Raw genomic sequence first — 114,981 nt, forward strand, 5'->3', positions numbered from 1 at the left:
TGGTGGTGTTATTTGGGGTGGGGTGATATGGGGTTGTTGGCAGTGGTGGTGGCCGGTGTGGGTGAAATGGGGGTTGTTGGGAGTGGCAGTGGTGGTGGTGGGGGTGGGGGTGGGGTGTTGTTTGGTTATTTTAATTAAGATTAATATTGATTAATTAGATCACAACAAATCAGGGAAAGACACGTGTGCAATTAACCTATTCTAATGGTCACCTACCTGTTTCAACAGGTCACGGTGCATTGTTGCGAATTGTCCTAAAAGGTTGGATTATTAAATAATAATCAAAAGGTTGGATTATTTTGAGCGAACGACCCAAAGGTTGGATTATTAGAATCAATTTTAAAGAAAAAATAAGTTGAATTCATGAAACAAACAATAACAACCGCATAAAACCAATCACATGAAGTATATATTGAAAAATCGCAATTTCACACCAAAATTAGCAACAAAAATCATACATTAAGGAGAGGGAAGCAAGAGAAAAATATAAGGCATAAAGAAAGAGTATAGGAAACTTAGGAAGATAAGAGTAATGAGCATAAATTCATAAGGGTGCCTTATATAGAGGGTCCTCAAGAAGAAAGTTCGAAAAGAGGGAAGATGGAAGGCAAGAAAAGGGTGCGCGAGAGAAGCGTCGAACCAAAAAGGATGGGAATTGAGAAGGGGCAACTTCCCGAACCACCAAACATAACCAGACAAGAAAACCCCAAGAAAATTGGATCTTTTCCTTCTTCTCACCACTGGAATGTAATTATGACGAAGGGAATTATTGTCTTTAATGCATTGTTCGTTGTTGGGATTGGCTGAAGACAGACGAAATCGTCTTTTAGAACCCTAAAAGAGGATTATTTAATCTAATAATTGCGAAAAGCATATAAACGAGGCTAGAATTAGAGGGGGATATGAAAGGATATGGCAGTGGAATTGGATTTCTCATGGAAGGAGGCTGCAAATTGTGCTGGGATTGGGGAAGATGATTAGAATTTTTGGACAAGTGTTTAAAAGTTTTTTTTTTCTCTCTAGAATTTTTTTTGCATCTTCTCATTATCTCTCCTCATTTTCCACTCGTTTGTGAATTGTGATTCACCCAAAAAAAAAAATCGTATGAACCCGGTGCATACTAATTAGTGTGCACCCAGTAGATGTTATGTAGGTTTTAATGATTACAACTTCTACTATCTTGTTTTTTTCTCTACTCATATTTCCTTTCCTTTTCAGGTTCTCTCTCATAACTGCTTCATTTTCTCTCTTTTCATGTTCTCACTCTATTTTTTTTAGTTTTTGTGATATAGTTGATTGTACAATTGAACTTGTAGAAGATCAGGATTATATTGCAAGTTTTGATATAATGTGTTGTGTGCGGTATAGTGTGTTTCTATGTGTTACAATATGTTTAATTGTGATAGTGTTTCTTTGTACTATAGTGTGTTTGTTTGTGATATAGTTTATTTATTTCTAATATAGTATATCTGTTTTTGATATAGTGTGCAACTGTGTATTATAGTTGATTGTATATTTGAACCTGTTATAAAAGATAAGGATAATATCGTCAGTTTTGATATAGTGTGTTTCTATGTGTTAGAGTGTGTTTCCATGTGCTATAGTGTTTTTTTTTTTTTGGCAAGAGCTGTAAACTATAATGTTTATCCGTGGTAGTGTTTCTTTGTGCTATAGTATATTTGTTTATACTCCCTCTGTTTCATTTTAATCTACACACTTACACTTTTCACGCATGCCAATGTAAAACTTTTAGGACATATATCTTTAGTTTTATATTTATATAAATTATAAAAAGTACATATTAATAAAATACATATTAATACGAATCTAACAAGATCCCACATGACTATGTTTTTATTCACGTATAAATCACAAATGAGAGTCAAAGTACAATTTGTTAATAGTGTAAAATGTCAAAGTATGTAGATTAATATGAAACGGAGGGAGTAATATAGTGTATTTTTCTCTTACATAATGTATTCGTTTGTAATACAATGGATTTCTCTATATTATAATAATGTGTGTCCAATTCAGATGCGTGAGTCTAATGCGTAAGGAGAATATCCTTGGGGAAAATTTTGAGATCCTCTTACAAAAGAGTGAGAATTGATTCTCACCTTTGTCACATGGGTAGACCAATAGGTCAATCTTAATCCTCAAGTTGCATTGGATTGACTACCATAAATTTGAGCGCATGTCTAAATATACACGTACACTTTTTCCCCACATAAGATTCGAAAGCACTCCTTAAGATTTTGAAGGGGCGTCAAAAACAAGATTAACAACTTGACAAATGACAAGTTTTGCCACATCAATTTTTCGCTTTAAAAAAACACATACACAATCAGCATTCAGCAGCATCGTCGTCACTCATCCCACTTTTTAATTAATTCATTAAACAAAGAAACTAAAGAAAAGAAAAAAGTGCTTAATCCCTAATTAACTTCAAATCCAAACTTAGCAAGATCAATTATATGATATGATATTCACATATGTACAAAAGAATAGACAAGATCAAATTGCAATTCACAAATTTTTAGTTCTAATTCTGAACTGATCATAAATTTCCAATATACATATCACATATGCTAATTAGTACTACTAATTACACATAGATCGAGACAAAAATTCTTCTCAAATCTACATTGTCTCAAAAACATCCGTAAAATTAAAACAAAAAAAACAATTGCAAAGTCGTCAGCTCCAACCAGCAATTTGAGTCGAAACGACGACGTTGTTTTTCTCCTTTACAGGAGAAGGCGGAAGTCTAGAGGAGAAATTCCGAAGAGGATATTCATCAAGGTGCGAATCATCGTCTTCAAAGTTAAGCGAGTAACTCAATGGATCATATCCGAACTCAACCGAGTTAGCTCGGCGATTCCTACCGAGTTTTCCAGCGAAGATTTTAGCTGAAATTACCTTGATTGAAGGAAGCTCAGATTTCAGCCAAGCAGATAAGGTATGCGATTTATCAGAATGTTCTAGATTCTTCTTGATATCGTCTTCATCACTGTCGGAGAAATTGCAGCAAGAGGCTAATATGAGTTTGAGCTTGTGCTTCAAAGATACAGATGAATGTTGTTGTTTTTCGAACTCCATTGATGAGTTAGAGAGAGAAAGTAAGGGTGTGTTTGGTGAGTGAATTGGAGGCGCAGAAGGTAAATTAGGGTGAGTGTGTTTGAGTTTGGTGAGGAGAGAGAGTGGTTGAAGTGGGATATATAGAGTATTAGGAGAGAGAAAAAGTGAAGAGGGGAAAAAAAGGAGGATAAGATTTTGCGATAATAGCGGGTCCATGAGTTTTTTGTGTAGTTGGGCCGTTGAAAGGTGACGTGGAGGAGAAGAAGTGGAAAAATACCGTGGGAGTTTCGCGGGGGTTAGTTGAACCCGCGTGACTATTTGTACACCCATTGTTTTAGTACTTCACTACTTCTCCTAGTCATTTTAGGACTTGGAGTTGCTAAACCGAACGGATTGTGTTAATTTTGACTCGGATTTACTCTCTTCGGTTTTTATTAGTTATTCGTTTTGATTTTGACATTATTACTTCATACATGTCTTTTAGGAAACCAACAGAGATGTCAACTAATACCTTTCAAAATCGAGTCACATTATCTTATGTATTGACCCACGACATAAACATATATTCTAATTAGGAGTTTGTTCCGCTTAGTATTTTCATCCCCATCGATCTCATAGAAGAAAACTAATGTAGTACTTTATCCATTAACCCTATTTTTTTTAGGGGATCCATAACCCTATATTATGTGTTCTAGAAAACGCCAAAATACAAGAATTATGACAATGCAAATCCTTAATCCCAATAATATGGATCGACTGCATGTATTCAATAGTTTATTATTAATTGCTAATAGTCTACATAGATCTTTCGGCTCAACTGTATTTTATCGAGTGTTATATGTTCCAACAAACCTAATTTTTTCACTTCACGCTTCTATTATCCGAGTCAATGTCATTGCTAACCTTCAATGATTCTTTCTAAATTACTACTACTTTTACCAGTTCATTATTTGATTGACATTCCATATAGTACTGATTAACATATTAGGTCGGGTCGTGTTCGGGTTCAAGTTAATAATAAACGGGTTGAACATGTTCCAGCCCAAACTGAACCCGTTTATTAAACATGTTGAAAAATTCAACCTTGACCCAACTTATTTATAAACAGGTTACTCATAACCCATTTAACTCATTTACATATTATTACTATTAAAATTTTATTAAAATTTATTAGTTTTTAACAATAAATTCACATAAAAGTATGCATGACTAGATTTTCTTTCCCGTATTACAATTAGTATTTTTGAAATTTTCACCAGCTTTAACACAACTTTTTAGGAAATTTATATTTTTAATGGGTTAAACAGATCAAAGCAGGTTAATTTCGAGTTGAAAATATCAACTTTAACCTAACCCATTTAATTAAACGGGTAACTCATGTTAACTCATTCACTAAAATGGGTCAAAAAATTTAATCCAAACCCGTTTATTTCAAGTCAGGTTCAGATTTGATAAACGGTTAGTTTTTCACCGCCTTAGTCTCATATGCCCAAGACAACTGTGGTCGAATATGTAATGATTTTTTTAAAAATTTGTTAGCGTTTGGCGGCAGCAAAAACATCCCTCTTTACATCTTCATGTCTTGTTTTATAATAGAAGGTCAAATTTATTATTTAGTTTTTCAAAAATGGAACTAGCTAGGTTAACTGAATTTCTGTCTTATGAATTCCCATTGCATCGAGATCTACCCAGCAGCTACCCTAGCTCGACGACTTCTACTGCGATCGAAGTATCAACTATGACTTCTCGAGAGCATAACGGACCAACAATTAAATAGTATTTATATAGGGTTTTCCGGCAAGAAGTAGGTTATATGGTTGGTGTCCTACCTAATAACAGCAAAGCTAACATGCAAATGTACTTGATAAGACTCCCATCTCAAATTTAGAGTAGTGTCTGAATTTTGCTAAGTGGTGGCTTTTGGGACTTCTGGATCCCGTTACGTCTTATCCCATATGATCATTAATATTATCTTCGATCACGCATAATTAGTAGGATTATTGAAGAAAACTAACAGGGACCTAATTTGATCATGTATAGTTAGTAAGATTATTGAAGAAAATAAGAAGGGATCTAATTTGATCACGTATAATTAATAGGACTATTGAAGGAAATAAGAAGGGACCTAATTTGAAAATCTTTGATCATGCATGACTAGTACGCTCCCTTGGTTCTTTTTGTTATTCTATTTGAAAATCAAAGACCATTAATATTATCTTTGATCACGCATAATAAGTAGAATTATTGAAGGAAATAAGAAGGGACCTAATTTTTGTAGATAGATAAGTTGAAATCCCTTGCAAGGATTGAGACTTAATTATATTCCAAGATATACGAGATTGAAGGTGATACTAAAACCACTTGACTATCACATGTTACTTAGAAGGGTCCTAATTGAACATTATCAATCCTTATGATATAAAAAAACGTGCGTGTCGAAATAGTTTATTCAATGATTAATAACATAAATTTGACACACAATTGTGTCTATAACTTTAAATAACTTCATATCATTTTGAAAAAAATAAATCTAATTTAAGGCTATAGAATACTTAAGAAAGATAAATTAAGAAGTATACACCCTCTATATATACCTGTACCTGTTATCATGTCATTGTTATATAGCTTGATTATACTTTAAGGTCTGCACAAAAACACATGCTTGTCTAGGTTGATTCAAACTTTAAGGTCTACACAAAAACACACAACCACATACATTTGAGAAGATTGTGGCATTTTGGTTGATGAACTGTTGTTCTAACTGTAACAAACTCCTTGGATATCAGCATAACTTAAAAATTGATTATGCATGTTACCACATGATGCTAACAATCTCCTTGGTATCTTCATCACACCATTGATATATGGACTTTAAAATTGTGCTAAAATTATATAGTTCAACATTTATAATGGATGGAGACGCACATTCACGTTATTCGGGTAATAGTTCAATGTTAACAAACTATGGCATGCCAGCTTCCTGTTCTAGCAAACTTCTCGTAGGAGTAGATTATGTTTTAACTTTTAAGATCTCTTTCTTGCAAACACTAGCTTTTTTGGTTCAAAACAACTTTTTTATTTTTTGTGTGGGGAAAAATGCTCTAGTTGTAGAATATATTCAACTTGCTCCTTTCTTGAGCATAAGCTCATCCTTTCAATAAGTATACTCTACACTTGGACCTGTGTAATGGACATAATATCATAGCACGAACTTCCTTTGTTTATGTTAATTGCTATATGTGGAATTTTAAATTTCTTAACGCACAATTTGACCATAATATCTATAATGACCTATAAATAATAATTATAATTTAAAACTTAATATTTTGAAAGCATATCTATCAAGATGAATAGAATATAACAAACTCCCTCATAAATATCTTTCTCCTTAAGGTTTAATTGCAATATAGATGGTCGATAAGAAGATGAATAGAATATAACAAACTCCCTCATAAATATCTTTCTCCTTTGTTTATTCTATGTAAGAATGCGAAGATGAAGCTTAATATTAAGTGAAAAAATGTTAGTGAGAGAGAGAGAACACCACAAAAAAACCAATCCACCAGAACCAGCCCTCACGGCAGAAAAGAGTGAACTTCCACGCCGGCATCGCTCCGCGCCACCTCAGGTAAGGCTCAACCAAAATGTTTTGAATCAAGGAATCCCAGTCCCCCCTAAACCCCCTCCTAACCTGCCATTTAAATCCTTCGCCGCCGCAACCGTAAACCATGAAATCTCCCACCATCCTCGACCCATCTCTTTACCATATGCAACCCTTCCACCCCCTCCCAACTTCCTGGCAAATGGTCAGAATGTGTTTATTCCTCTCTCTAAAGAGGAATACGAAGACTTAAGTAAGCCATGGTGCATGGCTGTAATATGCAAAGTAATTGGTAAATCATTCTCGCGTGAATTCCTGCAGACCCAACTCTCGAAGTTATGGCAACTTTCTAAGGGGCAAGAATTAATTGCGTTAGGCAAAGGCTTCTACGCAGTTGACTGTAAATCGACCGAAAAATGCATGAAGATAATGAGTTCAGGGCCATGGATGCTTCAAGGGTACCATATCTGGACACAAAATTGGGAAGCGGGTTTTAGACCCTCTCAGGCCAAATTACAGAAGGGTATTGTTTGGGTCAACTTACCTGAATTACCCCTTGAATTTTACAAAAATGATCTACTTACAAAGATTGGAAATTCCATTGGGCAAACAATTAAAATAGACGCAAAATCACTAGAAGGTGGCAATAAAAGGTTCGCGAAATTATGCGTCCTAGTAGACACTGCAAACCAACCACCTAAAGGTGCATGGATTGGAAAGAGCTATCAAAGCTTAGATTATGATGAGGGCCATTGGTACTGTGGGTTTTGCAAAGTATTTGGACATGCTCATAATTCATGTCAAAAGCATCAAACAGCCATGGAAAAACCCAATAAAGAAAGTAACAAGGGTCAGTGGGTGACCATTGATGGGAAACAGAAAAGAAAAGAGGAAGAAGATGAAAGAAGGGTGGAAACCAAAAAGCCCCAGCGTCGCGCGTCCCAAGGGTGCTGGATTCCCAAAGTAAACCTTCCCAAAAAAGACGGCTTGGGTCAAATCATCAAAAAGCAACAGCAGGTGTCAAATAGTAAAATAGATGTTTCCCAAAAGCAAACAGAAAATGTCAACCAATTTGAAGCTCTAGAATTTCTGCAAGAAGATTTGGAGGATTGCTCAGAGTCCTTAACCCATCTGCAAACGAAACATGGCACACCTAGCCTAACACCTATTAAATCTGCTACACCCCCCACTCACCCTATAAACCTCTCACCTAATTATAAAACCAACCCATTCCCAGAAAATATAAACCAAACTCGAAAACAACCGGGAAAAACACAAACACCTCCCACTTCAAAAAATGATGGATCCCAACTGGTTAGAATTCGATCCCCAGTCCCCACCACCAATATCACCATCCTTAAGCCCCATAACTCTATCACCAGAATCACCCCCCCGCATTCACCGAATAAGGGGCGAGGCACCCGTGAACTTTGTGAGGCCAGCCTTGCCTCTACTCCCGGACACGTCTCCACTCTTTGTGGACTATATAGTGTCCAAGGGGGAGGAGGAGATAGTAGAACTACCCCTGACCGAAGTAAAGAAACTCATTCTGAACCCGAGAGAGGTCGACCAGAAGTACAAGGAGCTTCTCATGTATGTATCGGGAGCCGGGTTCTCTCCAGCTCACCTCCTGCAATTCCAAGACGTAGGTCATTTACCGGAAGTAGCCCAGACATTCCTGAAGTGGGTGCTCATGAGAGAGGGAGAAGTCGACGGAGAGGACAGAGAATTACTGCACAATCTCGGTCCTTGGTTGGACCCACAAATTCTGCTCCCCCACCACCGAAACAAAGTAATACTGAAGTTACACCCTCTATCGTTCAAAGCACGCAACAACACAAATGCACTAATGCTAGCAAATATCCTCCCAATGCTGAAACAAATGAAAATATGGGTGAATTGGGAAGAGGTAAAAGGCGGAAATGGCCTCCGGGAAGCCGAAGTGTATCTAAAACCGCTAAGGGATGTGGGTGTATCCGGAGACAGACGAAGCAGTAGTCCCATGGATAATGGAAGACAGCGAGGAGGTAAGGAGGCTCAAGAGGCAGCCACACCTTCCATATGACATGTCAATAGTCATGTGGAATGTTAGGGGGATTAGCCGCCCCTCCTTTAAACCAAATGCGCGCCTTATCATTCAAAACCATCATCCAGACCTTTTCATCCTTGTGGAAACCCAAGTTTCGCGCCAGAATACGGGATGCATGATTAACGACTTGGGATTTGATTCATCACATTTGGTTGAGCCAACCGGACGTGTGGGAGGTATTCTTCTCCTCTGGAAATCGGATAGAATTAAAATCCACATCCTAGGAAAAACTACCAAGGAGTGTATGCTCTGGTGGAGGTAAGTAATGCAATCTCCTTTGTACTTACAGCTATTTATGCAAGTCCTAAATTTCAATGTAGGAAAATGTTATGGGATGATCTTAATGATTTCGCGGCAGGGCTTAACCAACCATGGCTTCTAATGGGTGACTTTAATGAAGTCACAAACTCACTAGAAAAATTTGGGGGGCGGGCTGTGAATAGGAAAAGGGTGGATTTATTTGTGGAAACTATGCAAAATTGTAATCTCATAGATTTAGGATACCATGGCTCGAAATTTACGTGGAGTAATAAAAGGAAGTCTAACCCAATACTTGAACGACTTGACCGTGGTTGGGCTAATGATGCTTGGATAACCGCCTTCCCCAATGCCAACTTATGGCATCTCCCTCGAGTAACATCAGACCATTGTCCCATTTTGCTAAACCTAGATAAACCTCCTCCTAAATATGGGCCGAAACCCTTCAAATTTGAGCCTATGTGGCTCAAACACCCAACCTTCCATTCCACTTCTATTAGCATGGAAAAACGAGAGAGGAGGGATATAGGGGATAGACTTGAATGTGTTAAAGAGTCGCTAGTTCTATGGAATAGATCAACTTTTGGTGATGTTTTCTATAGGAAAAGAAGGGCTTTAAGTAGGTTAAAAGGTGTTCAGGAGGCTTTACATAGAAATCCTAGGTCTAACTTTCTCCAAAACCTTGAGCAGGAACTTGAAAATGAATTGATTGAGATTTTAGATCAAGAAGAGTGGCTATGGTTCATGAAAAGCAGATTAAACTGGATCACAGAGGGTGAAAGAAATACAACTTACTTTCATAAACATGTTGTTATACACCGTAGCACTAATAAAATAATGACCATTCGTAATGAGGTTGGGGAATCCCTGAATAACCCTCTCTTAATTGCTAATCATATTAGAAGTGCCTTCCTTAAACTCTATACAACTGAACACACTTATTGTCCTCGGATGGATTACCAGTCAGATCATTCGATTAGTGTAGCTATGGAACCGACCCTAGAGGAAATAGAACAAGCACTTTTTGCAATGAAAGCTACAAAAGCGCCTGGCCCAGATGGGTTCCACCCAATTTTCTTCCAAAGTAAATGGAGTCTAGTGAAAAAGGAAATCTGTGTAGATATCCAAAATTGGTTTAAAAATCAACAAGTCCCTGATACTTTGTGCCATGCTCTAATTTGTTTAATCCCAAAACAACCATGCCCTGAAACGGTGAGACATCTACGACCTATTAGCCTTTGTAACACCATTTACAAACTTGTTACTAAAATTATAGTTAATAGGCTCAAACCCCTTATCCCTCACTGGATCTCGATGAACCAAAATAGTTTCATAAAGGGTAGGGGACCTGAAGTAAACTTGGTAGTAGCTGCAGAAATACTTCACTCTATGAAAAAAAAGAAGGGAAAATGGGGGTGGTTTGCTCTAAAAGTTGACCTTGAAAAAGCTTATGATAGAATGGAGTGGGGTTTCATCAAAAAATGTCTTGAATTTCACAATCTTGATACCAATTCTGTCAACTTAATTATGGACTGTATTTCAAAAGCTTCATCGTCAGTTCTTGTTAATGGTCAAAAAACTGAAAATTTTTCACATTCTAGAGGCTTAAGACAAGGAGACCCAATGTCACCGTACATTTTCAATATATGCCTTGAGTATTTGACTTCCCTAATAAACCATGCTTGTGAGGGGAAGAAATGGACCCCCTTCTGGGTGGGGAAAGATAAAGTGCCTGTATCCCACTTATTATTCGCTGATGACCTACTTCTTTTTGGAAGAGTGGATGAACAAACAGCTTTCCAAGTTAGGGAAGTTCTTGAAAACTTTAGTAAAGAGTCGGGTCAAAAAATTAATGATACAAAGAGCCGCCTCATCTTCTCCCCGAACACACCTTTAGAAGTCAAAGAACTCTTCCAGGAAACAATAAGTGTAACAGAGTCATGTAATCTTGGGCTATACTTGGGGTTACCCATTTCACATAAACGTCCAAATAGGAGGGAAGTGCAATTCATAGTCGATAAAGTTCGCAAAAGGTTAGCCTCCTGGAAAGCAAACTTCCTCTCGAGGGCGGGGAGGTTAGTACTCATCTCCTCCACTCTTAACACAATACCCAATTATTACATGCAAGCAAATTTTCTACCCATGACTACCCTAGAGGACTTAGATAAGGCTTGTAATAATTTCCTATGGGGGGAAAAGGAGGGAAAGCAAAAACTACACCTAGTTTCCAAGGAATGCACGTTTCTACCTAAAAACAAAGGGGCCTAGGCATCAGAGACCATAAAACTCTAAATAAAATTCTCATGGCTAAGTTGGGGTGGCGGATGTGTCAAGGGCCACAAAACCTTGCAAAAGAGTGCATCACATCAAAATATATTCGGGAGAGAAGCATTACAAAATTTCAACATGGATCTCAAATTTGGCAAAGCATAGGGAAAGGTTGGGAGTTATTAGAAGATAGTTGTATTTGGAACCTAGGTGACGGAAAGGATGCTTCCTTTTGGCTAGATAATTGGTTAGGGAGTGGCACTGTAAGAAGCCTAATGCTAGGGCCGCTAAACAAAAATGAGAAGCACTTGTGTGTTAGGGAAGTATGGAACAATGGAGAGTGGAATGGGGGTAGGATATCATTCGATTTGCCACAGGAAATAATTGAAAGATTGAAAAGCTTGTGTTGGACCCCATCGAGTGAAAGAGATGCGCCCTTCTCATCTCTTGTTATGCAAAATATTTTTTCTTTAAAAAAAGCGTACAACCTAGCGATCTCTAAAAGAGCTGAAGCAAGTAATGACCTTTCTTGGATATGGCAAGGTAATTACCCCCCAAAATTAAAATTCTTCTTATGGCTGTGTTGGTTAGATAGGTTACCAACTAATAAAATGCTCTGGATTAGGAAAATTCGACCATCCCCAAAGTGTACTTTATGTCAAGTAGAAGAGGAAAGTGTCCTCCATATCCTTAGAGAGTGTAGTTATGCGAAGGAAGTATGGGATATAACTAATATAGAACTTAACCTACGTATGGGTCATGTAGAAGAGTGGATAGAGAAGAATACTCAAGCCCAGTTCATGTTTAGGAACATCCCCTGGCCTACTCTTTTTCCGTTTGTGTGCAATGAACTTTGGCTAGCAAGAAACAAAAAAATCTTCGAAGACAAACCCCTCCCAAGCCCAATACAGATCATTAAAAAAACGGTATTTCTCGCTCTTGAATTTATATCATCTGCCTCCACTACACAAAAATCACAGAAATCCCCCTCGGTTACTCCAAGCATCATACCCCATAGATGGAGTGCTCTATATGTTGATGCGTCTTTTGTAGGCTGCCAGTCCCTTGCAGGTATAGGAGGTTGGTTGTGTAACCATGATGATAAGTGGGTAGAGGGCTTCCAAAAACAAATATACGTAGCAGATGTATTAATGGCGGAGCTCATGGGTATCATGGAAGGGCTCTACATGGCAAAAACAAGCCGTGTGGATTATGTTTTACTTCACTCGGACAGCTCACAAGCTATAAAATTGCTCTCACAGGATATTATCCATAATGATCTATATTGCAATGTCTTGAAAAAATGTAGGGAATGTACTCGGGAGTTCAAGGATATCCAGTTCGTATTCGTGAGGCGTGAACTCAACAAAGTGGCGGACTATCTTGCGCGAGGGAGTAGGAAGCAGATGATGCCCCAGAACGTAGTTAGGATTTTTCCCCAAATCCCTAATGATTGTACGGAACTTATATTATCAGATCGATGTAGGCTTTCTAGCCAAAACTATGTTTAAGTTTTTATATTATGCCTGATTCACCTAAAAAAAAAAAAAAAGAAGTGTGAATAGTTTAAAAGTCCAAATATTGCTGATAAAATACAATATTTTAGGATATATTTTGTTCTTAGAATCTTACTATGGATAGGTTTCCTAATATTTGTATTATATCAAGAGTTAGTCTTGCGTAAACTTGGTTCACAATAATATTATTGTGGACCAAAATCACTTATTTAACATAGTGACTTTTATATATATATATAGTAATATTTTAAAATATTAAGTTAATTATACTATATAGTCAATATCTACCATAGTGACTGTTTTTTTATATTATAAAGTCACTCTTTTTTACATTAGTTTATCATAATGAAATTTTCACTTTGTGACATAGTAACCTTTTTTCACATAGTCAAACTTCACAATCTATACTTATTCATCTTTTATAGCTATTTTTTATATAAAGTGACTTTTTTTCCATAAATCACATGAATTAGTGTGGACCAAGTCCGTATTAATTTTTTGCTTCTATCAATTGCAATCTCTATGGAACAGGGAAAACCTATTTAATCTTACATGTGATTTAATTTATCGGTTCTTTTTAGATTAATTATTGAACAAAATCTTAATCATATAGAATCTCATACTTATTTAAAAAAGGGAGATAATCTCATCTAACATTATTTGCTCTTATTAGCAACATAACTTATCTCCCATACCCATGGATAAATTTTTTATTTCATGTGAGACATCTGCCAAACTACTGATGTCAAAACCAAAAAGATGTAGATAAGATGACGATTCTAAAACCCAGATAAAATTAAACCATTCAAAACAAAACAAAAAATAGCCAAGTAGCAAGTAGTAATATATACATCACATTTTTGCATAACTTTGTATTATCTCAGCAATAGTCATTTTCCATACATGTCATTATGCAACTTTATTTGGAGCTAGGTCGGCTCGAAATCGAATCAACGAGAGTCAAAGTGATACTACAGCTATTTATGTAATATATCCCCTTTTATATTACTCGTCAGCAAATTAAAGCATTTCACAATACAGCAAATAAAAATTTGAATTTGGACCAACTTACTTTTCACTTTATTTGCACACGTATATTACATGTAATATCCTTCGTTACACCAACATAAAGATATAAAGATAAGGTCATCTTTAGTACTTTACACGACACCGTTCTCTTACTGAAGAGTGAAGAGAGCTTAGCTAGCTGAAGTTGACTTGGCTGTGGGTCAGGGATGTGGCATTATCCATAATTCGTGTAAAGTTCAGGAAACACCTATATATACATCATCAATCGTCAATGTGAAGCGAACTTATATTGCACCATATGGAAGAAATGGTGTTGGTCACTTTATGAATGTAGCATGACTTTGACTGAAGTAATAGATACTCTTCAATTTAATAAAACAAAAAAACAAATGGCATAAAATATCTGAAAGAATATAATCTCTTGATTATTCTCATTATCATATTTAGGCTACGTAGCCAGCAAGATTCAGATACCACATTGGTCACATCTCGATACTCGGCCTCAGCAATAGACTAAAACAACATAAGCATGACGTTTAGCTGACCAAGAGAGTAAGTTATCACCAAGAAAAATACAGTAGCCAGATGTGGAACGGTGGGTATCTGAACACCTACTCCAATCAACATCAGCATGTAAGTAATGAGCTTGGAGATGGAAGAGGGATAGAGATGTAAACCATAGTCCAGAGTACCCTGTAAATAGTGCACTATGCGCTTAAGGGCATGCATGTGGGCATCGCGGGGATCATGCATATATAAACAAACATGTTGCACTACGTATGAAATGTTAGGCCTGGTGAAAGTGAGATAATGTAGAGCGCCAACAAGACTACGATATAGAGTAGCGCCAAGCATAGGGATCACTAGAGGCGGAACTCAATTTGGGCTTAGTATCCACCAGAGTAGAGGAGGGTTTGCAAGTAGATACCCTAGCCTGTTCAATGATCTCAATGGCATGCTTTCGCTGAGACAGGAAAAAACCACCCGAATGACGGGTAACAGCAATAACCAAGAAATAACTGAGAGCACCCAAATCTTTCGTAGCGAACTCATCGATGAGCTTAGAGATGATAGATTGTAGGGAGCATCGGAAGAAACTGTCAAAATAATATCATCAACATATAACAAGAAGTATGCCATAGAAACACCGTGACGATATATAAACAAGGAGTGACTAGAGGTGATGTGAGAGAAACCAATAGTAGAAAGATAATCTGCAAACCGTTGGTACCAAGCACGAGGTGCCTGCTTAAGACCATATAAAGACTTCTTTAACAGACACACATAGTCAGGATGAGTAGCATCTCTGTATCCCAAGGGCTGATACATATAAACAGTCTCTTTTAATTCTCCATGCAGAAACGCATTTTTAACATCCAACTGATGAATAGACCACTGCTTAGAGAGATCTAAGTTGAGAACAGTCCGAATAGTAGCCGGTTTGACAACGGGACTAAAAGTCCACGCCAACCTGCTGAGTTTTGCCATCACCTACAAGACGGGCCTTATGCCGCTCAAAAGAACCATAAAAAAGTTTTCTTTATGAGCGAAAATCCATATAAAACAAATCACATTAACACCAGGGGGTGGGGTACTAACTCCCAAATCTTATTTCAATAAGAGCATTATACTCAGCCTCCATTGCTAACTTCCAATTAGGGTCACGCAAAGCCAACACTGGGTTACGGGGTAAAGGAGAACGGGTGGTGGTGTAGAAGAGATTAAATGTGCGTTTGGGCTTAACAATACCGCACTGACTCCAGGTAAGTAGGCCACGGGTAGGCTGGGTAGGGGGAGGTAGCGGAGTAATAGAAGGCATTGGGCTGGGCGGGTAAATGAGAGGCAGGGGCAGGGCCGATTAATGGGACAGGAGAGATGAGGGGTCCAGGCTGGGCCTGGCTAACGCGGACCACGACAGGGGGAGGTGAGGCTGGGCCTGGGAGGGAGGAAGTGGATGGGACCAGCGAAGGAAGGGAAAGGCGGATGTTTAAGGAGGGCTGGACAGGAGGAGGGATATGGGTGGGATCCAGGCGGCCCAGTAGGTGATGCGAGGTTAATGAGAGCAGGAGCAGGTTGGGCCAGTTGATGGAGCACATAGGGAGATATGCCCTCATCTCAGAAGTCATATGTGGTGGATTATGATTTAGGAATAGAGGCAAAGGAAATTGACTCTCATCAAATATGACATGGTAACTTATTACGTGATGAAATATCATAGCACTTATATCCCCGATGATTAGAGGGGTACCCCAAAAAATCACATGGTGTAGAATGAGGTTGATGCTTATTAATGGTAGTAGAAGGGAAGAGGGGATAGCACAAACACCCAAAACCCCAAAGATAATAATATAGAGGATCGCGATTATAAAGAATTTTGGGTGGAGTGTAGTAGTCTAATAGTTTGTTAGGATGGATGTTAAGAAGGTAAGTGGCCATGGCCAAGGCATGCTGCCAAAATGAAGGAGGTAAAGAAGCATGAACCATAAGAGTTCGAATGATATTATTAATGGTACAAATTTTTCGTTCGGCTTTGCCATTTTGAGAAGTGGTATGGGGACACGAGAACCGGAAAGAAAGACCATTAATTTTACAGAAATTCTTGAAATGGGCCATTATCAAACTCTTTACCATTGTCACATTGGATATTTTTAATTTTGCGATCAACTTGAGTGTGAATGAAAGCGTGCGTGGAAGTTAAGAAAGGTGGAGAAAACATCAGATTTCTTGGATAGAGGAAAAGTCCACAGATAGTTAGAAAAATCATCCAATAACACAAGATAATAATGTTGTCCCGAAGAACTTAACACAGGGGAAGTCCATAAATCACTATGAATATAATCCCTTGATTATTCTCATTATCATAATTAGGTTATATACATAAGACTAAGAGTCAGTCTAGGCTATAAACAAGAAAGCCAATATACAGTTACCTAAATACAAGGATTACATAACATTTACATATATTCTAACAATATCCAACCTTTCATTCATCTATACAAAATACTTATGACTTTGAATTATTTTTAAATAATTTTAAGTTTTTTGATTATCTTTTTAGATGATCCTGTTATGTTTAAGAGAGGGAGAAAATAATAAGAGTTAATAATATTAGAAATATTACAGATAATAAAATATAATAATATCTTTAGGATATATTAATATCTTAGGAATATTTTCAGTAAGCATTTGATTAGAAGTATTAGGAGTAGACCAAAAATTAATTAAGAAAGACAAGAAAAATAAAAGTTTAGACTATATGAAAAGATCCCACCAAAACTTAGGAATAATAATGAACGAATCGAAATTTGAAATTATTTTGAGAAGATAAATGAAAGTTGAAATTATTCATTTCAAAATTTTGTAACTAGAACAATACGCTTTTAGAGTATTTGTGCGCTTGGACTATCATGTTCGCCGAAGTATAAGTTTAACCATTTATATATATTTTAATATCTATTATTAGAGTTTATGAAGTGTTAACATCAAAAACCATCTATATATATGCAATTCGACTTTTTTTTTTTCTTTTTTAATAAGTAATTACAGACAGATTTCACAGGCCCGTTCTATGAGCGCAAACTTTTGATGACATCTTACCTAAGCCCAGTTGGTAGAATACCTTGCACGAATTGAAGAATGAAGGTCCAATCTAGCGGATTTCTGAGGATGGAATTGGACCATCATCATTATTTTCTATAACCCAATATTAAGGTAGTTCATCTCTCTACATGTTGGCCCAATATTAATGAATTTTATTATCAGAGTTAGGCTCGGCCCAATGTTGGTCCAATATGGCATGAGCTGGCTACTGACCCAGCACGAGAGGCCTGGTAGTGGACCGGTCACGAATATCATTTTTAAGATCTCTCACAATCACAATAGGATGGCCCACTTATTCTCAACTAAAGAAGACTAGGAGGCCCACCAATAGTGGCGAATTTGTCAATATTTTAGTGGGTACAATTCTCCAATCCAAAAGAAAAATACAATTTTTCATAATTTATAAAAATAAACTACTAATACTAAATATCAAAATTTAAGTGGAGTCCAATAAATACACAACTTTGTTAGTCGCCGACATAAAACAAGGACCTTTTTTGAAAAATCTAACACGGACTCTACACGACATGATTGTTTTTTATGACCTAGTTCAGCATAGCACAACTCAAGTTTTTCTGGCTCGACATGTCGCTTGGCACCGCATAGTCCATGCCAATTTCTAATTTCAAATGCACCATTTTTCTTAGTAAAATTCTATTGTAGCTTAGAGAAGTAACAATGATTTCAATATGAAGTATACAACAAGTACTAGTCTACTAGAGATATTTCTCATCCTATTTTTTCAAGTCTTGACCAACCCGTAAAATAAAAAAAGTCTTGATCAAGGTGTCAATACAAATTTCAGTACGAGACAAATGTATTTCTTTTTTTCACTTCCCCCATTTTCTTTTACTTGCAACACCTTTTTAAAAGGAAAATAATTAATTACTTGTCATATTTTCTACTTTTGCTTTTTCTTTCTCTATCTCTTTCCAATCACATGAGCCCCTTTTTTTTTTCCTCTTTACTCCTCTCTTACCCAAATTTTGGATTGGAATTGATGAAAAAAAATGCATATAAAAAAAACGAAAGAAGTATATAAAGATAAACTTTTATAGCGAATATAACCTTTTTTTTTCTTATTTCTTTAGTAGTAAATTTATCTAACACATTTTTGAGGGAAAGATTATATAACTCGATTTATTAAAAAAAAAAAAAGAGAATTAGATATAGTTTAGGTAGATTTGAAACTTTCGATGTCCAAAAAAAATCCAATTTTCCTTCTTAACAAAATTAGAGAGAGAATGCACAAAGAGAGAAGAAAGAGGCATCGTCAACCTCTACCAACTCTTTCTTCCCCAAAATTTCCACTCAGAAAATCAAAATCATGGGTGGTTTTGGAACTTTCTTCAAAACCCTACTAATTACATTCTCAGCAGCTTTAATCACTTACAATGTCATAATCTCTGCAAATGTGCCATTAAAGCTCGATTTCCCAGGTCCCAAAAACCCTTTTTCTTCATCATCTTTACTCTATTCTTCAGTTGACCCAGTTATCAAACTTCCTAATAATAGAAAATCTAATCTGGGTTCATCTCAAAAAAGGTTATTTCACACTGCTGTTACTGCTTCAGATTCTGTGTATAATACTTGGCAATGTAGAGTGATGTATTATTGGTTTAAGAAGTTTCAAAATCAACCTGGTTCTGAAATGGGTGGGTTTACCCGGATTTTGCATTCGGGTAAACCGGATAAGCATATGGATGAGATCCCTACTTTTGTTGCTCAGCCTCTTCCTGCTGGGATGGATCAGGTGATTCATTGTTTTATTTTTCATGTTTTACTCTCAAGTTTTCATCTTTTTATGTTTAATGTTAATGGTGGATCTTGCATTGATTATGGGTTAGTTTATTTTTTACAGTATCTTGATGTTTGATGGGGTTTTCTTTTGAATTAGAAATGTTGTTAGTTTGATTTTACTAGTTTGAAGTTCAACATTGTAGGTTTATGTTGATATTGGAATGTTCATAGATGGTTATGATGGTGGATAGCAGTTGGGTTCTGGATCTTTCAAATTTGTGTGATTGCAACAGCCTTTACCTACTAGTAAAATTGATTGATCAATGTACTACTAGTAGGTAAAATTGATTGATAAATTAACCAAGTATGTTCATGGATAAAATTGATGAAAGTTGTCGATTGTGTTGACGGTATTCTATCTAAGCTAGGAACCTTCCAAGATTATAAGAGGATCTGGGTAATTATAGCATGTACTTGGGTGATCAAGCTAGGAATTAGTTCTATACTATTCTTTTTCTTTGTAGTCTTGTAAGTGTGGTGCAGCTGTAGTTGTGGAGTAATTGGCTACAAGTGAAAGTAATTTCAATTACTAACTAGCCGAGTAAAATTTTACTTGACATGGCAAAGTATAGGATTGGTTGGAATAGTTGGCAGAAGATGAAATGACCTTTTACGAGTAATGCTTTATAGTTCAAGTGGAATCTGTGAAGTGGTTTGCGTTTTGTTGGATGTATTGCCTAAGTTTGTGGAGGTTGGATAATATATAGGAACAATTAGGGGTGTTGGGTTCAAGATATGAAATGGAAAGGGAATAGAAACAAATAGAGGAGGGAAATGGTAACCAAATTGACTACTTTTATTGGGTGTTTGGTTCAGGTCATGGAATGAAAAGGGAATTGTAACCATTACCACAATGTAATGGTATTTGTTACTTGAGGGGGAAGGAGGGAAAGGTAACTAATTGAGTGAGTTCATTATCACCAAGTAATGGTAATGGATTGACGAGGAACCAATAATTGATTTTCCGTTTTTTGGAGCCAAAAAATAATGAACCAAACGTGGATATACTCAGCACAATATATATCTGTTGTTAATCTACTATACCACAGGCATGATTAGATAGAAAATGTGACATATCATTTCTATCGTGGAGTTTTCTAATATATAGGGATTATTCAATTGATAGGTAACTTATTAGAGTATCTCTAAGAATTAGGACAAGAATCCTAAATATTATGGAAGGCTGGAAGCACATTAGTAGCTAAACAGCTTCAATCCCATTTGTAAGCTATTACATTTATATCAAACACTGCCAAAGGTGTAAGACATTCAGTTTCCTCTGTTCTGTAGGGTCTAACTTATTATGGGCACAATTCGTTGATGGATATTCAACTGTATGGACGAGAAAAAGTGCTCGTAGGAACAACTTTCTGAAAAGAAGAGTGGCTGGATTGAGGATCTTAATTAGAAGAGTTGCATGCTGAGACTGTGAGACATTCAGATTCTTGCTTTGTTGATGTGACCTGCGAGATGGAATCTACAGGATGATGGATGGCATTTCATAGTGCTGATTAATGAGAGTCTTATGTGATTAAGGCTAGCACGGCTTGATGGCTGTAGAGATCGTAGTTTGCTAGATTTTAAAGATGGTATCTTGGAAAGTTGAGAGCTAATATGATACAGATTCGAAAAATATGTATGGGATGCTGCTCTCTATGTGAAAATAGTGGAAAATATGCATGTAGCTGCATCCCAGCAATTGGCTGCTGGCTTGAATATATATGGTGGTGCCACCAATGTGCAGGTGCAGCTTCTTTTATACATTTGGATATGTTACTTCAAATTTGTTTAGAATACAATAACATACGTGTTTTAGTAGCTAGGTAATGAGTGTGGAGTGTCTATAAGAAGTTTGAGCAGAGGAGCCATTTCTTGTCATATAACTGGACAGAAGTTTGATAAGAAAGAGGAAGTCAGTCTTCTTCATGTAATATGTAAATATCATATACACTAGGAGAATATTTTGTTTGCTCAAGTTGTGTCGTTAATATTTTGTGATATGTTATGCTACTCATTTTGTTCTTGAAATTCTCATTTTAGTGGCCCTTCCATCCCTTTTGTTGTTATTCATATCTATTGAATATGTAGGGCTACATAGTTCTCAACAGACCTTGGGCATTTGTGCAATGGCTTGAGCAAGCAGACATCAAAGAAGAGTATGAATACCTGTCACTATAAGATTGTCTCAGTATCTCCCCTCAATTTTCCCCTTTCTTCCCTAAACTCAGAAGTTAGGTGAAAATTTGATTCCCATTTCTTTTTAAAGATGATCATCACTGTAATGCAGTTACATATTGATGGCGGAGCCAGATCACATCATTGTGAAGCCTATACCTAATTTATCTCGTGATGGGCAAGGAGCTGCTTTTCCATTCTTTTATATCGAACCTAAGAAATATGAATCAGCACTCCGGAAGTTTTTCCCCGAGAGTAAGGGACCAATAACACAGATTGATCCCATTGGCAATTCTCCTGTCATTCTTGCAAAGGTAACTAGTTCATTCTGGACTTTCCTTCCATGTTACGTTTGATATTTGTGGCCTATCAATCATCATCATCTTCTTCTCTTGCTCTTTCCACTCTTTACAGGAGTCTCTTCAGAAGATAGCCCCCTCTTGGATGAACATTTCATTGGGAATGAAGCAGAATCCTGAAACTGACAAGGCTTTTGGCTGGGTTCTTGAGATGTAAGCTTCTCTAAGTAGGTTGACTAATTTGTTTACTATATATCATAGATTTTGTTACTCATTGCCTATTATGGATATGCAGGTATGCTTATGCTGTGGCGTCTGCCTTGCATGGTGTAAAGAACATCTTGTATAAGGATTTTATGATTCAGGTTTAGTCTATTGCTTCAACCTTTTTTTCTTTTACCAGATGGTGAATAGCTTCTATTTAATGGTTGGGTGTGATGGAAGTCATCACTTTCCCCATGTTTTGCTCACTACATCACCAATACTTTCTCTGTTTCTCGAAAGTAGCTACACTTCTCTTTTTACAAGAACCATGGAAACGGGATTTGTTGTGTGAAAAATGAAAAAGATGGGTCAAGGAGAGAGAAATAATTAAGAAGATGTCAGTAATAAAGTAAAATTTTATGGTAAGCCTTATGCCCCAAAACAAGAAAAAAGAAGTGAGTAAATTATTGTGAAACATACTAAAAGGGAGAGTGAGTTTATTCTGTGAAACAGAGGGAGTACACAACAACAATGCAACAAAGCCAAAACTCAATCAATAGGAGGGTGTTGGCTGCACGAGTCAAGATCTAATCTCTGGTGGTCTTCCACATAGATCCTCTGCCTCCATTGCCTTATCTCAAGTACTATATGCTTATGCAAACCTAAATATTTCATATCATTCTTAACACTCGTTATCCAACTTATCATTGGTATCCTTGAACTTCTTCTAAAATCTTTGATATATAATAATACCTGATACAGTATAGTGTCCCTCCAACCCTTGAGAAAAGGGTCTCCTAATTCATACTATCTCTTTTAATTTGTCTCATTGTCCTCTTTGGTTATCAAATGCATATTCAGCCAGTCTTCCTCTTTTGCCGCTATACTAACATGAAATTGGTTAATGCTCACCATCGTATAAAGGCAACGAGGACAATCTCCTTGGGGCGAAGGGAGTAGTATTTTTGATAGGATGATTGTATAAAATCTTAAAGAAGCCCGAGTGTGGTCTGGTGAATACGTTAATATACCATCGAATAGTCTCCATCTTGTCGCTGTTGAGGACAAAAAAGTACACTAAAAGAAAAACCTGTCCCCGAATATTTCAGAAAAAGTATACCAAGAGAAAAACCTTTTGGATTGTCCAAACATTTGATGATCTTGCATGTGCCTGCCATGTTGCTCATATCTATATGTGTCTGTTTCTGTTTGGCTAGACAAAAGCTGGTGAATTTGATAGTGCATTCTGCTGAAGTCATTACAGTTATTGTTTCTGTTTTGATGTAAACCAGCCTCCATGGGACACAGAAGTAGGCGAGAAATATATCATACATTACACTTACGGATGTGACTATGATATGAAGGTATAATCCCCCCCCCCCCCCTCCCCTCAAAAAAAAAAAACTGTTCTCTGCACAATTTTGCATATCTTTGCTTGTATGCATGCAATTTTTCAAAAGCATTCTTGAATTGCTTTTAAATTTTCTAGCCTATTATGCAGGGTAAGCTAACATACGGAAAAATTGGAGAATGGAGATTTGACAAAAGATCTTATGACAAGGTTCCACCTCCAAGAAATTTGACACTACCGCCACCTGGTGTTTCTAAAAGTGTGGTATGGTTTTCTCAACTTGTACTTTGTAGCATTGAGGTTGTCTTTGATGCTCTACATCCTTCTCATAATTTCTACCTTTGTACCACAATCTTCTTTGAACTATCACATTCATAAAAAATTCTTTAGCCTCTTGGATCTGCTAAATCTGAGGTTAAGTTAACTAGTGAATATATCATCCTTCTCATAACTTGAGGTTAAGTTAAAATATATTAAGTACATTGTCCTTTCATATCTCTGTCTTACTATCAGATGTATGGGAAGGATAATTTGACGAATTTGCTTGGACTATGAAGGGTCAATCTAAAGAAGTAGAACCCTAAATAATATGATCACTAGGTTAGTAAATTAATACTCTTTTTGGCATGAACATGAAGGAAGATAGGCGAGACTAGTAATAGGAAGCTAGTACACGAGCATTGAACGAGTAGAGGCGATTACCCTTTTCTTGAGTTGAGTTTCAAGTTTAATTTCTGATTAAGAGCTTAGCTCGTGTGATGAATGCACACAACCATTGTGCAGTAAGGGACATTAACTTGGTGGAGCAAAGAAGTTTCATTTTGTTTATGTGAGGATGAAAAGCAATATTATGATCCAGTTGGCACACCTTACGAAAAATTTGGGGGGGGGGGGAGCTTGGTGAATAGAGTAAGAAAAAAAAAAGGTGGTCTTATTAGTGAGGTGAAAAATCATGAAGAAGTAATAAACTCATATCATCTTACGCTGATAAGTACATTTCATTTCTTAGTCAACTAGTGAATCTACTACTGAAAAAAAAAATCATCTAATGGATCAAGCAATCTGCTAACTACATTTATTTGCATTGCCATTTCATTTTGTAGTGTTTAGTTTTCGTTGTGTACTCTAAAAGATTTGTAAAGCATACTAGTACTCTTTAAAGTGCTCATCCCCTTACAATTTAATTGCCAATGCCAGGTGACGCTTGTGAAAATGGTGAATGAGGCAACAGCAAACATACCTAACTGGGAGTCATAAGGAACAAGACTTGCTCTGGTACTGTGATAACATTGTAGTGCTTCAGATAACTTCTCTGTTTGATACAACATAGATCCAAATATACAGAATCAAGAAAATCTTTGATACTAAAGAATTGTCTGTATCTGCATTCCTTTCATCTACCCCAACCCCCATAACTTTATGCTGTCGAGCAGTCGAGCTACAACATTTTGAGTAAGAGGTATTACCGTATTAGTGCATAGGTTTAGTTGTAAAAACTGTCTGAAAATGTTTGGTAGAGTTTTGTGTGAATATAGCACATTTCTTGTGCAAATCCACCTTGAATTATATTCTAGATTCTCTTAATTTTTTTTTTTTTTTCTTTTGACGATTGTTTTTGAACCCAGCTTTGACTATAGTTTTGAGATATCCTGTTTGTCATTTTTAACAGCTAGCATAAGCACAATAGTTGTCATTTTGTATATTGTGATGTTCCTTATCAGTTGGAGATATGGATGATAATTTAATTTAGTACTTGGTCATCGGCGAATTCACCGAATTGTACGTTTATAACAAGATCCTAGGTTCTATGTGCCGATGTGTAGCACTTGGCAGAGCTACATGAACGAGCAGTTGCATACCTCTGTACAGGGGTGAAGTCATGAATTAAAATTTAACGGGGTCAAGAATATTTTTAACAAATTTATTAAAAAAATTATCGTTCATGTAGCTCATTCATGTAATATTGATGCTATAATAGCCAATTTAATAAGATATCTCAAAAACCTATAGGATTCACTATAAAAATATATGGACTGCGAAGTTGGACCGCAAGAGCCAGGCCTTTGCCAGCCCCTCTTGTAGCTTCACCCCAACCTCTGTAGAATAAGGTTAGAGGTTGTATGCACTACTTACCTAAAATGAAAGTTCATTAGTCCTAATTTTGGAAAAAAAGGAAATCAATATTGATGCTACGTAGTTGTGTGATCAGCAGAACCAATTTCTCTAAATCGCTCAAGACAATTTGGTAAGAATTTCTTTTAGAATAGACTGATTAGCGTTCCATATAAATGTTATGGACCGGTTCCGCAGCCCACGCAACCAGACCAGTTTTGAGACCTGGTTTAACCAATTCAGCATAACGTTCATATCTGGGATACACCTGAACCATGCCAAAAAAAAACATAAAGGCCTATGTAATCTTAGGGCCAAAAAAGGGACTATGCAAAGTATGTAATCTTTTACATCCCAAAGAAAGGACTATGTAAAGTATGTAATTTCAGTGTATAAGGAGCTGGTGCAAGACTTGGTTGTTTTAATTACTTGGACATCCTCATCAAGGAAGGAATTGAGACTACTATATCCCAACTTAGATGCCAGAGTAGCGATATTGATCAACAGGATACATGAACATTTTACAGCCATATTAACAGGAGGTGTCATCACCCTAGTATTTACATCGAAATCATGAAATCACAACTCATACAAGACAAGATCCCAATAATTAAAAATACACATCATTACCCAATGAATCTACGGCTTCCTCTAGTTCAAATAACGCCTGCAATTTTTCGAATTGCAAAAACAAGGAATTTTTTTACCTTCATCTTCATGATTGAAATGATAGTCATAAGTAATCTCTTCCCCAGGATATATATCTCTTTGAGCAAAAAATACAACCTGCATGTGTTAATAGAATAAAACTTCAGTACATCTGCAGGCTAGAAGGAACTAAGTGATGAAATTATCCTTCAGGAATCATAGGATGCGTGAGAGTATATCCATCATCAGTTACTGCGCCTCATTGGCTATTTCAATTGGTCGGATGAAAGGAATGCTTCTGAAATTTATTGTGATTACATTTCTATCTTATGTTCTCACTACTGCAGATTCAACATGTATAGTATTTGGCAAATGAGTAGGGTTGAACTAAAATCAAACAAGCAATCCCGTTGTTGGTGAAACGAAGCAATAATAAGGAAATAAAACAGATACTTGTTTCATTACCTTCTTCTCGCCCCTGACGGTTAGCACTTTGGCGACACAATTTGGCTGGAGACAGAAATTGACAACAAGAAGCGGTCAGCAAAAGGGCATAGGTGGAATGATAAGAAAGCTTCACTAAAAAGATCCGGAAGTAATTAAAAGAAACAGAAAGAGAAACTATTTAAATTAATTTACCCAAACTTGGCAAATACGCCCACCCCTTAATCCAGATGCCTTTTTATGAGAGCAAGAGATGATGTATGCAGAACTAGTTTTTGGATTCTAAAGACTTCAGTGATAACCAGCCCCCGCAGGACATTGCTTCCTGATGCTTTTAGCATTTAGATGTAGGCTTTGATGACATCTCCCACCCTCCCTCCCCAATTATTTTAAGAAAAAAAGGAGAAAAAGAGGATGGGGGAAAAAACCAAATGCAAAATGAAAATTCTTTTTAGGAAGATAGCCATCGCGGGCAACCACTTTAGTGACAAAATAGCGTTTTACCTGGCAAGAATGGTTGACAAACCGAGCTATCCCACCTTTGCAGGTAGCATCAATAATCTGTTCCTTATCTATCCTAAAAAAGTAGCATGCACTCTTATACTGAAGCTTTCTCCCAGACAGATACTCATTCTCTCTTTTATCGGCAACACGGTGCCCCACTATCTCACCAACATACTCAACAACCTAAGAGATCAGATGTGAAAGTACCATATCAGTAAAGTCTGTCATCACCATAAATGGATTAGACAGAGTTCAGCAGACAACTGCTGAATTTACATAGAGTTCAGCAGATAACTGCTGAATTTCTGAGTGAATTTGAGACCATTTATACAGCAAATTAAGAGGTAATATGGTCATAAGAAACAACAAAACCATAGTTCTGAAGCCAAGTCTTATTGAATCATACAATTAAATTTGTGTTTTTCCTTGAATGAGGATAATATTTTTGTTGAGGATGATGGTTCTTACCATAGCACCACGCTGGATAAACCGAGATGTGTATAGACCAAGGGCATGAATTCCAGATTTATATACTACCAAATGTTTCCAGCCCTTAGCTTGCCTGTATCGAGTATATTCTTTCTGAAATATATTATGCATGTATAAAGTTAGTTCTCAACAATAAAATGCAATGACAACTGCACCATCTGAGGAATAGAACTAAAGCATATAGAAACCACTTTTCATGTTGGAAAATCTAAATTTGGCTAAACTTTAATTAGCTAAAACAAGATGTAGGAGTAGTGTGGGCTCCACAAGAAGTGAAGTTACCAATATATCTCCAGCAGACTAATGGGGCCAATATTTAACCTAACTAAAATATAACCAAATAGCCCTATTATTTCTGTTACAGTTGACGGATCTCCAAATGAAACTACTGAAGGTTGCAATTAACTATCACTCAAAGAAAAAGTAGAAAATGAAAGAGAGATGCACAAGAATCATCCTCTAGAACATAGTTTCTCTCTCCTAAATCCTCGCACCATTTCCAGATAACGAAACAGGCATTTGATATCAAATAAAGCCGGAGGTAAACTCGATAGAAGTGCTTGCGAGCTCTCAAGTTATCAATATTGGAGGTGACTAATATATAATCATCGTCAAACTGGCTTCCATAAGAAAAATAATGTACTCTCAGTCCAGAAAATGAATGGTGTACATTTAGTTTCAGAGCAATGCCTTCGCCTTCAAAAAAATATGCACATGAACCTATTATAGGCATCTTCTCACTGGATCCCTTCAAAAAGGAAATTATTAGGTAAAACTTCTAAGACAATAATCATGGAGCTGACTGGTTAAATTTAACATTCTGGTGCATAAGAAAGGAACATATTGGTTGAGACCACATAACAGAAGAATGAACTTTTCTAGCTCTTTACATGCTATATCACTTCGGGACATACCCGACAATCATGGTCCACATCTGAAACTGGAGGTTTAGGCTGCCTATTCATGCCCAGCTTGTGTCTGTTAATGTAATGCCACGCGTCTAATTGCGCCTGAGGGACAAGGCGCCCGACCTTAGCACTACGTGGATAGGACGAATGATGTCCTCCATCTCCCTTTGGTTTTCTCTGATAAACCTAGTTAAGAGACAATAACTCATAAGCTGACTTGGTGTAGTGCATCATAGAGTGCTAAAATGAACAATTTATACCTCTGTTCTGGCACAAGTTGGCTCTTCTTCTCGACCAGTCTCAGAATCAGCCTTGTTGGTATCATTGTCATTCTCTAAATGACAAGCTCTGGAATTAGCATGAAGCAAACATCTCCCATAAAATCCAACTTGGTCACTGTCAACTCCTTCAACCTCACTTTGCAGCAGACCCTGCAAGCAACAAAGTAAGATACTTAGGGATGCCATTAACAACTATCATCACTTCATCAGGCCCTTTCCGTCCATCTTGAAAAGTTTGTATTCTCTTTGGTGAGCAAGGACTGACTTATAAACCAACAAGTAGCAGTCAAAACACTTTAGACATAAAGATCCATCAATTAGGACATCATGTAAAACAGGCATATATGAAGTATATTATCGAGTTAATGATAGGAAACTGCTACTGTAGAGATTTGTTCTAGTTCTTTAAGCAGATTTTTTCCTTCAAAATCTCCAGCCCTTCCCAATCTAAGGGAACTATTTCTTCAGTTAAGGAAATATCAACACGAGCCATAGACGACAACTTGCAGATGTATATGATTGCCTGGGCTAACTCTTCACCCTTCTGACTTCTGCCCTCTTATTCTCACTTAGAACATCAATGTAAAGCAGAACAAGATGCTGACAAACTTTCATGTAAAGTGAAACTTCTAAATGCAAAATTCAGAAAGGATTGAAACCGAAAACTAGTTGGATACTTACAGAAATTGTCCAACTTTATAGCGATGACGAGCTTTATACAAAACTCCATCCTCATCATTAAGTAATCAATTAATTTATTACAAGGCTACAACTAGTATGGCTCTGCTTTCTTCAACTTATCTCGGGAACTTGTTCAATATGCTTGTTGAAATCAAATCAAATCAAATCAAATCAGATTAGACCAGACCAGACAACACCAGAAAGTTTCAGATAAGACCACCAAAACAATTCAGACCAGGGCAAATCTTTCAGATCGGAATTCACATTTTATAACTACTCCTCAGCCCAAATCAGACCAGACTAGACCAGAAAATTTGGAACACGTCGGAAGATTCACACCAGACTAGATCTTATGAGTAATATTCATACCACAACACCTTATTTCAGGTAAACTACAAACTCGACAGTCCCATGGCATCAAAGTTGATAAGTTATTTGCGTGGCCAACAAAGAGAGGGTAAATTGTTTCACTTTTTGAAATGAATGAACTCCATATTCTCACAAAGAGCGTTAATTCATCGGGAACAAGGCTGAGGGACTATAATGAACTGGATTTCTCTTCTGAATTATCATTTTTTCCAGGTAAATAAATAACTCTTCCGCAGTTTCTCGTTCGTCCTCCCAGGAGACCAGGACCATCAGTAGAACTGTAATATTACTTTTTCTTTTTCTACATCCAAATATAAATATTTGTGGAAGCACAAGTGTACAACTATGATAAATTCAATTCACATTATTAATTGTACAAGCATTACCTTCTGATGACCGCACCAAGGATGAAAATGAGTATGGCATGTCTCAACACGGCAACGTATGCAGGAACCACCGGGTCTTTTGCATATGTAGCAAATCTGGAAACAAGCAATTAGGATATGAAACATGGAGAATTTAAAAAGACCTCGTCCTCCAATACGGTATTGAATCTTGACCGCAACACCACGTTGCGACAGCATTGTAAAGGTTTTCAGCTTACTGCGACCAATATATCAGGTCGCAACAACAGCAAACCATCCACATTGCCATGCGAAAGTGGTTTTGCGATCGTTACTTCGATCGGACCTCGTACGAGATCTAAAACCATGTTAAAACTTCAGATTTGATAAGATATATTCTAGAGAAAGGAGGAAGGGAGGGGGGGACGATGCTATCTGCAGTCTGTTATCTAATGATTCTCTCTTTTCTTCATTTATACAAACGTTTATCTACAGAAAGCATAAGTACTTGCCATGTGTTCTTTCAGGTGGGAAACACCAGAAACATCAAAGGCGCTCATGGTGTCCACATTGGGACATCGTGTTCCTGGAGTCCATAGTCCACAAACCATATGGACCCACTGCTTGACAGTTGGATCAAACAATCCTGATATTATGCTGTTATGCACCACCGGTGTAATTGAAGGACAGGGCTGATATGTTGCACTTTCCGAATTGTTTAGACACTCCATCTTTGCTGGGACTGTGAAAACACTGAATTAATACTCAACACAGTACAAATAAAAAGAAATTGGCAGACATCGTGATTATTGGGTAATAATATCATGGTCAGCAGACATACAATACAAGGCTTCAGCAGAGCCCATGCTCATAATATGAGGTTCTGTCCTAATATCCCACGCTTTCAAAAGACTTTTCACCACATTGCGGCTGCCAAATGCACGAGTCATGGCCCCCCCTCCATAACCACAAAGGACACAAGCCTGACATGAGCATACCAGCACTAAGTTATTGAAAATTCAAAATAAAACAGACATGATAATCACACTAATATTCCAGAGCTTATTATATAAACCAAATAAGACTCCATGCTAAGTAACTCACTGTCCTTTGCTACACTGCTTCTGAAAAGGTTCTGGTCCACATTAATTAAACTAACAAGTAAAAAGAAATATTTGTAATGAAGACTTAGAAGTATTGAATACTATTAGGAACTTAATAAACTGATTCAATATTGGACCAACCACCACAATCACAAGCATATAAGATATATTTCCCTTGATCATGCGTAAAATTCCAAGAGAGTATATTCAATTGTGTATCTTTAATGCATGTCCTTCTCAATGGAAGTGACTTCTATATAAACATACCCACTCACACTGAAGAAATTTCCCATAAAGTACATATATAGATTTACTACTATGATGGTAAAATTTCGCCACATCTAACAGATTGCAATTTTGAAAATATGGATTAAATTTTACAGAAGTCACCGTCTCATATCTTCTGCACAAGTATCCTTCCTCTGAAACATATAGCCTGCATTTGGCTGGCACAATTAAGTATCTCCAAGAAAAAGTATCAGTCAAGATCATCTCAGTGAGCAATGACAGTAGACAGGGGAGTAAAAACGCAATGGGATGAGAGGGGAGACGTATACAGCCTATAAACCAGATTGAATGCTGGAAGAGGGGACCCCTACTAGACATCTGAAACAATTCTTCCCAGGACTTAGACTAAATCCTACCATTTGCTCCTCCCTAGATTTTCTGATTCTACCTCTTTCTCTTGAAAACCCTTCATGTGATATTTTTGTTTGTCTCCTCTTAATGTTTCCATAATTTATCAAAGCTCCACCTCAACATGTTACCATTACTGAAAATCGCACGCACCTTTTCTCAAAATATCTATCATAACGAAAACTTTATGCTAATACTGCACTCCAGAGGCTCCAAGAGTTAAAGGACCTCTTAGCCTCCAAAGTGAGCATCACCATGGACCCTGACCATATTATAAACTATCTTTTAAAAAAATGTTTCTCTAAAAAGTGTTGGAGAATACATTCTTGATTATAGAAGTTTTTTGTGGTACTAGAAAGTGCATTGATAGTACTAAAATTTATAATGATTGTATTCCTGTTAAAAAACATTCTGTTCCATGCAGGGAAACCAAACGCGGTCGCGTTCGCGGGAATGGTCGCGTTCTCGCGGGAACGGTCGCGTTCTCGCGGGAACGACTTGTAACGGGGGAATAGAACATTTTGTAGCCGACGCGGCGTGAATTTTTTAAAAAAATTCACATTAATATGTTCTAACCTTATTTACATTGTTTTAGTTTATGAAGCATTATTACAACATAATATAATCAAATCTATCAGAATATCATCAGCTATATAATTAAATCGTAAAATATTTTTGGCCAATGTTTGAAAAGAACGGATGTAACGGGGATAAAAAGGTTCTAACGTGGTGAGTTCGCGTTGCGGAACGGACAACGCGGTGAGATATATGTGATTTTAATTATGGCGTATTGGCGTTCCGTAACGGGATTTCGTGGAACGGCAAATCCAAACTCCATTATAGAGCGGTTAATCTGTTACGGAACGGGAGAGTTTTAATTCCATGGTTCCATGTGCTAATATATGAAGGGTTTTAGTGATACTAAAAAATGTTCACCTAGTACTAATTCTTGGGGTATCAATATTGTTGCGTTTGGTGATACTAAGCGGGTGGTATTAAGAGATGTTGGTGTTAACAAGAGACGTTTGTGGTGTTACTGCCTTTTTTCTTTGTAGTGGTACAAAATTTTTTCTGGTAGTATCATTGATACTTCTGATGGTACTAGGAGATGGTATGAATGTACCACGGTTTTGCTTTGATCTTGTGAGTTGCGAACGTCCAATTTGGATATAGAATCAAGCTGTTAAATGTTTAATCCCTTCCAAGAGTAAGTGAGTAACCCTTTTCAGAGTATTAGACAGAAATTTGAATCTCGGAGCTATTTGCTGCCAGCAAGTGTAATCTTATATTCGTGTGTGAACACACATTTTCAGATTTATACAAAAAGGCAACACTAAAAAAGAACATGAAATGGAAATATTGAGAATTGAAACTTACAACATTCCTAGAACATGTTCTGCATGGTCTGCAATACCAATCCCCTTTTGGTACTCTTGAAATCCCATAGCAAGCCTGATGGATCTGTAATTACATGTAAAGTAAAATTACAAAATCATCTGAAAAGACAAGAAAAGCACCAGTTGGAAAGATCACAATAACTTGCGTACTCGTATCGAACAATGCCCACACTCCAACAAACAGTTGCCACTGTCTTTGTTAGATATTCCACACACGCAACATAATTCACCCATTTCTGACATCAGAGAAGTACAGCGCCGTTTTCTACAGGATCTGAATCAAAAACCAGAAAAGTTTCAAAAATCGCAGGACTTGGTCTTCATTTAAATTGAAAAACAATACTTCAGCATATCATATAGGAGATAAAAAACTCTATACTCCTCAAGTCCTCACCTTCTCCCGGAAGCTCTACTTTCACCACCATCACTTCTACCAGCAGCCTCTGATGAGATCCTTTCCATTCCACATACTGTTGATGGTGCACACATTAAATTTTGTAAACGACTGATATCTGCAGATATGAATTTGTTTCCTGCAGAGAAATTCAATGATTGTTCAAGAGAAAAAAATGTAACAAATGACATATGGTAGATTATGCCAACTGTAACAAGAGCGGAAAAGGGCGTAGTCCAATAGATGACCTAGAAAAGGCTAAGGTGGGAGCAGACTGGGATATGATGTACATCCAACTAGTACAGTATCATACAGAACTAAATAGGATAGTAGTTGCCCATTGGTATTAGGTAATAAATGGTGGTAATGATAATAGATTATGGTGTAATTTCGTAAAGTAAGCCTAGTGCCCGTATCCATTTGGTAGTCGGTAATAGATGGTGCTTATCCAACCCCAATAATCTTTTTCTGCATAGTATTCCATAACCACTTCTAAAGGTGGAATTGGGTAGTAATATAAAAATATGAAGAACTACACATGCTTTGAGATAGAATTCCGTTGCCACAAACATTAGTATAGGACTTTTCTTAATAAAACTACATACAAATTTTTACTACTATTATCCTCATTTATAACCCTCCTTACAAAACAACAGTTAACGTATTGGCAATAAGCACCTCCCTCGCACATTCTATTTACCCGGAGAACAGCACATCTTCCAATTGTCTTTTTCCATTAGACATTATAAAGTCATCTCAAGGAAAAGGAACAACACCACTTTAAAATTCAAAGGCAATAATCAAACAATTGACAGCTTCGGAAAGAGAAAATATCACAATCCGATGGTCATACAAGCTCAAAGGCATTTTGCACCCATAACTTGCACCATAAAGCAGCAGAGCTATAGTCTGCATCCAAAATGCAAGTCAACAACATAGTAGAAGGGTACCCAAAATTGCATGTGAAGAGGGACCTGCCTAGCTCCTCTTGTAATACTTACATGGCAAGGGTAACTAAGTACCAAACATAAAGGCATATAGGTCACCACAAGATTGCACGTATTAAAGGAGATACCGGTTTAAGGAACATTGATCAATAATTTAAGTAAACTTAAATGTTAGATAGTTACCTCTCATAGATAACTCATAGAGACTGCGCATACGAATTTCCTTGGTCTTAGCAGCTGGAAGACCAGTTGAACCACTCAGATTATTTTCATCTCCATTAGTTTCAACTTCATACGATACATCAAGATCATCAGTATGTGTATGATCCAGGTGTATCTTCTGAGTCTCCTTAGAAGAAGCATCAATATCCCCGCTATGACATGAAAGCACTTTATTGTATCGGCTAAGTTGGGTTTGAGGGGGACTAGATGATACATCAAGGTATTTGCTACCACCACTGCAGCGAATAGTATGCTTTTTTTTCTTTGACGGCACCCCAGGTCTTTTATCAAACTTAGCACATCTTTTAGAAGCTTTCAAAACCTGGCTCAGAGGAACAATTTTAGGTGGCTTTAATTGGTCAATATCTAATTCCTGATTACAAATAATACCGTATTTGCCACAAGCTACAGGTTTCGCCTTTGGGTATCCCTTTGAACTGCACTTCAAAGTTCCATCAGAAATCAGATCGTGCAACCAATATCTTTTGACAGCTTCAGTAGCTTTCATCTGTTTCCTAACAGATTCAGAAGGCTCAACCTGTTTTAACTTTTTTACAGAAGCGTGTTCTGCCATGTCGGTGGAGTCATCATTGCTTTTCAATGGTCTCCGATCACCAGCCTCAGCCTCCACAGTGTTATATATCCCATTTAAATCTCTTTTACGAGAAAGCTTTTTGACTGAAAACAAGGCAGACCTCCTTTCGAGAGTGTTACAGCTTGAGTTGACGTTAAGCATCTTAGATGAATTTAGATAAGATTGAAGAAGCACTTGAGCATCTTCAGAAGTAGGACCATGGTGATCGACAGCACTTATAGCACATACTCGAGATTCAGAGGGTAATGAAGAGATTTCTGAGGCAGTGGATGATGTTCCCAGCATCCTCCATTTTTTTGTACGCTTTCTCTTTATAGGCTTGAATCCATTGGCGTCTGGAATCTCATTAGAGATTTCACCAGAACTGCCTCCAGAGAGGGTGAAATTTTGCAGTTCATTTAATTTTGAATTTGTTAGCTTACAGTCACTACTTAGGCCATGTCGTGCAACATTTGCCAACACGGTCAAAGATTTTTCTTCAGTAGATCTAGTCTTGTTCTCACAAACAAGTTCTGGATCTCTAATACTATCAATTGCTTCAACAGAAGAACAGCTCCTGGAAATAGCAGATCCTTGATCTGCTATATGGCCATTGTCATATACAGTATGACCAGCATTGGCAGTACAAGAATCAAGTACGTTAACTTCATTAGATGCTTGGGTAGCAACTCGTGCAGAACATCCAGAAGAAATGTCTGATATTTCTTTTCCTTTCAATAACTCAGCTGCCTGGCTTGTTCTGGCAGTGCCTTTAGCAGCGGGCTCTTTCAAATAATAAGATTCATATTTTTTCATAGAGTCCAATAAATGCACTGGTCCATCTGAGCATCTCACTTTAGAAACTGTATTTGCCTTCCGAGGAACATCAGTCCATTTAGAATTCTGGCAGTCAAGTTTAAAATTATGTTCCTTCCTCTTGCATTCCATCAGGATCGCTTTTTCAATAGACACACAATCACCAGAAAATCTTGAACTATTAAGTGTAGGGGTTTCAACAACTGCGATGCTTTCTTGGTTTTTTAAGCCATACATAGAGCCACTACCATTGCAGTCCTGCTCCCTATTTGTACATAATGTGTGAAAATTGCAATTGCACCTGTCCGAAATGTGAGGATATGATCTTCCATGACATCTTTGCACCTTGTTACAGTCACACTCCACGTTTTCTCGTCTTCCAACGCTGCCAAAGTAAAAAAAAAATGTACATAGCAGCAATTGGAAATCAAAATGTAGCAGATTAGTCAATCATAAGATAAGATAGCAGGGGCATTCAGCAAGGATTCAAATAATGAACACCACCAGAAGGACAAGTGCCAAAAAGAAATGTTTGACACTTTCAGACTGTTGGGTTTTTTCTGATTTATCTTTCAGGATTGATGTAAGATCTTTTTACAGCAACTTCCAGGATTAACTTAAAGGCTTCAACTATTGCTTCAATGTTTTCAAAATCAACCTTAAGTTTGACCTGAGATTTCAACACAAGCTATTTTGCAGTTAATATAAATTTGCACATTAAAGACTAAAAAGTCTACTAATTACATCAAATAGAGCTTCCAAATGGAGGAAATCTAGTTTATAATTTCTAAAGTTAAAAATAAAACAGGAAAGCAAAGAAAAAAAACAGAAAACTAACCTCAGTGAAGACTTTTGCTTTGGCTGTAGATTACAAGAATCTTCATTATACTTGTCAGTCAACTCAGAAAGTACTCTCATCTCTTCAGTAATAGCACCCAGATTTCTACCTGGATAGACAAACTACTGCTTAAGGTTTCACCAAATTCACTATATTTTATTACATTCCTATCAGATGATATATATGACAAGTCCCTATCTAAGATCCTCACCATTCTTATGACTAGCATCAGGCAGGAAAGGCGATGAGGCGATGTGTCTAACAGGACATGGACGCCCATGCATGTGTGCTTCTAAAGACCCTTGATCAACAAATAAATCCTGTGCTCTCAAATCAGAAATGCTGCAGTTCTTGCTTTGTTGTCTTTGGTCAGAATGGATTTGAGGTTGTTGATTGTATACAAGGGAAGCATTTAGAGGTTCTTCTTTAGATGATTTGTTTACATTCCTCAAAGCGAGTAGTCTCAAACTCTCATCTGATGCATGCGAGTTTACAGCCTCGATATCTTCACTGAAAAAAGCAGAATTAAGACCTGGAGCCAGGACTGCTGACAATGGGCTGAAGCCATTGGAAGTGGCCTGCAAAGTAGGAGTTGCTTTAAAACACAAAAACGAATTCCTCATTTTTTCGGAGAGCTGCTCTCCGTCAAGATTGCCTGCCAGGTTACTTGCATTCCCAACATTGTTTGAAGGCCCAGCGACACCAGATAACTTGTTAGTCATCCCAAGTGGACTAAAATTCGCAGCAGACAATGTGCTACTATTAGAATTACATACTTTTCCAATTCTAGAAAAACAGGTACTTTCCATCTCCTTAGTATAAAACCTAGAGCTCGATTCACTCCCAAAATTGGGATCTTTATGCCCACATGTTGCATCCATAGTTCTGCCCTTGTTATTTGGCAAATCTAATCTATTGATGTCTAAAGGCCTGACTGGAGCATCTCCAGTACATGAGAAGTCTATCAATATAGACCTATCTACATGTGGTTGGCAATGAAGAGTCCAAGGACTGGAAGGATGGCTGTCTTTCATTCTTTTACTCGTTTCCTTGTGATACAAACTCCCTCCAGCTGAAGTATTTGAAGGGGGAACAGGGACTGACATTGAAAAATTATTATGCAATCTATTTGTCGAGTATTCTGCATGAGTAGCACCGTTTCTAGAACTCACTGTATTACTGAAAAGGCCTGCCTGAAATAGAGTTGGTGCCTTGTTTAGAGGGCCGGCCTGGGATGCTTCTTTTGTTATGCTGAAATCAGATGCTGGATGGCGAAAATTATGCTGCTTACTATGTCCAGTGACTTTTGCATTTACTGCATGAAAAAGACAGCACAACACGTAAATATACAGAAATAGATTCAAGCGGTAACTAAATTGCAAGTCAAGCAAATAGTCTCAGAAATTCTCTTGACGCACAATTGTGATTCAGCTTCTTCTGGATAGTATTTGTTTGGACACTGCTAGTGTGAGGTCTCACAGCTGATAGAGCAGCAGATCCTGATCCCCAACTTAGCTGAGATGGCTGTCCAAGCTTTAACTCGATGCTAGAAGGAATTGCACCTCTCGGCAGAATGTCATCCTTTAAAATTTTGTTTGCCTTGGAGCTAACACTCTGCATGTTCTGAAAAGCAGAACTAAACGAGTTCTCACAAGAGGAGATAAAGTGGAAGGACCTCGACTGACAATCATCCCCTAATCCTTTTTTGCCGCTTGGAATTGATGGTGTTAAACTTCTGAGAGTAGGGTGAGCTAATTTGGTGTTATCTGTCATATTGTGCGAGCTCCTTCTGGAGCTGTCCATGTTGCAGTGGTCACAACCATTTTCCCATTGAGCAGTTTTTAACATCTGATTAGAATATTCCTGGGCTGATTGAGTTCTGCTTGTTGACACATTGTTCCGAGGCTGTGTAGAATTTACTGACTCTGCAGATGAATTAAACAGACTAGACAAGTCAAAAACCTTCCTCCTTTCAGCAACAGGCATGCTGCTATTTGCCAAGCCAGAAGTAGCTAACAATCCTTCCGGCCAGTCCCATCCTCTATGATCCCCTGGAGCCCTAATCTAAAGCATCATAAAAATATCACCCCTCATCTCCATGTTCAAAATACATGCCAACAGAAAACATAAATTTAATGCAAATAAAGCAAGCAAAAAAAAAGAGCTACAAGGTAAATTATAGCTACATACTGTCATACTTTACTTCAGTAATAAAGCTACATACTTTACTCCAGCAACATAATAGTGGAATCAAGTCTATAAGCAAATTGCTGCTTCCCAAGTCTTCTAGAGGTCAGATGAAGTGTAATTTCTTGCAAAATGAAATAAACTATTTTTTTGGCTTCTATCTAATAATTCAAGTTTAAATCCAGATAATGCATCAGTCTGATATCAGTTTTCACTTTGGAATTCAGAAATCAATCAACTATCCCCGATAATGAAAGAAAAAAAAATCAAGATGAAGGAAAGACCTTAACACCACAAGAATAATTAAGATGTACTTTTCCAGAAGCATGTTAGTACTATCCCTTCCCATCAGTAAGAACAGAGGGGGAAAAAATCCCCTGAGCCAGAATGGCATTGAATGGAAAGTTCAACTAGTGACAGTTATTAGCTATCCAGATTCCAGATAAAAATGAAAGGTACAAAGCCCACTCAATAATGGGGTGCAAAGATAAAAAGCAAATGGACAGGACCAAGCAAACAAAAGATAAGAGGAAAGAAAATGCATGCTTAGAACCACTAAGTCACTGAAATAAAAAATTCTGCACATTATAAAAGTCCACTACAACAATTCACTGTAAATGAATTCAATCTACATCTTACCCCGAACTGTTGGAGGTACACTTTACGCCATTGAGCAATGCTCTCCCCGCTATCCAGGCGTACAGCATAGCCAGGATTAACATCAGATAACCCTGAATGCTGCACAGATTTTGATCCATCATTAAAATGAAGCTGAGTATATGTTCAGAGGTCTTTGAGAAGAGAGGATATAGACAAACAGAAGGCAACATGAAAATTACAAACAGATAACGACTTTAAGATTACCTCACAAAATCTGAATACTGACATGTGCATACCATGGCATGAGCAGAGAATACCAAAAAGACCTGTGCTGCTGAGAAGTAGATCTCCACCTTTTCAATCAATCGTGCAGGAAAATTCAGAAAATAAACCAAAGCACTAATAGAAATGAAGAGTTGAGAAAGGATCAAACTCACATGCACCCATGCAGAAGACACGAGGACACCCACTTGCAACTGAATTTTGTTTCTTAGAGGTGGGTGAGGGTGTTTGCAAAGATGCATCCAGCACATCACTGCTGCTTAAAGGAGTACAAGTTACCCCCTTCTGCAAAGAAGTATTAATTCCACTTTCATTCCTGGAGCCATTATGAGTGATAAGTCCCCTCAGAGTTCCGACGTCATCACTTAGGCCACGAGTAGTACCATTATTTGCGCTCACAGTAAGCCTAGGTAATACAGGGTGTAAATTTACTCCAGCTCTTGTGTCTAATGGCCAACTTGGCATCATACCAACATTGCCCTGAGCAGAAGTATCTAAAACGTAGCAACCACCAGAAGGATGCACATTCGATTGTCGCTGTAAATCATATTGCGAGAGAGGAGGTGGGACTGATAGCAGAGAGTGAAATGAACTTCCAGCTTCAGGGTGGATTGGCTTGCACGAACCAAAATTCAATATATTGGATGTAGATGTCTGTTTCATTTGAGGAGAAAGGAGTCCTTCTTCTCGTGCATCATGGGGAAGAATACAATGGCTTATGTTCAGATTCATCTGTAGACCACAAATAGCATCATATTTATTAAATTTTGGCAGCTTTCTTTGTATCAAAGCAAGTACAAATGCAGGATTGCATAAACCATGAACCGGAATAAAATTGGACAAACAACATAACTGACCAACATGTTCCTAGATAAGATTCAGGTAATCAGAAGATGGCAAGTCCTCGGCAATTGATAGAAAGCTAAATTTGAACCCCCCCCCCCCCCCCATCACTGTTGTACCTCATCTTGAACAAAGAAGGAAGTTGCATGTAACCAAGATGTCACACCACATCGAGGGTTACAAAAAGCTTCGGTTTGAGCAGCAGCACTTATGTGATAGCTGTAGTTCTATATACTTCATCCGCTTTTTTAGTTGCATACATATGAAATGCACATATAATTACAGTAGTTGTATAAGGGATGATCAACAATGTAAAAAATATCTCAGGTGAGTTGAAACCTTTCCAGAAGAAGAAATGGTACAATTAAATCCAAACAGCCCAAAAAGGAATATGGTACGGCTAAAAAACAAAGGAATATAATATTTTTCATAGCGCCATGGTTGATTCATATAGCAAGTCATAGTATGTAGCATTTTAAAAAAAATATCATTGACCTTAGGAAGTAAAACTACAGACCACGGCACTTACCTAGGGGGACTAGCTGAGCAACTTCCACATGATCAACAAACAATTTGTACATTCTACGTTGTGAAATCTTATCCCCTAAAATATTCTAGTTTAAGTCCAAACACCTGGAGCCATGGGAATTCAGGCTCAAACAAGTGGACAAACACATCATCCATGTTGCAGATAGAAACAACTCGCCACAAGTGCACTCCCTGTATGCACGAGCACGACTTCTCCCAACATAGCAAATCATTTTACATGTAAGACATAGTTCATCAAAACATAGCACATTGCTCATATAACATGGTTTTGAATCAACAACAATAGATATGGCACATAAGTGAAATTTTTAGTTGGTCTACTAAAAGACCGTCTTACATTACTTTTTGATTTAAAGGGTTCACTTAAACAAAAAGTCACCCCTGCAAGATAAATAGTGAGACTGTCTTACAGACTTGCAGCAATTCGGTCTCATTCGAAATTTTATGGTAAAGTTTTAGGCTAATTTTCAGCAACACATCATTCATGATAGGATTTCAAGAGAAATAGAACATGCAAATCCGAATTTCACACAAGAAACATCCAACCTTTGTGCTACAATTACCTGATTCCTAGCCTCCTGGAACTGAATTTGCTCCAAGGAAGAAGTAACCCTTGAACTCGAACTCGAACTCAAAATTGGCAATTTCAGACCACCTCTCATTTGCCAACCATTCTCCATACCTCAAACCAACAACACCACCACCCCACCCAACCCCCCAAAAATTTTTTTTTGGGGTGTAAAACTAACACTTCAAATATAACGCAATATATCTGATCAAATGAACTTTCCCTAAAAAATTCAGTGTCCAAATCTCAGAAAACGAATTAATATCACATAAAGCATCCTGAAAAAGTAGAGGCGCATAAAAGTTAGTTAAATTTGTAATTAAAGCTAAAAATTTGCAGACTTTATATTATACTACAAAAGATCGAATAATACCAAAAAAAATCACTGAAATTTTTGGCATTCTACTGATTCTAGTACATGAGATAAAAGCACAAGTGAAATAACTGATAATCTCAATTAAGTATCTAGTACTATAAATTAAGAAGCTAATTACAACAAAAAATATTGACTAAAAAAGATCAACAGAAAGATAGTGAAAGTGCTAAAAAGAGGAGAAATTGAACCTTTAATTTATTCAAATTTTTGCCGGAGATTTCGAAGGAGTAATTGCTGTTGTCATCGAGTAACTAGCAGTAGTGAGAGTGAGAGAGTGAGAGTGAGGGAGAAAGACAGAGGAGAGAGAAAATAGGAACATGAAGGAGAATTTCGAGGCGTTTTTTTATTTTGTTCTCAGTTTATGATTCCTGACATCAAGCTCCATTTTTTGCGAAATTATTAGTCCAACACACCATCATTTTTCACTGGTTTATTTTTTTTGGTAGGAGTTTTCTACCGCCTTCCACGAGTGAATTACTTAACCACTCACGCCAATCCCAATTGATTATTTTTCAAGAATGAGATATAATAAATAAATAACATCTTCATTTAATTATTCAGATCGATCGAAGGATATCTTGAAATTGGTGAAGAAGCTCTAATCAACTGAGTTCACTCCCTCACTCTCAATTTTAAATATGTTTTTTTATTAATTTACCACTTTGCTTTCCCATGATCTTTACTTTTCAGTATGTTTGGTTATATGGTTTACATCTTTAATTTGGTATCAAAAAAATTATAAAAGGTCAAAGATGGAAGCGGTAAATAACCGAAATCCAACCAAAAATAACTTCTTACAACAATTTCGCTTTAGAAAGTAGTTTTTTACATTTTTTTAGAAGGTAGTTTTTTTAGAAAATTGTGTTTTTATAAGTTAGTTTGACAAATTTTTCTAAAAGCTTCACTGAAACCACATTCGTTGTGGGAAAATTATGCATGACATGGTTTGTGTAATATCTACAATATTTGTTTTTGGACGATTTTCAAAATTCTTGTGTTACTCCTTTCGTTTTTTCTAGTTGCTACATTTACTTTTGCACTATTGTCAAGGAAATATGTAGGAACCGTTGAAAAGTGTAGCAATTAAGCATAAAGTAGTTGTCTTTTGTGAAATGAAAGCAAAAATAAGAGTATAAAGGTATATAATATGCGGGTACCACATACTAAAAGTAGAAACTTTTGGAAAATATAGCAAGTAAGTTGACACACTCGAAAATGACAAAATGTAACAACTAAAAAAAGACAGATGGAGTATTATTGTGTTCCACTTTACTATTGTTCATAGATACTGTAATACTCCGTATTTTTAATACTAATTTCGTACTAATTAAGAAAATATAAAAGAATTAATAAAAAGGTATTTTAAATTTATTTACAAGTTAATAGGAATAAATTATTAGTAATATGAATTTGTTAGGAATTTCCGGAATTTTAAAAGAGTAACCTAATCGACCTAGGGTTACTACCTTTTGGAAGGGAGTATAAAAAGGAAAAGAAGATGGAATTTCAGAAAAAAAAACCCTAAATCCTTTCTTCTCCCTCTCTCCCAGCCGACTTTTCTCTCTCCTCACACTCTCCTTGGCCGATCTTCCCTTGTCTTCTCTCTCTCTCGAATTTTTTAGTCTCTCTCTCCTCAGCCGATTTCTCTCTCTCCCTCTCTCTCAGAGTTTTCTTTCTCTTTATCTCGGACCTCTTTCTCTCTCGCTGTTCTCCCTCTTTCGGGATTTCTCTCCTTGTGTTCTTCGTCTCCCTCGCCGTGTTGGTGCGAAGGGTGTTCGTGGTTCGAGTGCGCAGGCGAGGAGGGTCGAGATTCGGTGCGAGCCGGTCGCGAAAGAGTGGTTCGAAGGTTTTGTGTGGTTCGAACGGTGCGCAGGCGTCGAGGGTTGAAAGCTTGCGCGAGTTCGTCGAAGGGGTCGAGTTGTGCGCGAAGGTGTTCGAGGGTAGTGCGCCAAGCTGAGGTGAGGGTGCGCGAGAAATCGCGTCGTGCGAGTGTAGCTGCGCGACAGGTTGCGAGAAGGTTTGTGTGAGCGTGGTTCCGCGTCGTGCGAGCGTGGTGGCGCGACGGATCTGGGTCGCGCAAGGGGTTTGGGCGACGGAAACCGGTTTCGGTGTTGTGCCGTGTGTGGTGCGGTTTTCGGTCGCCGGAATTCTTTCGCCGGCGATTTCTAACGGTATAATTTTGTACTTAACTTAGTATGTCAGTTTATTAATTATTCTTATATTTACTGTTTCGTAGTTAAGAAAGGTTTGTAATTATTAATTAATAATTAGAGTTGTGTAATAATTTATTAGATTGTTAACTAATTAAGTTATTGTTCTGTTTTAAGTATAAATTCTGGTTAGGTTTGTAATTGGAATAAGTTGGAAGTAGGAAAAGTGTGCCTTATTATTAGTTACATTATTGTCGTTTCATGGTAACCTGTTTCATGGAACTTACCTTTGGACATGGAACTTACTTTGGACATATGACTTACTTTGGACATATGACTTACTTTGGACATATGACTTACCTTGGACATATGACTTGACTTTGGACATAAGACAGGCTGGACTTATGACATTTTGGATTGGTAAAATAGTGGACTAATGTTACTAAATAACTTAGTTATTCACTAATTCTGACTTCTAAAAGACGTTAAATTCACTAGATTAGAATTATAACGAAAGTTCTAGAATAGGTTTTAACTATTGCGTAATTCGAATCGATAGATCGTTATGGTCTTAGTACGTAGTAGTTGTTAGTGTTATCAAGGACGTAACACTAAAGCTTTGTTTTAACGATTTAGGTCCCAATTTCATAAGCGGCTCGTTCTATTAAGTCAGCGAAAATTCTCCGTTACAAGGTACGTACGCGTACCAGTTTACTTTCAAAGCTTAGTATCATGTTTAGGTTGCAGTTCATGTTATTGGAACCTAGTACCATGATAGGGAACATTTGATTGTGATTGTTTGGTTAGACGTTATAACGTGAAATCAATATGATGCATTGAAATATGTTGCATTGAAATGCGAAGTTCTATCGTAGTGTAACATCAGCATTATTAATCTGATCTATAGAGTAACAAGAGTGTTACTAGGGATAAGATTGAGTTTGGTAATTAAGAGAGTATGTAAATGACTCCTTAAAGTTATAAAAGAATGATTGGTAATAAAAGAAGATTATGGCGATACTTGTAGTTGGACTCCCTACAAGTATAGAACAATGGGGGAGTGTAGGACTTGTCCTACACTCCTACGCAGGCCTACTGTGACGACAGTAGTGTCCTTATATTTTGATAACTCAAGTAGGCGGAAGGTTCCGTTCGATCTTGGGGGTATGCATACTAAGGTGATGGGTGTGAGACGGAACAAAACCGTATTTGCATTTCATCTAATAGACCAAGTTGTCTATTAAGGATTCAGTAGCCCGTATGATTCTAGTAAGATGACGGTGCCCGTTCGATGCCAAATAATGAAAGATTAAAGGATGTGAGATAACGTAGGTTCATATAACAGTTGTAATGTATGCTTCATTTATTCATATGTTTCATGGTTCATTACGTACTCAGCATAGCTGACCCTGTGTGTTATTATGTGTTTGTTGTCCTGTGATGAACTATTGATACTTCAATGGGGAGCAGACTAGGTGAGCTGGTGCTGCTGCATGACATCAAGCATATGGGGGCTAGACTGTAGTTTGAAGTTAACTTTTGGTTTGATCATTATGAATTTTATAGAACATTATTACATGGTTTGAGTTTGAATAAAGAGGGGTCATCTATGATTCCCGAGTTGTAATTACATTTTCTATTCCGCTGCAATTTGGTTTTGAGACAATGAATTTGAGTTACCGTATTTCTAATTATGCCTTGCGTTCCATCGCGGCGGTAACACTCCCAAAGTCGATGCGACGTAGCATTAGACGTGTATGGATTTTGGGGGTGTTACAAAACTGGATTCAGAGCCAGAAGCTCCTATTTTCAAAGACGTTTTCGAAACGATTTCAAAACGGGTAGTATGGGCTAGGAGCATATAGATCATGTCATGTGCATTAAGTCATAGGCATGTTATCATTGCACTTTGTTTGTATCTCGAACTTGTATGTGCTCTCTGTGTAATTGAAATGTGAAAGTTCTTGAAATCTTCAAATGTGACTAGATTAAGAGAGTGTACAAAGATAGGTCTAAATTGATTAGACTCAAAACTTATTTAAGTATAAAAACTATTTTATTGATCGAATGAGCTTGATTTCACTTGTGGATTTCAAAGTTAAAATGAGCATTTACCTCTTTACAAAAACTTAGACTATTCTATTTTGTTTTTACTTTCACAGATGGTTCACGACATAGGCTGTAGGACTTTTTGATGAAACAAGTAGGGGAAGACTGGGATATGTGGTTCTTTAAAATGAAGTCTGCTATGGATTACAGAATTATGCAAGGGGAACAGTGGTTACGATCTGAGGGCTCTAGGATACACTTCATGCTTCGTTATGTTCCAGATATAGAGCCATATAGATTTGTTCATCGTAGGTATGGGGATATGTGGACTCAGAAGGGTATTTCAATAGGAATAAGCATACCTACGGATATACAGAACCTGCCTTCCGAAAAGCACTTCCTCACTGACCTTAAATACTGCGAGAATGAGTGGAGGGTTCGTGAGACCAGGGGTCAAAACCCTTCTACTTCATCTGAAAGGGAAAGTTCGAGCAATAGGGCCATAGATGGGAATTCTGAGAACCCAGGGGTCATACCTGAACCGCCATCAGCACCTGTGGCAAAGAGGCCAAGATACCAGCCATTTGAGGATGAGTTAGTGGCCGATGACTTTCAGAATCTTAGGACAGTCACTTACGTCTCTGATGATGAAAGGAACAATAGGACCTTCATTATAGTGTTGGGTGGGGTCCAGATTGTACCAGGGTTACATGGGGAGGATGATGATGATGAGCCACCTCCACTAGAGGATATACCAGTTGAGGAAGAGGACCCTGCTGAGAATGAAGACCCTGTTGAGGATGAGAATCCTGTCAGGAGAGGATCCCATTGAGGCAGAGGATCCCATTGAGGAGGAGGATCCCATTGAGAGGAGGATCCCATTGAGGAGGAGGATCCCATTGAGGAGGAGGATCCCATCGAGGAAGAAGACCCCGAGGAAGACCTAGGACCCATACTAGAGGATATATTCTTTGAGGACGGCGAGCCTGAGGCAGATGAGATTGACCTTGATGGAGGGATGGAGGATTCTGGATCAGAGGATGAAGATCACCGTCTTGGCCCATAGTTCTTTTGAACATATATGTAGGATTAGGATTTTTGTTTTATTTTGATCGTTTTTGTTCATTTGTTATGTTAGGGATAATAAGGCTTGCATGCCGATTAGGGAGTAACATTATTTGATTTATATATATATATATAGTATTTCTTTACAAATATTTCATTCCCATTTTCAATAATAGTGCATATATTATCTTTTATTGTTAATTATGGCATCTTATTTTGGATGATTGTAATGCAAGTCAGTACAGACTTAAAGGTGTTCGCAATATATGTTATATGTTAAATGTGTATTCGTTGAATAAGTTAAAACAAAAATTATGTGTAAGTCACTGAAATAGCTACTATGTTAATTTCAGCGCAGAATGGTTCGATCGGGAGGCGCCCCTGACACCTCTCTTAACATCGAGCAATCGATACGTGACCTAGTACAGATTACAGCCAACTTAGCCCAAGGTCACAGCCGGGATGGGAACCTATCTGAAAAAGTGGCCCGTAGGAACCCACCTATACTAAATGGAAAAGGGGGACCTGAAGAGTTGGAAAACTGGGTTGGGGAATTTGATAAGCTTTTCTTCACCCTAACCTGTCCTGACGAGAAAACAGTGCCCTTAGCTAGTTACTATCTGCAGGGGGATGCCCATTTCTGGTGGACCCAGGCTAAGGACAACCTTCTAAGCCAACCGGGTTTCGGGTGGGAAACTTTTAAAAAGGCCCTAAGAGACAAGTACTACCCTCCGTATCTTAAGAAACAAAAAGCCCAAGAGTTCATGATGCTGGAACAAGGGACCATGTCGGTAGAGGAATATTACCGAAAATTTATTGAACTGATGAGGTTTGCCCCAGAGATTGCCCCTACTGAGGAGGCTAAAGCCTCACGTTTTGAATTGGGACTTACCCTTGACCTGCAGGGTAGACTGGGGGGAGATACATTCACCTCTCTGGACCAGTGTTTGGCAAAGCTGCCCACCTTTATGCTATCAGGAAAAGGGAGGAAGGGGTAAGCTGGCGAGAAACGTAAGGATAACCCAAACCCTGAGGGCCAAAGTTTGAGAAAAAGCACAACGGGAACCAGAATAATCAAAACCCTCAGAGAAATTTTGGTAAGGGACCCAACAATAACCCTAATCCCAACAACAACAACAACAACCGCAACAATAACACCAATAACCGCAGACCTGAGCGTGTATATCGGTGTAGAAAGTGCCCGAACAACCACCTGGTAAGGATTGTGAGGGTAACAAGGTTGAATGCCGGGAATGTGGGAAGATGGGGCATAGAGCCTATGAATGCTATTCGAAAAACAAGCTAAACCCCAATGGCCAAAGGAAGGGAACTATGGGGACAAGCCCCGAAACGGAAATGGTAACGGGAATGGTAACGGGGGAGGTAATTACAATGGGAATTCAACTATTCCAAGCCCGCTACCAATACCAGCAACCAAGTCTCTAATGTAACAATGCAACTAGTTCCCAAGATAAGGGCAAAGGGAAGCTGTACATGATGACGGCTAGTGAGAAGAGGCTCGTAGAGACGTTGTCACGGGTACATTTTCTATCAACTCCACTCCTGTTAAAGTTTTATTTGATTCTGGAGCATCCTTGTCATTTATTGCCCATGCAACTGTTAGAAATTTAACATTGGTCGAGTCTGAGTCGATTTCTATGCCTATAGTCATTCCATCTGGGGAGACTGTTAATTGTTCTAAAAGATTCCTAAAAGTGCCATTAAAGATAGGTGAGGGATACTTTCCCTCTGATCTGATAGAGTTTAACTTATCAAACCTAGATATCATTCTGGGGATGGATTGGCTTGGGAAGTACAGGGCTAAGATAGATTGCGATGCGCAAAAAGTAGAACTAAAGGACCCTTTGGGGAAAAGAGTGTCATATAGGAGGATACCTCGAGAACCAGGAATTAAAGTTATCAATGCGTTACAACTTAAGAACTACGTAGACAAGGGTTGGCCCCTATTTATGTGTTCAGTGAGAAGAGTGGAGGATGATCCGTTAAGGCCTGAAGATGTGCCCATAGTCCGGAATTCCAGGATGTCTTTCCTGAGGAAATACCTGGTATGCCTCCAAGGAGAGATGTAGAGTTCACCGTTGACCTAGTACCTGGGACTGGACCCATTTCGAAAGCCCCGTATCGGATGGCTCCGGCAGAAATGAATGAGTTAAAGAACCAGTTAGAGGAACTTCTAGAAAAGGGTATATTAGACCTAGCATGTCGCCATGGGGAGCACCCGTCCTATTTGTGAAAAAGAAGGATGGTAGCTTGAGGTTATGTATAGACTACCGGGAGTTGAACAATGTCACTGTGAAAAACAAGTATCCATTACCTAGGATTGATGATTTGTTCGACCAACTTCAGGGTGCGGGAATGTTCTCCAAAATGACTTAAGGTCTGGTTACCATCAGTTGAGGATTGTTGATCATGATATACCTAAGACTGCCTTTCGAACCAGATATGGCCACTATGAGTTTACGGTTATGCCTTTTGGGTTAACAATGCACCTGCAGTTTTCATGGACCTTATGAATAGAATTTTCCGACCCTACCTAGACAAATTCGTCGTAGTTCATAGACGATATCCTGATCTATTCTAAGAACAAGGAGGAACATGAGGATCATTTGAGGTCATTTTGCAGACACTTAGGGACAACCAACTTATGCAAAGTTTTCGAAATGTGAATTTTGGTTGGAAAGAGTGTCATTTTTGGGTCATTTTATCTCTAAGGAGGGTGTATCAGTCGATCCTGCGAAAATCAAAGCCGTGAGTGAATGGCCTACCCCAAAGAATGTCACGGATATACGAAGTTTCTTGGGTTTAGCCGGTTACTATAGGAGATTTGTGAAAGACTTCTCCAAAATAGCAAAACCTATGACAAACCTGATGAAGAAGGATTGTAGGTTTACCTGGAATGAAGACAGTGAGAAGGCCTTCCAAACACTCAAAGAGAGGTTAACCTCAGCCCCTGTCCTAACCTTGCCTAATGGGAACGAAGGATATGATGTGTATAGTGATGCATCCAAAAATGGGTTGGGTTGTGTTCTGATGCAAAACGGGAAAGTTATAGCTTATGCGTCCCGACAGTTGAAGCCATATGAAGTCAATTACCCAACACATGACCTAGAATTGGCCGCCATAGTATTTGCACTCAAAATCTGGAGACACTACCTCTATGGGGTAACCTGCCGTATCTTCACCGATCACAAAAGCCTTAAATATATCTTCACCCAGAAAGACCTCAACATGAGGCAGCGCAGATGGTTAGAGCTCATCAAGGACTATGACTTAGACATCCAATACCATGAGGGTAAAGCCAACGTTGTTGCTGATGCGTTAAGTCGCAAGTCTAGCCATAGCCTGAATACATTAGTCGTTGCCGACAAACTTTGTGAGGAATTCTCTAGACTTCAGATAGAAGTTGTTCATGAAGGGGAGGTAGAAAGATTGCTGAGTGCCCTAACCATCGAACCTAACTTCCTAGAAGAGATAAGGGCGAGTCAACCTGGGGATGTGAAACTTGAGCGAGTCAAGGCAAAGCTTAAGGAGGGCAAAGCAGAGGGGTTTGCGATCCATGAGGATGGGAGCATACGATATAAGGGTAGGTGGTGCGTGCCACAAAAGTGTGAAGAGCTGAAACAAAAGATAATGAGCGAGGGTCATAACACGACGTATTCTGTCCACCCAGGGGGAGATAAGTTGTATAAGGACCTCAAGAAGATGTTTTGGTGGCCTGGTATGAAGAGAGCAGTAGCTGAGTTTGTTTCCAAATGCTTAACATGCCAGAAAGTCAAAAGTGAACACAAGAGACCTCAGGGAAAGATTCAACCTTTAGACATTCCGACTGGAAATGGGACTCGATATCCATGGACTTCGTTGTCGCCTTACCTAGGAGTCGGGGAGGCAATAATACCATTTGGGTGATAGTGGATAGACTAACCAAGACAGCAAGGTTCATACCTATGAAAGATACGTGGAGTATGGAAGCCTTAGCCAAGGCTTATGTGAAAAATGTCATTCGATTGCATGGAGTACCCACAAGTATAGTATCAGATCGAGACTCTCGATTCCTGTCGAATTTCTGGAAAAAGGTCCAGGAAGCATTTGGTAGTGAGCTATTAATGAGTACAGCCTTTCACCCAGCTACCGATGGTCAAACAGAACGAACTATTCAGACCTTAGAGGACATGTTGCGAGCATGTGCTTTAGAATACCAAGGGTCATGGGAAGACCATTTGGACCTCATAGAATTCTCATACAACAACAGCTACCATGCTAGTATTAAGATGGCACCATTTGAAGCGTTGTACGGGAGAAAGTGTCGTAGCCCTTTGTGTTGGAACGACATCAGTGAGACTGTAGTGTTAGGACCTGATATGATTCAAGAGACGATGGATCAAGTGCGAGTCATTCAAGAAAAGATTAAGACTGCACAGGACAGGCAAAAATCCTATGCGGACCAGAAGCGAAGGGACGAAAATTTCGAAGTTGGGGAAAAAGTGTTGCTTAAGGTGCCCCAATGAAAGGAGTGATGCGATTCGGGAAAAAGGGGAAGCTAAGCCCTAAGTTCATAGGACCCTATGAGATACTGGCGAGGGTAGGGAAAGTTGCTTATCGCCTGGATTTACCCAACGACCTAGAAAGGGTCCATAACGTGTTTCACGTATCCCAACTCCGGAGATACGTACCTGATGCGTCACATGTCCTTGAACCTGAAAACGTAGAGATAGACGAAACTTTGTCCTATGAGGAGAAACCTGTCCAGATCCTAGACCGCAAAGTGCGAAGTACGAGGAATAAGGACGTCAGAATTGTCAAGGTGTTGTGGAGAAATCAAACTACCGAGGAAGCCACATGGGAAGCCGAAGATGCAATGCGTCTGAAGTACCCTGAGCTTTTCCAAGAGGTACGTGAGTTACGGGGACGTAACTTTTCTTTTAAGGGGGGAAGAATGCGATAGAATTTCGCGCTTTCACCCTAAAGTATGTTAATTATGTTGATTATGTTAGTTATATGCTAGTTATGTGTGAAAATTGCTTATCTATTGTGTGAACGTTAGAAAACGCTTGTGAAATTTGGGACTTAGAAGTGCAAAAGATCGTCGTTAAGACGGGCTACCTCAAAGTTTCGGGACGAAACTTCTTTTAAGGGGGGAAGCCTGTAATACTCCGTATTTTTAATACTAATTTCGTACTAATTAAGAAAATATAAAGAATTAATAAAAAGGTATTTTAATTTATTTACAAGTTAATAGGAATAAATTATTAGTAATATGAATTTGTTAGGAATTTCCGGAATTTTAAAAGAGTAACCTAATCGACCTAGGGTTACTACCTTTTGAAGGGAGTATAAAAAGAAAAGAAGATGGAATTTCAGAAAAAACCCTAAACCTTCTTCTCCTCTCTCCCAGCCGACTTTCTTCTCCTCCACTCTCCTTGCCGATCTTCCCTTGTCTTCTCTCTCTCTCGAATTTTATCTCTCTTCCTCAGCCGATTTCTCTCTCTCCCTCTCTCTCAGAGTTTTCTTTCTCTTTATCTCGGACCTCTTTCTCTCTCGCTGTTCTCCCTCTTTCGGGATTTCTCTCCTTGTGTTCTTCGTCTCCCTCGCCGTGTTGGTGCGAAGGGTGTTCGTGGTTCGAGTGCGCAGGCGAGGAGGGTCGAGATTCGGTGCGAGCCGGTCGCGAAAGAGTGGTTCGAAGGTTTTGTGTGGTTCGAACGGTGCGCAGGCGTCGAGGGTTGAAAGCTTGCGCGAGTTCGTCGAAGGGGTCGAGTTGTGCGCGAAGGTGTTCGAGGGTAGTGCGCCAAGCTGAGGTGAGGGTGCGCGAGAAATCGCGTCGTGCGAGTGTAGCTGCGCGACAGGTTGCGAGAAGGTTTGTGTGAGCGTGGTTCCGCGTCGTGCGAGCGTGGTGGCGCGACGGATCTGGGTCGCGCAAGGGGGTTTGGGCGACGGAAACCGGTTTCGGTGTTGTGCGCGTGTGTGGTGCGGTTTTCGGTCGCCGGAATTCTTTCGCCGGCGATTTCTAACGGTATAATTTTGTACTTAACTTAGTATGTCAGTTTATTAATTATTCTTATATTTACTGTTTCGTAGTTAAGAAAGGTTTGTAATTATTAATTAATAATTAGAGTTGTGTAATAATTTATTAGATTGTTAACTAATTAAGTTATTGTTCTGTTTTAAGTATAAATTCTGGTTAGGTTTGTAATTGGAATAAGTTGGAAGTAGGAAAAGTGTGCCTTATTATTAGTTACATTATTGTCGTTTCATGAGTAACCTGTTTCATGGAACTTACCTTTGGACATGGAACTTACTTTGGACATATGACTTACTTTGGACATATGACTTACTTTGGACATATGACTTACCTTGGACATATGACTTGACTTTGGACATAAGACAGGCTGGACTTATGACATTTTGGATTGGTAAAATAGTGGACTAATGTTACTAAATAACTTAGTTATTCACTAATTCTGACTTCTAAAAGACGTTAAATTCACTAGATTAGAATTATAACGAAAGTTCTAGAATAGGGTTTTAACTATTGCGTAATTCGAATCGATAGATCGTTATGGTCTTAGTACGTAGTAGTTGTTAGTGTTATCAAGGACGTAACACTAAAGCTTTGTTTTTAACGATTTAGGTCCCAATTTCATAAGCGGCTCGTTCTATTAAGTCAGCGAAAATTCTCCGTTACAAGGTACGTACGCGTACCAGTTTACTTTCAAAGCTTAGTATCATGTTTAGGTTGCAGTTCATGTTATTGGAACCTAGTACCATGATAGGGAACATTGATTGTGATTGTTTGGTTAGACGTTATAACGTGAAATCAATATGATGCATTGAAATATGTTGCATTGAAATGCGAAGTTCTATCGTAGTGTAACATCAGCATTATTAATCTGATCTATAGAGTAACAAGAGTGTTACTAGGGATAAGATTGAGTTTGGTAATTAAGAGAGTATGTAAATGACTCCTTAAAGTTATAAAAGAATGATTGGTAATAAAAGAGATTATGGCGATACTTGTAGTTGGACTCCCTACAAGTATAGAACAATGGGGGAGTGTAGGACTTGTCCTACACTCCTACGCAGGCCTACTGTGACGACAGTAGTGTCCTTATATTTGATAACTCAAGTAGGCGGAAGGTTCCGTTCGATCTTGGGGGTATGCATACTAAGGTGATGGGTGTGAGACGGAACAAAACCGTATTTGCATTTCATCTAATAGACCAAGTTGTCTATTAAGGATTCAGTAGCCCGTATGATTCTAGTAAGATGACGGTGCCCGTTCGATGCCAAATAATGAAAGATTAAAGGATGTGAGATAACGTAGGTTCATATAACAGTTGTAATGTATGCTTCATTTATATTCATATGGTTTTCATGGTTCATTACGTACTCAGCATAGCTGACCCTGTGTGTTATTATGTGTTTGTTGTCCTGTGATGAACTATTGATACTTCAATGGGGAGCAGACTAGGTGAGCTGGTGCTGCTGCATGACATCAAGCATATGGGGGCTAGACTGTAGTTTGAAGTTAACTTTTAGTTTGATCATTATTGAATTTTATAGAACATTATTACATGGTTTGAGTTTGAATAAAGAGGGGTCATCTATGATTCCCGAGTTGTAATTACATTTTCTATTCCGCTGCAATTTGGTTTGAGACAATGAATTTGAGTTACCGTATTTCTAATTATGCCTTGCGTTCCATCGCGGCGGTAACACTCCCAAAGTCGATGCGACGTAGCATTAGACGTGTATGGATTTTGGGGGTGTTACAGATACCAATAGGCAATCTATCGATATATAGAGTCTCCTAGCCCTTCCAAGACAAAGCAAAAAGGGAAAAAAAGGTTTACAATTTACATGCTTACTAGTTATTACATGATTGAAGTTAAAAACACTAATCAACACCAACATAGTTAAAAGTTTAAGACACTAAACAATATCAACATAGTTTGAAGTTTAATACACGAATCAACATCAAGTTAGTAGTTTTGCTTTTTCTAAAGAACCAACCTCAAATTTGACAAAACATGAAAAAGGATAACGAGCATTAAAAATCAAACAATTAACAAATAACAAATTAATATTTGCTTTAAAATGTGAATAGCATTACAAGAAGTACATTTACAATTTGACTAAGACATTATTCAAATAATTAGAATATTCCACAACAAAAACCCAAGCAAAATAATATAACATCACAATTCACAATAATGTTCATACATGGAACAACATTTCAATCAAATGTGCGAAAAGAACAATCTACTTGAGGGTGCCCAACCATGCAGGCGGAACCATTCCAGTTTGTTCTTGAACTGTAGAGAACAGTGGCGGCAATGTCCGATAAATATTAGCGACCTCCGCCATTGCAGTGCCACCAGCCACCTCACCACCACTGCCACTACCGTTTGTCCACACACTAATCTTAGGTTGTAAGCCCTTGATAGCATCAGCATTGATCTTGGCAATGTCTTGGAACATGCCGTTATTGATCATCATGTAGTCCCTTAGTGCAACATAATTTCCCCCAAGCGCCTCTAATAAGGTGCGTATGTATGTGCCTTGTGCTTGAGCAAGTGCTAGTATTCCTTCGGCTTCTTTTTGTTTCGAATAAAGTTCAGCATCGGCTGTTTGTTGACGAGTATAAAATGATGCTTCAGCAAGTGCTTTTTGTGCTTCTGCTTCTTTTTCTTGCTTAAATAAAGTTGCTTCCGCTGCCTTTTGTTGTTGATACAACTCCCAATTTGCTTCTTGCACCTTTTTTATTCAATGGTAATTTATATAATTTTTATTCCATGATAAAAAGAATTTCACATGCCTTTTCAAATAAAAACAACTATAATCTCATTAAATAATCATGCACGTTTTCTCAAAAAATAAGCAACTCTTATTTTTTGTGTATCACGACAATGTAATAGAGCCACAACACATAAGATATGCTACCTCGAATTCTAAGCATGGCTCCTACTCCATCGTTTTTTTAATCTACACACTTTTTTTGGTATGTTTTCTTGATCTATACGTTGTAGCTTTTTCTATTTTTCGTAACATGTCCCCATCTACTTTATCCTTTTTTCCACCCATATCATCCACTTTTTGATATTTTAATTCGTCTTTTAGTTTCTCTCCCCCACTTTTCAATTTCTCTCTCATATTTTTTTAATTCCTCATTGGTTACTCCCACAAATTGAAGTGAGTAAACTTAAAAGAAATAAAAGAAGTATTTCAATCAATTCACGCAAACATATACAAATAAAAACAACTACCACTATACTAATAGAACTATAGAAGTACTATTTACTCAAGTTGTTAAGTTGATTACTATAGAAGTATGAAGTAAATGAGTAACCAAGTAATTAAGTGTTGGCCCAGTGATGATAGGGACTGGCTTTGGTAGGACGGACCCGTGTTCGAATCCCCGCAACACCCTTGGGAGAGGAATGGAACCTAACCACCCCGAACTTGGCCTCGATCCGGATGTAGCCCGAAAAGTGAATCGGGTGCAAACACCAAAAAAAAATGAAGTAAATGAGTAGATGTAAATATATGTAAAGCTAGTATAACACTAACCTTAGTCTCATATTCAACACTAGCTTTACTCAAGAACTCAGCCTTTAATTTTTCAGTTTGAGTCAAAGCATTCATCACTTCAACCTCTCTTTGCAACTCTGCTTCTCTGAGTTTGACAGCTTTGTCTGCTTCCACCTCAGCAACCTGTGCTTCTTTTGTCCAACCAGCTTTCTTCATTGCCAACTCAGCATTTGCTTTTGCCACCTCAGCCACTCTTTGATTATCATATATTTGCACTTCTGCTTCCACCTTTATCTCCTCCTTCTTTGCTTCTCCAATTCTTTGCACTGATATTATTTTCGTTTCTGCATCTATTTTTGCTGCATTTTGCAATGTCTGTCCACCCCTCAATTTTGCCCCTATCTCTCCCTTCTTCCTTGCTTCCGCAACATCCACCTTAGCCTAGTACATAGTATAAGATGTCAAAAACGTTATAACAACAAAAATTCTGAACTATAAGTATATTTCTTGGTTTATTTAGTGATAAATAGTAGTTGTCATTTACAATCTCAAGGTTGCGGTATCAAATATCACTAGCTAGGGCGTAGATGAATTTACGGGGTGAAGAACCCCTTGTTCTCCCCCTTCCTAAGGGACATTGCCTCTTAAGGTGGTACGAGTTAACTTGTGTAAAATTTGGTCAAGTAAGCAGGGGCGGAGCTACCCTTTGAGGTGTGGGGTCATTCGAGTACACTTAAATCTTGATTTGTTTATTTCTGGAAAAAATTGACTATTTACACCTACTAAAATAATAAAAAAAATATTTTACATCCATTAATATGTTATTCTGTATCCGCCACTGTCAATAAGACACTTGTCCATACCAATCAAAAAAACTGGGGAGCAACACACTCTGGGATGAGGGGCCAATTATATTATCGCTACCATTTTGTTAGGCATCGTAAGATAATGTGCGTCAATGGAGCAATATATGCCAATTAACCATATTACATGTTTGTGAATCATCTTAGTATGTACTAGTACTAATGTACTTCTGTAATTACATTAGGCAACTAGGCAAGGCGAGTTAGATGCATGAGATGTCCGAATGATCCATTAGGAGAAAGATCTATAAGTGAGTTATCTTTGACTTTCACATTAATTATTATGAATTTACATGATCTTATATATAGTAACATTTCTTCTTACATAAATTTGTGGGAAAAAGATGTGATCCATATTTAACAAATTTGATACATCTTATATTGGACGAAGTATTAGCATAATTTTCAAAATTGATAAATAAAGAAAAACAAGAAGAACCATTTACAAACCTGATTAGCAGCCTCCATTTGAGTCTTTTGTCCCAAATAAGAAAAATACTCATGGCCAGGAATATCAACCAATTGTTTGATGTTAGCATTATAAATAACAAGCCCAAATTGGTTAAGTTCAAGTTGCACCTTCTCAAAAACTTCTTGCTTAAACTTCTTAGCACCACTAAAAACCTCCTCCATAGTCATGGAGGCTACCAAAACTCGTGTCTCGCCCTCGATCACACCTTGAACAAGCTCCTCTACAAGGTGGGATAGCTTATCATGGCGAGCAATAAGCTTGGCATACTTAACCAGGGATTCGTCGTCGTCGGCCCTAGGCCCTATGGTGAAGACCGCTGGAAGGATGAATGGCAGCTTCTCCGAGCTCATGGCCTGCACCTCGAAGGTGTAGTTGACTGGAGAGATGTCGAACTTGGTGCATGATTGCCCTGGTAGAACCCATGCCTTCTTGGCTAGCTTTATGTCTTTGATGCCTACACCGGTTATTACTAAGTATTCTGATGCGTTAGCTACTCTGAACATCATTTTTCCGCGGTTTTTTCTATGATGTGCCCTTGTATTTTTGTACGTAGAGGTTTTATAATTTTATAGATAGATGGATGAAAAATAAGTTAGGGGTGCAACAATTGAGATAATTTGGGTGCGATCTTGATATATGAATGTTTTTTTTCCTTTAGATAGGTAAAAGAATTACTTGAATTAAAACCAAATAGTTGTTGTACACCCTTAGAAGTGAGGGAATGAAAGAAGAGAATAGAACTATTTGATTTATAGGGCCTTTGCTTATTTAGATAAGAATATAATAGACCATAGAAAATGTAAACTTATTGCTTTGTCAATTATTCGCACGTAGATTTTCATTGCTTTTGTGGTTTACTTTGACCACCAATTATAAACTCAATAAACCAAGCGGGCAAGTACCTTGTTGTTTCAAGAACTTTCATCAAATGGAGTATATATTTTCTCCCATTGTAAATAGAGGCCGGAACTGTTAAATATCAATTTGGAATAGTCCACTTTACAGTATCGTAACTAGTTATTAGGCTCGGGCTATGTCTCGGGTAAGAAAAAAATTCATTTTATTAATATAATACAATTATGATAATAATACTAAATACAACTTAGTATAGTGGTTAAGACTTTAGATATGTACTTGAGGTCCCAGGATCAAACTCTTATACTACACAATTTTTAATTTTTTTTATTGTACGTGGATTACATAAACTAAAACTCCCTAGGGCTCCGCCATGTGGCACAGTTTCTTGTTTATGCACGTCTTTAATATATCTCTATTATATAAGCCAAGGGAGGAGGTGTGGTGTCCTCTTTTGAAGTGACTAGAATACCCTCTAATAATTTAAAACAATGTTTCTCTAATGAGAAATCAATGAAACTTGCCATATGAGTAGGTCAAAAATAGAATATGCAATACCATTGATAACTTGACAAACTAGATTAACACAATCAATTCAGGAAACCATCAATTAGAATCTTCAACCAAAAAAAGGTTTGCAATATATCATGATAACATAATATTTCATATTTATAAATTTCAAACAATATAGTTTATTAACATTTATAATTGTTAAGAACTATACTAAAGTCGTAAGACGAAATTGTTAAATCATCTACCAAATTTTTCAATGATAGTGTTAAACAATTAAAAATCATTCACCTTTAATTTAAAAAGATAATAACATCTACAAAAGAACCTTAATAATTTACATCACTACCAAAATAATTTTAGATAAAGAAAATGTCCATTTATATATACCTACCTAAGATTGTCACGCACGCATCGCGTGCATATGCAACTAGTTTGTATAGATAAGAGGAGTAGCCTTTTAGCTTTTGAAAGTGATAGAAGTAACTTATTTAAAACCTTGAATGTAGAAAAGTTATACGTACAAAAAGTTATGACTGACGATCTGATGAAGGATGAACTCCATTAAAAGGATGAAGTATAATATACATAATATTCGTCTGACTTCTTAGATTTCAAGAGTACCAAATATCACAAGAAATTTAGAATTATGACAGTTTGAAATCAGAAAATTGCTAGGCAACTTCTTTGAAGTCTTGCCATCCTTTCTCAGCTTTTACAATGCTATCAACACTTTAAGACAATCTAAATTATCAAGTACAACACATTTTCCATATACTTTCATCAACTATAGGTAATAGCTCTTTAATATTAGATGCATTGTATACAACAAACTAAATTAGTCCTAACAAATCTCATAATAACATTGTATTGGGGTAACTAACTAACTATATTATTGTGATGTTTATGATAACACCTATGAAACGATGAATATGTTCCACATTTCGTTAAATTCAACCTCAATGACAAAAACCTAGTCCATCGTTCTAATAGTCATATTATTTATTCTTATACGAAGTCTTCGCTACAAACACTTGTTGCGCAAGCAAGTGAAATATTAATTAATAAGGGCCCATTCGGTATTGATGTAATTTTTGGTTTTTTTGCTTTTAAAGTTATATGATATATGTCCTATATATAATGAATAAAAAATAAGTCAAATTTATTGGAAACATGATGATTTTGAAAACTAGCAACTAAAATGAAAATCATTTTTTCTGGTTTCCTGTTTTTGGTTTCTCATTTTCAAAAAAACTGAAAACTGAAAATAAAAAACGATAACGGACAGTCCCTAAGTAATTGGTTTTTTGATTTTATATGATGATATGTAGTTGAAATGTTGAATAATAGCGCCAGCGTCGTCATAATGGCCTAGTCATCTAATGAGACACTACTACTATTCATAATTTTTGTTAGTCAAACCAAATTTTGTAACAGCTAAAACTATCTGTGTGATGTTCATCTACTACTAATTTGGGGTTGACGTGGTACTATTGATTTAGCTTACCTTAGTATTCCTTCGAGCAATTGTTACACAGTCTGAGAACTAAGTCAATCTTAGCTTAATTCAGGAACTGCAGGTTTTCATATTGAAGATGGTAGAAATTGAATCTGTTGTGATAGATGCAATTAACGAACAATCAACACAAGAATTAACATGGTTCACTAACAATGTGTTAGCTACGTTCACAGGCAGATGAGAAACGATTTTATTAGGTTTAGAAGAGAGCACAGATTACAAAATACCGAGATAGGGTTTATATAGACCCTCGTGCTAGGTTAATCCTAGCGCCTAATAAATAATTCAAGGCATAATTCAACAGAATCTCTCCACTACATCAACCCAAATTGGAGAGTAGTACATATTCCCGTTTGAAGATATTTGATTTGTCGGAATATATGGTATATGATTATCCTACAACACAAGCTAAAAAAATTAATCTTTTGTCAATTTCGAGATTACGAAAGAGTTAAGATTAGAGGTGACAGCTTAGATGAGTTTTGATTTGGTTAAATCCAATTGAAGTCATATTAGGGTAATGAGTTATTTGATTCAGTCGAGTTCATTCTGAGGTTATCCATATACGAATATATTAGCAATTTAATTTCTATGGAAGGAAATCAATACTACTTATGCTAATTTCAGTCTTGGTTCGAATAAGATTTAATTTGGTTCACACCTTGATCTATCTTGGATACTTGTTGGTACAATATAGAAATGGGAATAATCACTTTGGATAATAGGAGTATATATAGGATATTAGCTACTCGATTTTTCGTGTAACGTATTACAAGCTCAAATGATGGCGCGACATTATTAGTAATTCTATATATATGTTATCGCAATAAAACAAGTTACTTTCTAGAGTAAAATTTTCCCCTAAATGACAAAGGTAGCAAATTGACTTTGATGGTGAGTCGAGTTGCCAAATGAAATAAGTTATGCAACTAACATGTAGTTGTATGTGGAATTGTATGCAATAGTGCACAACTTCGGTCAATAGAATGATGATTAACATTAGATTAGACTATGATTATAATATACTCAAGTCAATTGACCACCAACTCGGCATAAAATTAAAACCGGGCATATTTCCCTAAACTTATATATTGTCAAATACTCAAATGTCAGAATTAAATATTTAAAGTAAGCTGATCAAGCAAAGAGGCAGCCAGGGATTGGTGAATTACGTTAGATAATATTAGTCGGAATTCGGATATATCAATATTAAGCAACTAAAAGTTGACAAAAAGAAACTCTAAAAATCAGTCATACAAACATTGTTGTTAGAGGATATTGGACCGTATCAATGGGCAAGACCCATTAGGTTAAATTTATTAGGTTAAGTTTAGGTTATGTTCTATATATAAGTAATGTAATTGTAGTTATCAAAGGCACAATAATACAACATCTCTTCTCTCTAATTTAACATGGTATCAGATTAGGTTTCGATCCTAGGGTTCATTATTTTTCCCATCTCTCACCGCCGGTGGGTGGTTGATTTCTTGACACCCACCGGCCGATATATGTTTTTTTTTCCAAATCTTCTTATCCCTCCACAGAAGTATATCCGCAGGTTTCTCACCACCAAGAACCTTGTGAACCGGCTTATCTCTACCAAAAAGACGATAAATCTTTAATTTCAAAGAAGAAGGTGCAGGTTTATCGTCATCGGAATCAGAAGAAGAATCATGATGACGAATTTTATTATTCTTCTTTTCTTCAAAAATTTGGTGTTTTTTTTTGTTTGGTATTATGTTCAGATCTGTTTCAAAACAGATCAGTTTCTTTCAAACTGTCGATGATGTTCATTCCATCGAAAATTTGTTCTTTTGTTTCTGTGATGATGATCATTCCATCACAACTTTCACAAAAAATTGGTTCTTTGGTCTCAATTTCAGATCTGCTTCAAAACAGATTGTGAGACATGTTTTTGACTCTCCGTGTGTCGTGAGACACGGTTTATGGGTTCTCCTTGTACCTTGAGACGAGGTTATGTTCATTGAAAAATTGCAGATCTGAAGAATTGAAGAATTTGAGTTCGGTTTTATTTTTATTGATGTTTTTTTATTGTTATTTGTCCAATTGTAACGTTCGTTTGACTGTCGTTACAATTGCGGGAGGGTGTTAGAAGATATTGGACCGTATCTATGGGCAAGGCCCATTAGGTTAAATTTATTAGGTTAAGTGAGGTTATGTTTTATATATAAGTAATGTAATTGTAGTTATCAAAGGCACAATAATACAACATCTCTTCTCTCTAATTTAACAATTGTACTACTACAAATATATACTTCCTCCGTTTAGAGATAGTTGCACCATTTCTATTTTGTGCACTATTCACATCTTACACTTAGATTGTCTTTGGTGATTTATATTGTAGGAAAAACATAGTCATGTGGGATCTTGTTAGATTTGTCTCGGTGTAAATTTTTTTAATATCAATTTTTTATAATTTTTACTTATTGATAATTAAAGATATTAATGGTTGAAATCATACATCGTCATGCGTGAAAAGTAGAAACGGTGCAACTATTTCTAAACGGAGGAAGTATATGACAATACATTTGTACACATATAATGATATAATCCTGTGTGCAATGTCTGAGCCCCTCGCTTAAGTTAAAGAGGGTATTGATATGTATGTCTTGCCGAAGGGACAAGAGACATTCTTGATGCTTGTAACTCAGGAGTTGGGCTCCTTCCTTCACTACTGCTGAGGTGGCAGTTAGTTTTAATTCAGTTAGAGTTTATTAGATGTTAGTTACTTAGCTTCTTGATTACACTTTGTAAACCCTCTTGTATATATAGATTCTTTTAGGTTGTAATTCATTTTAAGCTTTTGATGAAATAATATTCTAGAGATTTTTCTCTCTTTTCTCTAAGATAATATCAATTATCTCTTCATGATATCAGAGCTAAAAGCCTAAAATTGATTGAATTCTTCGATTTTTGATGATTATATTCAATCAAAGATTGCTTCTAGAAATTTTATATTTCTTTGATCTGAATCAACAATTTCAGATGTTTTTCTTCAAATCTTGTGGTTCTTTTGTTCAAAATCAATAATCTAAGTTGATTTTCTTCAGATTTCATTCTACATATTGTGAATTTTGCATTTCTTGATTCCGAAAATGACAGAAGGTTCTCAAAATTATGTTTCTCAACCTCAGAAAACTCTTATAGGATATACTGATAAATATTTTCTAGGATCATAAGATCAACATCTTGGTACTCATAAGCTTAATGGCGACAATTTCCTCACCTGGAATCGTGGAATTAGATCAGCTTTAGGAGCTAAGAACAAGCTAATATTCATAAATGGAAAGACTGTTAGACCTCCATCTGATTCAAAAAAAAATTATAGAAATGATTGAGAAATGATTACATGATTCAATCGTGGTTATTGAATTCGGTGGATAAGGTGATTGTTGATGGCTTTATTCTACAACAATCTGCAAATCAGTTGTATTAAGAAATCATTGAGATGTATGGACAATCTAATGCACCTCAATTGTTTGAATTACATAAACAACTCTCATCTATTTCACAAGGTTTTGATTCTATTGTGCAATATTATTCTAAACTGAAAAGATCCATTTATGGCCTAAAATAGACTTCCAGACAATGAAATTTAGAATTGACTAAATTTTTTCTTACACTTGATTTTAAACAGTCTATATGACTATTCTATGTTCACTTTGCAACATGAAGACGCCTATACTATTGTTGCGTGGCTTATATGGATGACCTTTTGGTAGCTAGGACACATATTTCTCAACTTCAACATTTGAAAGACAAGTTACATGCTGAATTTACAATTAGGTCCTCTCAAATACTTTTTAGGTATTAAAGCTACATGGGACAACTTTGTATTAATTACAGTGTGTTTTTCTGGACTTGCAACACAATATTCTTGCATTATTTTATTGTTGTTTCTTGTATTTACATTTTGATTTATTATTGTTGGCGGATACTCAATCAGGTTGACCAACGATCCTAATAGTTGTCAAATTTGAATTCCCCTTTCCACAAGTACAAAATGTTTCCATAATGCACGATCTTGAAATTCAAAACTCTAATCAACATCAACATAGTTTAAAGCTCGAGATACTAGCCAAAACCATAGTTTAAATTTCAAGATACCAACCAAAACCATAGTTTAAAGTTCAAAACACTAACCAAAATCACCTTTTGTATTCTTTTTTTAGATAGAACAAACATCAAGCTTGATGAACATGGAAAAACAACAACATATATGCAATCAAGCATCATTTAAACTGTGGAATTTGGAACCAACCATGTCTTGGCCTAGTGGTTTAGATTGAGGTACTGTGAATGATAGGTCATAAGTTCGAATCCCCACTCCCCTTCTTGTACTTTGTACTGCATTCATGGCTTATACAGATTAAAAAAAACTGTGGAATGTGGATGGCATTAATTATAATATGCTATCAACTTCACTAGTGCATTAACCAAATACTAATTAAGACTCCACAAATTAAACAAATCCCATAAAAATAGTATATAACCCATAAATAAGTAATAATGGTACAATAACTATCATCTCAATCGAATGTATTAGGATAATGAGTCTCCTTAACAGTGCCCAACCATGTAGGAGGGACCATGCCAGTTTGCTCTTGAACAGTCTTGAACAATGGCGGCAACGTTCGATATATATTAGCGACTTCTCCCATTGCAGTGCCACCATCACCGCCACCATTTGTCCACACGCTGATATTAGGTTGCAAGCCCTTAATAGCACCAGCATTGATCTTAGCAATGTCTTGAAACATGCCATTGTTAATCATCATGTAATCCCTTAATGCAACATAATTTCCACCAAGTGCCTCTAATAAGGTGCGCAAATATGTCCCTTGTGCATCAGCAAGTGCTAGTATACCTTCAGCTTCCTTTTCCTTTGTATAGAGCTCTGCATCAGTTGCTTGTTGACGAGTATAAAATGATGCTTTAGCAAGTGCTTTTTGTGCTTCTGCTTCTTTTTCTTGCTTGAATAGAGTTGCTTCCGCTACCTTTTGTTGTTGGTATAGCTCCCAATTTGCTTCTTGAACCTTTAATTGGTCAATGAAAATTTGTATGGTTTTGATTAATCAACCCCTTTATGAAAAGTCTATTACTCTAATTATGTTAGAACAACATTCTATCTATACAAATATATTAAAAGGCTGCGTAAACAAGAAATTGTGCCGCGTGGCACTCTCCCTAGGGAGTTTTAGTTCATGTAATCCATGTACAATAAAAAAATTTAGAACTTTCGTAGTATAGGATTTGATCTTGAGACCTCAAGTATGCATATTAAAGTCTTAACCACTAGGCTAAGTTGTATTTAGTGTTATTATCATAAAGCATTATATTAATAAATGAATTTTTTTTTTACTCGAGGCATAGCCCAAACCTAATAACTAGTTATAAAATTAAATCGTTACACCATTTAATTAGCATATATTGTACACATGCTGACACACATCAAAAGTTTGAGTTTTACCTTTTGTTTTTGGGTGCATGGAAATGAAACAAGTTTGACGCTTGTTTAGGGGTGTAAGTTATTTGGTTAAAAACCGAAAACCAAACCAAACCAAACCGAATTAGTAATTTGGTTTGGTTTTTTTGAAATTCGGTTTGGTTTGGATTCAAAAAAATTATTTTTTCGGTTTTTCGGTTTGGATTGGTTTTGGTTTTGGAAAACCGAAAAAACCGAAAAAAACCGAATTATCGTCACTTAACATACGAATTTTGTCTATTATTTTTTTGTGTTTCTTTTTTTAATATTAATTACGAAAATACAAAAATATTGTCACTTGAAATACAAATTATCAAAAAATTTGGTTTAAATTCGGTTTGGTTTTTATCTTGGTTTGATTTAATTTCATTTCGGTTTGGTTTGGATTTTGGAATATGAAAAAAAATTGGTTTGTTTTGGTTTGGATTTTGAAAGATAAAAAAAATCCTGTTTGGTTTGGTTTGGTTTGGTTTTTGATTTCATATTTTGGTTTGGTTTGGTTTGGATTGAGTCGAATTTCGGTTTGGATTTGGTTTGGAAATTTCAAAACCGAATTTATTTTGGTTTGGTTTGGTTTTGACCTTAAACCAAACCAAAAACCGAACTTACACCCCTACGCTTGTTAACTAGTCAAACTAATTAACACTAGCTAGTAGATAAACAAATATATGTTGCACATAATTTGCTACGATTTTTCTAAAAAGGAGGTAAAAAGTTCATAGATTTTTCTTTTGACACTATAACTAGCTATAACTAGGGCTGGCAATCAGGTCGGGTTGGGTCAGTTTCAGGTTGACCTGATTTGTATTTCAGGTCACTTACCCCTGACCCAAACCCGACCTGATTTATATTTCAGGTTGAAAACCTCAACCCAAACCCGACCTTATATTTTTCGGGTTGACCCGAAACCAACCAAAAATGACCTGAAATAAAAATCTAAATATCCAATGATAAAAAAATTGTCAACTTAATTCAGAACGGTAATGTACATGTAACATGTTTAAGTTTCAACATTCAAAGCCAAAATTTTCAAGTTGAAGTGAGTGGGCTTGTCCCAATATTATAACCTAACCAGCTAAGGGCTAACCTAACATAATATAAGTTATTTTTAAATCGGGTTATTTTCAGGTTCAAAAGGTCAACCTGAACCTAACCCATTATATTTTCAGGTCGGGTTGGGTCGACCCATTTTTTTTTCAGGTCGAAAATCTCAACCCAAACCCAAAATTTTCAGGTCAGTTTCAGGTCGGGTTATCTTATCAGGTTGAGTCAGTTTTTGCCAGCCCTAGCTATAACCTCATCAAATAATCATGCACGTTTTGGTTTTGAAGATAAGCAAATTTAATTTGTTGCAGTTTACTACAAAACCATTTTAAGAGCTACTACTTGAAAAAAAAAAAAAAAACACAAGGTTTAATGTAACACTAGCCAGTAGCCATGCATATATGCACATAAAACATAACTACAACTACTCCTAAACAAATACTCAGTTTACGATAAATTAGCATTATCATGGGAATGGATAATGATATTCTTCATAAATTTATACACGAATTCATTCTCATTATCATCATTTATAACCAACTACCAAACGAGTAAAGAAATAGTCAGATTGATACTTGGTACTGAGGTACTCAAGTTATGGAGTTACCTTAGTCTGATATTCAACACTAGCTTTACTCAAAAACTCAGCCTTCAACTTTTCAGTGTGAGTCAAAGCATTCATCATCTCAACCTTTCTTTGCAACTCTGCTTCTCTCAATTTGACTGCTTTTTCTGCTTCCACCTCAGCAACCTGGGAATCTTTTGTCCAACCAGCTTTCTTCATTGCCAACTCAGCATTTGCATCTGCCACCTCAGCGTCCCTTTGATTCTCATATATTTGCACCTCTGCTTTCACCTTTATCTCCTCCTTTTTTGATTCTGCAATTCTTTGCACTGACAAAATCTTTGTTTCTGCATCAATTTTTGCTGCATTTTGCAATGTTTGCCCTTTTCTCAATTTTTCTCCAATCTCTCCCTTCTTTTTTGCTTCCGCAACATCCACCTTAGCCTACATGTATCAATTAATTAATAAAGAAGGAAGGAAGTAAATTTCATAGTTTTTCTTCCACTTCTCTATTTTTTTGCTAGTCATCATTGTATACTTTTTGATCATTGACACTTTTTGATAAAGATTTACGAAAAGTTTATATAACAAAAGTATATACTTTTTCAGTTTTTTTTTCAAGTGCATCATTTTTTACTTTTACATTATTCACTCATTTTACTTTGATCTATTTTTTTTTTTTACTAATATCTAAAAACAAAATTCATCATATAAAATATTGTTGAATTTCTTTCAATGATTATTTTTATAATATCAACAATTTATAACTTTTACAAATACATAATTACAGATATTACCCACCAAAATTGTGTGTTGACAAGCGTAAGAGTCAAATTGTTACACTTATTCAGAAACGAAGTTTTTTTTTTTTTTTGACATCAAACAGAAACGAAGGTTAGCATACATTGAAATAAATCTTACAAATTCTATATGATATATTAGTGTTCTTATATACTTATATTACTATAAAAGTATGATCAGAATTAATAATTTTTAACATTAAATTGTAGAATTAAAAGATCAAAAAGAAGGGATCGGAGTAATAGTAATTTTTTTTTTTGTAAGATGAATAACCTCTAGGCCACCCTTGCACAGAGCCCAACCAGAGGCCCAGGTACTTGGAAAGAGGGAGAGTTGTAAGGGAAACTCTCCTTCAAGTGCCCTTCATTTGATGGGATTCGAATATATGACCTTAAGATCATGAGGTGGAATTCCTACCAAGTGAGCCGAGTAACAGCAAATGTAAATTGATGATTATATGAAAGACAAAAAAAACTCCAAACCTGATTAGCAGCCTCCATCTGAGTCTTCTGTCCCAAATAAGAAAAATACTCATGGCCAGGAATATCAACCAATTGTTTGATATTAGCATTATAAATAACAAGCCCAAACTGATTAAGTTCACGCTGCACTTTTTCAAAAACTTCCTCCTTAAACCTCTTAGCACCACTGAAAACCTCCTCCATAGTCATGGAGGCAGCCAACACTCGTGTTTCGCCCTCGATCACACCTTGAACAAGGTCTTCAACGTGGCGGGATTGCTTATCATAAGGAGCAATAAGCTTAGCATACTTAACCAGGCTATCGTGATCTTCGGACCTAGGCCCTATGGTGAACACTGCTGGCAGGATAAATGCCAGCTTCTCCGAACTCATGGCTTGAACCTCGAATGTGTAGTTCACTGGAGATATGTCGAATTTGGTGCATGATTGCCCTGGTATAATCAGTGGCGGAGCCACGTGGTAACAAGGGGTAGCACGTGCTACCCCTGTTTTTTCAAAAAAAAAAAAAAAAAAAAAATGAAAAAAATCCAAAAAAACCAGGAAAAACCTAAACTTTTCTCTGGGCCGTTTCATTTCACATCTTCACTCTCTCAAACTCAGTCACTCTTTCGGAGATCGACCGTCACCTCTCTCTCTCGGCTTGTTGGTCGTCGGTCCGTGCAAGTAGTGGTCGTCGGTGCGGTCGGTCGTCGCCTCCTCTCTCAGTTTCTGAGCAAAATTACCGGCGTCTCGACGAGGCCTCTTGGCATCTTTGACTTCAAATACTCGGCGAAGAACTGATTAATTGTTCTTCCGTTCTTCGCTGTTCTTCGCTCTTCTAGCCTCTTCGCCATCTTTGTCGTGTATCATCTTCGCTCTTTTATCTTCTTGTTCTTACTTCTTGTTAATTTTCTCATGTTTTAGTGTAAGTAGTAAGTTGGTGCTAAATTTATCTCTAGAAAAGTTTAATGCCTTTAGATCTTATGATTTTTGAGGTGGGTTTTTGGTGTTTTTTTTTTCGATTTTTGATTAATATATAATTATTGTTCATTGTAATTCAATTTTGCTTGTTCTTTTACTGTTTTAGTTAAATACCTCTTAAAATTGTTCTTTTACCTAAAAATTATAGTGTTGTGGGTTTGTGATGAGTTGTGAGATTCTTTTTTATTGTTCCATTGTTGAAATACAATGGGAGTAATAAAATACTAATTGAGATGATTAGTGAATTTTGTATTTGAATGTATGTAAAAACACGAAAAGAAAACAAGAGAATGATATGTGAAACTTTTTTTTTTCCCAAAAGGATACCTAACAAAAATTGAGTTAGTTCTAATCCAATCTTCCTCCTACAAAAAAAACCAAGAAAACGAGAATTTGCTCCTTCAGATGTAAAACTTGATGCCATTGTAAACTGGTTCTAAATTTTGAGAACTGAACCCTTTTTGTTTTTCTTGTATTTATATAAGTACTTTGAGGTTGTATGTGAACTATGTAACATTTTGTATTTAGTTATTTTGGCTATTTTTGGTATGCGATATTATTGCAAAATTACGCTACCCCTGACTCGGAATCCTGGATCCGCCCCTGGGTATAATCCATGCCTTCTTCGCGAGCTTTATGTCATGGATGCCTACACCGGTTATTACTAAGTATTCTGATGCGTTCGCTACTTTGTATATCATTTTAGTATGGTGTTTCTATGGTGTACCTCTGTGTTTTTCAGAATTTAACGAGGTTTTGAAGAGAAATGGCTAAAAAAAAGTTGGTTAAGGCCTTAAGGGATGCAACAATTTGGATTTATTTAGAGTTCAGTCTGATCTTTGGAACTTTTTTTTTTATCAAACAAGTAAAAGAATTACTTGGATCAAAATCAAATTGTTGCACACCCTTGGAAGTGGGAAATGAAAGAGATATAAGATTCAAAGTGGCCTTGGATGTTCAGATAAACTAGGGGTATTATAAATTACTAATTTATGTACTATAGTTGAAACAAAATAAAACGGTTTAGATTGGCTGATTCATCACAGAATTATTATATAGAAATAAAAAATGATAAAACGACGTAGTTTAGAAGAGGGTGCACCATGCTCTACATGCACTCCGTTAGTTGGTTGCATGTACTTATTTGCGGGAATAATTATTATATTCAAGCACCTGAGTTGTCTGTAAATGAAGGCTTGAACTGTTCAATGAGATGGGGTTGTTGTGACGTTTAGCAATTCCATTGCATTTTGTCTTCTTAGGAAAAAAAAAATAGAGGGATCATAGAACTTGTAAACTTATTGCTTTGATAGTAATTTGCACGTAGAATTACATTGTTTTTGGGGCAGACTTTGACTTAATTAAGCTCCTTGCGTTTGCATTTTGTTTACTACTAGAGTTTTTGTTATAAATAATACTCTTGTTTCTTTGTTTTGACTTCTTATACTTCTATTCTGTAAGAAATCGTTGGTACCAAAATTTTAGAAGAAGAAACCTATGAAATTTGATTTTAAGTAATTACTTGGCAACTTCTCTGCAGTATCATAATTATTTCTTGGCTTTTACGTATGCTGAAATAATTTAGGTCGTGTTATTTTCAACTAAATTTCGGAATTGAAACTTATCTAAATTTATAAATACTTACTAAAGGTTATCATAGAAGGTATGAGAGTTTTTTTATTTTACTAATTGAAATGTATTTGCACTTAGGCTCCGTTTGATAGGGTGTAAAATATTTTCCATGAAAATGAATTTTTCCTTTTTCTATCATTTTCCGTTGTTTGGCTTGGTAAGGGGTGTAAAATAAGTTTTCCATCAAGGGAGCACTAGGTGAAAATTATTTTCCTTTAAAAGAAGGAAAAACACAATTTCCTTCCTCTTCCTTAGCAACTTTTTACTCTCCTCTTTATCCATCCTTTCCCTTCCCCTTCTCCTTCCATTTTTCTCTTTTTCATAACTTTTTTTACATTGAACCAAACGAAAGAAAATTAGATTTGCATTTGAATTTTCCATTATAGAATGTTTTACATGAAAAATCATTTTACATTAAAAATGTTTTACATCCAACCAAACGGAACCTGAACTTGTTTGGCTAACCTTTAAATGTGTAGGAAATAAGAATTCCTATGAAGTAAATATATGTGTTGTTGTTAGGTTGGCAAAAACATGGAAAATAAACCTTCCTAGGAAGTTCTACTACCTGCAAAATGGACGAAATAACTTATCTAGCCCCTCTAGGTAAGTGGAAATTTCCATGGGAAATAGAAATTTCCCATGTTCAACCAAATAAAAAAATGTACTTCCTCGGAAATAAAACTCATGAATGTAAATTCATGGAAAGTTATACTTCTCTGCTTCAACCAAACGAGCCCAATATAGAAGATATGGAATTGAACAAATTACTTCAGTCTTGTATAAATCATGTGTACTGTCATCCAGATAACATAAAGCCAGTTTCACATTCATATCATCATATGATTTTTTTTCCCGTGATTTGGGATAGTGAAACCTACATCAAACTATTAAAAATTCCATGTTTCCAAAAATTTTTACTATTGACAAAACAAAATACCTTTGTCACAATCGAGTTGAGGCAAATAACCATGTAAACTCAGTCAATTCTTTTGATATCTTCTTCTAACTCCTACACAAAGTCTTCGCTATATAAATAATCATGCAGTCGTGATTCTAATTAGTCTACCACATTTTGTCAGCTAAACCTATCTGTGTGATGCCTTAAGTTTCAACTAATTTGGGGAAAACGTGGCAATATTCACTTAAATCACCCTATAATCTTTCAAGCAACTACCAATCATCATCCATGATTCAGGTCACTAATAAATTTCATCTTGAAGATGGAAGAAATCAAATAACAGCCTACCACATCGACATTCATGGAAAATTACACATTCCCACCTGTAATTGATCGATTTGTGAGAATATAGATTATAGATCATGTTATTATCTTTGATAGAGTATAAAACTATTCTAAACTCCAATCACCAGCTTAATGTAATGGTTGAGGTCCTAAAAATAGATTTATACTCTATCACTCTATCACTCTATCACTAGCTCCACATAAATAGTTTTATACTTTATCAATCCTAGATCACGTAATAAAATTTCTTCCTTCCATCACTTTAGACTTTAAGGGTTTTAACTAAAGGTGGTAAATAGATTGTCTCGATCAATTTTAATTTATGTTATAACATACTTTTTATAACTTGCATTCTTGATTTGCTTATTCGTCTAATTGCCAAACGACATTCTTTTTTTTTTTAGTTTAACTAAATAGAGGGAATAGAGCCCAAAAAGGTCAGGGTAACATTTGAGTCTTCCTTAAGGTCACAGGCGAAGTCTATTTCCAGCATCTTACTCGGTCATGAATGAAAAAGGTAAGACCCTAGCTTTTATGTAAACGAGAAAAATGAAAGAGCAAAGAAAAACAAAAAAACGAAGTAAGCGCGTTTGGTATAATCAATGTAAACGGAATGGAAACGATTTGAACAAAGATCGAAAATCGAAATAATAATTATTACCTTTAATAGTTGTTTGGTAACATTGTAGAAGGGAAACAATTGAGAAGTTTATAATTGAGGGATTAAACGTACTTTACTCCTATTAGTTTAAATGGGGGATTATGCTTCCCTCCTAGAACGGTATTTGTTACTTAATACTCATACCAAACGATTAGAAATAAGAACGCTTATTTAAATTTGTTTCCTACTGTCTGCATCAAATTTCTCCATATCAAACACACTCTAAAAAACATCAACGATAAAACTAAGAAAAGAAAACAAGTCTACACTGGTGTTAAACTACTTCAGTCTTGCTCCCCTTTATTCATCCCATTTGAGGAAGATGGGCTAGTTCTATTCAATCAGATTGGATAGTGAAATGTTCTTCGTGATGGAAATAGAGTGACAGACTGGCTTGTCAACTGGAATAGCTCTAAAAACTAGCCTAAATATGCTTAATGTTATATAAAAATTTTAGAAAAAGATACGAGTATGGCTCTCCACGCTAACTTCCTCAGCTTTACAGTTTCTCCCAACCAGGAAATATTATCCAGCATCTTTTTCTTGAACTTTAAGCGCAGGGCTCCGAACTCTTCATCTAAATTCTAATTACCATGTTCCAAACACACAAAGGGAAATCGACTCAGGGGAGTATAAACTCACCAACCAAATTGTCAATATGCTACTTAACATTAGATCAACTCTGATTGAAATTATCCTCCGTTAATTGAACCCTAACTCGGCATTATAAATATAACAGACTAGGCTACATCCCTTGCAATTACGATAATTCTCAGAACCAAAGCTCAAACGAACAATGCAGCCAGGAATTGATGTGAAATGAAAGTAGGCCGGTAGTATCAAAATTTAGCAACTGAGTTGACAAAAAGAAATCCTAAAAACCAATCATAGAAACAATCCTACAAGCATATATGAAAATTACATTAAAATGGTTTCATCTGACTGCTTTTATAAATTCTCAGAAGTAGGAAGGAGCCAAAATCAGGTTTACATTCCAGTGAAGGCCTTCTTGCCACCAGTGGCTGCTCCAGCTGGGATAACCTTCAATACATTGAATCTCACTGTCTTTGAAATCGGCCTGCACAAAATAAATACGAAGACATCAGTTCAATGCAACTCTGAGTATTCAAATGATAGCAACAGATCTCATAATTCCGGAAGGGGGGGTAGAGCTGACGGTTACAAAAGGATGAGAGTGGACAGACCTGCACTGGCCAATGATCACATGGTCACCCTCCTTCACACGGAAACAAGGTGATACGTGGGCTGGAATGTTAGAGTGCCTTTTCTCATACCTGAGGATACATTCAAAATACGAACATCAGTTCTAATTGGAAAGAGAGATTAATCAGAGATCAAGAAGATAACCAAGACCAACCTTTGATACTTCTTGATATAGTGCAGGTAATTGCGGCGAACAATGATGGTTCTTTGCATCTTAGCACTGTGGCAGGTACCAGCTAGAATACGGCCTCTGATAGAAACAGAGCCGGTAAAGGGGCATTTCTTGTCAATGTATGTTCCTATATCAATAAACACAAAGCATCCCATAAGTCGTTTTCAGATAAGTGCTCCTTAAAAGAGTAGGATGAAATATGAAAACTTGTTGCATCTACAAAAATGAATGCAACATATGCATCTTGGGAAACAGATCGTGAAACAAAAAAAAGGAGCCTTACAGCATAACTCGTAATAATACTATACATTGCAATATCTTATACACCTTACAGATTTCAGAATCAATAGATACAATACCAGATCTCAAATGAGCAATACATGAATCAAGTGCTACACGATTTCAAAGATAGGTAGAAGTACAGAACATACTACTAACATACACTTAATACACCCTTAAAGAGTGTAATTGAGTAGGGAACTAAGAGGGTCCTCCTTCCCCACTAAATAAATAAGAACTCCTTCCTCACTTGACAAATAAAAAACTCCTTCCATTGTTGGAAGATTCAAAGGAAAAAGTAAAAATCACTCTTACATCCCGTCCTTCCACCTTCCCACCCCTTCCGGACCCTCCATAACTGTGACCAAAACAAAGTGTAGTATACTGTCATATCCGGAGACTGAAGTTATCCTAAAGTGTTCAGGGTAAAATGTGGCAAGTGAACAATTCGGAGTCATGTGAGACAGCAGGAACCTGATCTTTATGAAAACCACCAGCAAGTAATGCCATCGAAACGCACAAGGTAGACAGAAAAAAAATCCAAAAGAACAATCTCGCTAAACTTGCAAACTCTTGATAACATCATTACCCGAATATGGCTAACCATGAAGTACGAAAAACAATACCGAAATTCACACACAAACAGACCCACACATATAACACAACACTCACAGCCTACAAAGCAACAACAACTATCTCTCCTGGATATATTCTGCATATTACACTACACAAAATCAACAAGCACAACTACAGTTCCACTACTTTACCAAAGAAGTCAATCTAAAATTCATTTAAAACCCACCGAGATAATCAACTCCCTTCCCACCAAATCTATTACTCCCTCCGTAACATAATATTATTTGTGAGGTAAAATATTCGATTGTTGCTAGTAATTCGTTACAGATGGAGTACTCGATTTATTAAACAACGTCACTACATTATCAAATCAGAAACCATATAAAGTCGAAGTATTATAAATTTCAAGCACATAAATTAGACAAAAATCAAATCAAATCAAATCAGCAAACATTAATCAATTTTAAAATAAGAATAATAAGATCTAACTAAAAAATCAAAAATAAAAACCTTCAATGGCATCACGAGGAGTCTTAAACCCTAATCCAATACTCTTCCAGAATCTGTTGCCTCCTTTTCCTGGTCTCTTTCCTTTCCCTGTCTTCTTCGAACTGCAAATTTTCACAAATCAAATATATATTTCAATTCAATCACCATTAAAACAGAAACTTCAAAACTTAAAAAGGTAAGAACAAAATAATTCCAGACAATCACTTACGAAAGGAACAACTTTGGCTGCTTCAAAAAGGCCTTCTCAGTCTAAAATCGCATGAAAAATAGAGAATAAGATAAGAATCGAATGATATAAAATTAACCTAACATTACGACATAGAAGAAGAGGAGAGAGAAAAAAACCTGTTCCGCCATTGCTAATTTGCTAGGGTTTGGTGAAGCTCTTAGAGGAGAGAGATAATATTACGGCACGCAAAAACCCTAAGTTGCAGAAGTGAGAAAAGGAGAGATTTTATTTTTATAGTGGTTGATAGAGGTAGGCCTAGTTTTGGGTATTTAACGAAATTTTTTTTAGCCCAATTTCGAGTTATGTGGAATTGGGCTTTCTGAAAGTCCAGCCCAGTTTACTGTTTGGGTTGAGGCCTTAAGCTTGTTTTATTTTTATTTTTTTGACGGGCTTAAGCTTGTTGTTAGATGTAAAAGGATGGAGATTAGAGTCAACAAAGACACAAACTCTTGGAAATCGAGCCGCATCAAAAGCTGTCTTCCAACTTATTGGGACCCACAATACTCCCCTGTGGCCCGGTTCTCCACTTTTCAACCAGATTTTCCTACAAGTTTGTAATTTTGTATGCAAATCAATCAAGACAATAGAGTATTTTAGTTAAACGCTATAATAAATTAGTTAAACGCTATAATATATTTTAAATTATAATGCATTTTATTAACCTTAATTTTATTATCACACATAAACATTCGTTCTTTTTTTCTCCGATCCACCGAGACGTCCAAAAACTTGTATGGTTTTCCTCCTTCATTCTATACATACAACCTGCATTGGATGCTTAATTTAGATGCAAGTAAAATATTTGAGCACGAGTTTGCAATGACAATGTCCACAAACACTTACTTTATTTTTTCACCTGGTAAGATGTTTATCATGTTTGAAGTGAATGAAGAGTTTGACACATATTCATCACAAATTGAAATATATATTGTCCATTGTTAAATGATAACTTGCACTCGCAAAAATGTCGAAAAAACAGATCAGATTATTTTTGGTACCGAAAACTTAACTTTTGCATTTGAAAGTTTAAATTTTTTATTTGAAAAGTATAACTAATACCTAAATGTTATTAGTTATTAATTTATTCATAATGGTTAAATAATATGAAGTAATAGTTATGCTGCTAGAATTGTTGTATTTTCATGCCTTGAGAATCATGCATATGCGTTCAATCACAAAAACACTACATAAGTATATATGCAAAAGGTGGATTATATGTAAAGAGGAAAGTGTAGAAAAGAAAAATGAATAGATAAACCAATGTAACCGCATGGCAATATGAAACCGCGAGAAAGTTAGTTATACAATCTCATTCTCAAAAGTCAATACAATGAAGATGCAAGAAAGGCATTCCAAGAAGTCTATGGAAATACTACTGCATTTGTAAACAAAATCTTAACTACAAAACCAATCATAGAAGAATGATGTTCATCAATTACAACTACATTGGTTATTTTATACCCGTATGGTTCAAAAACAAAGAGAGGAAGTGCAAGAAAGAAAAGTCATTTTGAGAAAACTAACAAAATAAATTTCAAGAACCAAACTAAAATTGATACAATAATTACTCCAAATGCTATGTTGTTTTAAGTTATTTTTTCAGGTTGTCTTTTGTATTTGACATTTTAAATATGTAAAAAAATTATTTCCTCATTTATATTAAAAACCAAAATAATGCTCAATTAATCTTAACTAATTATAGAACAACACTAACTAATATATTGAATATGTAAAACAAAAAACAATGAAAGTCTACAATTATAGAACGTCTTTTTTTTAGACTTTGCTAATGTTGAAATATAGTCATTTTGATTGGACAAATATATATTGTTACACAATTTCATATCACCTGGTGGAGACCTACATTTCTCATGGAATTTTTTTATTCGTCATATGACCAAATATATTTTGTAAACTGTTCATAATGGGAATACCTTTTTTTTTTTTGTTTTTTATCCTTTACACTAATTTCATGTCACATTGACGGATGCTCTAAGTTGAATCTATAAACTTTTAAAACCCAACTTTCCCCCAATCAAGTGAGACATTAAGCAATAAAAATGTGTTTTAAGATTAGAACCCATATAACCTTTCATTTGATATGTTAATGCATTAACCAACTACCCTACAATATTCATGTTTGTTTTGTGAGGAAAAAATCATTTAAAGACAAAATACTGTTTCTATTTTTAAGACTTCAAATACACGTTGGTAAATAATTCGATCGTACCGTCCGGGACAAGAACTACTTGACACCCAAAGCTTAATTTATTAACCTATTGTAATAACAAGGATTAAGGTAAAGAAAACGCAACATTAATCGTTGATTACAAATTTGAAAAGGGTATTTAAAAATTGGGAAGGGGTATTTTAGTATAACAAGACTGTTCTTATTGGTGGGGCTCATGTTCCCCCTTACTCTATCGATTATCGTTTCTTTGAACCGTTGTCAGCATCACTTCACACTTCTCTACACTCTTACCTTTCTTCCCAAACCCCAATTCCTTTCCCTCTATGTTTTCTCTGCTCAACAACAGAGTTTAAAAGCCGAAAACTTCCATTACAACTAAAATTTTCCTTTCCACACTCATATAAAAAAAGAAAAAAAAAACCCATAAATTCATAATGCTAAGCTACTCGAGTAGCAGAAGCAGTAGTAAATTACCCTCTTCATCTCAACTACTCCCCACATTACTCTACTTGTACTTACTTACTCTAACAGTTGCACTTGCTACTTCCACCTCACTCCCCCCTACCCCAGGTACGCGTGTTCCAAGCCTTGGACTTTTTATTTACGTATATTCGAGTGTCGAGGATCCGATACGAGTATATCAACTTATGGCTCGTTCATTCGTTTTCTGTTTCCAGTTTTCAGTCTTTTAAAAGAAAAAGTAGTATTTTCCAGTTTTCTGTTGTCACTTGTCAGTTGTCAAAATTAACATGTTTAGTATAAGTACGGCTAAACTGGAAACTTACAAGGATGCCGAATGGACTTTAAAAGCCCTTTCTTTTGTTTAACCAATGTGGATGTTTTTCAGGGGGTGAAAGTGAAGCAAATTATCATCATTATGGTGGTGAAATGGGAATTTTCCTCAGTAATAAGGGTAGAAGTCTTGCAGAAGGTCCAAGTTATAGTAGTGGAGAAAATGGAGAAGGGAATAATATAAATGGAGGTTATGGAGGTTATGGAGGAGAGAGTTCATTGTTGATATTGGCTCCAAGAAGAACACATAGAAAAGATCCTATTGATGGGTTTAAGTATTATAATGGTGGTTGGAATATTAGTGAACGTCATTACTGGGCTGTAAGTATATTATCTTCTTCTTATCTCTGTTTCTGACACTTTTTGTTTCCATTTTTGGCTTTTATGTGGGTTGAGATTCTTGAGAATGAATGGTTTAGCATGAAGAAAGAGGTAAATAATGGTGTGGGACATTTTTGTCATTTTGAGTTTTACCTTTTTACCTTTGTTTTTTTACTCAAAACATTTTTACTTTTAGGACCTGTTCTCCCCAACTTATTTTCAGTTCAATTCAGTTCAGTTCTGGACAATACTTTTACTCTCACATATCACTATTCATTTCAGTTTAATTCAATTCAATTTAATTCAGCTGTTTTATGCCGAAGAAAACAAACCCTTATCTTGTTCTATATTATATATTAACATACATTAAGCTCTAGCGGTAATCTTTTTATTATTATTTCATGTAGAGATGATAAAAGTTGTGAATTTTGTTGCTAGATTTATCTTATAGTAGTTTCAAAATTTTTTATTAAGATACTAAGCGTTAGTAATGTCAAAATTATGCGATAGTAAGTTGAAAGAAGGAAAAAAAATTATCGAAAAAGTAAGGTAGTTTCTCACAAGCAGAAGAGACAAAAACTTGCAAAAGTACCATATGGTGCCTTTCACATAGAGAGAACAAAATTAGGGAAATGTCTTTACTAATATAGCACAAAGATTTTGTAGTCGTGGTTACTAACCTAAGATTATAGTTTTAACTCTTAACTCTCAATTTCACACAAATCTCTATTATTGTTTGTGGCTAAATGTGAACTTTCTGCTTGAAATGAGTCTTAATTCTCCATCTTTCACGAATTCGGTCCCAGTCTAATTTATACTACTATGAAAAAGTTACAAAACTAGGTTTTGAGTGTAGCTTCTAAAGCTTTAAACTACTACTCAAACATTTAGAAGAGAGAGGGGTAAAAACAAAAGATGAGTGGTGGGGCTAGAAATTTGACTTAAGCTAATGGTGACAACCTGACATAAATTTGTGGCATACTTTAGGGAGATTGGAGATTATTAAACAACTTGAATACATGTTTTGTCTCCTAGGAGTAAAGATAGTACTAGGCCAAACTGGTTCAAACCATGTATGACCCGACCCAAAATGACACGATACGGGTAAGATGTGGTAGCCGATGTTTTGGGCTGTATTTTATGGAAATATAAGCGTGTCATCGTATGAGGTACAAATTTTAGCACGAAAAAAATGAAAATTACGATTTCAAAGTATAGGTATGTCTCCGCGAGCCCATGGGTTGAGCTGAGCTGAACCGAGCCTTGGCCTTAGTTTTAAGTATGGGTTGTAAGTTGTAACAGAGTTATTGCCCTGGCTAAGCCTTCGTCTTGGCATGGGCCACGGCATCTTTATCTAGGAGTAGTCCTTAATTGGATTCAAACTAGTATGTGGATTGTAATCCCTGGCTATTGATAAACATAAAAGGAACTTTTTATGAATTTTGTTCTCAACTTTATGCCATGTTTAATCATTAAAGTTCTTCCACATTTGAAAAGATTGTGAAGTGCTACATGATATTGGTATTGTAATAAAAGCTCTTTGTAGTCTTGCGTTAAATGATGTCCTATATATTCTGCCAAGAAATTTGCACAAAAATATGTTTAAAAGGGTACACTAAATCATCCCAGCTTTTTGAGCAAAATCAAAGTTTTTTTTAAGGACTAAGCATACTTTATTTCCCTTGTAATTTCCTTCTTGGGGGATTTTGCGTGTAAGTTAGGGAGCGTTTGGTTCATATGATTCTGGTATAAGGTATGAGTTTAGAATGAGCAAAATCCATACCTAGTAGTTGTTTACAAAATCAACAAATTTAAAACCAATACATCAAACCCATAAGATATGGGGTTTAGAAACCCATAAGATATGGGGTTTAGAAACCCAAGGGGTAGGTGGATATGGCTCGGTATCAAATAGAAGAAAAAAATCTATTCCCAAATAAAACCAAACACATGTTATTAGGTATAAAGTTCCAAAACTATACCACATTGGTTTCATTCCTTATTCCAAACCCATACCACTATATGAACCAAACGCGCCCCTAGTTAATAGGAACCCATAAAAAAAAAAGGGGATATAAATGAAATTTGGATGATTGACATGGCAAGAAAATGCATTATATAAACTTAGCATGTTGTATCTATAGCGTTCCAATCAAGCATGCAGAACTAACTTGATTTTAAAAAACTTGGTTCTGAGCTGTATAATGAGATAGCAATCATAGGATACATAAGGTATATATCCTTGGTCCTCTACTGACCTTAACTTGCAGCCCGCATGGGCCGAGTTATGGTGGCTCACCAGTCACCATTGGCTTGACTCGTCCAATAACCAGGTCTCATGTTTAATAAGATCCTGAGTTCATTCGTCAATATGCTTTTGATATTAGTCGAAATAAGCAATCATAATTTCTAATGATATGGGATCTTTGTTTCCAGTTTAAGATTTTCTCCTCTTTTCTTTGCTAAAATGCAGTCTGCAGGTTTCTCTGCTGCTCCGCTGTTCATCATCTCCTTAACCTGGTTCCTTGTATTTGGGCTGTGTCTATTAATCATTTCTCTCTGTCACTTCTGTTGTCGAAGGGAGCAACGCTTTGGCTATTCACGTGTAGCTTACATTTTATCACTCGTACTTCTTATACTCTTCACGCTTGCTGCAGTGTATGCTCTCTTGTTTCTCTTCAAAACTAGCATCAAAATAGTTGAGTTCAATTTTTCTACATGTTCTTAATCTAATATTCATGCTGGTTTCAGTATAGGATGTCTTGTTTTATATACTGGACAAGCAAAGTTTCATCGTAGTACCATATCAACATTGGAATATCTTAAAAGTCAAGCTGATACAACTGTTTGGAAGCTCAACAATGTGTCTGATTATCTTTCCTCAGCAAAGCAGATAGGGGTACAAAACATTTTCTTGCCTTCTAATGTGCAGACCGACATTGATGAAATCGACATGAAAATCACTGCTTCTTCTAGCTTACTTGATCATCAATCAACTGACGCTGCTGATGACATACGAGATGTATTAGATTCCTTGTAAGTTATGAAGAAGTTTCTGTCCTGAGTGTAGCTTTTAAATATTTTGCTCAACTTGTAATGTTCAAAGGTTCTCTGTCAGACCGTCTGACCCAAGAATTTGTATTTTGCGCATCTAATTGCACAATTGAGATTGAACATGCTTGCTTGGTGTTCCTAAATTCTGTAGGAGGCTTGCCCTGATCATAGTTGCAGCCATCATGCTTTTCTTAGCATTTCTGGGATTCGGTAAACCACTTTAGCCATTAGCTTACTGTGATATTGAATTTTTTTTCTTTGTCCCTCGTAAACTTAACATGCTGATTTTTTTTGGCCTGATCTCGTTGTTTCAGTCTTTTCGATGTTTGGCATGCAAGTTCTCGTCTACACGTGAGTGCGAAAATTTTAGATATACTGCTATTACTGATGATTAAGCACACACTAATATATTCTATGTATATGTATTGACACTTATAAGATGGCATATTGTAATTGCTGTAGGCTTGTGGTTTTTGGATGGATTCTGGTTACTGGGACATTCATCTTGTGTGGTGTATTCCTCCTATTCCACAAGTAAGTATTGAGTTGTAAATATACTTTTTATCTTGTTAGTTCTTTTGTTGTTTTCCTTGCCAATGTTTATTTGTTTTTTTTACCAGTGTTGCAGGAGATACTTGTATGGCTATGCGCCAATGGACTGAGAACCCCACGGCTCATACAGCATTAGACGAGATACTTCCCTGTGTCGACCCTGCTACTTCACAGGAAACATTAAAACGAAGCAAGGAGGTTACTTCTCAGCTTGTGGACTTGGTTAACTCAGTCATATCCAATGTTTCGAACATCAATTTTGGCCCGCAATTTAGACCTTTCTATTACAACCAATCTGGTCCTCTATTGCCCTTCGTCTGCAATCCGTTTTCACAAGTTGATTTATTGGACCGTCCATGTGCTCGTGGTGAAGTCAACTTGAACAATGCTACTCAGGTAACAGGCTAACCACCCCTCTGTTTTAAGCTGCTTCTTTGCCTTCCTCATTCAGGCCCTTAATGCCTCAACTAAACTTTCTTGTACCAACTTTTATAATCTAGAAACCTTTGGTTTTAAACACGTACGTTACTGAAAATAAGCTTCAAATTGTATGCCTCCATGGGGTTAGAGATGAACTTCCTAAATGAAGCACTGTCAAGTTGAAGTTTTGAGTAGCTTGCAAAGTTTATAGTGGATGTTGTAGGACGAAGTCTATAACATATAAAGGTTTTAAGGATTCGAAGCAATCTGATGGCCGTCTCCTTATTAGTTGATTACTCAAAAAAAATGTGAAACTTTGGTAGATCAAATTCATATTAAGGCTCTAATATGCTCATCTATTTTCACCTATTACAGGAAAAATCAGTAGTTAAAAGCTAATAGTTAACGTTGAGGTCGACAAGGGCTATTTAAGTTCAACTCAAAACCAGAATAAGTTCTAGCAACTTCAGATTAGGGACAAATTAGTTAAGTTCAAACATGTTTAGATAATAATAGGTGAAAAGAACGCACCCTCGTACAGCTAATAGCTCTGAATGACTGTTCTTCATCCTGCAGGTATTGGGGAACTATGTGTGCCAGGTTGATCCAAATGGGATATGCTTTACTACAGGGCGCTTGACACCAGCTATGTATGGCCAAATTGCTACCGCTGTGAATGTGAGCTATGGCTTGTACAACTATGGTCCTGACCTTGTTGCATTAGAAGACTGCTCGTTTGTCAGGGAGACGTTCACGAGCATATACAGCGATCATTGCCCTGGACTTCGACGATACAGTAGATGGGTGTATGCAGGGCTGGTTATGGTGTCTTTTGCAGTTATGTTTTCTCTCATTTTCTGGGTAATTTATGGTAGGGAACGTAAGCACAGATTGTATACCAAACGGCGCTTAAGCCAAGGTGGTCATAAGAAACCTTCAAGGATGGATTATAACTAATTCTTGCTGTAACTCTGATACTATTGCTTATTAATCATTATTAGCATTCTCATTGTTTTGTTTGCTATGATTTTCAGCTTTGTTTTAGGCTGGTTCCTTATTCTTTAGGTTTGCTTTGCTTTGCTCTTCATCTTAAGAAAATAAATTGCAATTAAAACAATTACTTTAGGTATTACTCCCTCCGATCTTTATTATTTTACCAGTATTCTTTCTCGGATGTCTCTTATTAGTTTACCCCTTTCTTTTGTTTCAATTTTTGAAATGGGACTACTAACTTTTCATCACACATACATCTAACTTTAATATAAAATAATAGTTTCTCTTTCTTTTTATGACCCAATTATTTCTCCTAAAATTCTGAAAAAAAGGGGTAAACTATTAAAGACCGAAAGGAGTATTTCTCGAGAGCTTGTCTTCTGCTAGACAATCTTATCAAACGTTTTTTTTTTCAAACGACTTCTAACCTTTTTTTTTTTTCTTAAGAGAACCTTATTTTTAATTGGTTTGACAGCTATCTTTCCCTATCAGAGTTCAAACAATAAGGGGGTGTTTGGTTCATATAATGGTATGGGTTTGGAATCAGGAATGAAACTAAGGTGGTATCGGTTTGGAACTTGATACTTAATACCTTGTGTTTGGTTTCATTTAGGAATGGAAAAATCTTCTTTTATTTCATATCTAGAGGTAAGGTATGAGCCATACCCACCTCCTCTCATGGGTTTCTAAACCCCATACCTTATGGATTTGAGGTATGGGTTTAAAATTTAAAAATAAGTTAAACAAACAGTAAGTATGGGGTTTGTTCATTCCAAACCCATACCTAAAACTAGTGAACCAAACACCCCCTAATGAGTTTTAGTCACACATTATAATCAATACATATAATAAAAATCAGCTTTGATGAAACTTGATTTAATAAAATCACGCCCTCCTTTTACCGGTTTTATGTCTATTAAAGGTGACGGAAGCAGAATTTAAACGGGATTACAACTTACAAGACCAAACCCATTTCTTTTGAATTTTGTCCAATGGGCTAACCTGTGATTGGCATAGTGGCCATGTTGGCATACAAACTTGAGTTTCGGCCCATCTACATTTTGGGTACTCCTTGTCAGATCCTGACTAGATAAATCTTGTGTACTTTAATAACACAAGTACCTTAAATTGAGCCCTTTCATCAAATTTAGCTCTCAAGTACCTAGAACTCTACAAGTTGGTATCATACTAGTTGTCCAACTAGGATTCAAATTTCAAAATTCAAGGCATTGTATAAGATTCGAATCCTTATCCCAATAATATATTGGGGCATTTATTCTAGGTTGTTTAGCCTTGTACCCACCCTCTAAACTGATATGCTAAGCGGGCTAATAATCTAAGGATTGGTCGTCAGACTAATTATCTTTCCTAATAAAAAATAATAATAATTGTCCAACTGCTATAGATATTGAAGGCATTGGTCAACAACCCTCGATCTGAGTTTTTGGTGGTCTTAGGGCGAACCTATAAATTGAGTACTATTTAAGCGTGTTCATTTTTTAATATACTTTTTTTTTGTAGATAATAAATCCAAGAAATATTATTTTATTATATATTAACTATATTTTTCAAAAATAAAGTAAAATATACTACTTGGGTGTGTAGTGTTTTCACTTTTTAGTTCATCGGTTAGCAATTGGTCAGATCTCCATTTTTTCATATATATCCCCACCCACAAGTCCATTACAAGCCATACACCCCCAAGGCCCCAACCTCCCTTCCCCTACACAAGCAAATGGTTAGGATACTACTTCTATAGATAGAAAAGGTTGGAAAGAGTGACTTTTTTGAATTCCCTCCCTTTAAACGCGCTTTTCTAGGGGTCCCATTTCATTATATAGGAGAACCCAATGTAACGGTTGTTTTTCAAATTTCTAATTTCTTATCCTCATTTGAATCGAAAGAGCTAAATAATTAGAAATTTACTCTTAACAACGATATATGTTGTATATCTATATCCTAGATATGAAAATATGTGGGATTCTATCATAAGAAGGTAAAAAAAATAGGTAACTTAAACTTTAATAAGGTAGATAGTAAAACTCACCGGTTTAGTCAACCCCAACTCCTTTGTATTATACAACTAGTTATTAGGCCCGGGCTATGCCCCGGGTAAGGAAAATTTTCAATTATTAATATTATACTTTAAGATGATAACACTAAATGTTATTTGGTCTAGTGGTTAAGACTTTAAAATATGTTCTTCAGGTCCTATGATCAAACCCTATACTATGCAATTTCTAACTTTTTTTATTGTGTGTGAATTACATGGAGTTAAACCCCCTTAGGGAGAGTGCCACGTGGCACCGTTCCTTCTTTACGCACGCCTTTTAATATATTAGTATAGATTCATAGGTACCTTAAGTCTCAAATTGAGCTTTGCAAGGCATTGGTATATGAAGATAGATTTTTCATTATGAACATAGATCATTAGCAATACTACTAGTTCTTTTACTTCTCTGATATTTTTCTATTTTCCCATTTACTATGTCAATATGTGTTAGTGATTTTTCATTGTTCAACACCTCAACTAATTTGTAATTAGCTCCCGTAAGGATAATGACTACTATTACAAGTTTCGTCCTATTAATCTTAACATACTTACAACTAAATTAAACGTCAACATTTTTTTAGTTCCCTCTAGGGTTTTTCTTTGGGAGGTTTTTTTTCTCTAGGGTTTATCTTTGGGAGGGTTTTTTCCTAACCTCCGTCGTTAGGTTTTTCTTCTTTTTTGAAGGTTTTTCCTTCATTCTTTCTTCTTTCTTCTTTTCTTTGTTTTTTCATCACTTTTCTTCTTGGTCTCAATTGTGAATCTTTGTAGGGGCTTCCATTGGTGTTCGTACCGGTGGTAAGCCCCATAAACCTTTTTAATTGCTTCCAATAAGTATATCCCATTTTTATTTTAGGATGTTCCATTTCTTCTTTTGTTCGTCTAATGAAGAAGGAAGATCTAACAATCACTATTCTCTGTAAGAATCTAGAAGACCACGGAAGTATTTTCACCCAAACGACTATGCATCAACGGAAGTTAAGCCGAATCAGGGGGAACTCACAGATTGTATTGCTTCAGATGAAGTTTTTTATTAAGGCTATTTTTTATCAAATTCGCGATGTATTTAGTTCTAAGGTGTTATATACCTATGTTGGAATATTCGATTTTTCAGGAATTGATTGTAAGTGCCGTTTGGCTATCCCTTATGAATGAAATTATTTTTCTTCCTATCAAAAAAAAAAAAAAATCTTAACATACTTCATTAAATGTTTACAAAGATCTTAGACATATGAATTACATATTTATAGATTAGTTACCTCGAAAAAATTCATAAAAAAAATTAAATATTCAAAGCCAAATTTATCCTCTATAGAAGTGCACATTTACCATTTCAAAGCCAAATTTCAAAATTCCATTTCTTGGTCATGTGTGTAATTATATTATAATGCAAAATTTTATTATATTCATATCAATGTTTGCAATGAAAACCGTTAATTTCAATAATTAGATAATGGTATGTCCAATATTAAAAAGAGAATTAGTTCAATAATGACTAGGTTAATTTCTTCCGATGACTAGTTTGATTCGTTTAGTGAGTAGGTCTACTTTTATATTAAAATTAGACCATCTCTTTTAATAATTTTTATAAATAAAGTTGCACTCTTTACAAACGAAGGTAATATTACGAATTATCGATTGTTCATTAAAACAATTTATTAAGGGCATGTTCTCTTCGGCATAAAACAGCTGAACTGAACTGAACTGATTGGGGATGAGCTGAACTGAACTGAATTGAATTAAATTGAAATAAATTGAATGTAATAAACATATAAATAATATTTAAACAATAATAATATGAATATTAAATAATAATTATAATGATAAGTAATAATAATGAATAATAATAATAGTAGTAGTATATTGGATATTTCTAAATGATAGTTATAAATATATAATATTAATAATCATAAATTAATAATAATAATAATAATTAATAAAAATTATTCTATATTATTTGTATTAATATATTAATACTTGATGATTATATATAATAACAATAATATCTAAGAAGTAAATTAATATTACTATTTTAATAATTAGATTTAATAATATAATAATATTTAGTAATAAAAATAATGATTGGGTTGGACCGCGAAAATTACATCATAAACTGTCTTGACGCGATTTGATTGGTTTATAGGCTAAAAAACGTGGGTTTATTTGTGCTTTGAACTAAATCATGTTCCTCCTAATAATACTAGTAAATAATGAGTAAAGCTATAATAAACAACAATAATATATAGAAACAATAATAATAATAATAATAATTAATAGTAATGATATAAAAATAAATAATAATAATAATAATAAGAGTAATTAGTAAAATAAATTATACCAACATAATAATAATATTTAACAAAATGGTTATAAAAAAATGGAGCTGAACTGAACTGATTGAAGCTGGACTGAACTGAACTGATTGAAGCTGGACTGAACTGAACTGATTGGAGCTGAACTAAAAATAAGTTGAGGAGAACATGCCCTAATTTATGTAATTAAAGCTGAATTTCAAAAAAAAAAAAAAAAAAAAAGTAGCATAAGGGTGAGTTGAAGACAAATTGACATTTTCTATATGCAGGCTTTACAAGCAAACAAACAGAATTTTCTCCTACATTTCCAGCACATGTGCTGCTCCTCTATAAGAGAACAGGCACATACTACACAATCGTGCAAGAGCGCTATTTAGATTTGATGTTTACTCTAATACACTCAAATGATTGAGTTTAATGTCTGGGTTACTCAGGAAATATTAATTACATTAGCCATTTTTTTTTGTGTTTAACGTCCTTATCTATGGGCTGTATCACCAAAAGAGTGAACAGATGGACATGTGCATATGCCTATAAAAAATGGTCCCTGTCATTTGGATCACTGATACAGATTAACACAAACATATGCTTTTTTCAATCCAACTAATCTTTACTTGATTTAACTCCAAAATTAAGTAATGTGGTAATGGTACGATATTATCTTAAATAAGTACTTAAGTGACGATAACGGATAACCAATTTGAATAGAGCATCAGGAATCAGGATCGATGTTAAAATACAGTTTCACATATATAAGATCAGAAATATTGTCCATGTAACAATTCTAAATATCATCAGAGTCTTTAATTTAAGTATTTGCTTGGCCAACATGAAAAATTACAGGAAGTAGAAAATTTATGGAAAGTAGAAAACAATAGAGTTATTTGTTTGACAAAATTATAGGAAGTTGTACTTCCTAAGAAGCTCTATATCTCTATTATATAAGGGAAGGGGGGAGCAACGGTGTCCTCTTTTGAAACGCCTATTTTGCCCTCCTTCCCTTTCTAAATTACAAAAGGAATGTCAAATCACGTTATAAAAATCATGCAAATCACTCATAATCAGGAAATTTTATTAAAACTTAAAATTAACATACAAACTAAAACTAGCTAATAACCTAGAACGTCAATACATACAAAAACATTTACAAAAATTTACTTACAAATCACTATTCTCAAGAATCATTCACAATTAATGGTAGGTCATGATAGAAAATAGAGGTGTATTTGTAGTGAAATCAGAATTTAGAAGTTAGACAAGGAAAAAAATTATTTACTTTTTTATAGTGTTTCCTATATATAATGAAACTTTTACATATATTTGGACCTATTTTTTTCTATTATATAATAGCGATTAATTATCAAGGTAAAAAGGTATATGTAAAATATCATTCAAGAATTAAAGTAAGGGAATGAAGAGACTATGTTACCCCCTTCCCATTCTAAATTACAAATTCACTTACAAATCAAAGGGGGATTCAAGCAAAAATATCAAAAATATAATTATAACAATCACTCACAAGTCAACTAAAATAATAAAATTGCATAATTTACGTTATGCAAATCACTAAAATGAGAAAACTTTACAAAAACTTAAAAATTCACTTACAAACTACAACCTATCAAAAAATTGACTTGAAATCAAAGTGTCTACTTTCTTTACAATTTATGAAGTACTGTACTTAATTCAAAAATCAACTAAAAAATTGTAATATTAGAAATCATAAATAAATTCAATAAAATTTTTATTTTGTTCAGAGAATTTAACTTTGACAAGTAAAAAAAAAAACAAAACAAAAAGAATGGTGAGAGACTTAAGTGACAGAAACTAAACCAATCAAATTTTGCAACTAAAAACGATTATAATTCGTATATCTAATGTTCGAATTTTGACTCTTATGCCGAAGATAATCGAGTTTATGTTTCGAAAAAAAATTCGAGGACGAATCGCGTGCAAAAAATTCTAGTCCTGTGTAAAATGGAAGAAGTTATTTATTTAAGGTGACCTGGGTAACTGGAACTTTCCATAAGCAACCAAAAAACTTTTGCTACTTCCTATAAATTAGAACTTTAAGGAAAAAACCATTTTAAAAAAAAAATAATCAACCAAACAATATCTTAGTACCTTGGAAAATTCTACTTTTTGATTTCCGATAAAATAAAATATTTATGCCGCTCTTATGATTGCATATAAACATCATGCACATTAACTAGAATAATATTATTTTAGGAACTTATGACATATCACGTGTCAATTGAAGTATGTAATGCTTAATACAACTTACTTCATCTGCTTGTTTTTTTTTATCTTTCTCACTTTTCTATGCACATCTCTCACTGCACATTTTTGAACTTACAAGTATCTTTTATTATATAATAGTAAAAATTATAATGATTGAATATTAATAATGTACTACTCTAATTGAGACGAATAAAAAAAACCCCACACGACTATATTTTTTCTTATAAATTGAAAAAAATTGAGAAGATTCTCTCTAAGTATTAAAAATGTCTAGATCCTAAGTGAGAACGATAAAAAAAACAGAAAAAGTATTTATTATCTAATATTTTTATTGTTAACTTCTTATATACCGTCCTAACTCCTAAGGCTACATATATCATTTTTCAACAAGATTTTCTTGACATTCATTCGAATAATCTAGGAATCTATATTTTCCACTGTCAAACAAATGACTACTAATATTAATGTTAAAACCTTTTGTTTTATTTTAATAAGAAGTGTTAGAAACTTGTTAATTGTATGCTAAACTAGAATTTTAAATGAAAAGGAAAGATATAGGCTTTTGCTTCCACACACGATACGACACGACACACCCCAACACTTTCCAATATATCAAGGTTGTTTGAAAAGTTGGGCAAACTGAATTTAAAGAAAAGGCTCTTCATACTTTCATAGCATGTTTATTTTTCTCTTGTGCAGTTGTGCGCATTACTTTAGTCACATTCATAGACATTAGCCGATAGCCAGAGTCACGCCCATCATCATGTATTATCATGTTGACTGTTGTTGGTATGAAATGGTGATACTGAAGTGTCATCACACCCTCTTATTATGGAATATCTCATAAATTTGATAACCATGTATAACCGACTCTTTGTCTCCCTGCCTTTCTGGTTGATTAAACGATACCGTGAACATCATCTAGCTAGTCTTTACTTTCTAACCACAGATTCCTTATTTCATATGAAAAGTTAGACTTTGGTGATCTATTTTAAGTCTTATGTAGGTATGTGGTTTGAATTTAGGTGTGTTTGGTTTATTCTAGTGGTTGAAACTTGAAATCAAAGTAATGAGATTAAGGGCGTGTTCGGCAATAGAAGCTATGCTGGTAGATGTTAGATGTGAGGGTAGGGGAAGTTGTTAGCTGTGTTGGTAGCTGTGATAATAGTATAAGATATTGATGTTAGGTAAAAAAAAAGTTATTAAAATAGTTGTTTACAAATAACTAGTTGAAAATTCAAATAAAACTTTAATACTACAAATTGTAACTTTTGACAAACACTACTTGTACCATCAAAAGCTACTTACACCAATATTTTACCAAACACTATTTTTTTTTTCATTAGTGTTTTGTCCGAGTCAAGATACTAAAAATTACTTTAAAAACTTGTGTCGAACACACCCTAAGTCTTAATGTCACTATGATCATTTTGAGAGTGAGATCCCCCCCACTTTCACTCTCAAGGCGTCTGAGCTAAGATTTGGTTGGTTTTCCCCATAGCTTAGTTCTAATTTCCTCACTAATGTCACTTGAATTTAGGCATTTTCACCTAATACAAATTGCAATTATGATAGGTAAAGTTACAACAATTCTAAATTATATTGAAGATATATAAATTCTATATGGATAGAGGTATCCAAATAAAAAAGATACGAGCCTTAATCATGTTAGGAATCTAAAAGAAAATTAGATTAAATATATACAAAGTATATTTCCTAAATTTATAAGAAAACATTATTTTAAATATATTCTCTATCACTACTTTGTAAATTCCATATACTCAATAAATAGTAACATCCAAAACAAAGGTTTAAAATGGAATTTTGTTCAACCTTAACTCTCACATACCCAAAATAAATTATTTCTTTGTATATATGAAATGTTAATATAGCGATGTGAAACATTTATTATCATTAAATCACGCACGATTTTGTAATGTATATCAATATCAATATAATATAAGTATTCCATTCTTTTATAATTGTTATATATGAGTAGCTAGTGCACATATATTAAGACAATGAAAAGTAGAGACAAGCTAAATAGATATGTGAGAGGTTGAACTTGTTAAAAGATCTGAGTTTGTAGTGATTAATGTGAAACTTCTATAAAAGGAATATTTAGTGCTAGTAAAATAACAGAAGTGTTTTTATAAAGTGACGTTAAGTTAGGACTTAATGTCAAAATCATATGTTTCTTGTGTTACTATATGTTTTGAAGTATATTTACTTTTAACTACTTGCAATTTCTTATTATATCCGTTTGGGCTACATACACTATTTTAAGCTACAACAACACTTGCCAACCCCTAAATTTTTTTTTTTTTGTAAATACTTGCCATCCTTAAATAATTGTCTTGTTTAATTTTCTAACGCATCACTTTACCATCAAATGTTACATACTAAACTTATACATTGAAATGAATTTAGTAAGATATATATATATATATATATATATATTATATATATATATATATATATATATATATATATATATATATATATATATACTAAATTCATTTCAATGTATAAGTTTAGATATATATATATATATATATATATATATATATTATATATAATATATATATAATATATATATATATATATATATATGGTGGTTGGAAAATAAGTCAAAATTTTGTAAATTTGACTATAAAAGTCAAACGTGACATGCAAAAGATCAGTGTACTTTCTCCATTTTTTATTCGATAGAGTATTTGATTTTGAAGGTCAAACTTCACATATTTTGACCGTTTATTGTTAATAACATGCGAAAGAATTACATTAACATGTGAGATATTGTTGGATTTATCAAAATATATATATATTCTAAATGTTAACTTTTCATAAATTTGTTAACATAAATTTAATGTATTAATGGTCAAAATCGTACATTACAACCTATAAAAAAAGCAAAATTACAACCACTAAGGCATTGTTTGGTACCAAGGATGTTTTGGCCTAGTGGTTAAGATTGAGGTGCTGTGAACGATAGGTCCCAGTTTCGAATCCCCCCTCCCCTTCTTTGTACTTTGTACTGCCTTCGTGGCTCATATGGATTAAAAAAAAAAACTAAGACCTTGTTTGGTTGACAAAACAAATCATGGGAAGTGCAAATTCCTAGGAAGTAGAAGTATATGAAGTTACCTAGATCCCCCATGGTAGTAAAGCTTCCCATATCAACCAAACACAATTTTACAGTTCTTAGGAATTTCAAATAATACATGGAAAAAATAACTTCCTAGGAAGTATGACTTCCTATATACAACCAAACAAGGCCTAAAAGGAGGAGGAAGTATGTCAATTGATTGAAAATATTTACAGAGATAAAAACATGTCTAAATTAGAGATAAAACTTGAATACTAATCGTATAACATTGGGTTTGTTATGTTCATCTCATTTTCACTGCTTATCAAAAAAAAAAAAAATTAATAAATTTATTATTAAGATCCTATTCTCTTAAACTTATTTCTAGTTTTATTTTTCAAAATTAAACTTAGTTTTTCTCCCAACATTAAAAAAAAGAACTAGTTTGTCAGAACACAACCAATAATATCCCTACAGTTTGTGGTCATTAATTATTTTATTACTTTCTCACTTTTCTATCTACCCCATCATATGTTCTCTCTCCACCAATTTCTTCTTTGCTCCTCTTTTTTTTGGTTCATTATGAAGAGGTGGGCATCAATTTTTTGACCAAATTTTTTTCTCTTTTCTAATAAATTAATATTTCTTTTATACTCTCTCCTTATAACCCACAAGGAGGCAACGACTGGAAGTACTCTATCACAAACAACATTATGTTGTCATCTCCTGTAGTCATGTTTAACAACTAGTAAAAGCAATTTGGAAGAAGTAATTTGTACAAAAAAATCAACAAAAGAAAATTCACAAACGTGGCGACCAATGTAACATGCCACGACTCACGAGCCACTGTTACACAAACGGCTTAATTCCCGCAGCTCATTTACATCAACTTTAATCTTAGCCGTTAAATCCCTGACCCCTTTCCTTTACTTACTTCTTACCACGTCCTTCATTGTCCACCTTAAAATTACTAAATCACCCCCAACAATCTCCATTATTTACTAATCATACCACCACCTTCATTTCTATAAATCAACCCCTTTCATCTCTTATTTCGCAGTTTGCCAAACCATCTCCCCACCTTGGGGCCCTAAACTTCCCAAAAAGCCCTTCCCTCCATTTCTCTCTTTCTCTCTCCTCCCTTTTCCCACTTTCTCTCTCCTCTTTTTTCAAGCTTTCATCAATGGCGTCATCTTCAAAATCACGCTCAAATGCACCAGTTCTACCTGTAACCTTCTCATTACCACGCTCACTTTCACCTCCTCGTAGATATTCTCACTCATCAACAACAACTTCTTCATCTCAACCTTCCGATCCTTTTTCGTATTCGTCAAGTAGTTTTGCGTCGTCTTCTTCCGCTTCATCTCTCTCATCTTCCATATTTGAACGTCCTTCATCTCCAACACGAGTTAATTTATCTTCTACTACTACAGTTCCTTCGTTTCGTATCTCTCTCAATCGTTCTCACTCTCCGAATTCGCGCGTTTCGATTCGCGATCAAGTCGTTTCGAAACCTGCGATTACGAAGAGGACGTGTATGTGTTCGCCGACGAATCATCCTGGATCGTTTCGTTGCGCGATTCACAGGAATAATAGTCGAAACGGAGGTAATTCGAATTCTCACTCGGTTTCTTGCTCGCCGAGTCGACTCAATCTTCGGCGATCTGCAATGACGAATTCACTCGTGAGAATCGGTACTGTTGAAGGTGATTGGGTGAAACGTGCGTTAACGGCTTTGATTCGTCCTTCGTCTCATCAACAGAAAAGACGATTTGATTTTCAGTTTCGTCCGAGTCGTCTCTCTATCATGTCTAAAGCTAACGATGATGATCCGTGATTTTAATCGGAAAAAAAGGTTGGTTGAAAATTGAAATTGAGTTTTTCCGCCATTTTTGGCGAGTTTCCTGCTCAAATTCGCAAAGATGAAAGATCTGCTGTTGTATTTGGAGAAAAGAGACAAGCAATTTTGAGGATGCTGGACAAAATTTGAAGATATATTATCTGGTTGAAAGATTGATTTATTTGATGGTGAAGAATTGGACATTGTAGTTTGTACATAAGCAGTGGACCTTAAAAAAAATGGAAAAAAAAAATTATACAGATTTTAAATCTAATTAATGATATTTAGAATTAATTAGATTTAATTCTAGTAGAAGTTTTTGTTTAATTTTATCAGATCAATTTTGAGGAGTTTAAATTTTCTGTTTTACTTTTTTTTTTGATTGAATTTGAATCAATCTTCGTTTGTGTTTCTGATCGGAGCGTATTGTGTGCGTGTTGTTTGTGTGCAGTCGTTGACGTTGGACGTTACGTTACGTTCGCCGTTAAGTTTTGAGGGCAAATTCCGTTAATCATTGCATATTCCGTTCGCCCGTTCGGTTTGTTCAATTTGCACGTCGTCGTCAATATTATACGTTGCCTCCATTTTCAGGTACTTTTTGATTTTCTTTCTTTACGTGATCTCATTTTTTTTTGTCTTTTTTAGAATTTTTCTCATTTTATTTTCTAATTTTATGATTCTTTTTTTGGTTAATGTGTTGCAGGTCATAATCATACTAATAAAATATTTTTTTATGGAGCTGGAGGGAAATTTAGTCTGTTTTGCTGACTTAAAAAGTTTCTCAGAAATAAAAATTGGTTACATAGACACAGAAACATGAGGAGAAGTTTGTCTGAATAATGCAATTAAATAAAGCAAGTAGAGTACTGAAGATAAGAGAAGTTGATAAAATCTTACATAAATAACATTAAAAGAATTAGGGTTTGTTCTCCCCAACTTATTTTCAGTTCAGTTCAATTCAGTTCAGACCAGTTCAGTTCAGCTCTTGACAATACTTTTACTCTCACATATCACTATTCATTTCAGTGCTGTTCAGATCAGTTCAGATCAGTTCAGATTAGTTCAGATCAGTTCAGTTCAGCTGTTTTATACTGAAGAGAACAGACGCTTAATCATATTTAAGAATTTCTTTAAAAAGATAGTGATACATAACTTTTAAATACTTTTTCCTTTCTTTTTTATGTGGCTTTTGTATACTGTATAATCTTTTTAGTTTTAGAAGAACTTTCTAACATCCATAGTATTTTAAATTTTTAATTACGTATTTCTACCTTTTAAAACTCTTATACAGAAATGAGAAATTTCAAAGTACATATTCAGTGGTTCTAGAAGGCGTGGGGGGACAAAAATGAGAGTGGAAATGCGGAATGGTGGACATTGAACAATGGACATAAATTAGGAGAATACCTTTGCGTGGAAGGAGAGATGGAGAAATATTTGCCACTTTGCCATATAGAAAGACAAATATTACGCGTTAAGGAAGCGGTAAATGAAGCAACCATTACAGAATTATGCCACATTGCCACTTAATCATCCGGGAATCTATTGGTTAGGATTTGATTCTTTGCAGTTGATTTTTTTTAATTTGGTTAGATGAAGGACGCTACTGAATTGACACCTCGTACACCAATCACGTTTACAGGTTAGACTCCTCGAAGAAAGGGAGATGGTGAGGGAAACTCTTTGCACTTGATTAGATCGTGGAGGAAGATTGATTACTCTTGGAAATTTTGGACTTTAATTTGGATTAGTAAAGATGATATCAACTTACAATCTTACACAGTAAATGTTTTAAAAAATGATAATTTAAATTAATTTGTATAGTTTCTCTATAAACAATTCGTAATATCATGACTATATGTTATTTTCTTATAAATGCTATATGCTAGGAGCAATGGCAAAATGTTAAAGAAGAATAAGTGAGGCTAGAGTTTGTCTTGTAAGAGACCGCCTACTTTTACATTAAAATTAGGCAAAGCTAAGCCCAATATTAAAGCCCAATAGTGACTAGGTTAATTTATTTCGGTCACTAGTTTAATCCATTTAGTTACTAGGTCTACTTTTATATTAAAATTAGACCGTCTCTTTTAATAATTTTTGTTATTTGAATCCATGTAATTGTAAGTTGCAACCAAATAATAATGAGACATATTAAAGGAGGAAAGATAAAACGGAACGAGCCAGGATATTAGAGCAGCTGCAGCGGTCATTTTGGAGTCCCAGCTTGCAATATCTCAATACTTGGAGCAAGTAGCTCTATTGTTGGAGGAGAATTTCACTTGTTGCTTTGGCAAGCAAGGTAGCTTCACAAAGCTACTTGCTTTGCTCAAGTACTTGTGGGCTCCACTTAACTATTCACACTCAACTTTAACTGTTTTATTTCACTTTCCAACGGTAATGTTGAGCAATATACTGATTTGTGGAGCTGTAAATTTTTTTGCAACGGTATAAATTGTGCTACAGTAATGCAACATATATTTATTTTTTTCAAATATTAGTCTATAAATAGGAGTAACAATGTTGTAAAAAAATATACCCACAAAATTTCTCTAATCTCTCTCTCATATATTATTTCCGTAAAAAAAAAAACCCCACAAATGGATGATTATTCTCAAGATCCATATAGTCAATATTATCCTTATTTAGAAAATTTTCAAAATTTAGAAAATCAAACATCCCAAAATCCAACCCAAAATAATCAAAATGCCCAAAACATACCAATTCGCCCAATTTCCCAATCCTATTATGATCCAAATCAAGCGATTCCCGCCGACGCTCAAATGTATTACCATCCATCCTATTATTACCAGCCTAGGCCGAGTAATCATCCGACTACGCCTATGTACTACTCTCGTCCTCCTTTCCCTCATGAATCATATGTGGTTCATGAAAGTTCAAGAAGAGAGAGTATTGGAGCTTCTACCATGCACCAAGACTCTCCAATTTCAGGAGCGACTATTGATATTGATGAACAAGAAGAGGTTGTAGAAGTTCAGAAGAACACTGGTGGCGGAGGAAGAGGCAATAATGGTAGAGGTAGAGGGAGAAACAGAGGAAGAGGGGTTGGAGGAACAAAATTCAAGTGGAGCCACGAACAAGATCAAGATTTATGTAAAAGCTGGTTAACAATTTCAAATGATTCTGTTGTAGGAACTGATCAGTCGTACGGGGATTTATGGGAGAAAATTGTTCAATACTACAACCAGTGGAGAACAGAAGGTCCCGAGGTTGATGTTGAAAAAGCCTCAAATCATTGGTACAAAATGAGTGCCGAGGTTTCAAAGTTCAATGGGTGCTACATTCAAGTTAAGGATACACATCCTAGTGGCCATGATGAAGATCAAGTAATCGAGATGGCCATCAAACTTTGGAAGAATCGCAACCCAACTGATAGAAATTTTCCTTACCTACATAGTTGGAAAATTCTTCGAGATCAACAAAAATGGAAAGAGTTTGTTACTAAAGAAGGTAGTAAGTCAAAGAGAACAAAAAATACTGTCTCGGGCGCTTACACTTCATCAAGTTCAAACGCGGATGCAAGTGACACTAACAGCGTAACAATGATGGATGAGCGTCCTCCGGGTCAAAAGGCAGCTAAAGCAGCAGCAAAGGGTAAGGGGAAGTCGACGAGCAAGAAGGTTACTGAGGATGCTACTCAAACATGGAATAAGTTTGAAGAGTTACGGGAGAAAAAAGGGCCATGTACCAGGAGCGTATTCGTGTTGCAGATTTTGAAATTCTTTTCAAGGATACTTCACAGATGGACGAAAACACTCGAAACACTCATAATCAAGTTTGCTCGATCATCAAGGCTAAGTACAATATATAGTAATTTTCAAGTCATTTTAGCAATGTATATGAAAAAATAACCTATGCATTTCGGTTATTTTAACGACCTGGATTGTCGCCATTCCAGAAATGCACAACAGCTATTCGCATGCTTGCATATGGATCCTCAGCTGATATACTTGATGAATATATACAAATCGGCGAAAGTAATACAATTGAATGTTTAAATAAATTTTGTAAAACTATCATCGATGTATTTGGCGAGGTGTACATGAGAAGGCCTAATGCTGATGATGTTCAACGACTGCTTCAAATGCACGAAGATTGTCATGGCTTTCTAGGCATGCTTGGAAGCCTTGATTGTATGCATTGGGCCTGGAAAAATTGTCCAGTAGCATGGAAAGGCCAATATACACGAGGTGATCATGGTCATCCCACAATCATGCTTGAAGCAGTTGCGTCGGTGGATCTCTGGATATGGCATGCATATTTTGGTGTGGCTGGGTCCAACAATGACCTTAATGTATTGAGTAGATCAAACTTATTTCAAGATGAATTACAAGGTAGAGCTCCAGAAGTTTATTTTAATGTTAATGGTACTACATACACCATGGGTTACTACCTTACAGATGGTATATATCCTGAATGGGCTGCATTTGTTAAGAGCTTCTCACATCCTCAAGATCCTAAAAGACTTTGTTTCAAAAAAAACATGAGAGTGCAAGAAAAGATGTCGAGAGAGCATTTGGAGTACTCCAAGCTCGTTTTGCAATAGTTCGTGGTCCGGCGCGAACTTGGCATAAAAGCAAGCTTCATAATATTATGGAAGCTTGCATCATATTGCATAATATGATTGTTGAAGATGAGCGACACACATATTCAAGAAACTTTCCCGCTGCCGATTTTTCACAACCAATTGATCGTGATGATACCCGTCAAGGACATACTGAGGATTTTGAATCGTATCTGGCAAGAGATGTAACAATTCGAGACAGAGAAAAGCATCATCAACTCAAGGCGGATCTAGTGGAGCATATTTGGACGCATTTTGGAAATCAAGACAATATGTAGTACTTTTTGTTAATGTAATCTCGCTTTTCATTTTTATGTATTAATTATGTTGTATCTTAATTATTATTTTTTTTAAAAAAAATTAGTTATTTAAAATTTGGAATAAAAGTCATTTATTTCTACAATTTATTATTTTTACAAGTTAATAACAAATTATGATTGTAAATGTATATTGAAAATTGTAGATATGGTGATGACATGTGGGACCTACAAAAACTACAAGTGGTTGTAGTTTTCCAATGGGAGATGTTGTAGCTTGGAAATGTTGTAGTTTGGAAATATGATGTGGCATACAAAGCTACAACTACTTGTAGCTTGCCATTGTGGATGCTCTTAGAGGGAAAAAAAAGAGTATGTAACATGGCACAAAAAATTGGTCACTTAAAGTCTGAAACAGATGCTTATTCAATTTGGTTCATATCAAAGAACCCATATGTGTTTGCGCACCATGAGCTCGGAGTTACAACAAAAGTTTTTTTTTTTTTTTTTTGAAGGGAAAAGCAAGCTAGATTAAGATAAGGACAAAACGTCCATAAGTACATAGGGCGCCACCTCCGGGGGAGAGTGGTTTTCCCATATATGTTCAACACCAAAGGGAACTAGCCTTGCTAAGTGATGAGCTACAAAGTTGCCCTCACGTTTAACATGTGACCATACAAGAGAGTCAAAAGCAGAACAAGAAGCTAAAATATCATGAAGAATAGCGTCGAGATCCGATAGATAGAGGGCCTTCTTAGATAATCTGCGTATCACAACTTGGCAATCCGACTCAAGAATTACTTCCTTAAAACCGTACCTTTTACCAAGCCTCACTGCCATTTGGATAGCCTTTGCCTCCGCAATTTCAGCACTCCAGAACGCCTTAGACCGCCGAGTCGCAGCAAACACAACATCCCCGGTCGAGATTCGGCCTACAACCCCCAATCCAACCCAGCCAGTAGTTGCGAGGGACGCATCAACATTGATTTTTAAAACGCCCGAAGGAGGTGCAATCCATATATTTGAGCTGGGCACACACACCGGTGCCTTAGCATCATAAATGCGAGCTGAATAGAGCCCATAATCCTCTACCAGTCGATGAACTCGCGAGACAACAGCAGCAAGAGGGGTACATTTACCCTGGAACACCCACTGGTTACGCTCACACCAAAGACTCCATGCCAACATAACACCACGCTCAACCATGTTTTTATCGAGCTGTCGCCAGCTTTCCACCAAAGCACAAAAACCCAAGGACGTAGCTTGAGCCCACAGAGGAAAACAATCCAACCCTTCCCATAATCCAGCCACCCGAGAGCAAGTAAAAAGGGCATGATTAGTGGTTTCGACCTCCCCACAGCCCCAAGGGCAAGAGTCATCATCAATGAGATGCCGGTGTTTAAGAAGGGAACGAGTAGGCAACGAATTAGTGCAAGCTCTCCATAAGAAGTGACGAGCCTTCGGACTAACATTCATACCCCAAATATCCACCCAAGCTTGGTGGAAAGCGTCAAGGTTGCCTCCTTTACCCAACATATAGGCGGTTTTGACCGAATAGCGACCATCCTTCGTGAGAGCCCAAGTTAACTCATCATGGGTGTTCATGGAACTCAGGGGAATAGCGAGGATGCTTTTGATATCCCGGTCATTAAAGTGTCGCTCAATTGTGTGTGTATCCCAGTCCGTACCTTCCTCGTTAATTAAATCGCTCACCCAGGTAATACCGTGGACCGGTGTGCTTGCAATAAATCATCCATCATCCGCACACACCCAAGGATCATGCCACACGCTAATTTTCTCTCCATTCCCAACTCGCCACAAACATCCTTCCTTGATTAGAGCCTTAGAACTCCATATACTCTTCCATGAATAACTGCAGGAATAACCAAGCTTTGCATCCAGGAAATCGCTATTTGCATAGTACTTGGCTTTAAAAACCCGACCAAACAAGGATGACGGGGAACGCACCAAACGCCATGCTTGACGCCCAAGTAAAGCATCATTAAACACCCTTAAATCACGAAATCCCATACCACCAAAGCACTTCAAAGTGCACATAGACTCCCAACTCTTCCAATGAATTTTCCTATGATCCTCAGAACTACCCCACCAAAATCTAGCCATGGCCGAATGGAGTCGCTGGATAATCATAGCAGGGATCTTATACACCCCCATAAGATATGTCGGCATTGCCTGAATTACCGATTTTAAAAGAATTTCCTTCCCTGCTCTAGATAGAAGCTTCTCTTTCCAACCTTGGAGTTTCTTCCAAACTCGATCAAGTAGTGAATCAAAGATGGCTTTTTTTGATCTACCACCTATAGAGGGGATACCAAGGTACTTCTCATGTTTCTCCACATGCCGCATTTTAAGAAAACTCACCAACTCCTCCCTGCAATCAGCACGAACTCCTCTGCTAAAAGAAACCTCAGACTTGTCATAGTTAATTTTCTGCCCGGGTGCTAATTCATATTGGTTGAGAATTTCAACGATTACATTGCATTCCTGACGGGTTGCTTTAGCAAAAAGAAGGTTGTCATCTGCAAATAGAAGGTGGGAGATTTCAGGACCACTGCGGCTAGCACGAGCACCGTGAATCTGCTTTGCCTGAACCTTTTTCTGTAACATTCTGGAGAAAGCATCAGCAACCAAAATGAAAAGATAAGGGGAGAGAGGATCACCTTGACGGAGCCCACGATCAGGAATCACAGAACCACATACACCTCCATTAACAATGAAGGAGTAAGAAACAGAACTCACACAATCCATCACCAAATTCACCCAGCGCCCATCAAACCCCATAGTAAGAAGAAGCTTCTTCAAAAAGCCCCACTCCACCCGATCATAAGCTTTACTCATATCGAGTTTCAAAGCAATAACACCTTTCCTGCTGCGGGTGCGTTGTTCCATAGAATGGAAGATTTCCAGGGCAATAAGGGCATTATCAGTAATAAGACGCCCAGGAACAAAGGCACTCTGGTTCTCAGAAACAATAACAGGAAGATAGTCTTTTAAGCGAATCACCAAAGCTTTTGACACTAACTTGTACAACACATTACAAAGCGCAATAGGGCGAAATTCTGCAGCTACTGTTGGATGTTTGACTTTGGGGATCAAAGCTATATTTGTGTTATTTATGCAACTAGCAGACACATTACCATGCAAAATACTACTAACAAAAGCAGTTACATCATCACCTATAACATGCCAGAAACGCTGGTAAAAAATAGCATGCATACCGTCTGGCCCAGGGGATTTGCAAGGGTGCATTTGTTGTAAAGCAGCATAGATTTCATCCTTTGTGAAAGGCAATAGAAGAGCACGGTTACACTCATCAGAGACTACAGGATCAACATGTTGCAGGACAGCATTAAAATCATGATCGGACGGATGAATAGAGGTAAAGACATCTCGAAAATAATCCTCAAAAATCCCCTCAATCTCCTCTTCCTTTTCAAGCCATACACCATTTTTATCAAATAAACCCGCTACATTGTTACGCTTTTTCCTCTGTGAAGCTTTATTGTGGAAGTATTTGGTGTTTTTGTCCCCATCCCTGACTTCTGAAACACGCGACCTAAGATACCAGTAGGCCTCGTGTTTTTCATTCAAATCATCAAGGAGTTTTTCAAGTCTAGCACAGGTGGCAACACTAGGATCCGAAATTGGTTGTTGTTGGGCTAATAAAAGAAGCTTCTCAGTTTTAGAAATCTGCCCGCTCAGATTCTTGAATTTTTTCGCTCCCCAGCCAGCCAACTGTCGGGCCATGGCCGAAAGGCATTGAGGAACATCCTCACCCACAGAATTACTCCAGGCTTCATTGACCACACCCTCACAACCTTCGTCTAGAAGCCAACCAGTTTCAAATCGGAAGCCACGCCCTTTACGCCTACTTCTCGTACCAGGTTGAGGCCTAAGAAAAATGGCCATATGATCAGATTTATATTTCATAGTATGCTCAACAACAGAGCTGGGATGGAGATCTAACCAGGAGGCCGAACATAGAAAACGATCCAGACGCTCCCTAATACGATTCGAAGCCGAAATTCCCCGCTCCCAGGTATACCAGGAGCCCGAATAACCCAAATCCCGAAGAAGAAGGTCGTCAACAGTTTCACGAAAGGCAAACATCTCTCTCCGAAATCTATCTGCACCCCCCTCCTTTTCACCGTAGCTCATGATTTCGTTAAAATCGCCACCTATTAAAATTGGGTTGGGAGACTCATCACAAAGATAATGAAGTAAATTCCATGTTCTATGTTTATCCTCCTCTTTTGGCCAGCCGTAAATCCCAACAAACCTCCACGTAGTATCACCTGTACCCACATCCCCACATATGTGGTTTTGAGAGTAAGAAACAAGAGAGAAAGACACCCCGTCTTTCCAATACAAACAAAGACCCCCGGCTTTCCCCACACTAGCCACCGCAAAAGCATGATTGAAACCCAGTCTAACTTTGATATCTTCAGCCTCTTTCTTTTTTATCATAGTTTCCGACAGAAAGATAATGTCGGGGGCAAGAGAGTGACTCCAGCGTTTGAGCTGGCGAATTGAGCGAGGGTTGCCCACCCCTCGACAATTCCAGCAGAAGATATTCATAATGCTTGGCGGGGTTGGACACCTCCAACCTCCGCCTCAGAGATAGCATCTGAATAACTAGGGGAATTCGACTTCTGGCGCTTCATCATACCCATAGCATCTTCAACAATCATATCACAGTCCATAGAACGTTTATTCGAAACAACAAAGTCAGTTTCCATAGAATCATCAATACCTTTTTCTTCCATTAATCCACGAGCTAACCGTTTCCAGGTCTTTGACTTAACTCCCACAGCAGCAGCAGGTTTTTTAGAACTCGAAAAAATAAAAGCATCATCATCAGATATAACTGGTAAAAGGGGGGGACCAATACCAGCTTTTAAGGGGGTTGACATCCATTTAATGCTACTGTCATCAGGATCTGCCACCTGGGACTCAACCACATTAACTACACTTGGGCCCTCCATAGGTGCATGTTTCGAGATGTAGACCTTGTCCACGCCCGCATTGGACAAGGGTAATAATGGGTAGGTAATGCTGTCAGCAGAGGCATCTTTTCCATGCACCAAAGGAATTTTCTCCATCATAGAACCACGAGCTGGGGCAGAACTCAAAGTCAAAGACGGCTCCAAAATTCCAGGGACAGTGGCAGAAACAACTAAGGACCCCTCGTTAGTTTTTGAACCGGGAAAAAGCACCTTTTTACTGGCCCTAAATTTCTCATCTTCTTCAATTTCTTTCTGTCTGCCTTTTCTGGGGGTTGCCCTTAAAACTGAACTCCACCCAAGACCTTCCTGCTTGTCCTCTTCAGCCACAATATGACAATTCCTCTCAGAATGACCCATGACACCACAGGCAAAGCAAAAGTATGGGAGGCGTTCATAAGCAAAATCAACTTGAAATTCTCGCCCTTTTTTATCTTTTAACTTACGGAACCTACGAAGGGGTTTAGTTACATCAAGCAAGACTTTAATCCTCCTGTATCTACCTATACCCAGAACATCCTCCTCTAACTCCAAAACTTCTCCCATGTTGCCGATTAGGGCATGAACAATTTCATCAGAACGATAATTGAAAGGAAGGTTTTTGATACGAACCCAAAAGGGGGAATGATTAATGGTTACCTGATCGGGCTGTTCGTCTCCATCCGCTTCTTTTAGCAATATTAACATATTGTCAAAACACCACGGACGACCTTCAAGGACTTTATTCATATCTCTCCAGTGAAAGAACTGAAAAGCGAAAAAATTAGGGCTAAGGACTCGGATGACGAGTCCATGAGAAGGCGCCCAAACACCAGTGATGGTGCGTTTGAAAGCATCAATATTAAAGGATCTCTCAGTTAACAATCGCCCAAAGAGGACTAGAGATAATTTGTTTTCCTCCTTAGGGTTTAAAGTGTCCAATTCTAGAATCACTTCTTCTTCATCATCAATTTTCAAATTCGAAACTATGTTTGCAATCTCCTCAGCCATGCCAAGGAAATTATGGCCGCCGCGGCGGGGGTCGACCAGAGGTGGTAGGGCAGCCAACGGGGGGAGAGGGTCCTTTCTTTCGAGGAAGAGTTAGATATTATTGAGCTTATGTAAAGGAATTCGAGAGTCGAGAGTCGAGAGTTGAGACCGTGACTGTAATAGGAGATATTGATATTGTTGGCCACTAACAAACTACTATCTTGGCTTTAGTTTTGCCAAAGGACAAGATGATCTGCAGGGTCTTGTTTTAGCTTTGAAAATGTCATACTTTACTTCTTTTTTTTTTTTTTTTTTTTACTTGTAATACTTTTTTTTTCATCAACTCAAATGCAAAATTTAGGTAGGAGAAAGGTAGAAAATAAAAAAAGATAGGGTTCCATGTAGCGGTGTGCACAAATCGATCTGGACCCCGTCGAATATTAGGATTCCGGTTCACCGCCTCACCGCCTCACCGGTACGGACCGGATTTTCTATTATTTTAGTAAAAAAAAAGTTTATATGCTAAAAAAATTTTAAGGTAGAAGGCTAGAAACTTAAAAACCTATTATTTATTCTTGTAGGATTATTTTTATTAAAATTATTGATTTTTAATGTATATAATTTATAAATATATTTAAATAAAATAAAATAAAATAAAAAATTTTTTGAAAAAAAATTCCGGTCCAAGAGGTCCAGGATTGGACTGGAATTTTTTCGGTCCATTCCCGGTCCAAGAAAATCCCGGATTCGGTCCTAGATCGATGCACACCCTTACATGTGATTGGAGAAGATAGAGAGATTGAAAGAAAGGAAAAGCAAAAGTAGAAAATATTGCAAGAAATTAATTACTTTTTTAAAAAAAAAGTGTTGCAGTAAAAAAAAATGGAGGAAGTATTTTGTAAATCTTGGCGACTATAAACCCTATGGCCTATGATACGAAGGCCTCCCCTTATAAGCCCATCTCATCAACTCCCAAACTCCTAGAGTTTTGTCATTTCACTTGCTATCATGGAAATGTTGTTTACCTTGTTTTTTTTTCGTTTTCAACAATTTTTTTTTTTTTGCTTTGAATTTGTATGTTTTGTTCTCAAACTCTTCTAGCACTTCCTGTGAGTTTTTTTTTTTTTTTGACGAATACTGCGAGATATCTTATGTTGTAAAATAACAAAATGCTATATTTTAAGAAACATAAGAAATATGGTATAATACATTTTTGTATATTTCATTATACTATGAAATGCTGAAAATAAGAATTGTCAAACCTACATTAAGATGGACAAATATCCCCCTTTGTGTTCTTGGCTCCTGTCTTTCACCATGAGCTTTCTTTTTTGGGTGAAGAACAGTTAGAACACTAACAAGAAAGCTAAATAGAAACTATTTGAATTAATGGGGGCGGGGAGCGCACCAAGGTCACACTCATGTATTACTAATTATCATCTCCGTTTCTTTTTAATTGTTACACTTCAACATTTTACACGATTTATAAATTTAACTTTGATCATCGTTTATGATTTATACGTGAATAAGAATATAGTCATGTCAAATTTGTTAGATTTGCATAAATATGTATTTTATCAATATGTAGTTTTTATAATTTTAGAAATACAAAACTAGAGATATTACTATTTAAAGTTTTGTATTAGTATACCTGAAAAATATAAGTATAACAATTAGAAAGAAACAGATGAAGTATAAAATATAAAAGTATTGAAATAGTCGAAGTAAGGGAAGGTTCTAAAGTTTTGTTTGGTACGTCGAGTTCAAAATGTGTGGCTCACTATAATCTAATGTTTAATTTTAATTTTGCTGAATAACACAATTCAAATGTTTTGAAATACGGGGAATACGACTTCTAATGATCCGATTCATTCTTTTAGATTTCATCTCTAATATTATAAAAACAGTCAACTAGTACTCCCACGTCCTTAGGTGACTTTAATTTTTTTTATTGGTGAAAATGTCAATTTGACTGACTAACATTTTTATCAATTTATTGAAGTAAAACAATAAATCAAATATATTATGACAGTATGTTTCTTTTAGTTCGATTTATCATATATATATATATATATATATATATAGGCTTAAGTTTATATATATGAGAACCACCCTTATGGTGAGAACCGTGAGAATTATTCATTTTTCCTCATTTTACGAAGTTTTTGATCATTTCATAACATTTTTGCTCATCTTTTGTTGCACTTATTTTATGGTTTTGCTCATTTAACAATTTTGTGCTCATTTATCAACGTTTTTGTTCATTTTACGTTTTGCTCATTTTACTTTTTTTTCTCATTGAACTTTTTTATGCTCATTATACGTTTTTGTTCTTTTACATTTTTGTACATTTTACGTTTTTGATAACTTAATGTTTTCTACTCATTTTATGTTTCTGCTCATTTGTTACTTTTTTTTTTGCTCATTTTAGGAAATTTTTGCTCATTTTAAGTGGTTCTCACAGTTCTCACCATAAGAGGGTTCTCACTATTAATAATTAGGTCAAAACATCATTGATATAAAGGTAACTTTGTCATGGAGGCCAATTGGCTTTTCATTCTCCACAAAGGCAAAAGTGCTATATATAAAGTCGTGAAATGCAAGAATTGTTCAAGTGTAAAAGTACTTGTCATTTGTCAATATAGATATTCGCAGCCACTCGAGTCGACACAACATCACATTTCACAGCGCATCTAGAATTTAGTCCAAGTATGGAGAACTATTTACCCTTTGTGCCTGCCCAAAAATAAAGAAAGTATGTTTCTTGAAAAAAAAAAAAAACTTCTACATTTAGTCCATTAATTTATTTTATCCAACTTTTCTGTGACGTACAGCAGGAATCATAAATGTGTTTTAAGCTCCCATCGGATTATATGATCGTGAGGAAAGAAGGTGGTTGAGAAATAAGTACATGTTGATTGAAATTAAACAGCTAGTTCCTTCATGAAGAATCATGAATGAGATAAGAAATAATGTAGGCAACACAATTCTTGGATGTCCCTATGTTTTTGTGTGTGAGTGTGTGCTGTTCTAGCCGTCAGCCGATCATGTGTGGCTTATATGAATCATGCATATTCAGTTGGTCCCATAAATTTATGAATATTATGATTCTCTATCAACTAACCACCCCTTATATGGTGAGAAATTGAGAATGAAGGATGGTGAATTGGTGATCTGAGTACATGCAGATGCAGACATGAGATGTCAAATAGTACAAAGCAGGTAACTTCGAAATTTTACCAGTTTGATAATATGTGCTAAGGTGTTAACTCACATGTAATCTTGTTCCACATGGAACCTCATATTAGCTTGTGTGAGATCATTCTATCATCTAGTGTAGGCATTTGTGTGAGATCATTCTATCATCTAGTGTAGGCATGTGTGGGCAGGCTCAAAGATGTATTTATTATGGTATTAGAGCGGACGAGCAGGACCCATTGTTGTTCTCAACTAGGGAAGATTCGGTTAGTTGAAAATTATTTGGAGCATGTATCCCAACAATAGTGTTTACCCCATGTAGCTAGGGGTGCATTGAAGAAAGACGGAAAAGATGACTAATGTTCCTTGTACGGAGTAATTGTTGTAGAATGAACCGATATCTCCACGACATTTAAGGCGGTTTAGGACCTACGAAATAAAACACGTAAACTAACCTTGGGGTTGATGCGAGAACGCCCCCATCGATGCCTAGGTCGTCAAGATAAAAGTTGGTAGCTCTCAAGTACTATATAACAATGATTGTGAACATTCCTTAATGATTCATATTATAGGGTATTTATAGTGGCCACGAGTGTCCTAAGCTGGATAAGACACTTCTCCATCTGGCTTGATGAAAATTTATCCTCTCTTTATACTTATGGCCGGTACCATCAAGGTGCTTAATGGAGACCGGTATGCCTATATATTAAAGCAGCTTCATGAAGATTCTTTTCCTCGATTTGCGGGGATATCTTGGCGGTTTGACCATGACGATTTTGGATAGTCTACATGAACCGGTATGAAGCCTCATATTGGACTACTTCTATTATTGCCAATTGCTTTTAATATGCAAGCTCATGTGAGATTGTGTGGTCACTCTATCCTCTAATGTGGACTTGTGTGTGCAGATTCAATTATGTATCTGTCAATATGCACTTTTGACCTTATGCTTGCTCAGTAGTCATCATTACTCAATACCAATAAAATTCATACCTTTATTAACTCTTATTAAGTCTAGCTAGCTTAGTGCAATGCAAAATGCACCAAATCATAATCACAATTCATACATATCCACCAAATCATACACTCTTTTTTTAACACAAAATAGGGATTAGAATAAAATATTATCTGATTACAACCATAGTTAGAGACTGATGTTAAATAAAGCCTCGTATTGTCTAAACCAAGCCAGGCAAAACATACAACCATGAAACATCGCATCCAAAACATGAAACGAGCAAATCTAAGCCATAGGATTTACTAGTTCCTGCATGTAATCTTGCACGACACATTGCGGAGGAGCAGTATGGGTGATCTTATCCACTTCCATCCCCATCCCTAGCCTTGCCAATTTATGGGCCACCATGTTGGCATCACGCTTTGCATGCAGAAAAATAACAATCCAATTTGTCTTGATAAGCTTGACTATGTCAAAAATGATGGCATTAAGTTGATTATGCAATATCTTTCTGCTCTATCCAACATGATCTTAAGAGCTTGAGCATCTGTCTCCACCTCTAATCTTGAAATGTTATGATCTTTGGCAAGAGATAATCCTTCCCTAACAGTAACCAGTTCAGCTGTAGCCGGGTTTACTGCATCGAACTTAATAGAGAATCCCATAAACCACGAACCATCTGTTCTCCTGATTACACCTCATCCGCTAGCTTTATCATTAGCCTTCCGAGAGCCATCAGTATTTAGCTTTAGGTAACCATTCACCGGTGGCTTCCATACAATGGTTTGATGAGGTTTGTGATTCATCTTTGTTTGATTCTGAAAAGCATCATTATTATGCATGTAATCGGTAATGAACTGATTAAATTGAGTTGAGGAGCGTGACATATAGCTCCTTCAAACACCACTTTATTTCTATTTTTTCCAAATGTACCACAAGGCTATCACAAAGAGTTCCAGCAATTTCAAAAATTGAGCCATGTTAAACTGAATCCAATCAACCCAATTAACATTAAAGAAACTATTAACATCCACGGATTTACATACTCACAATTCATACCTACTTATCATTCCTACTGAGAAGAACTGAGAAAGGAGTTAGAGTAAATATAGCAATAACGGGTTGGGCATGGCATGGATCATTACTTATCAATTTTTACATCAAAAAATTACGGATCATGATTATAATATTCATACAATATTGTTTTTATATATGTCTGATGTTATGTTACCAATACCGTTTTATCAACAAAATAACTTGAAACGAATTTATGTTATTTAAACATCTTGTTATTTGGTCTCTCACTCTACGATTTATTCTTATGCTTTAGGTACTACTGGGATTTACTCATATGCGTAGTGGCGGCGGAGATTTCACTTTAATAGTCAGCTTAGTTTTTTTTTTTTTTTAACTTAATTGTTGCTTAAGCTGTTAGACTTTGGTTATATAACTACTATGGTTTTTAAGAAATTTATTTTAGCCTTGTATTTTTCTAAAGGAAGATACGATAACAGTGCTTCTACTTAACAGGAATACCACTTCTGTTAGTGCCTCGATGATATGTGTTTATTTGAAGTAGGCGATCTAAATCATAGAACCTCGACGTTCTCTAGGCATTTGTGAAGAAAGAGAATCATATATGCTTACCATGGCCTTGCTTGAGGGTGCAAATTCAAAAGCACGATAATGTCAAGTTACAAGGAAAAGTAATTGACATATCTCTATTATATATAGTATTATATAAGCCAAGAGAGGAGGTGTGGTGTCCTCTTTTGAAGTGACTAAAATACCCTTAATGATCTAATTAATGAAAAGAAAAAAATTACAAAAACAAATCATTTAAAAATTCTCATTCCAACTTGCCATTTAAAACAAGTTTAAAATGGTATATGCATCAAATACTTCAATCAAAAATTAAATGGACAAAATATTTATACCTTATAAAAAAAGATGGCATACATAACGTGCACATGAAAAGTCTGAACATTCACTACCTTTGATATTCTTTAATTCAGTTAAACCAACTCATTATTTTTGTTTTTTATGTTCAATATTCATTCACAAAAATTAATGTTAACAATCACTCACAACCTTTTTATTTTTTTACATTAGCGAATTAATATATCTAAATTCATCTAACTGTTGAATTTTTCACATTTAAGTTTAATCATAAATAAAGTACGAATGGAGTATCTAATAGAATAACAAATTTTGACATTAACGCACGCATCGCGTGCATATGAAGGCTAGTAATTCATGAAGCAAAGAGCTCGATGAGAGATTTTTGATCATTTTAGATCCTTGAGATTGCTTCATTTGGGAATAAATAAGTCCACTGAGCAAGACAAGGCTTGTTGATATGAACTTCTATTCATCACCCCAAGAGTATTTAAAATCGCCCAAAAAAAAGTTGAAATTACATCTCTAACTTTTTCCCTAAACCACCACCACACCACTAGCCACCTCACTCCACCACCAGCCACCTCTTGCCACCACCACCCCATTGCCACAACCACCCACTAGCCACCTGGAAAGAGTAAAAAAAAATTAGGTCGATGGGCGAACGTCTCGCCTGGAAGTTCGCTTCATGGGGAGAACGTCTGGCCTGGAAGTTCGCTCCATAGAGCGAACGTCCTAGGAGCGAACGTATGGCCTAGAAGTTCGCTTCATGGCTCGAACGTCTAGGCCAGACGTTCGGACCATGAAGCAAATGTCCTGGCCAAACATTCGCTCGTCGCCCTAAAAAAATTTCCACTGCTTCCAGGTGGGTGGTGGAGGAGGTGGCGGGTGGCAGTGGGAGGTAGGTGATGGCGGATGGTTGCAAGGGGTGGTAGGTGGTGGT

The 114,981-nt window shown here is 36.2% G+C and overlaps 7 protein-coding genes and 2 long non-coding RNA genes across 11 annotated transcripts; 6 read left to right on the forward strand and 3 right to left on the reverse strand.

Annotated features, from left to right (window-relative positions):
• The first annotated feature begins 18,627 nt into the window (after positions 1–18,627).
• LOC104882971 (hydroxyproline O-arabinosyltransferase 1) lies at positions 18,628–24,859 on the forward strand. Its single transcript, XM_010667410.4, has 8 exons — positions 18,628–19,193; positions 21,329–21,396; positions 21,528–21,729; positions 21,830–21,927; positions 22,010–22,079; positions 23,211–23,282; positions 23,420–23,533; positions 24,467–24,859. Exons 1-8 carry the CDS (start codon positions 18,768–18,770, stop codon positions 24,524–24,526), a joined length of 1,110 nt encoding a protein of 369 aa, XP_010665712.1. The 5' UTR covers positions 18,628–18,767; the 3' UTR covers positions 24,527–24,859.
• A 1,018-nt stretch (positions 24,860–25,877) lies between these two features.
• Positions 25,878–42,762, reverse strand: LOC104882963 (hypothetical protein). 2 transcript variants are annotated; one of them, XM_010667399.4, is made up of 21 exons: positions 42,570–42,761; positions 42,001–42,283; positions 40,201–40,777; positions 40,028–40,116; positions 39,803–39,901; positions 38,395–39,040; positions 37,188–38,291; positions 36,977–37,085; positions 34,710–36,523; positions 33,580–33,718; positions 33,336–33,459; positions 33,166–33,249; positions 30,891–31,032; positions 30,562–30,791; positions 30,092–30,187; positions 28,635–28,805; positions 28,381–28,560; positions 27,446–27,559; positions 26,978–27,160; positions 26,495–26,539; positions 25,878–26,167 (listed from the first exon to the last, which is right to left on the reverse strand). In XM_010667399.4, exons 2-21 carry the CDS (start codon positions 42,115–42,117, stop codon positions 26,033–26,035), a joined length of 6,198 nt encoding a protein of 2,065 aa, XP_010665701.1. In that variant the 5' UTR covers positions 42,118–42,283; positions 42,570–42,761; the 3' UTR covers positions 25,878–26,032. The 2 variants fall into 2 exon arrangements, with proteins under 2 accessions (XP_010665701.1, XP_048495162.1); XM_048639205.2 differs by lacking the exon at positions 26,978–27,160 and having other exon boundaries at positions 42,570–42,762.
• An 892-nt stretch (positions 42,763–43,654) lies between these two features.
• Positions 43,655–46,085, forward strand: LOC130590390 (uncharacterized). The gene is made up of 3 exons (XR_008968211.1): positions 43,655–44,552; positions 45,168–45,224; positions 46,002–46,085. It is a non-coding gene; the product is annotated as an uncharacterized LOC130590390 (long non-coding RNA).
• A 7,074-nt stretch (positions 46,086–53,159) lies between these two features.
• On the forward strand, positions 53,160–55,274 carry LOC130590391 (uncharacterized). Its single transcript, XR_008968212.1, has 3 exons — positions 53,160–53,673; positions 54,292–54,348; positions 55,127–55,274. It is a non-coding gene; the product is annotated as an uncharacterized LOC130590391 (long non-coding RNA).
• A 465-nt stretch (positions 55,275–55,739) lies between these two features.
• LOC104882957 (uncharacterized) lies at positions 55,740–71,776 on the reverse strand. Its single transcript, XM_010667394.4, has 7 exons — positions 71,370–71,776; positions 69,809–70,239; positions 68,568–68,969; positions 65,990–66,467; positions 58,505–59,073; positions 57,231–57,632; positions 55,740–56,417 (listed from the first exon to the last, which is right to left on the reverse strand). Exons 1-7 carry the CDS (start codon positions 71,467–71,469, stop codon positions 55,923–55,925), a joined length of 2,877 nt encoding a protein of 958 aa, XP_010665696.1. The 5' UTR covers positions 71,470–71,776; the 3' UTR covers positions 55,740–55,922.
• A 3,316-nt stretch (positions 71,777–75,092) lies between these two features.
• Positions 75,093–77,573, reverse strand: LOC104882949 (40S ribosomal protein S11). The gene is made up of 6 exons (XM_010667385.3): positions 77,414–77,573; positions 77,277–77,317; positions 77,069–77,169; positions 75,686–75,830; positions 75,513–75,602; positions 75,093–75,385 (listed from the first exon to the last, which is right to left on the reverse strand). The coding sequence occupies exons 1-6, from the start codon at positions 77,423–77,425 to the stop codon at positions 75,295–75,297; spliced, it is 480 nt and encodes a 159-aa protein (XP_010665687.1). The 5' UTR covers positions 77,426–77,573; the 3' UTR covers positions 75,093–75,294.
• A 1,994-nt stretch (positions 77,574–79,567) lies between these two features.
• LOC104882940 (hypothetical protein) lies at positions 79,568–85,636 on the forward strand. Its single transcript, XM_010667376.4, has 9 exons — positions 79,568–80,058; positions 80,336–80,601; positions 83,075–83,259; positions 83,353–83,637; positions 83,807–83,865; positions 83,970–84,006; positions 84,118–84,189; positions 84,276–84,603; positions 85,204–85,636. Exons 1-9 carry the CDS (start codon positions 79,923–79,925, stop codon positions 85,582–85,584), a joined length of 1,749 nt encoding a protein of 582 aa, XP_010665678.1. The 5' UTR covers positions 79,568–79,922; the 3' UTR covers positions 85,585–85,636.
• A 10,716-nt stretch (positions 85,637–96,352) lies between these two features.
• On the forward strand, positions 96,353–99,027 carry LOC104882932 (hypothetical protein). Of its 2 annotated transcripts, XM_057392705.1 has the most exons (4): positions 96,353–97,166; positions 97,603–97,742; positions 98,443–98,699; positions 98,794–99,027. In XM_057392705.1, the coding sequence occupies exon 1, from the start codon at positions 96,495–96,497 to the stop codon at positions 97,146–97,148; it is 654 nt and encodes a 217-aa protein (XP_057248688.1). In that variant the 5' UTR covers positions 96,353–96,494; the 3' UTR covers positions 97,149–97,166; positions 97,603–97,742; positions 98,443–98,699; positions 98,794–99,027. The 2 variants fall into 2 exon arrangements, with proteins under 2 accessions (XP_057248688.1, XP_057248689.1); XM_057392706.1 differs by lacking the exons at positions 98,443–98,699; positions 98,794–99,027 and adding an exon at positions 97,855–98,431.
• Positions 99,028–99,991: 964 nt separating this feature from the next.
• Positions 99,992–101,715, forward strand: LOC125494920 (uncharacterized). Its single transcript, XM_048638813.2, has 3 exons — positions 99,992–100,187; positions 100,302–100,864; positions 101,068–101,715. Exons 1-3 carry the CDS (start codon positions 99,992–99,994, stop codon positions 101,713–101,715), a joined length of 1,407 nt encoding a protein of 468 aa, XP_048494770.2.
• The last annotated feature ends 13,266 nt before the right edge of the window (positions 101,716–114,981 follow it).

The sequence above is a fragment of the Beta vulgaris genome, chromosome 2 (genome assembly GCF_026745355.1).
Source record: "Beta vulgaris subsp. vulgaris cultivar EL10 chromosome 2, EL10.2, whole genome shotgun sequence".
NCBI lineage: Eukaryota > Viridiplantae > Streptophyta > Magnoliopsida > Caryophyllales > Amaranthaceae > Beta > Beta vulgaris.

What these genes read in the sequence shown, in the direction of transcription:
- LOC104882971 (XM_010667410.4), top strand. Translation starts at nt 18,768, where the DNA reads ATGGGTGGTTTTGGAACTTTCTTCAAAACCCTACTAATTACATTCTCA. An exon ending in CAAGCAGACATCAAAGAAGA is followed by an intron (nt 21,397 to 21,527) that starts GTATGAATACCT and finishes ACTGTAATGCAG; the next exon opens with TTACATATTGATGGCGGAGC. An exon ending in TTTGGCTGGGTTCTTGAGAT is followed by an intron (nt 21,928 to 22,009) that starts GTAAGCTTCTCT and finishes ATGGATATGCAG; the next exon opens with GTATGCTTATGCTGTGGCGT.
- LOC104882963 (XM_010667399.4), bottom strand. Translation starts at nt 42,117, where the DNA reads ATGGAGAATGGTTGGCAAATGAGAGGTGGTCTGAAATTGCCAATTTTG. An exon ending in CTTGGTGCGGTCATCAGAAG is followed by an intron (nt 28,806 to 30,091) that starts GTAATGCTTGTA and finishes TGTTGCTTGCAG; the next exon opens with GGTCTGCTGCAAAGTGAGGT. An exon ending in TTGTCAACCATTCTTGCCAG is followed by an intron (nt 26,540 to 26,977) that starts GTAAAACGCTAT and finishes TTCTGTCTCCAG; the next exon opens with CCAAATTGTGTCGCCAAAGT.
- LOC104882957 (XM_010667394.4), bottom strand. Translation starts at nt 71,469, where the DNA reads ATGATATACAAAGTAGCGAACGCATCAGAATACTTAGTAATAACCGGT. An exon ending in GGCATGGATTATACCCAGGG is followed by an intron (nt 70,240 to 71,369) that starts GCGGATCCAGGA and finishes TGATTATACCAG; the next exon opens with GGCAATCATGCACCAAATTC. An exon ending in AAATGGAGGCTGCTAATCAG is followed by an intron (nt 57,633 to 58,504) that starts GTTTGTAAATGG and finishes ACTATGTACTAG; the next exon opens with GCTAAGGTGGATGTTGCGGA.
- LOC104882949 (XM_010667385.3), bottom strand. An exon ending in TATATCAAGAAGTATCAAAG is followed by an intron (nt 75,603 to 75,685) that starts GTTGGTCTTGGT and finishes ATGTATCCTCAG; the next exon opens with GTATGAGAAAAGGCACTCTA. An exon ending in GTGATCATTGGCCAGTGCAG is followed by an intron (nt 75,386 to 75,512) that starts GTCTGTCCACTC and finishes TATTTTGTGCAG; the next exon opens with GCCGATTTCAAAGACAGTGA.
- LOC104882940 (XM_010667376.4), top strand. Translation starts at nt 79,923, where the DNA reads ATGCTAAGCTACTCGAGTAGCAGAAGCAGTAGTAAATTACCCTCTTCA. An exon ending in GTGAACGTCATTACTGGGCT is followed by an intron (nt 80,602 to 83,074) that starts GTAAGTATATTA and finishes GCTAAAATGCAG; the next exon opens with TCTGCAGGTTTCTCTGCTGC. An exon ending in CGAGATGTATTAGATTCCTT is followed by an intron (nt 83,638 to 83,806) that starts GTAAGTTATGAA and finishes TAAATTCTGTAG; the next exon opens with GAGGCTTGCCCTGATCATAG.
- LOC104882932 (XM_057392705.1), top strand. Translation starts at nt 96,495, where the DNA reads ATGGCGTCATCTTCAAAATCACGCTCAAATGCACCAGTTCTACCTGTA.
- LOC125494920 (XM_048638813.2), top strand. Translation starts at nt 99,992, where the DNA reads ATGTACTACTCTCGTCCTCCTTTCCCTCATGAATCATATGTGGTTCAT. An exon ending in AAGAGGCAATAATGGTAGAG is followed by an intron (nt 100,188 to 100,301) that starts GTAGAGGGAGAA and finishes ATTCTGTTGTAG; the next exon opens with GAACTGATCAGTCGTACGGG. An exon ending in AAGGGCCATGTACCAGGAGC is followed by an intron (nt 100,865 to 101,067) that starts GTATTCGTGTTG and finishes TCGCCATTCCAG; the next exon opens with AAATGCACAACAGCTATTCG.